The sequence below is a fragment of the Amblyraja radiata genome, chromosome 4, assembly GCF_010909765.2.
Source record: "Amblyraja radiata isolate CabotCenter1 chromosome 4, sAmbRad1.1.pri, whole genome shotgun sequence".
NCBI lineage: Eukaryota > Metazoa > Chordata > Chondrichthyes > Rajiformes > Rajidae > Amblyraja > Amblyraja radiata.
In genome coordinates this window covers 85,039,747-85,183,925 of record NC_045959.1, presented here as the reverse complement: position 1 = coordinate 85,183,925, position 144,179 = coordinate 85,039,747, and the positions used below count along the sequence as shown (strand labels likewise).

Genomic DNA, 144,179 nt, shown 5'->3' with positions numbered 1-144,179 from the left:
CACTAGAAACTTGAGGCTTTGCACTAGGGACTTGGTTTTTGTTCTTTGCACTATATTGCATTGTTGGGTGGGAAGATTGCAACCTTCACGTGGTCCACCCTGTTTTGACGACTGCAATCAACCCAGCGTGCACAATCAAATAAGATCAAATAGAACAAGTTGTCCTACAACTTTAGACTGTCCACGCCATACGCAAGAAGAAGACTGTATTGTTTATTTTGTTTTTATGTATTGAACTACTTTATGTTGTTTATTATGATGTCTACTGAGTAAGCCTAGACAGAGTGAATGTGGAGAGGATGTTTCCAGTAGTGGGAGAGTCTAGGACCAGAGGGCACAGCTTCAGAATAAAAGGACATCTTCAAAATGGAGATGAGGAAGAATTTATTTTGCCAAAGGGTGGTGAATCTGTGGAATTCATTGCCATAGAAGGTGACGGTGGCCAGCCATTGGGTATTTTTAAAGTGGAGAATGCAGGTTCTTGATTAGTAGTGGTGTCAAAGGTTATGGGGAGAAAACCAGAGAATGGGATTGAAAGGGAAAAACGTCAATGATCAAAAGGTGGAGCAGACTTGATGGGCCAAATGGCCTAGTTCTGCTCCTATGCCTTATGGTCTTATGTTTAAATATCTGCTGTGGTGCTGCAAGTAGGAATTACATTGCTCCATTTCTGGACATATGACAATAAACACTCTTGACTTGGTAGCATATATCCCAAGATACTTTATTGAAATGTTAGCAAATAAAATATTCTCTCCAGCCACCAAAGGAGAGCCAGAAGCCCAGAAGCTTGGCAGAGTATTAGGTTTCTTCAATGGAATCAAGATTAATTCAATAGGTACCCAAAGAACAAAAATCTTTTTCCTGCTTCCTCCTCTGTTCTGCCTCAATAAATCATGGTCAGGTCCAAATGGATAAATAGCAAGTTAGAATATTTCTGCTGAAATATACAGCTGGTAATTTTGATAGGAGCAATAATGGGGTCACTTGTTCCTTGGAAGGTAACATTCAAAATTTCTTTAGAACTTTCCCTTGGTGATTCCCTGGCAAAGAAACCTGAAATTCAAAAACAAAAGCAATAAAGGATAATTCTGCTCCAAAAAAATAATTTCTGATTGAGTGAAGTTGTCAAATGCAAAATCATTGAGTTACCTGTGCACGTTCCGTCTACTTGCTTATACAATATTAGTGCTACAAATGCTCATGATGCGCATGTAGCTCTATAAGTAACTGGCTTGGGCTCCCAGTGCAGTGCTTTTCAATCCCATGCTTCTAAGGGTGTTTCATTTTGCAGAGCTCAGTGAATTAGGTTTTCCCACTATTTATGTGGAGTAATTTCTCCGTCAAACAGTACTACATGCTGAAAACATCAGAGATGTTGGGAAGAATAAAAGAGGATATAATGATACTTTATTGACACGTACCTATGGACAGTGAAATGCTTTGTTTTGCATACAACCCAGTAAAATCATATACCGACCTCACCTGGGCAATACACAAGTGTCACCATGCTGACAAAGCTACAAAAGTTCACCAATTTACTACCTGCCACCACATCTGGCAGCATAATGAGATTAAGCTCGACAACATATGTAAACACTCATTAAAATTGTCTTTTGCCCCTCATCTTCTCATTGATTCTATTGCTACTGTGCCATATATTGAAGTGCCATTCTTTGCCAATTTCTAACCACATACTTGACATTAAAATATATTTTGATAGCCACCAGTTTGCAAATTGTCTACAGAAATGCATGAATTTAAGTCATAAAAACAAGTTCATTCAATAACATTCACTATAATAAAGAGAATGATGCAGCTACGCATAACTTTGAATAAAAGATTATTGCGTAATGGCATCATTAAAGCGATAATTGCACTCGTGAAAAATGACCCTCAGCAATCTTAATGGCTGCTGTGAAGACTTATTTAGTAATCAAATTCACCACAATTAAAATAACTTCAGAAAATGCGTTTGATTATGGAGTGAGCATATTATTTGTGATGGATTGTGGAACCATTATAAGTCTACTCCGCCATTCAATCATGGCTGATCTATCTTTGCCTCTTTGCCCCATTCTCCTGCCTTCTCCCCATAATCTTTGACATCCTTACTAATGAAGAACCTGTTAATCTCCATTTTTTAAATACCTAAGGACGGCCTCCACAGCCGTCTGATGATGAATTCCATAGATTCTCCACCCTCTGACTAAAGAAATGCCTCCTCGTCTCCTTTCTAAAGGTACAACCTTTTATTCTGTGGCTGTGACCTCTGGTCCTAGACTTTCGCACTGGTGGAAACATCCTCTCTACACCCACACTATCCAGGCTTTTCACTGTTCTGTAAGTTTCAATGTGATCCCCCTCATCCTTCTAGACTCCAGTGAGTACAGGCTCAGAGCCGTTATCATCCAATGTGCGGAATTAATTTGACAATATGATGATTTCTCAAAAGCAGTATATTCCATACTTATTAGATTAATTTCCCTTTAAGTGATCAACAATATATATAAGCATTTGAAATTTCCGATAATGATAGCATCTCATAGAAACAACAACTTCACATTTCCAACTTTCCCTCTCCAGACAATTTTATAAAAATGCCTTCCAAATGACATTGTTTATTTGAAATCACACAGCCGTCCAGACATTGAGTCTCCAATTCCTTCAAATAAAGTAATTTACTCACCTGTTTCCTGTACAACATTGTTCATGCATCATTAATCATTTGTTCTGCTTATTGTCACTTACGTACTGACTATTTCTTATTCTAAAAAAATAATCAAGTTTGTTTATTCTGTTACCCAAGTTCTTTTATTCATTCTGGTTTCTGATTTGCATGTGCTTCAGTTACAATCTCGGGTGCTATGTGAGAACTCATTTTCAGCCCAAAGCTACTACACCATACACATTCAGCACATAGCTCTGTCCAAAGTTAAGATACCTAAACTGGTTTCGGCTTTGGATCTTGTTAAATTTAAATTAGGCAAATTGCAAGTTGCTGGCCTAGTTTGATACAAATACATCGATAGATGCTCCTGAACACATCATCAGTGATGTAACCTGGGGTCATTGGATGTTTCGGGTCTTTCAACATCAGACACCCGCACCCAGGCGACCCAACCGTGGTTGATCAGACCACGACTTGTGTTCAGGTGGCATTCGCTCCTCCCCATGGACCTCCTCTCCTGATCCAGAGCCATCTCGAGGCCTTCTCCGCTGCCTTTGTGGTGTTCTTGATGGCCCTTCTCCTTGCCACTCCGTTGATGCCCAGTGCACTCAAGGCTTTGTAGAGCGATTGCCCTGCATTTGCCTGGTATTTTGCAGCATCTATCTATATATATACAGTGGCTTGCAAAAGTTTTCATACCCCTTGAACTTTTCCACATTTTGTCACGTTACAACCACAAACGTAAATGTATTTTATCGGGATTTTATGTGATAGACCAACACAAAGTGGCGCATAATTGTGAAGTGGAAGGAAAATGATACATGGTTTACAAATAAAAAACTGAAAAGTGTGGCATGCGTGGTAGTGTGGTATTCAGCCCCCCTGAGTCAATACTTTGTAGAACCACCTTTCGCTGCAATTACAGCTGCAAGTCTTTTGGGGTATGTCTCTACCAGCTTTGCACATCTAGAGACTGAAATGTTTGCCCATTCTTCTTTGCAAAATAGCTCAAGCTCAGTCAGATTGGATGGAGAGCGTCTGTGAACAGCAATTTTCAAGTCTTGCCAGAGATTCTCAATTGGATTTAGGTCTGGACTTTTACTGGGCCATTCTAACACATGAATATGCTTTGATCTAAATCATTCCATTGTAGCTCTGGCTGTATGTTTAGGGTCGCTGTCCTGCTGGAAGGTAAACCTCCATTCCAGTCTAAAGTCTTTTGCAGACTCTAACAGGTTTTCTTCCAAGATTGCCCTGTATTTGGCTCCATCCATCTTCCCATCAACTCTGACCAGCTTCCCTGTCCCTGCTGAAGAAAAGCATCCCCACAGCATGATGCTGCCACCACCATGTTTCACAGTGGGGATGGTGTGTTCAGGGTGATGTGCAGTGTTAGTTTTCCACCACACATAGCGTTTTGCATTTAGGCCAAAAACTTCAATTTTGGTCTCATCTGACCAGAGCACCTCCCTCCACATGTTTGCTGTGTCCCCCACATGGCTTGTGGCAAACTGCAAACGGGACTTCTTATGGCTTTTTTTCAGCAATGGCTTGCTTCTTGCCACTCTTCCATAAAGGCCCGATTTGTGGAGTGCACGACTAATAGTTGTCTTGTGGACAGATTCTCCCACCTGAGCTGTGGATCTCTGCAGCTCCTCCAGATTTACCATAAGCCTCTTGGCTGCTTCTCTGATCAATGCTCTCCTTGCCCGGCCTGTCATTTTAGGTGGACGGCCATGTCTTGGTAGGTTTGCAGTTGTGCCATACTCTTTCCATTTTCGGATGATGGATTGAACAGTGCTCCATGAGATGTTCAAAGCTTGGGATATTTTTTTATAACCTAACCCTGCTTTAAATTTCTCCACAACTTTATCCCTGACCTGTCTGGTGTGTTCCTTGGGCTTCATGATGCTGTTTGGTCACTAATGTTCTCTAACAAACCTCTGAGGCCTTCACAGAACAGCTGTATTTATACTGAGATTAGATTACACACAAGTGGACTCTATTTACTAATTAGGTGACTTCTGAAGGCAATTGGTTGCACTGGACTTTATTTAGGGGTATCAGAGTAAAGTGGGCTGAATACTTTTGCACGCTACACTTTTCAGTTTTTTATTTGTAAAAACATTTGAAAACCATGTATCATTTTCCTTTCACTTCACAATTATGCGCCACTTTGTGTTGGTCTATCACATAAAATCCCAATAAAATACATTTACGTTTGTGGTTGTAACGAGACAAAATGTGGAAAAGTTCAAGGGGTATGAATACGTTTGCAAGCCACTGTATATTATATTACTAAAACTCTCATCTTGTTTGTTTGTTTGTTTGTTTGTATTCCCGAAACTCCGCAAAAACGGTACCCGATAGCGCTACAATTTTAGACCCACCTTACTCACAATTGTCCTGCGGTGTGCATTAGACAAATTTCCTTCAGATTGATGTTATATTTTAGAAGTTATTGATTTTTAAAACTTAAATAATATATCCTGCCAAAGCACTGCTGTAATATCTTCCCTGATAAGCAATGCAACACCTCCACCTCATGCCCCTCCAATTCTATCACACCTGAAGCAACAAAATCCTGGAATATTTAGTTTCCAATCACAGCCCTCCTGCAACCAAGTCTCACTGATCACCACAACATCATACTTCCAGGTGTCAATCCAGGCTCTAAGTTCATCTACCTTTCTTACAATGCTCCTAGCATTAAAATATACACATTTAAGAAACCCACCCTCTCTTATTCTCTGTTTATTGTCTTTTTCTTCTCTCTCCCCTACATTTTGGGTCAGAGTGCTACCATTCTCTGCCTCCTGCCTCACACACTGACTGCTAGCTTTCCCACTTTGGGTCCCTCCCCCCAACCATACTAGTTTAAAGTCTCCCCAGTAGCCTTTGCAAATCTCCCCGCCAGGATATTGGTCCCCCTCGAGTTCAAGTGCAACCTGTCCTTTCTGTACAGGTCGCACCTTCCCCAAAAGAGGTCCCAATGATCCAGAAACTTGAATCTATACCCACTGCACCAGTCCCTCATCCACTCATTTATCCTCCACCTCGCTCCATTCCTACTCTCACTGTCGCGTGGCACAGGCAGTAATCCTGAGATTGTTACCTTTGCAGTCCTTCTCCTTAACTCTCTATCTAACTCCCTAAATTCTTCTTTCAGGACCTCTTCTCTTTTTTTACCTATGTCATTGGTACCTATATGTACCACAACCTCAGGCTCCTCTCCCTCCCATTTCAGGATTTCTTGGACACGTTCACACACATCCCTGACCCTGGCACCAGGGAGGCAAACTACCATCCGGGTCTCCTGTCTGCGTCCACAGAATCGCCTATCCGACCCCCTGACTATAGAGTCCCCTATTACAATTGCCCTCCTCTTCTTTTCCTTAACCTTCTGAGCAACAGGACCGGTCTTTGTGCCAGAGGCACAAAGGCAGTGAAGAAAGCTAATGGCATGTTGGCCTTCATAACAAGAAGAGTTGAGTATAGGAGCAAAGAGGTCCTTCTGCAGTTGCACAGGCCCCTAGTGAGACCACATCTTGAGTATTGTGTGCAGTTTTAGTCTCCAAATTTGAGGAGTACATTCTTGCTATTGTGGGAGTGCAGCGTAGGTTCACAAGGTTAATTCCCGGGATGGCAGGACTGTCATATGTTGAAAGAATGGAGCAACTGGGCTTGTATACACTGGAATTTAGAAGGATGAGAGGAGATCTTATTGAAATATATAAGATTACCGGACTAAATGGGCACCGTTGGGTCCCAGCATCACACGGGAGGGCTGGTCCCCCAACGCAATATTTCACCTCTCCACCAATTCCAATATTGGTGGGGGGAGGGGGGGGGATTTCTCGAGCGCTAGTATGGGTGTTGTGGGCTGAAGGGACTGGTTTCCAGAAGGCTAGTATGGACATTGTGGGCAGAATGGATTCTTGGGCTTGCGGCTCAGTCAGTCAAGCCTGTTGTGCTGGCAGCTCACTCACTCATGGTTGGTGGGCTGGCAGTTGACTCACTGCTCTTCCTTGAAATTCCATTTCAAGCAGGGTGCAAGGCCACCAAATTCAAGTGCAGTTTCATACCATTTCAAGCAGGGTGCAAGGCCAACGAATTCAAGTGCAGTTTCATACCTCTTCAAGCAGGGTGCAAGGCCACCAAATTCGTGCAGTTTCATACCACTTCATGCAGGGTGCAAGTCCACCAAATTCAAGTGCAGTTTCATACCACTTCAAGCAGGGTGCAAGGCCACTAAATACGGCGAGTCGTGAACTCTCCCTCCTCCATCTTGCAGAGACTGAGCCACGTCCACACTTCTGGGTTTTATAGTCCCTCCCCCCGCCCACCAGAAGGGGCGTGGCATTAATGGCATAATTGACAGGAGAGAGAATCTCAACGTTTTTTAAACACTAATAACTCTTTTATTTTTCATCGATGGGAAAAATCCTCGGCACCTGATGAGCAGAGGGGGACTCTAAGTAAGATGGCCAAAAATCATGGTACATGGTAGCGTTTTTTTCTAAAATCAATATAAAGTGCAAACAGGAAGTGGTCAAGATTAGACTTTTAATTATATAGAAGGCAAGGCAACTTTAATTAGGCAAGGCAACTTTAATTAGGCAAGGCGTCTTTAATTGGGCAAGGCAACTCTAATTAGGCAATGCAACTTTAATTAGGCAACACAGCTTTAGCATTTCCAAACCAAAGGCAACACAGCTTTAGCATTTCCAAACCAAAGGCAACACAGCTTTAGCATTTCCAAACTATATTTTCAAACCACATTAAGGGCACTGACAGGTCAGTAAAACCACTCACAGTTTAGTAGACATGTGTTCAGTGTTATTCACAGCTCAGACTGAGAGACGTGACCCTCTCGCTCCCCCCATCTTGCAGAGACTAACTGAGGCACTCAACACTTCTGGGTTTTTTAGTCCATCCGGAAGGGGCGTGGCCTTCAGGAGCGAGAATCTCAACATTTTTTAAACACTAATAACTCTTTTATTTTTAATCAATGGGAAAAATCCACTTGCCCTGTGCAGCGGAGGGGGACTCTGAGTAAGATGGCCAGAAATCACAGCCGTAAGTGGCAGCGTTTCTTTCTAAAATCAATATACAGAACAACAGGAAGTGGTCAAGATCCAACTTTTAGTAATATAGAATAAGGGAGTGGACACGCTAGGGGCAGGAAACATGTTCCCGATGTTGGGGGACTCCAGAACCAGGGGCCACAGTTTAATAAGAAGGGGTTGGCCATTTAGAACTGAGATGGGGAAAAAATGTTTTCACACACAGAATTGTGAATCTGCGTAATTCTCTATCTCAGAAGGCAGTGGAGGCCAATTCTCTGGATGCTTTCAAGAGAGAGTTAGATAGAGCTCAAGGATAGCGGAGTCAAGGGATATGGGGAGAAGGCAGGAACGGGGTACTAATTGTGGATGATCAGCTATGATCACTGTGCATGGCGGTGCTGGCTCGAAGGGCCGAATGGCCTACTCCTGCACCTATTTATTGTCTATTGTCTATTGATAGGTAAAGCTTGCTGGACTCTTCAGCTTCAAAAGGAGATTAAAGCAGATACAAAGTTAGTAAAAAATTTAAATGATAAAGGCGTGATAGTGCAAGAATGTAGCACTGATGTATGAGATTAACCATGATTTTATTCATTGGTAGACCAGATATTTAAGACTGAATGGCTTGCTCTTCCTTCTATTTCTTATGTTCTTATGTTCTGACAAATTATTTCTTCACATTTTGTGTCATCACCCATGACGTGATCACCCAGATGCAGTGACATTGAAAATCCTGGAATCAATTAAGAAGCAGGCAGTGTGTCTGTCTCTCCTACCTCAAGCAATGTCAATGATGCAAGAGTGTCACAGGGCATAACCTCTACTTCCTGAGCTTAGCAACCAGGGAATAATTGCTTCCAGATGTCAATTGCAGGAAATTCAGCCTTTGGCACCCAAGCGGTTTCATCAAGATCATAAGAAGGACTAAGTAAACAAATGGAAGAGCAAATGAAAACCGAGAAGTTATTGGCTCAGAAGAGATGGTGGACACCATCCCCATGTTGGCCCTGGGCCTAAATGTCATGATCTTCAGAGCTGCAGCTTCTGCAGCACATCCCCAGGCAGTTCGGCAGCATTGAGGATTTTAATTTCAGCCCCTTGTGCTGACAGTAGCAACCCTGGATATCAAGCAACCCATTGGAAGAGGGACATCATTAGCAGAGGGACTGAGGGGTTTGAGGTTAGAAGAATGACCGATAGAGAGATCAGTAAAGAAACATATTGTTAATGTCAAGAACTGCACCATTGTACATAATTAGTGTTAAGAAAGGGTTTCCAATTGAATTTTCGAAGGTGACATCATAAATTAACGAAGCAATTAAAACATGCCGAATCCCAGGCTCTATAAATTGACTAAACGTTAACTCATGAACATAGGAGTTTGGGACTAGATAGGTGGGTTAAATATACTAAAAATGATTGTGGACTGGGAAGCTATCACTAACTCACATTTTAGAAACATAGAAACATAGAAAAATTGGTGCAGAAGTAGGCTATTCGGCCCTTCGAGACAGCACTGCCATTCAATATGATCATGGCTGATCATCTAAAATCAGTACATCATTTCTGCTTTTTTCCCTATATCCCTTGATTCCTTTAGCCTTGAGCTAAATCTAACTCGCTCTTGAAAACATCCAGCGAATTCGCTTCCACTGCCTTCTGTGGGAGGGAATTCCACAGATTCACAACTCTATGGATGAAGAATTTTTTCCTCATCTCAGTCCTAAATGGCCTACCCCTTATTCTTAAACTGTGACCCCCTGGTTCTGGACTCCGCAAAAATAGGGACCATTTTTCCTGCATCTTGCTTGTCCAATCCTTTAAGAATTTTATATTTTAACTTAGGCTATGTGTGAGTGACCTTTCCGCAGGAGAGCTGGCCTGCCATTTTAATTTTAACATGCATTTAAAAGTTTAAGCGAGTGTTCCCACACTTTCTATAATTCACCAGTGAAATAGAAGTGCATAGAATTGGAGGGGACTGAAAACAGATACGCAAGACTGTCCATGAATGTTTTTGTGGTAGGTTTTGCTTAATGGATTTGTGGTGAAAGAAAACTTGTAAATATTGGAGCTCAGTTCATAAACTTTGCAGAAGACTAACTAGGTGTGAGTAGAATTTTACAGCTTTCAACATGAACATACGTTTGGGTTCAACTGATGTTGCCTTGGCAACAGGAGCAATATGAACTGTAGGGTGAATAACACTCATTATGCACCTAACTTCTGCTACTTAGTGGAGAAAGGCAGTTCTCAGAAAGTAAGCCCACCACAGATAAGGAGATAAATATTCACAACATGTATGAGCGCTAGTGTCTCTGGAGGATCAAGGGTCCTGTGTCAATAAACATTTGCAGCTTACAGCAAGAAGCCCAGTTGCTATTTGACCCGGCCAGATACAGGCAAGTGAGACTAGTGCAGATGGGGCATCTTGTCGACAGGGGTAAGTTGGGCCGAAGGGCCTGTTACCGTGCTGTGTGAAGGCCCTGTCCCACGATGCGAGTTTACCCGAGAGCTCTCCCAAGTTTAAAAAAAATCAAAACTCGTGGTATTCTACGAACTTCTACGACCTTCAACGATATGTTCACAAACTCCTACAAGCTCCTACGAGTATGTCTACGTATTCTGTTGACTTCTCATTCTGCGGTCTCCAATGTTCCTCTCCCGAGGTACTCTTGAACCAACTACGAGTACCCACAAGTGGAAAATTGATGACATGATTCCCCCTCCACTTTAAGGGGAGCGTTTTGCTCCCCCTATCCTCCATCCCTTTGGCCCCCAAGAGAGACGATCGCAGCGGGGAGAGAGAGAGAGAGAGGGGGAGAGAGAGAGAGGGAGAGTGCCACAGAGAGAGAAGAGAGTGAGAGAGAGAGATATATGACACCTTTCCACACCAGCACCATGTGTGCTTGCTTTAGATTCTGACTGTGACAGGTCAACTTTGCAATGTTGTGATTTACACTGGGAATGTATCTGGAGTGTGAGGAAAAGTACTTTCTGTTTCACAAACTCTCAACGACGGACGGGGCCACCCTTCGTGTCAAGAGGTGGCATGCATCAGATGCCCCGTTTTTTCTTCTTGACAAACAAAGGAGACAGCTCTTGGTAGTGGAATCACCCATTTTTATTGGCTGTTTCCATATCTCCCGTTCCGCCTAGAGCGAAACAAGACTGAGCAAAAGGCCAGAACCCAGGAGCGTTGTACCGCAGGTCACTGCCCTGAGCGCAAAAAATACACCGGGGATGGGGTTTTTCTGAAAACGTTTCAATCTGTGGTCTTTGCTTTTCTTCTCACCTCACGAACCCTTCCACCACAGCTCCAACACCACACCCCTGTCGCATTACTACACACACACATAATACACATATATATATACACACACACATTATACATACACACTCTTACACATACAGACTCATACACAAATTCACATATATACACATACAGTGCATTCAGAAAGTATTCGGACCCCTTCACTTTTTCCACATTTTGTTACGTCACAGCCTTATTCTAAAATGGATTAAATTCATTTTTGTTTATCATCCATGTACACACAATACCCCATAATGAAAAAGCAAAAACAGGTGTTTAGAAATTTTTGTAAAGTAGTTAAAAATAAATAACTGAAATGTTACATTTACATAAGTATTCAGACCTTCACTCAGTACTTTGTTGAGGCACCTTTGACAGCGATTACAGCCTCAAGTCTTCTTGGGTATGACGCTACAAGCTTGGCACACCATTATTTGGGTAATTTCTCCCATTCTTCTCTGCAGATCTTCTCAAGCTCTGTCAGGTTGGATGGGGAGCGTCGATGCACAGCTATTATCAGGTCCCACCAGAGATGTTCTATCGGGTTCAAGTCCGGGCTCTGGCTGGGCCACTGAAGGACATTCACGACTTGTCATGAAGCCTCTCCTGTGTTGTATTGGCTGTGTGCTTAGGGGCATTGTTCTGTTAGAAGGAGAATCTCTGCCCCAGTCTGAGGTCCTGAATGCTCAGGAGCAGGTTTTTATCAAGGATCTCTCTGTACTTTGCTCCGTTCATCTTTCCCTCGATCGTGACTAATCTCCCAGTTCCTGCTGCTGAAAAACATCCCCACAGCATGATGCTGCCACCACCATGCTTCACCGTAGGTACGGTTTTGGCCAGGTGATGAACGGTGCCTGGTTTCCTCCAGACGTGACCCTTGGCATTCAGGCCAACGTGTTCAATCTTGGTTTCATCTGACCAGATAATCTTGCAAACTCCAAGCGATCTGTCATGTGCCTTTTACTGAGGAGTGACTTCCATCTGGCCACTCTACCATAAAGGCCTGATTGGTGGAGTGTTGCAGATATAGTTGTCCTTCTGGAATTTTCTCCCATCTCCACAGAGGAACTCTGGAGCTCTGTCAGAGTGACCATCGGGTTCTTGGTCACCTCCCTGACCACGGCCCTTTTCTCTCGATTGATCAGTTTGGCCGGGTGGCCAGCTCTTAGAAGAGACGTGGTGGTTGCAAAGTTCTTCCATTTAAGAATGACGGAGGCCACTGTGCTCTTCGGGACCTGCAATGCTGCCGAAATTGTTTTATACCCTTCCCCAGATCTGTGTCTCGACACAATCCTGTCTCGGACGTCTCCGGCCAATTCCTTCGTCTTCACCGCTTGGTTTTTGTTCTGACATGCACTGTCAACTGCGGGACCTTATATAGGCAGGTGTGTGCCTTTCCAAATCATGTACAATCAATTTAATTTACCACTTGTGGACTCCAATCCACTTGTAGAAACATCTCAAGGATAAACAATGGAAACAGGATGCACCGAAGCTCAATTCTGAGTGTCACAGCAAAGGGTCTGAATACTTATGTAAATGTGATATTTCAGTTATTTATTTTTAATTACTTTGCAAATATTTCTAAACACCTGTTTTTGCTTTTATATTATGAGGTATTGTGTGTAGATTAATGATAAAACAAATGAATGTAATCCACTTTAGAATAAGGCTGTAACGTAACAAAATGTGGAAAAAGTGAAGGGGTCTGAATACTTTCTGAATGCACTGTATATACAGACACACACTCATAGGCACACACTCATATATATATATATATATATATATATATATATATATACTCACACACTCATATATACACACACACACACTATATATACAAATCATGAATCCCAGGTGACTAGTTTTTATCAGTGCTGACATTAGCTGATTAAAGGCATCTGTTCCGTTGTACTCATGGCAACCGGAGAGAAAACAACCCTTTCTCCTCACTATTGTAGGTCTGAAAGGCAAGTGATTTTTAAATGAGTGAACAGTGCAATTTTTCATCTAATTTTAAAAGCGCATTGGGCGGAATTCTTACGTTTTTTCCCTTCGTTGGTGGTGAATTATCTACGAGTCTACTACGGTCTGCCCACGAAGTAACTAAGAGTAAAAAGTAACAATTTTTTTCATCATTTTTTTCACTCGTGGACATTTTTCACAGTGTTGAAAAAACTTCACAAGTTACCGGGTTTCCCGAGGACCTGCCATTAGCATTAAGAGCCGCTACGAGACATCCACTAACTCCTACGGACCCGCTACGGACATTCTACAAGTTCGAATCAGGGGAAAACTTAGGAGAACTCGTGAATTACCCCATACAGTGGGACAGGGGCTTGACTCTATGATTCTAAAAAATAAACTGTTGGAGGAACTCAGTAGATCAGGCAGCATCTATGGAGGGGGATAGTAGGCCACAAGAACCCAATAAACAATAAATCACCATTACACTGCACCACTGTGCCATCCTCAAATATATGGCTCATATATATAGCTCAGTTTCAGATTCATTCTTGTGCATTGAATCTTATTTCACCAATACCACTACATTATTGTTACGCTCTTTAAGACACGCTGGTATATTGGTTGATTGCAATGAATTATTCCTCAGTGTAGGTAATGGCAAAATAACCAAAATAACCAGTTTAACAATTATTTTCCCTTTCAATCTTAAATGCATATCATTTTGATCACTTACTTGAAGGTCATTGTAATTTCCTCATTAAATATGATTTTCAAATGTCTTCCTCTAATGTTGATTGCAGTGTGGTGCAGCAGTGACAGATTGGTAGAGGACTTGTGTCTTCCAGATATTGAACGCAAATTCATATGCTTCAATAAACAAGTCCACAATGGCTTGGAGCTCAGTCTCCCAGCATGCACAAATGCAAGCATTGTCTGTAAACTGCAGCTCAATAATTGAGGTTGAAGTGACCTTGGTTGTGGAGTGTACTCATGGTACTTATCTATTGGTCCTGAAGATAAGCTCCAATCTAACAGGAAATTGTTAGAGCGAAACTGCAACATAAGAGTGAGGAAGCTTGAGAAAAGTGTTGAAAAGATTATGGGAACTTACACAGTTTTGTTTGACACCAGAGTAGACATAGAAGAATAATGTAAACTGCAGGAGGAACTCAGTGGTTCAAGCAGCAACTGTAGAAGCAAAGGGATGGTTGATGATTCAGGTTGAGTGCGTGCATTAGCATTGGTAGCACGGAGCTCCAATCCAGATGCTGACCCAAAACATTGACACAAAGTACTGGAGTAACTCAGCAGGTCAGGCAGCATCTCTGTAGAAAAAGGACGGGTGATGTTCAAGATCAAGATTCAATTTAATTGTCACGTATACCAGTTAAGGTACAGTGAAATTTGAGTTACCATACAGCCATACCATGTAAAAAGTAGAACTACACACAGCACGTAGAATAAAGTTTAACATAAACATCCACCACAGTGGAATCACCATTCCTCACTGTGATGGAAGGCAATAAAGTTCAGTCATCTTCCTCCTTTGTTCACCTGTGGTCGGGGCCTTTGAACGGGGCCGTTGCCGATGATCTGTTGTTCAAGCCCTCTCGTCGGGATGATCGAAACCCCACCGTCGGAACGGATCGGAACACTCCGCGACATGAAGCTCCCGAGTCGGCCACTTCTTACTGGACAAAGGTTCCCCCCGATCCCCTCCAAAAATATATATTGCTTTATATTCCAGCATCTGGAGTCTCTTGTCACTAGTATAACCTTATGGCATCCTGAAGGATACACAAAAGGGGAAAAGGTATGCCTAGTGCCTTCTCAACTGCTCAGAGAGGTTGAAAGAGGAATCAAAAGCTCAGAGAGGTTGAAAGAGGCCAAGTGCAGTGCTTTGGTGCTGCATTTTTCAATTACTGCGCACTGAATATCACAAATGAATTACTCACAAATCAATTAATATGGACAGCCGCATGAGTTTCTTTTTTAAAGACTGTGGATCATGTTCCTCAAATTCTTTTGACCACTAAAAAGTAATTACCATTTTGTTTTGCTTCATAACATGAATCTGACCACAGAGCCAATCTCAATGAAGACAGATGCCCCAAAAGGATGTCATTGTCCCATCACTTACCTCAATCATTCTCACCACAAATGTTATAATATAAAGTAGACTAAGTGGGACCCGTTGGGTCCCATGTTCACACGAGAGGGCTGGTCCCCCAATGCAATAATCCACCTCTCCACCAATTCCAATATTGGTGGCCAGTGGGGGGTGGGGGGGGGGGGGGGCTTTCTGGAGCGCTAGTATGGGTGCTGTGGGCTGAAGGGACTGGTTTCCAGAGGGCTAGTATGGACATTGTGGGACGAGTGGATTATTGGGCTGCCAGCTAAGTCACTCAGGCCTGGTGAACTGGCAGCTCAGTCACTCAGGCCTGGTAGGCTGGCAACTCAGTCACTCAGGCCTGGTGGGCTGACAGCTCAGTCACTCAGGGCTGGTAGGCTGGCAGCTCAGTCACTCAGGGCTGGTCGACTGGCAGCTCAGTCACTCAGGGCTGGTGGGCTGGCAGCTCAGTCACTCAGGGCTGATGGGCTGGCAGATCAGTCACTCAGGGCTGGTGGGCTGGCAGTTCACTCACGGCTATTCCTTGAAATTCCATTTCAAGCAGAGTGCAGGCCACCAAGTTCAATTTCATAGCATTTCAAGCAGTGCAGGCCACCAAATTCAATTTCATAGCATTTCAAGCAGAGTGCAGGCCACCAAATTCAATGTCATAACATTTCAAGCAGAGTGCAGGCCACCAAATTCAATTTCATAGCATTTCAAGCAAAGTGCAGGCCACCAAATTCATTTTCATAGCATTTCAAGCAGAGTGCAGGCCACCAAATTCAATTTCATAGCACTTCAAGCAGTGCAGGCCACCAAATTCAATTTTATAGCATTCCAAGCAGAGTGCAGGCCACCAAATTCAATTTCATGGCATTTCAAACAGACATATTCAATTTCATAGCATTTCAAGCAGACATATTCAATTTCATAGCATTTCAAGCAGAGTGCAGGCCACCAAATTCAATTTCATAGCACCTCTAGCAGAGTGCATGCCACCAAATTCAATTTCATAGCATTTCAAGCAGAGTGCAAGTCACCAAATTCAATTTCATAGCATTTCTGCTCTTAGGGAGCGGCAGGACAGCTCTTAGGGAGCGGCAGTGAGGGAGCGGCCTTGTGATGGAAGTGCCCTGTGAGAAAAGTGCGAGTCTTTGGCTCAAGAGTCTTCGGCGAGGAGTCTGAGGAGAGGAGGCTTCGCAAAACGCTGGAGAGGGAGAGACGAAAGAAGGAGATGTCAAGCAAGCTGAGTCAGTGTGATGCTTGCAATATGTGGAAGGTCAAGGACACTGCTGGTGCCTCTGGGTACTACAAATGTGAGAAGTGCATCCAGGTACAGCTCCTGAAGGACCGTGTTGGGGATCTGGAGAAGCAAGTCGATGACCTCAGGTTCGTCCGAGAAACTGAATCGTTCCTCGACAAGTCCTACAGTAAGATTGTTACACCCAAGGTACTGGAAGAGAGAAGATGAGTGATGGTGAGAAAGGGAGGGAAACATGGAATGCAAAGGTCCCCAGGTGTTGTACCTCTTGTGAACAGGTTCACCCACTTAGAAGCTGTCGGGACAGAAGACGTTATCACACTGAGCGGCGGCTTGGCTTGCGAAGGGCTGTTGAGCCAAAACAAAAGAGGCCGACGTCATTTTAAAAAATCAAGTCTGCAATTTATCCCATCAGATAAAGCATAAAAAGAAGTTTAATTTGACACCTAATTCACTTTCATATCTTCAGTATTAACAAGGTTATGGCCATTTTCATACTCGGAAATTAGCATCTTGTTCCCTATTGCTTTTCCATTGACTTAACACAAAAGCTGTGATCGAGGACAGTCAAAACCCCATAACTTCCTTAAAAATTAAGAGAACTGAATGAAATTTTCAGTTATTATAGATTGAAGCATTCTGAAACAAATAAAAACATCTTACTTGGATGACCTGAAATTAAAGCATACAATTAGTTAATTACCTAATTGTAGCTAATTACAAAATTGACCGTTGTGACGGAAATAGTAATAAACACCCAGGCTGCTTGAAAATTCAAAAATGTGATATTCTCAAGATCAGAACTTTAATATTATTGTATTATATGCTGTAAGTCCGTAACAGATAGGTAAATAAATTACAATTTCTAGCAATAGACCAGGTCTTTATGGAGAAGATCAGTTGCTAGCTGGTACATTGGCATATCATAATCAGTAGCATCATCATACTCCTCAGATTGTAACCAATAAACAACTCTGTACACCTTGTTTTTCCTCAACTTTTCAATTTTGGCGTTGTAAATTACAAGTTTTCGCTCTTCAAACCACGCATGACATGCCTTTCTGCCCACTACTTTCCCATTAAGAATGTCCTGTAGATTCCATTTCTAAAGAAAAGGATAATTTTTAAAAATAGCCTATATTCAAATAATAAACTAATCCCATTCACACAAGAATATAACATGATTTTCAAATCTCACTGTCATGAATTTATATGCCAGATCAGTGATGGAAATAGGTTTTAGGAACTAGGGGTACTCTAAGGTCTGTGAGGCTGAGGTTGGGAGGGAAGGGGGTGGGGAGGGGGGGGGGGGTAGACGCTATAAGACCCCATGAGGAATTGTATCTAACTCTGAAATTGAAGATAGACAAAAGCTGGAGTAGCTCAGCAGGACAGGCAGCGCAGCCACTCTGGAGAGAAGACCCTTCTTCAGACTGAACTGAACTCTCGTCGGTGAGAGTACTTGTGATTGTCTGAAGAAGGGTCTCGACCAGAAATGCAACCCTCTCCCCAGAGCCCCTACCCGTCCTGCTGAGCCACCACAGACAGGGAGTTGAAGGTAGACACAGGGGGGTCCACCTTCAACTTCAGAGCCAAACAAAAAACACAGAGTGCTGGAGGAACTCAGCGGGGAAGGCAGCACCCGCGGAGGGAACATATCACTTATTTTCGCAAGCATTTCTAAACGTAGTTTCCAGTGACCGTTTGACGAAGTAACTAGCAGTGCCAGTAATACACAACGCACCACGTCTGAGGCAGGGTGTCCAACAGCGGAGGTAATGTTCACCGAAAACATTTATTATAAACGTGGAAACAACATACAAGGAAGGGTCCAAGGGTCACTCGGCCGAATAACGCTAGGCTACAGATAGACACAAAAAGCTGGAGTAACTCAACGGGACAGGCAGCATCCCCGGAGAGATGGAATGGACAACGCTTGGCTATGGCAGCTTTCGGCCTCGTGAGTGTAATTAATATTTACCTCGGTCAAAAAAGCTGAAACAGGGCAGGTGACATATTTTAACTAACTGTAAAATCTCCAGTATTGCACTGCACCACATACGGACATGGTTCTGTTATTCGGTCTTGTGCTAATATTTCTAATAACACAACAAATACAAGAAATGTATGCCAAGGCAAGCCAATTACGGCAGCCCATTGTTCGAACACGTACGGCAGCTGTCAAAAGCACCACTCTCCTTCCACCAGCAACCTGCCTCCACAGTCTGCCTTGGATTTTCCAGTATCTGCAGTTCCTTCTTAAACACTATTTGACTTATCAGGAGCCGCCACGGGCCTGGACTCCCCCCCCCCCCCCAACAGAAAGGAACCGCAGATGCAGCCATCACCGCAAATCGTCGAAGAAGGAACTGCAGATGCTGGAAAATTGAAGGTAGACAAAAATGCTGGAGAAACTCAGCAGGTGAGGCAGCACCTATGGAGCAAAGGAAATAGCCAACGTTTTGGGCCGTGTCTGAAGAAGGGTTTTGACCCGAAAAGTTGCCTATTTCCTTTGCTCCATAGATGCTGCCTCACCCGCTGAGTTTCTCCAGCATTTTTCACTACCGCAAAACATCAATGGTTCCAGGAATGCCAAGGCAACAGGCTGAGAGAGAGGGAGTGAGAGAGCTAGAGAGAGACGAGATGGGGAGCGGGAGAGAGAGAGAGGGAGGGAGAGAGCAAAAGACAGAGAGACACAATGTGGGTCGGTAGGTAAATTGAATGACTAACCTGCACACCAAGAAACTCGCCAAGAAGAAGCCCTCAATCGTGGTGAGCTTTAAGAAATTCTCAATGTGTCATCAATGCATCGATCTACATTCCTCAGTAAATGTAATTGTGTTTTGATCAAGTATTAATGATGCTGCGTGAATTGTATTTAAAGGAATGCAGCGTCATTAATACGTGTTCAATACACAATTACTTTTACTGAGGAATGTGGATCAATGCAGTGATGATACTTTGTATAACTACTTGTTAACTACTGGCTGTTAACAAGTGCTACAGTAGTAGTTAACAAATCGTTTGTGTCCGATGGCCGTGCAGCGGTTGTTATCCATGTTCGTTTTGTAAAAAAATCCGTATGGCGAATGTTTTTTTTTAAATCTTTATTTAACAAATCGAATTTGTGTTTCCATATGAAATACGGCAAATTAACGCGGGGCCCCCCTTGGGCGTGGGGCCCAATTGGGAGAAATCGGTCCAATCGGCTTAAGGCCGGCCCTGACCGCAAGGCTCGGTGCTGGGACAGCAGCTATTTACAATATACATCAATGATTTGGATGAAGGGATTCAAAGTAACATTAGCAAATTTGCAGATGACACAAAGTTGGGTGGCAGTGTGAACTGTGAGGAGGATGCTATGAGAGTGCAGGGTGACTTGAACAGGTTGGGGGAGTGGGCAGATGCATGGCAGATGAAGTTTAATGCGGATAAATGTGAGGTTATCCACTTTGGTAGCAAAAACAAGAAGGCAGATTACTATCTAAATGGCATCAAGTTGGGAAAAGGGGAAGTACAACGGGATCTGGGGGTCCTTGTTCATCAGTCTATGAAAGTAAGCATGCAGGTATAGCAGGCAGTGAAGAAAGCGAATGGCATGTTGGCCTTTATATCAATCAATCAACCTTTATTGTCATCTTGCAAAGCAACAGTTGTACAGTGCAAAATGAGAAGACATTTCCCAGGGAATACCGGAGCATCGCACATGAAACTTAAAACATTTCACACATAATAACAGTAAAAACAATCCAATCCCTGATGAAACAAGAGGAATCGAATATAGGAGAAAAGAGGTCCTTCTGCAGTTGTACAGAGCCCTAGTGAGTCCACACCTGGAGTATTGTGTGAAGTTTTGGTCCCCTATTTTGAGGAAGGGCATTCTTGCTATTGAGGGAGTGCAGCGTAGGTTTACAAGGTTAATTCCCGGGATGGCAGGACTGTCATATGCTGAGAGAATGGAGCAGCTGGGCTTGTACACTCTGGAGTTTAAAAGGATGAGAGGGCATCTCATTGAAACATATAAGATTGTGAAGGGTTTGGTCATGCCAGAGGCAGGAAACATGTTCCCGATGTTGGGGGAGTCCAGAACCAGGGGCCACAGTTTAAGAATAAGGAGTAAGCCATTTAGAACGGAGACGAGGAAACACTTTTTCTCACAGAGAGTGGTGAGTCTGTGGAATTCTCTGCCTCAGATGGTGGTGGAGGCGGGTTGTCTGGATGCTTTCAAGAGAGAGCTAGATAGGGCTCTTAAAAATAGCGGAGTCAGGGGATATTGGGAGAAGTCAGGAACGGGGTACTGATTGGGGATGATCAGCCATGATCACATTGAATGGCGGTGCTGGCTCGAAGGGCCGAATGGCCTACTCATGCACCTATTGTCTATTGTCTATTGTCAATTGTCTATTTTATACTCCAAGGAATTCTGACCCATACTAATAATAATAATAATAAATCTTATCTATGGGCGCCTTTCAAGAGTCTCAAGGACACCTTACAAAAATTTAGCAAGTAGAGGAAAAACATGTAAGGGGAATGAAATAAATAGTAGAGACATGACTAGTACACAAATTAAAGACAGAATTCTATTCAAAACACAATATGAGGCAATTCATGCACAGATGAAAAGGGAGGGGGACGTGGGGCTAAGGATAGGCAGAGGTGAAGAGATGGGTCTTGAGGCGGGACTGGAAGATGGTGAGGGACACGGAATTGCGGATCAGTTGGGGGAGGGAGTTCCAGAGGCTGGGAGCTGCCCTGGAGAAGGCTCTGTCCCCAAAACTGCGGAGGTTGGACTTGTGGATGGAGAGGAGACCGGCTGATGTGGATCTGAGGGACCGTGAGGGTTGGTAGGGGGAGAGGAGGTCAGTGAGATATGGGGGGGGCCAGATGGTGGAGGGCTTTGTAGGTGAGGACCAGGATTTTGTAGGTGATCCGGTGGGAGATGGGAAGCCAGTGAAGTTGTTTGAGGACTGGAGTGATGTGATGCCAGGATTTGGTGTGGGTGATGAGTCGGGCGGCTGCGTTCTGGACCAGTTGGAGTCGGTTGATGTAGGTGGAGCTGATGCCAAGGAGAAGTGAGTTGCAATAGTCCAGTTGGGAGGAGATGAAGGCATGGATGAGTCTTTCAGCAGCGGGAGGTGTGAGAGAGGGTCTGAGTTTGGCGATGTTGCGGAGATGAAAGAAGGAGGTTTTAATGACATGGCAGATGTGAGGCTCAAGGGAGAGGGTGGAATCAAAGATCACGCCAAGGTTGCGGGCCTGGGGAGATGGGGAGACAGTGGTGCCGTCGATGGTGAGAGTGGGGTTATTGATTTTGCTGAGTGTGGATTTGGAGCCTATGAGGAGGAATTCTGTCTTATCGCTGTTGAGTTTGAGGAAGTTATGTTGCATCCAGGTTTTTATAGCTGACAAACAGGAGTTGATATGGGAGAGGGGGGGGGGGGGGTTGTGGGGGGATTTGGTGCCGAGGTAGACACTGTCTGGCCTCTCTTCGTAGAACAAATCTTGCATGCCAGGATTTATGTAGGTGTATCTCCTTTAGATTGTCTTCAATTATATCTTGGTAAGGGGACCAAAATTGTGCACAGTATTCCAGGTGTGGCTTCACCAACAAATAGTCATAGAGTTTTACAGCATGGAAACAGGCCCTTCGGCCCAACTTGCCCACACCGGCCATCATATCCCATCTACACTAGTCTCACCTGCCTGCATTTTCCTACATATACTACTGTAACAAATCCCTCTTCTACTTAAACTCTACTACCTTTGTATTAAATCTAAAAATTCTGCTTGTCTGCTTAACTATTTGGATAACTATAAATACTGAAGCTTGTTCATGGGAAATGGTAATATCAACAGACTCAGACATTTTGTAATTTAAGCATACTGCAGAACATTATTACAGTTTCTCTCCATTTTGATAATAATCTTACCAAAGTGCATAACTTTATACTAACCCCTCATTTGCCAAGTTTCTACTCATTCTATCCTTATTCCGTTGCAGAATCACAATATCCTCATCACAATATGCGCTTCCACCTATTTTCATATCATCGGTAACCTTGGAAACCTTACCATTTTGTTCCTTCCTCCAGGTCTTAAAACATAAATAGCAAAGACTTGGGGCCAAGAACCAAACCCTGGGTTACAGCACTTGTTACTGTAGCCTGAAAAGAGTCAAGAGGGCCAAAATTGATGGGGTACAGCCCGAGTTACTCCGGTCTAAAAAGGACCCACTTATTTCCAACTATTTTGCAGTATGTTGTGAGCAATTATGGGCACCATATCTGAAGAAGCATGTGCAGGCTCTGGAGAGGGTCCAGAGGAGGTTTACAAGAATGATCTCAGGAATTAAAATCTAAAATTGCTGCTTGTCTGCTTAACTATTTGGATAGCTATAAATACTGAAGCTTGTTCATGGGAATTAGTAGGTTAACCTAGGATGAGCATTTGTCAGCACTGGGCCTGTACTCGCTTGAGTTTAGAAGAATAAGGGGGGAACTCATTGAAACATAGAGAATAGTGAAAGCCTTGGATAGTGTGGATGTGGAGAGGATGTTTCCACTCATGGGAGAATCTAGGACTAGAGGTCATGGCCTCAGAATTAAAGGGCATTCTTTTAGGAAGGAGATGAGGAGAAATTTATTTAGTCAGAGGGTGGTGAATCTGTGGAATTCTTTGCCACAGAAGGCTGTGGAGGCCAAGTCAGTGGATATGTTTAAGGCAGAGATAGATAGATTCTTGATTGGTACAAGGGTCAGATGTTATGGGGAGAAAGCAGGAGAATGGGGTTAGGAGGGAGAGATAGATCAGTCATGCTTGAATGGCAGACTAGACTGGTTGGGCCGAATGACCTAATTCTACACCTCTTCCTTCCGACCTTGTTTATTATTGTACTTTATCGTTTTAGTTCTGTGTGAGATTCCATGCTAAACACACTACCTCCAATACCTTGCACTTAATTTATGCACCATACACTCATCTAATCAAATCAGTTAATGGTATACATGCATGCAATCAAGCCAAACACAAGTAAAACTGGTAGAGTTTATTATATTCAGCTTTCCTAAATGATTAGCTGTCTCTTCGTTGATTACTGACTCTAGCATCTAGCCAAAAAGAAATGTTAAACTAACTGCCCTACAACTTTTGAATTAGCAAATCCTATTGGCTTTTTTGCTTTGATGAACGCCTGGAATATAGTAGATTTTGAAAAAAATACAAACTATGGGTACACACTCCCACTGCGGCCACTTCCTTAAGACCCTTGGATACAGGACATCAGGACCTGGCGATATGCCCACCCTTACTCCAGTGAGTTTTATTAATGTTTCATCCCTTTTGATTTTGATTTTTACAAGTTTCTCCATGTTATGTGAAATTAGCCTATCTGTTAGTTTTTTAGTTTAGTTTAGTTCCTTCGGGCCACCGAGTCCGCACCGACCAGTGATCACCGTATATTAACACTATCCTACACACACGAGGGACAATTTTATACTTATACCAAGCCAATTAACCTACAAACCTGGTCGTCTTTGGAGGAACTTTGTTAACTCAGGGATATTTGCAGTATTTAACATCACCACCTGTTGTGTGAATGGGTTAATATTCCGTAAACTGAATGAAATCTTGGGAATTTTAGGTCTAACAGATTTACTTAGATTAACTCAAGGATGCAAATGCATAAGGGACCGTGACTTTACGGAGATCTTAGATGCAATAACTTACAGCATTTCTTGCAGTGGAATACAAGTGATGAATAATCTGGCAAAAATCTTTGAATAGGATTTTGGCAACCATATGTTACATGTACAGCTACATTTCTAGCAAACTAGATAAAATCCAAATATGCTTATTCATGAGCCCTTTATGGTCTTTTATGGTCTTTATGGTCTGCAAATGATTGGTCTCTTCAACAACCACATCCCATCCTGCATCCAAGTCATTAAACAGCTTAGACTTCTACGTCAACCCCGTTTCATCCACAGAGGCTCTCGACGCAAGCTTGTTTACTTCAACCACGGACATTCCATTCCATCCATCTGCTCACTACCACGCTCTACCCCACCTCAACCGCGTCACCCCCCATCCCAGCTGATCACACGCACTGTCAACTGGGACAACCTCAGATCTCTCCAGCCTGCCCCCATCCCTCCACCCTCTCATAATGCCAACTTTGCCCTCCTCAACACCAGGTCGCTCAACAACAAAGCCCTTGCCCTCCATGAACTAATCCTTGACAACACTCTGGACTTCCTTCTGCTCACTGAAACCTGGCAACAACCCAATGTCTTCTTCTCCCTCAATCAAGCATCCCCACTTGGATTTAATTACATCTCCAAACCCCGCCCCTCCCGCCATGGAGGTGGCCTCGCTGTTATTTTCAATCAGAACTTTCGGATCACTGAACTCACCTTCCCCCCAGTAGCATCATTTGAATTCCTCGCCTTCAAAGCCCTTTCCTCCATGACAGTCATCCTCACTTACCGGCCACCTAAACCAAACCCCTCCTTCCTATCTGACTTCACTGAACTCCGCACACTTGCCTCATCCCTCTCCCCACGTCTGCTGCTACTTGGTGACTTAAATATTCATATGGACTCCCCCACCTGCAAGCTCGCATCTGAATTTGCCTTTTTACTTGACAACTTCTCTCTCACTCAGCACGTCACCTTTCCCACCCATGACAAAGGTCACATCCTTGACCTGGTCTGCTCCACAAATCAACCGGCACTCGACCTCCATCCATGCCTCTTCCCCCTCTCTGATCATAAGCTTATACGGTTCACCATCCCTTCTCTGACACCTCGCCCCTGCTTCCTCCGAGAAATCACCTTCCGTAATCTAAAATCCATTGATCCCCTCCATCTCTCTGACCTCCTCTCCACCACTCTCCCCCTGGACTCAACCCATATCTCACCTGATGATCTCACAAACCATCTCAACTCCACCTTGTCTACCTCCCTTAACACTATGGCCCCCCTCAAAACAAGAACCGTAACTTTCAACACATCTTCACCCTGGTACACACCTGCACTTCGTAAGCTGAAACAGACTGGTCGCCGACTTGAACGACTCACAAATAAATCATCTCTCACAGTCCATCATGAAGCTTACAAACTCCACCTCACTGACTACAAAGATGCCCTCATTGCTGCAAAATCTGCCTACCTCTCCTCCATATTCACCGACCCCTGCCCAAACCACAGAACCCTCTTCTCCACAGTCGGCAACCTCCTCAAGCCTCGAGCCAACACTCTCCCTACCTCTACTCCGGTTCTCTGCAACTCATTCCTCCACTTTTTCGCTGATAAAATCAGCACCATCTATCAATCTTTATCCTCTGTACCCGACTCCCCAGCATCTACTCCACCACCTACCAAGGCCCCTCCTTTCAACATCTCCACTGACCTCCTTACCCCTCCTCCACACTGCTTCCTCTCCCAGTTTGACCTGGTCACCCCTCTGAAAACTCCAAACTCATCAGCTCTTCCAAACCCACTACCTGCTCCCTCGACCCTCTCCCCACTCCCCTGCTGAAGTCCTGCCTCCCCGTTCTCTGCCGCTACCTCACTAATCTCTTCAACTCCTCATTGTCCCAAGGAATTGTCCCCTCCGCTTTCAAAACTGCTGCTGTCGCACCAATCTTAAAGAAACCTGGTCTTGATCTCTCCTCTCTCATTAACTACCGCCCAATCTCAAACCTCCCCTTTCTTTCAAAAACCCTGCATCGTATCGTTGCGTCACAACTTCATTCCCATCTCCTTGCGTATAACCTACTTGAACCCCTCCAATCTGGTTTTCGCCCCCTCCATAGCACAGAAACTGCTCTCCTCAAAGTCCTCAACGACCTCCTCACCTCTGCTGACACTGGTTCCCTCAACATCCTCATCCTCCTCGACCTGAGCGCAGCCTTCGATACAGTGAACCATAATATCCTGCTCACCAGACTCAAAGACCTCGGCATTGAAGGTTCTGCACTCAGCTGGCTCCGTTGCTACCTTTCCAACAGATCCCACTTCATCTCTCTCCATAACCACACCTCTGCTGCAGCCACAGTCACTCAAGGCGTTCCCCAAAGCTCCGTACTCGGCCCCCTCCTCTTCATCATCTACATCCTCTCCCTTGGTCAGATACTCCGCCACTTCAACCTGGACTTCCACTGTTACGCCGATGACACCCAAATCTACCTCGGCACCAAATCCCCCCTCTCCCATATCAACTCCTGTTTGTCAGCTATAAAAACCTGGATGCAACATAACTTCTTCAAACTCAACAGCGATAAGACAGAATTCCTCCTCATAGGCTCCAAATCCACACTCAGCAAAATCAATAACCCCACTCTCACCATCGACGGCACCACTGTCTCCCCATCTCCCCAGGCCCGCAACCTTGGCGTGATCTTTGATTCCACCCTCTCCCTTGAGCCTCACATCTGCCATGTCATTAAAACCTCCTTCTTTCATCTCCGCAACATCGCCAAACTCAGACCCTCTCTCACACCTCCCACTCCTGAAAGACTCATCCATGCATTCATCTCCTCCCAACTGGACTACTACAACTCACTTCTCCTTGGCATCAGCTCCACCTACATCAACCGACTCCAACCGGTCCAGAACGCAGCCACCCGACTCATCACCCACACCAAATCCTGGCATCACATCACTCCAGTCCTCAAACAACTTCACTGGCTTCCCATCTCCCACCGGATCACCTACAAAATCCTGGTCCTCACCTACAAAGCCCTCCATCATCTTCCCCCCCCCATATCTTACTGACCTCCTCTCCCCCTACCAACCCTCACGGTCCCTCAGATCCACATCAGCCGGTCTCCTCTCCATCCACAAATCCAACCTCCGCAGTTTTGGGGACAGAGCTTTCTCCAGGTCAGCTCCCGGGCTCTGGAACTCCCTCCCCCAACTGATCCGCAATTCCGTGTCCCTCACCATCTTCCAGTCCCGCCTCAAGACCCATCTCTTCACCTCTGCCTATCCTTAGCCCCACGTCCCCCTCCCTTTTCATCTGTGCTTGAATTGCCTCATATTGTGTTTTGAATTGAATTCTGTCTTTAATTTGTGTACTAGTCATGTCTCTACTATTTATTTCATTCCCCTTACATGTTTTTCCTCTACTTGCTAAATTTTTGTAAGGTGTCATTGAGACTCTTGAAAGGCGCCCATAAATAAAATTTATTATTATTATTATTTAACTCCCTGTAACCTTTCCAGCCCAATTTATGATTTATAATCCTGGGATTTTGGGCAGCCCTGCAGCTTTGCTGTGCCGATAACAGTTGTGCCTTAACCTGCCGTGTGCTCAGGGTCCCTTCCTTACATTTCTCTCCCCACAACCCTGCCTTCTTTTAAAGTTCTGCTTTAAAACAAACTTTCATTTGGTTACCCTTCTGAACACTTTTTTTTCTTGTACCACACTGAAGTGTCGCTGATTGTTATTCTACATCGGAGGCATTACATCAGTGCAAGTTTATGGTTTGGTTAATAAAATATGAGCTAATAAATTCAACAACACAGAACGTTGTCCAACAGAATTAGTGTAGTGGCCCCAATTCTCTGGACCTGGGTTATTTTCTCTTGTCGAGTGTTTTGCCAATTTTAGATACATTCTTTGGCACAGTTAAATTGCTACCATGAACCAAAGGAAGATTTTGCACAATTACCCATCACTGGATCCGCTTGGGGGGCTGAATAACAAATTCTCGCAGTTTTACTGAACTTCACAAGATTGTTGGCAAAGAACTGATGACATTAAAAAAAATTGAAGCACATTGCTGAGAAGGTCAAAAAGACTTTTGTTGAAATGAAATGCATTGTAGATAAACCTTACTTGGCCATAAAGAAAAGATTGTAAAGATATTTGAGATTACTCAGGGCAAAATGTCTACCCTGTTGTCTAGTTACTTTATTTTGCAATCTTTGCTTCCATATAATCTCTCAGTATAGTGAACTGTTATTAAAGCAGCTTAGATTTTAAAGCGCCGGAAAATAACTTTTGGATAATGATCTACATTGGCATTCAACCAGTGTGTGCGGACTCTTCCAAAACGGTCTCTACATTATAGCTCTCCAGTGTCTGATCATTTGTTGTATTCAATTAATATCTTTATCCTCTCTGACTCAACAAGTGACATTGATGGGAAAAGTGGTTCTCAATCTGACATTTCTCAAATGTGATGTCTGTCTTCCTAATTGTATCAGAAGTAAATCTGGCATCTCTGGGTATGCTGGCCTAGCAGTTCATTTTTTCTGGTATGTTGACAAAGACTGTGGGATTAAATAAACCTGGAAAGAAAAACTGCTATTTGTAATGGTGACTAGTACTATTGATTGTTGTAACAACTTGTTTGTTTACTAATGTCCTTCAGGGAAGAAACTCTACCGTGCTTACTAGGTCAGGTCTATGTGTTAATCCCCACTCACCAGTCTGGTTGACTGCAAACCTACTCTCTGAAACAGTCTAGAAAACCATTCAATTAAGAGGGCAAAACATTTTGATGAAATTGGTCTTTGCAAGTAACCAATTGGTTGGTTACTAATGTCACCGTCACTGGGAGAATACATCATTATAATTTAGTTAAGTTTAGAGATAGTTTAGTTTAGAGATACAACACAGAAACAGGCCCTTCGGCCCACCGAGTCTGACCAGCGATCCGTACAGCTGCCAGAGGTTGTGAATAGAAGGCAGGAGAATGGGGTTAGGAGGGAGAGATAGATCAGCCATGATTGAATAATGGACTTGATGGTCTGAATGGCCTAATTCTGCCCCTATCACTTATGATCTTATGATCTTTAATCCCCGTACACTAGCACTATTCTACACACTAAGGATAATTTACAATTTTACCTAAACCAATTAGCCTACAAATCTATACGTCTTTGGAGTATAGGAGGAAACCGGAGAACCCGGAGAAAATCCACGCGGTCGCAGTAAGAACATACAAACTCCGTTCAGACAGCATTGTATTCAGGAACGAACCCAGGTCTCTGGCGCTGTTCTACTATTGCGCTGCCGTAACATACTAACTTTTGTTAGTACTCATATGCTGGCGCGCACTTTACCTATTTGTGTTCAGAAAAACATATAAAATAAAGAAAGTTATAGGCCAATGTAGACACAAGGACCTGCAGTTGCTGGTTTAAAAAAAAATCATGAATTGCTGGAGTAACTCAGAGGATCAGGCAACATCTCTGGGGAATATGGATAGGTGATGTTTTGGGTCAGGTCTGATAAAGTGTGCCGACCTGAAAGATCACTGTGCATCACTTCCAGAGATGCTGGTTGTACCGTTGAGTTAATCCAGCACTATGTAGGTTTTTTTGAAGTAGCAGGCCAAACAACCCCATGTGCATGCTCCTTCATGTTTCATTGTTGGCTTGGTTTGGAGATTCGAGGTTTGTACACTGACAGATTTGTTGAAGCTCAATTGTGGAAGATGTTATGTTGTACGAGTTGGCATTGAAATTCCCAAATGAAGGAAAAAAGCAGCTGTTACAAAAAAGGCTCTGAGAGACTGTTAGAGCAAAGGAGGAAGTGTTGGAGAAAGTCTTACAACACATGAGTCTTCAGCAGCAGAGTTTGCTGTGGTTAAAATGTGAATGACCCTTCATAGACTCCAGCAGAGAGAACACACAATATGCCAGTGTGTGTGATACACCCAAGGCAATTTTCTGAAGTGCCATAAATTAACATTCTCTGTGGTCAAAACAACAAGTGCTGGACGTACTTAACAGGCCAGGCAGCCTCTCTGAAGAACATGGATGGGCTTTGTTCGGGTCGGAACCCTTCTTCAGGCTTTAGTAGGGGGGAGAATCTTTAGGTGGGCAAAACTTGGTTCATGTCCCATCAAGCAATGTTGCAAAATCAACAATTCATCTTTAACTTACGCCAAGGTGTAGCTATTTAAAGCAGTGTGAAGACATTTTTCCAGGACCAAGACCAGACCCACTCAAACAGCCTTGATCTCAATAACTTCGGGGATACAGCACTTCGGGGATACAGGTGGCATATTCTTTCCATTTTAAAACATTTATAAAGACTAGTTGAATTTTTTTTCCATTTTATAGCAGTACTGATGTGCAACAGAATTTGATTCAAGGTTCACTTAGAAAATTGCATTGCCAAAATAAGAAAATGGCGATAGCTGGAGGCCCACAACAGCATGGGGCTCGCCTGGAACGGGCAATGCTCAGAACAACTAGAGTGCGTACTGGGCTTTTGCAATTCCCACATGTGACAATAAAAGCACCATTAAACCACTGAAAATCTTGGCACTTTGAAAATATATATGAGAAGATGGTGTGACTATTTTTTCTTGAGAATTCACATTAAGTTTGTGGAAATGGGCAGTGTGCTAAAGTGCAATATTTACAGCCCATTTATAACTCTGCTTGAGTCGCCATCTTGAACTACTACGGTCCTTCTGGTGAAGGTAGTCGTAAAGTGCTCTTCAGTAGGATGTTTAGGATTTTGACCCAATGACGATGATGGTATAGTTCCAGTATAGTTCCAAATCAGGATGACGTTTGATATGGATGGAAACTAGTGGGTGGTGATATTCCTATATATTTAGTGCCTTGTCCTACACAGGAGCTCACTGGGTTTGGGTGATGCTGGCTGAGTAGCCTAGGTATTTTACACATATTATACACATTGCAGCAACTGTGCACCGGTAGTGGAGGGAATGAAGGTTTAGGGTGGTTCTTGAGGTAGCAATCATACAGGTTGCTTTGTCTTGGGTGGTGTGGAGCTATTTGACAGTTGTTGAAGCAGACAAGTGTGGAGTATTCCACCACACTCCTGACTTGTGCCTTGCAGATGATGGAAAGAGTTTGGATGTCAGGAGGTGAATCATTTACCACAGGAAGCCAGCTGCTGTCCTGTTACTGCAACCACACAATTCATGCTGCTGATCCACTTGAGTGTTTGGTCAATTATGACTCCAGGATGATGATGGTTAGGGATTCAGCAATAGTAATGCCAATTAATAGCACAATGAGGAACTTGGAGTCTTTCTTGTTGCAGATGATTGTTGCCTGACACTTCTGTGGTACGAATGTTGCTTTTCATTTATCAACCTATGCCTGAATGTTGTCTAGGTCATGCTACATACAAATATGAGTTAGCATTGTTAAGGAGTCTGAAGACCCAAAACGTCACCCATTCCTTCTCTCCTGAGATCCTGCCTGTCCTGAGTTACTCCAGCATTTTGTGTCTATCTTTGGTTTAAACCAGTATCTGCAGTTCCTACCTACACACTGTTAAGCAGTCTTTCTTTGGACTAAGTCTGTGATGAAGTCTGGACCCATGTGGTCTTGCCAAAACCCAGCATAGGCATGGGTGAGTAATAGTATGTTCAATGACCTTCCATCACTTGGCTGATGACTGACACTGGACTGATTGAGCAGCAATGTGCCAGATTGGATTTGTTCAGCTTTTTGTGGGCAGGACATACCTGAGCAACTTTCCACATTGTTGAGTGGATGCCAGCATTGTAACTGCACTGGAACAGCTTGGCTAGAGCTACAGCTAGCTCTGCCTTCAATTCGATTGCTGGGATGAGGTCAGGTCCCAAAGCCATGACTGTATCCAGAGTTCGTAGCTGTTTCTTCATATCACAGAAACATTGGAGCAATATTTATTGTTTAATGTAAACCAAACCCAGAAGCAGAAATAAACCAGTTTCTTTCTCATCAAGATCCTCAACACTGTTGGCAATATTCCCTTTTATTGCAAAGTAGTGCAAACTTCATGTTGCAGATAAATGCCTTGGGGTGGCATAATGGCATAACAGTAGAGTTGCTGCCTTACTGTGCCAGAGACCCAGGTTCGATCTTGACGACCAAGGGTGCTGTCTGTACGGAGCTTATACATTCTCCCTGTGACTGCGTGGGTTTTCTCCAGGTGCTCTACTTTCCTCCCACTCTCTAAAGACATACAGGTTTGTAGGTGAATTGGCTTCTGTAAATTGTAAATTGGCCCAAGTGTGTAGGATAGTGCAAGTGTACGAGGTGATCACTAGTTGGCTTAGACTCAGTGGGACGAAGGGCCTGGATCTCTAAACTAAGCTAAACAGGATTCACCCATTGTTGTGTTTGACACTGAATCCATCCCTCCCAAAATTCACAAAGTTGGCCAAAAATAAGTTTGAAGTAGTGTTAGGGTAAACTACACCAAGAAACAAGCATTAAAACGAAACCTTCACCATTTGGCCTGATGTAGGTTCTCTAACTGAAAAGTTGACAAATCCTTTCCCACCACTGATGCTGCTCAATCTGCTGATTTCCTCCAGCAGTTTGTTTTTTCTGCACTAGAGTTCAGCACTTGCAGTCTTTTGAGGCTGCACGATTTGTGACAGGACCTTATTCAATTTTGTGAATTTCCCAACATTTTGCAGCACAACAATCAGAGACTGGAGTCGTCAGCCACGAAAGACACTGTGCCCTTGGCAGCAAGACAACGGCAACAGATCAACTGGCTGTTGGCTTACAGACAGGCCACAGACGAGAAGAAGACAGCTTCTACTGTCGTTCAATAGGATGTGCACGTCCTCGTCCACAAGCTATAGACGGTACAGGGGAGAGACTAGGATACCCGTAAAACACATCAGCCTGTTCTGTGGTGGCCACAAAATGCAATAATGCTGAAAGAAATTTAATGTAAGATATGTTTAAGCGATCTACACATTGCTCTCTATATCTGCAGTATGGAGAAGTTGAAAATGTTTTTATGCAAAGGTCTAAATTTTTTAAACAAGATACCAGTCGTCACTCCAACACACTAGGGGCAATTTACAGAAGCCAATTAACCTACGAACCTGCAGGTATTTGGAATGTGGGAAGAAACCAGAACACTCGGAGAATGTACAAACTCCGCACAGGTCTCTGGCACTGTAAAGCAGCAGCTCTACCGCTGCGCCACTATCCAACCCCAATCAGGTATATAGCAATGCTGAATTCTTGCTGCAGGTTAGAACATACTTCAGTGATGACATTTTTGGAAAACCTGAGCCAGTGAAAGCATTGCTCTTCAAAGAGGTGGACATGGAATGTGATGGCTCTAGCTACTCTGTGGGAATAGATTCTTCAGAATGGTTCCTGATCCGTGTCTTGTCATTGCTACTTAGAGATCGGAATGGGGTATTATAAGCAAAGTCACCACTGAGCCACCCATTGAATGAACATCTACACAACTAACTGCTGGAGAAAACATTCCCTGTTGCATGTAACACTTTCTGTGGACTTTGGAAGGTGTTTGAGCACTGTGCAGTAACTGGTGTGGTCTCCCACTGGGCCAGGTGCAAAGGCATTGTGAGGTCAGCAGCTGGGCAACCTTAATATTTTTTTTAAATGTCAGTTTGGTGATATATTTTAGTAAATATCTCTGGAAATAATCGACCAAATTGATTGAGGATCGGATTTTTGTCCCTAGAAATAGTGAAAAAAAGCATAGTCCCACTGAGATTGTTCCAAAGCAATCACAGTGTGGAGGTTTTAACTCCAATGTCTGAATGTACAGGAAGAATTATGCATTATGAAAATAATAATATTATTTGACATGTGCCTGACGCTGGGAAATAATTAGAGGTATAGATGTGAATAGTACATAGGAGGACCAATCCAATTATCAGGGCAATTCCACCCGCCAGTAATCTCTATCACAATTTACTCTGAATGACATGAAAGGAACATTGGGAGGCACAGCGGCGCAGCAGCAGATTTACTGCCTTATAGCGCCAGAGAATCAGGTTCAATCCTGGCTGCGACTGCTGTCTGTACAGAGTTTGTACGTTCTCCCTGTGACCACGTGGGTTTTCTCCAGTGCTCCAGGTTTTCTCCTCCCACACTCCAAAGTCGTACAGGTTTGTAGGTTAATTGGCTTTGATAAAATTGTTAATTGTCCCTAGTCTGTAGGATAGTGCTAGTGGTTGCTGGTCGACATGCACTCTTTGGGCCGAAAGGCCTGTTTTGCGCCGTATCTTTAAAATCTAAAATCTAAAGAACAGGCACTGTAAATTTTCAGAAATAAGCTAAAGACTCTTCTTGGGCCCACTCATCGAATGAGTAAATAAATAAATATTAAATTAACTGATACCCTGATGATTCTGAACTAAATACAGCCATCAAACCATTAGTAATGTACATTATTGACTGAATCCATTTAGTTAGCCATTTTGCCAAGCAACATAACTTAGCTATAACCAGTGTTTATTGACTGTTTGCCATTTGATCCACAGTGAAGTCCAGTTCTAACGCAACTTGCAAGTCATACTTTCACAGCCGCAGATAATTGTGTCTCTAGCTTAATCTGCCTTCTGGACAATCGATTGTAATCATGTACAGTCTTTCCACTGACTGCTTAGCATGCAACAAAATGCTTTTCACAGTACCTCAGTACACATGAGAATAAACTAAAGTTTAGTTTAATTTAGAGATACAGCGCGGAAACAGGCCTTTCGGCCAATGAGTCTGCGTTGACCAGCGCTCTCCTTACACTAACACTGTCCTACACACTAGGGACAATTTACAATTTTTTACCAAAGTCAATTAACTTACAAACCTGCACGTCTTTGGAGTGTGGGAGGAAACAGGAGCACCAGGAGAAACCCCACGTGGTCACGGGGAGAACATACAGACTCCGCACAGACAGCACCCATAGTCAACATCAAACCCGAGTCTCTGACGCTGTAAGGCAGCAACTCTACCGCTGCAATACAGTGCCGCCTTTTCTAAACTAAACTAAACTAAACTAAACTAATGTTTCCCTGTAAAGCCAAACCTGCTTCCTTTGTTAGCAAAATTCTCTGGCAACCCCAAGACTGCTGAGAACAAGCTGAGTGATTGTGGCCGAGTTCCAGCCATCTGTTTGAAACAGTTAAACAAGAAAAAAACATTGGACTTCTGTGACTGTGAAACTGCTTAACCATAACCTGGGACTGAGCTTGGCTGTTGGGGCAGGGAATCAAAAGTAAATCTGATAAAGTGATGTTTAGATGTGTCCAAAAATGTCCTAAAAGTCAATCTAATGCAACAGCAGGGAACAAAATATTTAATCAATGTAACTATCTTTACATCTATTCTCCTTTCCTATTACTGACACATCCTTTCTTAGTTGCACTGGAAGATAGGTCAATTGAATTCAATCTATCATGAACCTGATAATGAACATAAGAGGTAGTGGCAGAAATAAGCCATTCAGCCTTTTTGTTTCCTCTGTCATTGAATAGGATCATGGCTGATCTTTTACCTCAGTGCAACTTTCCTGCACTAGCCCCATGTGCTCTGATTCCCTTTGTGCCTAAAACAATTTATCGATCTTCGCTTGGATATACACAATGACAGAGCTTCACGAACTCTAGGGTAGAGGATTCCAAAGGTTCTCTTTCCTGGGTAATTTTGGAATCATTGAAGCATGGAGACAGAAATGGGCCTTTCTCACGTTCACACCTACCTTTTTTCCCCTTCTACAGAAATCAATTTGCGTGCATAAGGACCGTATCTTACTATACCTTGCTCGTTTATGAGTCTGGCTAAATGCCTCTTAAATGTAGTAACTGTATCTTGTTCCACCACAGGAGAAAGAAGATACAATAACCTTTGCCCATCGAAGAAACCAGGATTGAGCTTGAGTGCCATAGATAAAAACTTTTGCAGATGTCGCCAGCCACAGGTGAATGATCCTGTGACTTTCTCTTGAGATCTACACCTGCACAGAAGCTAGTCTTCAGCTAATTCACTTCATTCCATCATATCTTATATATCATATCTATCTATCTATCTATCTATAAACTATTAAAACTTTGTGTGTGTCTGTGTGTGTTTATTTGTGGGTGTCACATTTGGCCTTTGATTCCTTGGTCCGCCAAAACCACACGTGAAAACTTCGTGATTTTTTCCATTTCGCTAGCTAATTCACTTTTACATTCACTAATACACTCCTCAAAACATTTGGACATTTTTATGTACACATTTTATGTACACCCTTCCCCCTCCACTCTCCTCCCCCTCTCCACTCTCTCCCCTTCCCCTCCCCACTCTCTCCCCATCTCCCTCTCTCTTCCTCCCCCACCCTCCCCCCCTCACCCACCCGCCCTCTCCTCCTCCCCTCCAACCCCCTCTCCCTCTGTCTCTTGCCCTTCTGTCTCTGCACCTCTCTCTCTGTCTCTCCCCATTCTCTCTCTGCCTTCACTCTCTACCCCCCCCTCTCTAGACACGCTTGCGAGTTGGGGGCTATGCGTTAGTGGATAGGGCAGTTATGGGGTAAAAGGAGCATATTAATAATATTAATATAATATCAAGGGGGGTAGTTAGCGTGTGTGCGGGGTGGTAGTTAGTGTGTGTGACGCCACATGCCACCTCCCCCCCCACCCCCACTCTCCCGCAACTGCACTTGGTCTAGTCTATCTATCTTTAAAACTGTGTGCCTGTCGCCTGCCGTCCGTCCGGCTGCCTGCCTGCCTTTCGATTCGTTCCCATCGTGTGATGTCACAATGCCCAATGCTCGCAGATGTCCAATCGCAATGCCCGATGCTCGCAGATTTCCAATCGGAATGGATCCATTTACATGTACGGCTTCCGGCTGCATTTCTTCCTTTGATTCCCTTCAACTCCGAAACCAGACGCAGAATCGCCGACATCTTTTCCATTTCGGTAGAGATTTCACTTTTCTTTCTAAGTATCCGCACCTCATTACATTTCGTCGTGTTTAAGTACACATTTTTAATCAAATCCTTCCCCCCCCCACCACCCCCCCCAAAATTTCAAAAATAAACTGGCTTCGCACCCACAGAAGCAGCACCAGCCCCAGCCCCTGATGAACGTTCCATCGTGTGATGTCACAATGCCTGATGCTCACATATGTCCAATCGGAATGCATTCATTTACTTATGCCTTTGCAGGAGCCCCAGCCCCTGGTGAACGTTCCATCGTGTGATGTCACAATGCCCAATGCTCAAATACATTGTTGCCATAGAGGGAGTACAGAGAAGGTTCACCAGACAGATTCCTGGAATGTCATGATTTTCATATGAAGAAAGACTGGATAGACTCGCCTTGTACTCGCTAGATTTTAGAAGATTGAGGGGGTATCTTATAGAAACGTATGACATTCTTAAGGGGTTGGACAGGCTAGATGCAGGAAGATTGTTCCGGATGTTGGGGAAGACCAGAACAAGGGGTCACACTTTAAGGATAAGGGGGAAATCCTTTAGGACAGAGATGAGAAAAACATTTTTCACACAGAGAGTGGTGAATCTCTGGAATTCTTTGCCACAGAAGGTAGTTGAGGTCAGTTCATTGGCTATATTTAAGAGGGAGTTAGGTGTGGCCCTTGTGTATGGAGAGAAGGCAGGTACAGGATACTGAGTTGGATGATCAGCCATGATCATATTGAATGGTGGTGCAGGCTAGAAGGGCCGAATGGCCTACTCCTGCACTTAATTTCTATGTTTCCCTCTCCTCAATCCTCTCCCTCTCCCACCCATCACTCTCTCCCCACCCCCCTTCCCTCTCTACCCCACCCCCCTTCCCTCTCTCCCCCTGCCCCATTCCCCTACCCCTCTGTCCCTCTTCCACCAGTCCCTCTACCCCTCCCTCCCCACTCTTCCACTTCTCTCCCCTTACCCCACCCCTCTCCCTCCCTCACCCCTCTCTCTTCCCCTCCCTGTCCCACCCCTTCCCCTACCCCTCTGTCCCTTCTTCCTTTGATTCCCTGCAACTCCGAAACCAGACGCATAATCGCTGACATCTTTTCAATTTCGGTAGAGATTTCACTTTTCTCTCTAAGTATCCGCTCCTCATTACATTTCGTCGTGTTTAAGTACACGTTTTTAATCAAATCCTTCCCCCCCCCAATATTACAAAAATAAACTGGCTTCGCACCCATAGAAGCAGCACCAGCCCCAGCCCCTGGTGAACATTCCATCGTGTGATGTCACAATGCCTGATGATCACAGATGTCCAATTGGAATGGATTCATTTACATATGCCTTTGCAGGAGCCCCAGCCCATGGTAAACGTTCCAACGTGTGATGTCACAATGCCCAATGCTCAAATACATTGTTGCCGTAGAGGGAGTACAGAGAAGGTTCACCAAACTGATTACTGGAATGTCAGGATTTTCATATGAAGAAAAACTGGATAGACTCGTGTTGTACTCGCTAGATTTTAGAAGATTGAGGGGGTATCTTATAGAAACGTATAACATTCTTAAGGGGTTGGACAGGCTAGATGCAGGAAGATTGTTCCGGATGTTGGGGAAGACCAGAACAAGGGGTCACACTTTAAGGATAAGGGGGAAATCCTTTAGGACAGAGATGAGAAAAACATTTTTCACACAGAGAGTGGTGAATCTCTGGAATTCTCTGCCACAGAAGGTAGTTGAGGTCAGTTCATTGGCTATATTTAAGAGGGAGTTAGATGTGGCCCTTGTGTATGGAGAGAAGGCAGGTACAGGATACTGAGTGGATGATCAGCCATGATCATATTGAATGGTGGGGCAGGCTAGAAGGGTCGAATGGCCTACTCCTGCACTTAATTTCTATGTTTCTATGTTTCCCTCTCCTCAACCCTCTCCCTCTCCCACCCATCACTCTCTCCCCCACCCCCCTTCCCTCTCTACCCCACCCCCTTCCCTCTCTCCCCCCGTCCCCTTCCCCTACCCCTCTGTCCCTCTTCCACCAGTCCCTCTACCCCTCCCTCCCCACTCTTCCACTTCTCTCCCCTTACCCCACCCCTCTCCCTCCCTCACCCCTCTCTCTTCCCCTCCCTGTCCCACCCCTTCCCCTACCCCTCTGTCCCTCTTCCACCACTCCCCCGTCCCTCTTCCACCACTCCTGCTACCCCTTCCTTCCTCCCCACTCTACCACTTCTCTCCCCCTTCTCTCCTCCCCCTCTCCCTCTCCTCACCCCTCTTCCATCCCTCTCTCCCCCACCCTTCCCTCTCTACCCACCCCCTTCCCTCTCTCCCCCGCCCCCTTCCCCTCTGTCCCTCTTCCACCACTCCCCCAACCCCTCCCTCTCCCACTTCTCTTCCCTTACCCCACCCCTCTCCCTCCCTCACCCCTCCTCCCTTCCCCTCTCTCCCCCACCCCTTCCCCTACCCCTCTGTCCCTCTTCCACCATTCCCCATGTCCCTCTTCCACCACTCCTGCTACCCCTCTCCCCATCCCTCCCTCCCTCCCCTCTCTTCCACTTCTCTCTCCCCCCACCCCTCTCCCCCTCCAATTCCACTCTCCCCCTCCCTCCACACTCTTCCCCCTCTCCCTCCTCATTCCCTTACCGTGCACAGTCTCTGTCTTTAAGAAGGAACTACAGATGCTGGAAAATCGAAGGTAGACATAGAAAAAGCTGGATAAACTCAGCGGGTGCGGCAGCATCTATGGAGCGAATTGAATGGTCAACGTTTTTGGCCGAAACCCGGAAGAAGGGTTTCGGCCAAAAACGTTGCCCTTTTCCTTCGGTCCATAGATGCTGCTGCACCCGCTGAGTTTATCCAGCTTTTTTGTTGTTGTACCAGCCTCTCTCTCTCTCTCTGCCCTTTTCTCTTCTCTCGACTCATGCACGCCCGCTCCAACCGCTCCCCCCCCCCCTTCACCTCTCTCCCCCATCCTCTTCTCCCCCCCCCCCTCCCCCTCTCCCTCTCCACCCTCCTCCTCCCCTTCCTCACAAAATATATTTTGTGGGGGCGGGTCCTCAGTGTGTGTGACTGTTTGTGGAGGCGGCCACTCGCACTCCATTCAACAAGACGCTCATCTGTTTGTGGAGGCGCGTGCATAGCATGTGACCAAAGATCTAATAGCGGAGAGCTCCGCTATAAGATCTTTGTGTGTGATGACGCACGCTTCCCCCCCTTTGGTGCAGGAGGCGCGCGCAGCATCTGAACGCTCAGCGAATATTCGAATTCTTCACTAACCGTCATTCTGACTTTGCTTGTGAAGAGAAAAGTCCTGAATTGCATTTGTCTGATGCAGGAAGATTGTTCCCGATGTTGGGGAAGTCCAGGACAAGCGGGTCACAGTTTAAGGATAAAGGGGAAATCCTTTAGTACTGAGATGAGGAAAACATTTTTCACACAGAGAGTGGTGAGTCTCTGGAACTCTCTGCCACAGAAGGTAGTTGAGGTCAGTTCATTGGCTATATTTAAGAGGGAGTTAGATGTGGCCCTTGTGGCTAAAGGGATCAGGGGGTATGGAGAGAAGGCAGGTACAGGATACTGAGTTGGATGATCAGCCATGATCATATTGAATGGTGGTGCAGGCTCGAAGGGCCGAATGGCCTACTCCTGCACTTAATTTCCATGCTTCTATGTTTCCCTCTCCTCACCTCTCTCCCTCTGCCACCCATCCCTCTCTCCCCCACCCCCCTTCCCTCTCTATCACCACCCCCTTACCCCTACCCCTCTGTCCCTCTTTCACCACTCCCTCTACCCCTCCCTCCCCACTCTTCCACTTCTATCCCCTTACCCGACGCCTCTCCCTCCCCCACCCTTCTCTCATCTGCTCCCTTCCCCTCTCTCCCCCACCCCTTCCCCTCTGTCCCTCTTCCAACCACTCCCCCGTCCCTCTTCTTCCACTCCTGCTACCCCTCTACCCCTCCCTCCCTCCCTCCCCACTCTTCCACTTCTCTCCCACTCTCTCCTCCCCCTCTCCTCACCCCTCTCCCATCCCTCTCTCCCCCACCCCCCTTCCCTCTCCCCCCACCCCCTTCCCCCTATCCCTCTGTCCCTCTTCCATCACTCCCCCTACCCCTCTCCTCCTCCCTCCCCACTCTGCCACTTCTCTCCCCCTTCCCCTCCACTCTCCCTCCCCACTCTTTCCCCTCTCTCCCCCACCCCTCTCCCCCTCCCTCCCTCCTCCCCATATTCCCCATCCCCCCTCCCCCACATCTCTCTCCCCATCTCTCACCCCCTACCCTGCTCTCCTTTCCCTCCCAAATCTATCCCGTTTCCTCCTCCTCCTCTCCCCTCCCTCCCCTCTTCTCACCCCCTCCCCCCCCCCCGCAAACGCCGTTGGGGAAACAGACCCAACGGGTCTGCACTTGGTCTAGTATCTATTAAAACTGTGTGTGTGTGTGTGTGTGTGTGTGTGTGTGTGTGTGTGTGTGTGTGTGTGTGTGTGTGTGTGTGTGTGTGTGTGTGTGTGTGTGTGTGTGTGTGTGTGTGTGTGTGTGTGTGTGTGTGTGTGTGTGTGTGTGTGTGTGCGCGTGCGTGTGCGTGTGTGTGTGTGTCATTTTGCATGTGAAACGTATCTCCTCGAAAACCAGAGGCAAAAACGCGGAGATTTTTACAATTTTGGTAGGGATTTAACATGAGTTCAGAAATCTACACCTCTCTAGATTTGGTCAATTATTTCCCCAGATTTTGAATAAAATTGTTCACAAAACATCAATACATTTTAAAATCAAACTGCTGCATGAGTCACAGTGCCACCTCACAGATCCAATCACAATGGATCTCATTTACATATATGACATCACAATGGGACAGGGGTGGAAGATTGGTACCTTCACGTGGGAGATTGGAACCTTCACAGGGGGGGACGGGGGGGGGGGGAGATGGGGGGGAATGGGGTGGGGCGGGAGGAGGATGGGGATGGGGGGTAGACGGGGGTGACGGGGGGGGACGCTGGAACGCTTAATTTCCCGTATACTGAACGCGTGACGCATGGTTACATTTCGCTCTCTCTGTCTCTCCCCTCTCTCTCTCTCTCCCCCTCTCCCTCTCTCTCTCCCCCTCCCCCTCTCTCCCCCTCCCCATCCCCCTCTCTCTCCCTCCCCCTCTCTCTCCCCCTCTCCCTCTCCCCCTCCCTCTCTCTCCCCCCCCTATCTCCCCCCCCCCCCCCCCGTCCTCCCCCACCCTCCCTCCCTTAAACCCTCTACCCCTCTTCCCTCCACCCCATCCCCTCCCCACACTCCCTCCCCCACCCCCCTCCCTTCCCCCCCACCCTCTCCTCCTCCCTTCCCCCTCTCCCCATCCCTTCCCCCCTCTCTCCCTCTCTCTCCCCCTCTCTCTCTCCTCCCATCTCTCTCACTCCTCCTCCCCCACCCTTCCCCCCTCGCCCAACCTCCCTCTCCTCCTCCCCTCCACACCCCTCTCCCTCTGTCTCTTGCACTTCTGTCTCTGCCCCTTTCTCTCTGTCTCTCCCCATTCTCCCTCTGCCCTCACTCCCTACCCCCCCCCCCCCTCCCTCTCTAGACGCGCCGGCGAGTTGGGGGCTATGCGTCAGTGGATAAGGTGGTTATGGGGTAAAAGGAGCAAATTAATAATATTAATATATCAAGGGGGGTTAACATGTGTGTGACGCCGCATGCCGCCCCCCATAAATCAGCCCTTATCCAATCTGACTAATTATGACTTCAGTCCAGATAAAAGGACAACCCGAAACGTCTAAAAAAGGGTCTCAACCCAAAAAGTCACCTATTCCTTTTCTCCCGAGATGCTGCCTCAACCGCTGAGTTACACCAGCATTTTGTGTCTTTTATTGGTTCCAAGTACTGACTTTTGTTGTGGTTGTTTTAAAATAGAAATAACATGGTATAATATCCAAGCCTCAGTTGGCCTTTTTACCGTACCACACTAAATACTCACCCACCTCATATTTACCACTTATTATCTCTTGCTGGCCACCTTATCTATTCCAGAGTCTTCCAGTCTGACCGGAGGCCAACTCTGTCAGTCAGACTTGCTTCAGGCAGAGAAACCATTAAGGACAAATATACATGCATCGAAGCTAATGTTTCACAGCAAAAGGTCTGCATTCCCATGCCTAACTAATCTAATTATATTAACATACAGGTCCGAGATTAGCACAGCACAGAAGGGAGCCTTTCAGTCCATTGAGACGTGGCTCAATTTAATGTGTTGCCCTGCTCTTTCTTCAGATCTTCAAGTATTTTTTCAACTGTCATGTGAAGGCAGCATTTGAATGTATCTGCAAGCCTGCCAAGGAGGGCATCCCAGATCCCAAAGGTTCAATGAAAGAAAAAATATCCTCATGTTACCTCTGGTCCGTATGGCAATCCATCTCAATTCCACACGCTCAGGTTATCAGCCTTGTAGTTAATGGAAACATTTTGTTTTTCCTGTCCTTATTTTATTTTCTTAAGAATTCATCCATGCTTGTGCTTATGCTATTTTAAACCTCATAAATGGAAAAAGGGGGAACTGAGTGTTTGAAGAGGATGGTGAAAAGATTTGGTTTCACTGGAAATTTGACACTGCTCTCTGTTCAGGATCATAGAACATTAAACAGTACAGGACAGGAACAGGCCCTTAGGCCCACAGTGACCTAGGCAGAACAGGATGCCAGATTGAACCAATGTGCTCTGCCTGTACGTGATCCATATCCCTCCATTCCCTGCATATCTGTGCGACTTCCTTGTAGTTTCCTTGCATGCCAACAAAATACAGACATTTCTTGCGTACTATTTCTCACCAACAAAATCTACAAAAATTGTTCTGTTTGCAAAGCCACAGTAGCACTCAAGTGAATTGGCCTCTGGATACTTTATAATGGAAAGTTACCAGGAGATAGAATTTTAACGGCTTCCACAAATTCCACCAGATAGCTGAGGTCACCGTGCTTTGGGAACATGCACCCTCTGACAAATTCTATCAGCCCATGTTTAAATGAATAGGAGAAGTGATGCATCTTCAGGCATATTTAAGTTAATTTCCTGTTGGGCACATGATTTGGAAATTTGAGCTACGCATCATCTTCCAAGAAAATCCCAGAAGAGACCGTCTCAGGACTGCCTCGGTTGGCAAAACCTCCATATGAGCAAAATATTGGAAAATTACTAGTTCTTAACTGAGCAAGGCAACTGGTAGGTGGACAGAACCAGTTGCCTTCTTTGTTGCTGTAATTAAAAAACATGATATATGCACAGCCCTTTACTGCTCCCATGGTATGACCCTCAAGTCCATCACACGGACCAGAAGCCAACCGTTGACTACATCTACACTTCACGTTGCCTCGGGAAAGCAGCCAACCTTATCAAAGATCTTTTCCATCCTGGTCGTTCCTTCTTCCCTCCATTCCCATGCAGCGGAAGGTACAGATGCTTGAAAATGCGCATCACCAGACTCAGGAACAGCTTCTTCCCCTCTGGTATCCAGCTTCTGAGCAGTCCTTCTATAAGCTTTAGTGCAGTCCAATTCCCCACTGCCTCATTGCAGACATTTGGATTTTTGTCTCTGGGACTTCTGGGCTATAAAGCTGAGAACTATATTCTACACTCTGTATCTTTTCCTTCGCTTTGCCTATTGAACTTGAATTTGGCTTGATTGTATTTATGTAGTGTATTATCTGATTATATAATCAGTCTGAAGAAGGATCTCGACCCGAAACATCACCCATTCCTTCTCTACAGAGATGCTGCCTGTCCCGCTGAGTTACTCCAGCATTTTGTTTCTACCTTCTACAGCATCTGCAGTTCTTTCCTACACGTATTTTCTGATTTATTGGATAGCATGCAAAACTAAGCTTTACCCTCTACCTTGATACATGTGATGATAGTAAACCCAAACGTATCTAGACCATATGATCAAAAATAAGTGAGAAGGAACTGCAAATGCTGGTTTAAACCGAAGATTTACACAAAAAGGACACAAATCGATTTTTAAAAAAGGACGTTCGCTGATCACACAATATTCAATTTCACTTGAGAAACAGAAAGAACATGCTGCCCAAAAGAATAAAATATTACTTTTACGTGATATTATTTAAGCAAATTACTAATTTGTTAACACGGAACCTACATGAAGAACAGAGTGAATGGAAAATACAACTCACTGTCCCAAAGGTTGGTGGAAGCAGCAACCTATTAGATTAGATTAGATTATTTAGACTATTCACATTCACAAGGTACTTGGATGAGCCTGTGATGCACCAGAGCTCAGCAATGCTTTGCCCTGAGAACTGGGAAATGGGATGGGTCTGAAGGGCTCTTTTTCAGCTAGTATGGAATCAATGGGTCAAATGGCCTCCTTGTATGAATGTCAATGATTATATGGTTCAATGGTCATCAAAGATGAAAAGTAGGAGAGAGAACAAAGCACGTGTTGTAGAAGTAATTATGATTTAATATACCTGTCTAAAAATTGAATGTCAATCTCACACCACCCATGTTCCCCTCCCCCCCCCCCCCCATATATATCAATCTACTTCAACAACTAAAATTATCCCCTTAATATCACGTTTTCAAAGATCACAGAAAAAAATAAAGATTTCGAAGATTTGAAATTAGAAAAATAAACTTGGAGAACAATAGTTCACTGGGTCACTGAAAGTGATTATTTTGAAAACTGACATGGTGATACAGGCATGAATCTATATCAATACAAATTTTAAATTTTCATCCATTTTTAATGGTGGATATTTACTGTTATGGATATATCCTGAGTTCATTTGTTGTTTACTTCTGTAACATACATGAACAAAATCTTTTGCAGACCAGTTTACTAATACAGGTACAAGAACATAAATCTGCAAATGTTCAAAATCTAAAATTCCAAGACTTTTTATAATTTGTGTCCACAGTCATTCAAGTCAGTTTATCCTTGTTTACACATTTAATTAACTTAGTTTTCTTGTAGTTTAAATTTATTTACAATAATCCTGCAGCCGATGAGTTGTAAGCCTTTTACCAAAGCAGTACAGACTTTAAGTGAAAGAAATCTCTGACGTCAACTGCCTCTAAATCATCCCTGAGTTCCTCTAAGCTGGCCAAAGGCAAATCCAAAACGATGCACTGTGTGTCACATCTCTAAAACATCTGAATTACATTGGGAACCAGCTGCTCTCACTGCAGTCGACTACAAGTAAGTTCTCCTAATGTGCACTTTGCAAGAAAAGTTTTTAAAAGAGAGTTTATGAAATGCAACTTTTATTTCAACCTAATGTAAAATTCAAAAGTGATTTTTTTTCTCAATAGGCAGGATCATTATTCCGTAATGAAATGCAACCAGCTTGTTTTTAAAAGTAAACTTAAGTAGTAGTTTTGAGATTCCAATGCTTATTTTTCAAGTGATTACGTTGCAGCACTGGAGTTCCAATGTTAGACATGCCGATTGTGATACATGAGTTACATATGTAATTTTTACTATTAGATTCCAGTTTTACAGTCCACTGCTATAAAACAGGAATCTATCGGTAAAAGTACTATGATAACTAATGTTTCAAATTAACTATATAATGGACATAATTTCCAATTATGTCAGCTTGGTTAAACTTTAAAGCACTGACAATGTAAGAGATCATAAACAGTTTATAATATCATATTTTGTTTGTTATGCCACTTCAAGTTTTTCATTTAAACGTATTATCAGCATGAAATTGATTATAGAGATATAAGAATCTTCTGCGCACTTGGTAATTTTTCCTTTTCCATCAAATGAGCTGTTATCCATTGTGGAATCTTTTGGGTAAATGAGGCATGACATTTGTTATAACCACAATGAGAGGAAGCCAAGGTTAACACAGAAAAATAAAAGAGAAAGTAGATGTAAACTTCAAGGGATCCGTTTTTATTACCTTGTTGTAAAAGCCAAGGGCGAAAGCGTGCAAGTGTATCAGAGAAGACAGTTTTAAACTATCAAGTAAAAGCATTGATGGTTGAGCAGAGGAAGTAGAAAGTAGCAATACAATAATTTGATGGTCAATGATTCAATTCAAAGATACTTTATTGTCACATGCACTGTACCTAGGCACAGTGAAATGCTTTGTTTTGCAGATAACCCCGTAAAATCATATAGCAAACCTCACCTAGGCAGTACACAGGTACAAAAGTAGTTTGGAGATGGAAGATGAAGTGGAATGAAATAAAACTGATGGCTTTGAAATTGGGTGTTGATTGAAGTACGGAATTAACGGTGCTCAGAGAGTCCAAACAAAACCGTAATACTGAAATTCATGTGATGCACTTGAGCGTTGAGTTTGTGCCGCAAATGCGATTAGTCTGGACAGAATTTGGGAAAGTTAATTTGGGGTTGATGATTGCATGAATTTCGATTTTAGTAGTTGATCGAGAGAAACTGCAGTGGAGGCAATGGTTTTTTGAAGGTTGAAGAGTTGAGTTGGCAGATAAAAATAACAAGATTGCAGGCAACTTGGTTCTGTCTGGTGTGTGGTTATGTCATGACGCTGTAGCTGGGAACATTCCGGATTTATAAATATTACCAGGTTTTCTGGAAATTCAGAGCAGCAGTTTCAGAAGAACTTAATATATCATAAACTTCCCCCAAAAATCCTCCTCTCCCACCCCTACCCCACTCCTCCTCCAGATTTGATGAGCTTTCAGCTGGAGCTTCTCCAGGGGTCTCAGGTTCACATGGGCACCAAATGTTCCCAGAATCTATCGTGGAATATTTTGGGTAAAGAGGCAAGACGTTTTTTTTATAATCGCAACGAGAGGTTTGTCGTTGACGTGTGCAGGCTGAAAAATATACCTTCACTTTAGGTGAATATTGTCCTGAAATAAACTTTAGTTGCATCTAACTTAATGATCTGTCTCAATAAACAGAAAGATCTTTGCATTTAAGGACTGGTAATTAAAGAGAGTGAACTGGCTACCTGCGTGAGTAAAAAGCCAATCAGAAATTGATGGAAATAGAGTAGGTTTCATGAAGGGAAGTAAATATGATACAGGGAGTGAAGATCGCGTTTATAATCATGCATGGAGATTAACAGGTATTATGGGTGACGTTTCGGGTCAAGACTCTTCTTCAGACTGTCCCGAGGTATCACCCATCCTTTTTCTCCAGAGACGTTGTCTGACCCGCTGAGTTACTCCAGCACTTTGTGTCTATTTTTAGTATAAACCAGCATTCGCAGTTCTTTGTTTCAGCAGGTATTATTGTTATCACATGTACCGATCTACAGTAAAAACAATTGTTTTGCATGCTATCCAGGAAAATCATCCATACCTGATTACTATCAAACCCCACATAAGTTCAGAAACATGTAGTGCAAAAAGGGAAAAGAACCAGATTGCAGAATATTGTACTGGAGAAAATGTAGAATTTTTTTTTAATGCAAAGGCCACAGAAAGGTAGATGGGGAGAATGGAAATACACTCCATAGTATATGAGCGGACCATTCATGGTCTGAGAACAGCAGGGAAGATGATGTTCCTGAATCTAGTAGCACCTGCATTCAAGCTTTTGTACTGTATCTTCTGCCTGATGGAAGAATGGAGAAGAGGGAATGACCAGGATATGAGTGGTCTTTGATTATGTTGGTTGTTTTCCCGAGGCAGGGTTAAGTGTAGAGTTGATGGTAGGGGGGCTGTGTCTGCAACTCCCTGCGAGTTATTGTGATTTTTGGCAGAGCAGTTGGCAAAGCGAGCCTTAAAGCATCCAAAGATAGATACAAAATACAAAATACTCAGCGGGCAGGGCAGCGTCTCTGGAGAAAATGGATTGGTGACGTTTCGGGTCAGAAACGTTCTTCAGGCCAGATGGGGTGCTTTGTATGGTGCATTTCTATTTTGATAAGACACATTTGAAATGTACTTTCTTAGTCTTCTGTGGAATTGGAGGTTTTGCTGTTCTTTCTGCCCATATTATCAATGTGATAATTGGATTATTGGATAATCATATTATGGACAAATTATAGACAATAGACAATAGGTGCAGGAGTAGGGGCATATGAGTTCCTTAATTTGGTGTCTGATGACAGATGTAAAATAGAAGTTGCAATTGTGGAGAACATAATTGTTGCCAAAGTATTCCCTTTTAGTTGCACATCTCTAGCTAGACCAGGACTGATGACTTAATTAAAATAATTTAAGATAGGTATATGGATGTGAAGGGAATGAAGGATGCACATGTAGATAAGAGATTGTATTGGCATCATGTTGGGCACAGACATTGTGGGCCGAAGGGCCACTTCTTGTGCTGTACCATCCTATGTCCTATGTTCTATGTTCAAAGATGGTGGTGTGCCAGCTCTTGGAATGCTGGAGCCTTTACAGTGAAGCAGGTAATCCCGCAGAAGTAGGAAAATTGTGGATTTTGACCTGGCTGCAATGAAGAAACCACAATATATTTTCAAGACAAGACTGTGCATTATATCAGAATCAGAATCAGAATCAGAATCAGAATCAGAATCAGATTTTATTCGCCAAGTATTTGCAACATACGAGAAATTTCACTAGCCAGGTCAGTCATACAATTAAAAGCAACAGACTCAAAAACACATTTTAACATGAACATCCACCACAGTGACTCCTACACATTCCTCACTGTGATGGAAGGCAAAATAAAGTTCAAGTCCTTCCATTATGTTCTTCCTTGGTCGTGGGCCTCGAGCTCCCGTTAACGGGATGATCTTGACTCCCGTAGCCGGTGGCGTTCGGACCCTCTGCTTCGAGGCGTCCAGCTCCCGCATCGGGGGGTTGTCAGCTCCCCCACGCCAGGCGATCGAACCTCGCGTCGGGGCTGGTCGAACCTTCTGCGGCGTTGGAGCTCCCGACTTGCCTCTCCCGAGACTGCGAGCCCTTGATGGTAAATCCGCAGTCCGCAGTGGGAGTGATCCCAGGCAAGGGATCCACTCCGATGTTAAGTCTGCGCCTCGCGGTGGGGCTCATAACAGTCCAAGGTGGCTTCCAGCTCTATCGATGGTAGGCTGCAGAGCCCGGAGAATGTGATCCGAAAAATGATCACATCTCCGGGAAGGTAAGAATTGAAAAAAAGTTTCCCCCGATCCCCCCCCCCCACCCCCACATAAAACAAAACCGAAGTACATTCAATCAAACTTTTAACAAACACTAAAAATAACAAAAAGATGAAAAAAACTAACAGACTGCCGGCAGGAACTGTAATAAAAAGGTGATTCCAAGCGTCAGATGCCCATTGAAATCCATTCATGTAAATAATCAAGTCTATCTCTCTTTCCTAAACTCTTTTTGTGTTTGCTGCATTTTTACCCCTCTTGTAAATGTAATTTTACACTTATGTACACCACTTAGTGTACAAGTCATGGGTGATCTGAGGTACACTCCTTCTCTGCATTTTTATCCTTAAACAAAATGTATAATCTTTGAAAATACATGTGACTGGTCAGAAAAGATGATAGAATGCGGAAATATTTAGTTCGGACAGCATCTGTGGAGAGAGAAACAGAATTATTTCCATCCTTCATCTTTCATCTGAACTGCTGATGATGCTTGATCTGCCGACTATTTACAGCATGCTCTGATTTTAATTCATCTCTTATAATTATTTTATTATGTATCTATCTGTCTTTCAATCTTTCAAGCTTACATATGTATTGCCGCACGCACGCATATGCACATTTGATTTATTTATTCACTTTTACTATTATTCTCGATGACCACCCTATCTTTCAAATTCAGCTCCTCCCCAGGTTACTGCAGTGTGCCGTTCATGAAGCCCGTTCATGAAACCCGAACAATTAGCGAATCAGAAATGCATCTGCAACCCGAGTTCCCACACTGCATAAGATGTCTGCAGAGGCAGGTTATCCCATAGGAATATAGACACAAAAAGCTGGAGTAACTCAGCGGGACAGGCAGCATCTCTTTTTGCGTCTATCTTGGGTTTAAACCAGCATCTGCCATTCCTTCCTACATATCCCATAGGAATAGATAGGCTGAAGGAGCATTTAAATCTCCTTTTTGCCATTCTTAATAAAAAGCTGATTATTAACTAATTTATCCCTACTCTATCTCTATATTCTTTGAAAATATTTTACTGATTTTAAATCCTATTGACTGTTTTAAAAGAACACTGCTGCTGGCCTGGACGGCACATACCCACATAAGCTTAGCAAAATAGGCATCAACTTGTTATATAGAATATATTTTTCTTGGTTTCGATATGGCCAAGAGAATCAAGAACAGTCACCAGTAGTCTTGCAGCAACCAGCATATCCACCCCGCTGATCTCCCAACTACTTATTTATATGTATGGGCTCAACATAAGTTGGGCATTCAAAAACCGGGGATGACCTGTATAGTCAAAAATTCCTCTTTCTTCCACATACGTTTATGTCCATAAAAGACGTTCCAAGAGACTTTAGAGACTCAGCAATCATTACCATCTACAATAGGAAAGGCGATCAATCTGACTGTGGAAACTATCGTGGAATTTCCCTATTAGCAACAGCAGGCAAAGTCCTCGCCTGCATCATGAACAACCGACTCAAGCCTTTAGCCGAGAAGATCCTTCCAGAGACACAAGCCAATTTTAGACCTTCACGTGGAATAGTCGACATGATCTTCACAATGCGTCAACTACAAGAAAAATGTTGTGAACAACTTCAACCTTTGTACATGGCATTCATTGACCTCACTAAGGCCATCGACTCGGTATCAAGGGAACTGTTATGGGACATCCTATCCACCTTTGGATGTCCTGAAAAGTGCATTCGAGTCCTGAGACTCCTCCACGATAACATGCTTGTCACAGTCATGACAAGCAACAGCAACTGTGAGCCGTTTCAAGAATGGCAAAAACGAGATTTAAATGCTCCTTCAGCCTATCTATTCCTATGGGATATGTAGGAAGGAGTGAAACAGGGATGCGTGATTGCCCCAACACTATTCACCATCTTCATTGCGACAACCATCCACATCATCCAGGCCGACCTACCCCCAGGAATCGAAATCTTCTACAGAACAGATGGCAGACTTTTCAATCTTGCTCGTCTCAAGTCCAAAACTAAGATATCTATGAGCTCCCTCAGCGAGTTCCAATACGCAGACGACAACTGTGTTGCAGCTCTCTCAGAAGATCCTGACTGCCTTCAACAGTGCAGACACGAAACTTGGATTTACCATCAACTCCAAGAAGACTCAGATTATCTACCAATCGTCACCAACTGAGACAAATCGGAAAGAACCGTCAATTCAACTTGGTGAAACAACCCTGGAAAATGTGGATCACTTTCCATATCTTGGAAGTCACCTCTCCTCCAATGTCGACCTTGATGACGAGATCCAACATCGTCTTAAGTGTGCTGGAACAGCTTTTGGACATCTTCTAACGAGAGTCTTTCAAAATCGTGACATCCGAACAGACACCAAAATGTTAGTGTACAAGGCAGTGGTGATTCCAATGCTCCTGTATGCATCAGAGACCTGGGCACTATACCAACGCCATCTGCAAACACATGAAATATTCCATCAACTATGTCTTCGAGGCAGCTTAAATATCAGCTGGGAAGACAGAAGAACAAACAGCAGCGTGCTGAATGAAGCAAAAACATCTAGCATCGAAGCCTTCGTCATCAAGAACCAACTAAGATGGGTCGGTCATGTTGTTCTGATGGAAGACGTGCGTCTACCAAAGCAAACCTTCTACTCCCAGCTTAAAAAAGGCAAACGGAAAAGAGGCGGACAAAAGAAGAGATTCAAAGACGCCTTAAAAGCCAGCATGAAGAAATGTGCAATCGATATTGACAATTGGGAAACCAATGGCAAGGACAGGAAACTCTGGCGAACCATCATCCATGAAGGAACAGCAACCTTTGAAGCCAAGAGATGCGCAGAATTAGTAGAAACGGAAAGAGAGGCAGCAACAACCGAAGCCCAATCTGCCATCTGGAATTACCTGTCCTGAATGTCGAAGAACTTTCAAAGCCAGGATTGGACTCATAAGCCACCTGAGAGTCCATAAACACAACAGAACGCAGACCATCATCCTCGACCTTGAGGGATAGCTACGACGATGTCCATGTATCAACTGTTACTCATTTAGTAGGGCTCTCAGCTCTGAATCACAACACTGTGGGTTCAAGTCACAATCCAGAGACTTGAATTGACCCGAAAACTGCACAAGCCGCTATACTACTGAGGTCGGACGGACCTACTGGAAGTTGAAACAAGGAACTGCAGATGCGGGTTTACACAAAAGCACACAAAGTGCTGGAGTAACTCAGCCGGTCAGATACCATCTCTGGAGAACATGGTGGATGACGTTTCAGGTCAGGACCCTTCTGCAGACTCATCTTTGGATCAGATATTAGTCCAGATATTCCTGAGAAAAGCTGTCATTTCCCCGGGCAAGAAGTTCTAGAACCTACTGAAACTGGAACCCCATTCAATTCAGTGTGTGTCTTGCTCATTTCTTGCACTAACAAGCAAAGCCAACATTTCCACCATTCTGTTTTTCCATCTCTCACCATTGTACTCTTCATCCCTCTAGGTTTTACACATGCACTCAATCCCTCTTCTATTGTCTTGCTTGCTTGGTCTCCGACAGTCCTTTACCATTCCTACATTTTCAACTACTTCCATAGTGTCTGACAACCTGGGGTCCTAACCTTCCAAGGAGGTCCAATAACCATCCGACAAGAAGTAAAACCAGGAAAAGTTAGGGAACATATGGAATTGGAATAAGTTCCACCAGTTGCCTAATGAGGTCATGGCAGGCACTAGTAATAACCTCAGAGAATAACAAGTCCTCAACCATAGGTCACTGCTTCCGTAAACAGATAAGGGTAGCACAAAGAACACATTTGGAATTCTCTGCCACAGAAGGCAGTGGAGGCCAATTCACTGGATGTTTTCATGAGCGAGTTAGATTTAGCTCTTAGGACAAAAGAAATCAAGGGATATTGGGAAAAAGCAGAAACAGAGTACTGATTTTAAATGATCAACCATGATCATATTGAATGGCGGTGCTGGCTCGAAGGGCCGAATGGCCTACTCCTGCACCTATTTATCTATGTTTCTATGTTTTTATGTTTCTATTAGTCATCAACATGGTAGAGGTCCAGAATCCAAAAAAGGACAAGGTGAACCATTATATTTGAAAATTGTTATGTTGGTCCTCATAAAGACGTGTGTGAATGATGAAGTGGTGTGCTAAAGATTGAAGCATTCTTTAATTCTGAACCAGTATGATGATTCAGATAAAGAACAGTGGATCTTATTTCATTACGACATAGTTGGTTGAGTCAAGGCCAAATTCCATCTGGCTTCACCTTTCTGCAACCAACTAAAAAAAATGTGACTATGAAGTCAGACATAAAAAAGATTTTTTAAATTGCTGGGAACATCCTAAAACCTGCATGTGTGAGACTCCATAATTGAATTACTCCCTTTCTCAGCCTGCAAGGCTGTGAGGCATATCAAGGCCATAAATTGCCCTTAACCAGATCTAATGACATGAGTTACCAGCCCCAAATGGCTGTAGTGAGATTAATTCACATTAACATCTTCAATCCAACAATTTCATAACATGATTTATGTCTATGCAGAGGCTTACAATGAGCTTGCAGTTAATTTCGTTTTGGCAAGGCTTGCTGTGGTGGGAACTGCAGCTGGTCGGAGCTTAAGATAATTTTTTGTTTCATCACACAGTGATGGGGTAAATTTTGCAAACTAATTCCACAAGCTCCATGAACTTGCAATTTCTGGACGGAGTTCGTCAAAGGCCTGCGTCCTTGTTGCTTCAAGAAAAAAGGATCCCAAGTCTGTAGCTGAAAATGATTGCGTGCATCAGTCACATGAAAACATCAGTCCCTTTCAAAAAATTTGTATCACTTTGCGTGATTAGTGCAAACATACCGTGCAGCTGTTAGACCACAATCTGCACAGCCAAGCTGAAAAGAGCTGATGTAGTGAGTTGAGAGCATGTTTTCATTTATTTTTAATGTGGTTTTGCAATTAATTTACTGCACGTGAACTCTATTTCCCTTTTCCCCTAATGAGTATCATTTGAGAGATTGCGACCAACTCAGGGCCATAAGCTAGGTTTGAAAGGATCTCAGCATTTTCAAAGGCTGAGAAGATGTGATTATAAGTTGAAGTAAAGCAGAAACATCCAGTGATGACGTGACGGCTGGGTTGAGGAAGAACTGAGTAGGAAACTAACACAGCAACAGCAAATTAAAGTACAAAATAACTTACATGGTAAAACACATTGCTCTTATATTTATAGTAATCTTCATGATATGTTGTGAAAGGGTCCCAAAGGGAACAATCAGATTCTCAGACAACGGAATAACAAACTTCCTGATGTACTCTTCCAGCAAAAGACCAGTGGGACATAAATCCTGTCAACAATTGTCGGGCCAGAGACCTTGCCCAAAATCTTATGTAGGCACAACTATATTAACAGGTCAGTTTTTGCACCAACAGTCAACAGATTGTCATATGGTGGCATAGTAGAGAGGAAAGCATGAAGAAATTAATCTTCTTATGTTGCATTGACCATGGGGGTAGAAAGCCCCTTGGGGCAGCCTATCAATGCCTTCTGGAATTGTTTCCCTTGTTAATATTCCTCCTTCTGACACACAGACAAGTTGGGCTGCACAGCCTGTTTCCGTGTTGTATGATTCTATGACTATGATATGTCATCTAAGGTGAACTTGGTTGAGAAGCTCAGAGACGAGTACTGCCGGCATGGTTCAGTATGGGGCACTGATGTAAGAATGGAGCAGCCCAGTGGTGCAGCGGTACAGTTGCTGCCTTATAGCGCCAGAGACCCAGGTTTGATCCTGACTGTGGGTGCTGTATGTGTGGATTTGTACGTTCTCCCTGTGACTGCAAGAGTTTACATCAAAATTTCCTCATGGTGATATGGACATGGGTGGCACAGTGGCGCAGCGATAGAGTCGCTGCCTTACAGCACCAGAGACCCTGGTTCGATCCTGACTATGGGTACTATCTTTATGGTTTGTACGTTCTCCCTATGACTGCATGGATTTTCTCTAGGTACTCCAGTTTCCTCGGACACTCCAAAGATGTGCAGGTTTGCAGGTTAATTGGCTTTGGTAAAATTGTGTGTATGATAATGTTAAGGGCCTGTCCCACTTCCACGACCTAATTCGCGACCTCTGACGACCTTAAGCGACCTAAAAAAAAACAAGGTCGCGGTAACCTACGACCTTCCACGACTATGTGTACGACCTCCTACGACTACGTTGAAGAACTCCCACGACTATGTTGAAGACCTCCCACTACTATGAAGAAGACCTCCTTTGACCTCCTTCGAATATGTTGAAGACTGGCTTCGACCATATACGTTTTACTGCTGTTTGCAGTAGCCCTTTTGCTTCAGCAGCCTTTTAAGAAAGGCAGGGGAAGAGCAAGGGTGAAGAGGAAGCACAAGAAGAGGTCTCAATGGGTGAATGGAGATGGTGTGATGGACTGTCCCGGTACACCAGATGACTGGAAGAGAGTGGCGCTGGGCTTTGACAAAAGATGGACCCTTAAGCACACATGTGGGGCAGTGGATGGCAAACATGTCATTCTTGTCCCTGTCCCTGTCCCTGTACCCCTCATTTTACTTATCGTACGGGATGGCATTCTGCTGGAACCATTTCTCAAGGTCCCCCTCCTGCTGCCTGGTGAAGGTGTGGGGCATAACCTTCCTCCAGCCCCCTCTCACCACCAATGGGGCATCTGCCTCTGATGCTGTGTCAGACACAGGAGAGAGGGCTGCTTTGCTGCCTTCAATTGAGGCAATGAAGGATGGGGTGGTGGTGGGGACATATACTACCACCCTGGTCTCCTCCTCCAGGGGTCTCTCATGCAGGGCTACCTCCTCCTGCACTATCACCTCCTGTGGCATCACCTCCTGCCATTCCTCCTCTTGGGTGGGCAACACCTGCATGGCCGTTTATTGTGAGGGTTGTACCCTCCCCCTGTGTTGCTGCCTTTTTGGTGCCATCTCTAAAACACAAGTCTCCTCTGCAGAAAATACTCTCCAGCTATGAATGTACATGCCTTGGAGTGACAGAGGTGACGTTCTGCTGATTAAATAACCTTTTTTTTCTACTGACCTTTTTTTCACCCCAGAGCTATCAACTTTGACTGCCTCCGACCACCTACGGCTACCTACGGCTAGCATCATGACCTACTACGACCTACCTATGACCTACCTACGAGTAAAAAGTATTATTTTTTTTCCATGCCGACCATTTTTACTCGTGGACATTTTTTATCAGACTAGAAAAAATGTTGAGACCTACTTGATGCCACGAGTACCTACGACTAGCATCACAACTTACTACGACTGGCATCACAACCTACTATGACCTACCTACAACCTCCTACAACCTCCTACGACCTCGTGGTGACCATGCTGCGAGTATGAGTCAAGGGCAAACTCGGCAGAGGTCGTGAATTAGGTCGTGAAAGTGGGACAGGGGCTTTAGTGTGCGGCTTGCTCACTGGTTGGCATGGACTCCGTGGGCTGAAGGGCCTGATTCCATGCTATATTCTAAACTCTAAAGTTTAAAGACAGAATTCCCAAAACATGACAAAAGCAGAATTAATTTGAGCCTGCAATCAATTTGAGACCATGCATTCAGTTACATGTCATCTTAGGTTTATGTTCCACCTCTATCTTTTACATAGATACATAGACAATAGGTGCAGGAGTAGGCCATTCAGCCCTTTGAGCCAGCACCACCATTCAATGTGATCATGGCTGATCATCCACAATCAGTATCCCGTTCCTGCCTTCTCCCTATACCCCTTGATTCCGCTAGCCCTGAGCTCAATCTAACTCTCTTTTGAATGCATTGTGAATCGGCCTCCACTGCCTTCTGAGGCAGAGATTCCACAAATTCACAATTCTCTGTGTGAATATGTTTTTCCTCATCTCAGTTCTACATGGCCTACCCCTTATTCTTAAACTGTGGCCCCTGGTTCTGGCCTCCCCCAACATCGGGAACATGATTCCTGCATCTAGCGTGTCCAATAGCTTAATAATTTTATATCTATATTACTAAAAGTCTGTTCTTGACCGGTTTTGGCCATCTGTGCTGTGATTTCCGAGAGAACGCCGCCACATACGGCCGTCATTTTTTGGCCACCTTGCTCAGAGCCACCTTCCGCCGCATGTGTGCCGAGGATTTTTCCCGTCGATTAAAAATGACAGAGATATTAATGTTTTTACCCAAAAAAATGTCTATTGGATCGAAAGCTTGCAAAAAAATGTCTATTGGTTCTAAAGCTTGCAAAAAAATGTCTATTGGTTCTAAAGTTTGCAAAAAGTGGCTCTATTGGTTCTAAAGCTTGCAAAAAATGTCTATTGGTTCTAAAGCTTGCAAAAAAATGTCTATTGGTTCTAAAGCTTGCAAAAAAATGTCTATTGGTTCTAAAGCTTGCAAAAAATGTCTATTGGTTCTAAAGATTGCAAAAAAATGTCTATTGGATCTAAAGCTTGCAAAAGATGTCTATTGGTTCTAAAGCTTGCAAAAAATGTCTATTGGTTCTAAAGCTTGCAAAAAGTGTCTCTATTGGTTCTAAAGCTTGCAAAAAATGTCTATTGGTTCTAAAGCTTGCAAAAAAATGTCTATTGGTTCTAAAGCTTGCAAAAAAATGTCTATTGGTTCTAAAGCTTGCAAAAATGTCTATTGGTTCTAAAGCTTGCAAAAAAATGTCTATTGGTTCTAAAGCTTGCAAAAAATGTCTATTGGTTCTAAAGCTTGCAAAAAATGTCTATTGGTTCTAAAGCTTGCAAAACAGTGTCTATTGGTTCTAAAGCTTGCAAAACAATGTATATTGGTTCTAAAGCTTGCAAAAATATGTCTATTGGTTCTAAAGCTGGCAGAAATATGTCTATTGGTTCTAAAGCTGGCAAAAATATGTCTATTGGTTCTAAAGTTTGCAAAAAAATGTCTATTGGTTCTAAAGCTTGCAAAAAAATGTCTATTGGTTCTAAAGCTTGCAAAACATGTCTCTATTGGTTCTAAAGCTTGCAAAAAGTGTCTCTAGATTCTAAAGCTTGCAAAAAAATGTCTATTGGTTCTAAAGCTTGCAAAAAAATGTCTATTGGTTCTAAAGCTTGCAAAAAAATGTCTATTGGTTCTAAAGCTTGCAAACAAATGTCTATTGGTTCTAAAGCTTGCAAAAAAATGTCTATTGGTTCTAAAGCTAGCAAAAAGTGTCTATTGGTTCTAAAGCTTGCAAAAAAATGTCTATTGGTTCTAAAGCTTGCAAAAAATGTCTATTGGTTCTAAAGCTTGCAAAACAGTGTCTATTGGTTCTAAAGCTTGCAAAACAATGTATATTGGTTCTAAAGCTTGCAAAAAATGTCTATTGGTTCTAAAGCTTGCAAAAAATGTCTATTGGTTCTAAAGCTTGCAAAAAAATGTCTATTGGTTCTAAAGCTTGCAAAAAAAATGTCTATTGGTTCTAAAGCTTGCAAAAAAAATATCTCTATTGGTTCTAAAGCTATCAAAAAAATGTCTCTATTGGTTCTAAAACTTGCAAAAATATGTCTCTATTGGTTCTAAAGCTTGCAAAAATATGTCTATTGGTTCTAAAGCTTGCAAAAATATGTCTATTGGTTCTAAAGCTGGCAAAAATATGTCTATTTGTTCTAAAGCTGGCAAAAATATGTCTATTGGTTCTAAAGCTTGCAAAAAAATGTCTATTGGTTCTAAAGCTTGCAAAAAAATGTCTATTGGTTCTAAAGCTTGCAAAAAATGGTGGCTTGGGAGATTTGGCTTGAAGTTGAAAGGCACTATTACTGCAAATGGTGGCTTGGTTGCTTTGGCTTGAAGTTGAAAGAACTACTTACTGCAAATGGTGGCGTGGGTGCTTTGGCTTGAAGTTGAAAGACACCACTTACTGCAAATGGTGGCATGAAGTTGAAAGGCACTACTTACTGCAAATGGTGGATTGGTTGCTTTGGCTTGAAGTTGAAAGGCACTACTTACTGCAAATGGTGGCTTGGGAGCTTTGGCTTGAAGTTGAAAGGCACTATTACTGCAAATGGTGGATTGGTTGCTTTGGCTTGAAGTTGAAATGCACTACTTATTGCAAATGGTGGCTTGGTTGCTTTGGCTTGAAGTTGAAAGGCACTACTTACTGCAAATGGTGGCTTGGGTGTGGCTTGGGTGTGGCTTGATGTTGAAAGGCACCACTTACTGCAAATGGTGGCATGAAGTTGAAAGGCACTACTTACTGCAAATGGTGGATTGGGTGCTTTGGCTTGAAGTTGAAATGCACTATTACTGCAAATGGTGGCTTGGGAGCTTTGACTTGAAGTTGAAAGGCACTTCTTCCTGCAAATGATGGCTTGGGTGTGGCTTGAAGTTGAAAGGCACTACTTACTGCAAATGGGGGGCGTGGGTGCATTGGCTTGAAATTGAAAGGCACTACTTACTGCAAATTGTGGCTTGAAGTTGAAAGGCACTACTTACTACAAATGGTGGCATGAAGTTGAAAGGCACTACTTACTGCAAATGGTGGCTTGGGTGTGGCTTGGGTGTGGCTTGAAGTTGAAAGACCACTTACTGCAAATGGTGGCATGAAGTTGAAAGGCACTACTTACTGCAAGTGGTGGCTTGGGAGCTTTGGTTTGAAGTTGAAAGGCACTACTTACTGCAAATGGTGGCTTGGGAGCATTGGCTTGAAGTTAAAAGGCACTACTTACTGCAAATGGTGGCTTGGTTGCTTTGGGTTGAAGTTGAAAGGCACTACTTACTGCAAATGGTGGCTTGGGAGTTTTGGCTTGAAGTAGAAAAGGCACTACTTCCTGCAAATAGTGGCTTGGGTGCATTGGCTTGAAGTTGAAAGGCACTACTTACTGCAAATGGTGGCATGAGGTTGACAGGCACTACTTACTGCAAATGGTGGCTTGGGTGCATTGGCTTGAAGTTGAAAGGCACTACTTACTGCAAATGGTGGCTTGGGTGCATTGGCTTGAAGTTGAAAGGCACTATTTACTGCTAATGGTGGCTTGGTTGCTTTGACTTGAAGTTGAAAGGCACCTCTTACTGCTAATGGTGGCTTGGGTGTGGCTTGGGTGTGGTTTGAAGTTGAAAGCCACTACTTACTGCAAATGGTGGCGTGGGTGCATTGGCTTGAAGTTGAAAGGTACCACTTACTGCAAATGGTGGCATGAAGTTGAAAGGCACTACTTACTGCAAATGGTGGCTTGGGTGCTTTGGCTTGGTTGAAAGGCACTACTTACTGCAAATGGTGACTTGGGTGCTTTGGCTTAAAGTTAAAAGGCACTACTGTAAATGCACTTACTTCCTGTTTGCACTGTATATTGATTTTAGATAAAATGCTACCACTTACAGCTGTGATTTTTGGCCATCTTACTCAGTCCCCCTCCACTGAGCAGATGCAGAGAATTCTTCCCATCAATGAAAAATAAAAGTGTTATTAGTTTTTTTTTAAATGTTGAGAATCTCTCTCCTGTCAATCACTCCATGAAAGCCACACCTTTTCCGGTGGGGGGGGGGAGGGGTTATAAAACCCGGAAATGTGCGTGTGGCTCAGTCTCTGCAAGATGGAGGAGGGAGATGTCACGACTCGCTGTCTTTAGTGGCTTTGCACCCTACTTCAAATGGTATGAAACTGCACTTGAATCTGGTGGCCTTGCACCCTGCTAGAAGTGGTAAGAAACTGCACTTGAATTTGGTGGCCTTATACCCTGCTTGAAATAGAATTTCAAGGATTAGCCGTGAGTCAACTACCAGCCCACCAGCCGTGAGTGAGTGAGTTGCCAGAACAACAGGCTTGATTGACTGAGACGCCAGCCCAAGAATCCATTTGGCGCACAATTTGCATACTAGCCCTCTGGAAACCAGTCCCTTCAGCCCACAACACCCATACTAGCGCTCCAGAGAGCCCCCCCCCCCCGAACTGGCCACCAATATTAGAATTGGTGGAGAGGTGGAATATTGCGTTGGATGACCAGCCCTCCTGTGTGATGCTGGGACCCATTCCTTCATCATATGACAGTCCTGCCATCCTGGGAATTAACTTGGTGAACCTACGCTGCACTCCCTCAATAACAAGCGTGTCCTTCCTCAAATTAGGAGACCAAAACTGCACACAATACTCCAGGTGTGGTCTCACCAGGGCCCTATACAACTGCAGGAAGACCCCTTTACTTTCTGAACTAGTCCAATGACTTACATAATATGTTTAAGGCACAGAATAAACAAAAGGCAGCAACCGTGGAGGGAAATGGATAGACAACATTTTGGATTGGAATCCTTCACAGTGAAGAAGGGTCACCTCTCCTTCCCTCCACAGATGTTGGCTGTATGTAACAAAAACATTGCTGTTCCTCCAGCAATTTGTTTTATTTCATTAACTCAGTTTATAACTGTTTAGTCATTTCATTGACAACTCTACTTTTCCCATTTACACCTCCCTAAAATCCATCTTTTGTTTATTTGCCTGCGTCTGAAGAAAGGTACCGATCCAAAACATCACCTGTCCATTCCCTCCAGAGATGCTTCCTGACCCACCGAGTCACTCCAGCACTTTGTATTTTATTCAAGATTGCAACATCTGCTGTTCCTTGTGTCAGCATTAACAACCCTATTGCCTTATACATTTTTTGTCATTACCATATAATCTCTCCTGCTTTCCTGTCTATCAAAGTAAAGTGCACAGAGACTGGATGGTTATATTGGACATTTATGGGCCTGTCCCACTTAGGCGACTTTTTAGGTGACTACAGAAGACTATGCGGTTGCCACATGGTCGCCACATGTTAGCGGGTGGTTGCTGGGGAGTCACCTTCATGGTCGTGAGTAGTGCCCTCAGACTCGCAACAAGTTGTAACGACATTCTGGTCGCCACTAATTTTTCAACATGTTGAAAAATTAGTGGCAACCAGAATTTTTACGCCATGGAGATTAACGTGAATTCTCGTGACGTAGGTGTAGTGGTAGTGGGTCGCCAGGAGGACGTAGGTTGTCGTAGGTTGTCGCCGTTGCTGACCGGTGAATTACATTGGCTCATTGGGAAAAGAAACGTAAACAGTAGTTTTCAGAACCAAGGATAACCGACCGATATTGTTAATGTCCGCCGAGCTTCACAGCCGTGTATCTAAGGCTTCTTAAAAGTTGTCTCCACTCCTTCTCCCCACGCCTTCTCCCCAATCTTTTAAAGGACTTAAGTGACCCTTCCCGTACACTGTGCTTTAGCCGAATTAATTACAGCCCCAACCTTCCCGTTCATCGTGGTGTGTGTTTGTATTACATTGGCTTTGCACCGTGTGAATTTCACTCAGACAGCGCTCCCCCCGCTTGCCTTGTCCCCCGCCTGCATAACTGGCTGGTGAAGGAAACGAAGTGTGTATGTGTGTGTGTGCTCCTCTCTGACAGGCGCCATTCCAGACGCCGGTTTTTCAGCGACCTGCTACGACTTAACAGTCTCCGGCAGTTGCCTGAAAAATCGTCCAAGTGAGACAGGCCCATTATATTCTCACTTTTGTGTTTTAATTATTAAAGAAAGGCCGAGACATACATAAGTGTGTAATAAGGAAATGCAGATGCTGGTTTAAACCGAAGATAGACACAAAAAGCTGGAGTTACTCAGAGGGACAGGCAGCATCTCTGGAGCGAAGGAATGGGTGACATTTTGGGTCTGAAGAGGGGTACCATCACCAATTCCTTCTCTCCAGCTTTTTGTGTCTATTTTTGAGACATATATAAGAATGGGCTTGAACCCTTTTAGTACCCATGTGACCAATTGTTCACTGTGTTGTGGCTAGAAATGGTTTGTACATGGTCTGTGTGATAGCAAGTGCACGGTAGAAAGTGCTCAAATTAAGCATTTTGTCCAGTCAAATTACTGAATATATACAATTATCTTGAGTGAACAAGATAAAGATATTGTGACGCTTTATGGAAGGACAATAATATACTTATTAAAACTCTGATCTCGTTAGTGTGTATATGTGTGTGTGTATATGTGGTTGACTTTACATCTTCGCGAAAAAACTACACGGTAACGATTACATTTTTACATATTCCGGTTGACATTTTTCCCGTCGAGGCCGGAATCACCTTATCTGAACATTTCATGTTTTATTTCTCGACTTATTCTCCACACATTACTGATTAAGTCAAAAGACTTTGAAATTACCTTATGATCTTTGACCTTATGATCTTTGGCTGAGATGAGTATCGAGTCACCACTATTTGTTGGGTATCTGATGTCGATTTGGTGGGGACAATGTCATCTTTATTGTCTCTCAACTATCACTGAAGGCTGGTTTTCAGCAACTCTGTTGTAGCATTGTGCCTGCTTTTGGGCTACTTCGAGTTATCCTACTTTTGTTGAGCAGCCTTTCCAATCTTGGGAACAGAGTCCTAGTTGACTACAATTACATCATTCATAGAGTCTAGAGAGCTCTACAGCACGAATATAGACTTTTCATCCTACCTTGTCCATACTGACCCAGTTTAGTTTATTATTGTCACATGTACCGAGGCACAGTGAAAAGTTTTTGTTTCCATGCTATCCAGTCAAAGAAAAAACTAAACATGAATACCATCAAGCTGTCCACAGTGCACAGATAAAATATAAGGAGAAGGGACAAGAGTGCTTAATTGACAGATTTCCAACACCTGTGGGGTTTCCTTTGCATTTTATTAAATAATTGAAAGAATGTTCTGTGGTTAACGTCGACTGGGTAACTTTTTAATACTGCCCCCCTGAACTGGGAATTTAATTCATTACTAGACCAAGTGGGACCCGTTGGGTCCCATCACCTCAACGCGCATCACACACATACTAACCACCCCTCCACACACACACACACATACACACTAACCGCCCCACACAGACACTAACCACCCTCCTTGATATTATATTAATATTATTCATTCGCTCCATTTACCCCATCCACCCGCCCTATCCACTCACACATAGCCCCCAATTCGCAGGCCTGGTTAGAGAGGGAGGGAGAGAGGGCAAGGGCAGAGGGCAGGGTCAAAGGGCAGGGGCAGAGGGGGCAGAGGGGGCCGGGGGGAGGCAGAGAGAGAGCGGGGGGCGGAGCAGGGGGGTCAGTGAGGGAGCGGGAGGGGGGCATAGAGGGAGCACGGGGGGAAGAGAGGGAGCGGGGGTAGAGTTTGAGGGGTGGGGGAGGGACGCGGCATCACAGGGGAGGGCTGGTTCCCGAACGCAAGGCTCCAGGCTCCAGCAACCTCCCCACCATGCGCCATGCGAGTACAGGGCCGGACTTGCTCGTTCTTTCTGCGTCTTTTGAATAACAGGGGGGGGGGGAGTGGTCGGGGGGTGACATCACTCGCAGCACGAAGATGACGGCATGCGACGCAGACCCATTGTGACGTCATCAGCGAAAGCCAGTTGTTTTTAAATTCAGAATTTTGTCAGATTTTTAAACATTTTCAGTAATAACTCGAGAAATAAAGAATGAAACTTTCAGATAAGGCGATTTTGTTCTCCATGGGAAATTTATCTACCGAAATATGTAAATATTTTATCGTTACCACGTTGTTTTTTCGCAAAGATGTGACAACACACAAACAAATAAACACACACACACACACACACACACACACACACACACACACACACACACAATCAGACTTTTAAGTATATAGATACCTCAGTTAGAACATCAGAGAGACCTACTATTTTTCATCTAGCGCCTGAAATCTTTCGTGTCTGCCAATGGTATTCAGTTTTAAATGCTTCACCCTGTTAGTGCCAATTAGATATTGATATGAAATCTGTGATGAACCAAGGAACTCCGGCACAGAGTTGAAAGGTCTATCCAGTGAGAAGTTAAAATATTGGTTTATATTCTGAAGTTTGTAAATTATGTCTATTATGTTTTACATTTATATTAGAGAGTATACTTACTTATTTCTTTCAACTCTGTTACTGAAAATTTTTAAAAGGCCTGCAGATAAAAACAGAAAACACCAGAAGCACTCAACAAGTGAGGCAGCATCTATGATCAGATCTGCCAGATGCCTGCATGTCTTTCCAGCATTTTTTGTTTTTATTTCCTAACTATATTAAATGTCTACTCCCATTAATTTTTGTTTAAATATTTAATCTCATTTTGTGCTCATTCACCTCAGCAATGGTTCACTTCATGGTGTCATAGATACATAGAGCATGGAAACAGGCCCTTCAGCCCAAGCCAACCAAGATGCCCTTTTTAAGCTAGTTCCATTTGCTCGTGTTTGGTCCATATCCCTCCAATCCATGTTTCTATTCAAATGTCTTTGAATTGTTGTTATGGTACTACGTCTGGCAGCTTGTTCCATATATCCATCACCGTTTGTGAGAAAACATTGCCCCTCAGGTTCTTATTAAATTTCTCTCCCCTCACCTTAAATCTATGCCTTCTTGTTCTTCATTCCCTTACCCTGGGAATTCACACTATCTATTCACTTGATGATTTTATACACCTGTACAAGATCACTCCTCAGCCTCCTGTGCTCCAGGGAATAATGTCCTAAAGTCCAACCTCTCCCTGTAGTTCAGGTCCTCGTGTCCTGGCAACATCCTCAAATGGTGTGATAGTCATAGTGCCATACATTGTAGAAACAGGCCCTTCTGCCCAACTTGCCTACACCGATCAATATGTCCTATCTATACTAGTCCCACCTGCCAGCGTTTGGCCCATATACCTCTAAACATGATCTATCCATGTACCTGTCTAAATGTTTCTGAATTAGTGATCTTGTTTCAATCTCCTCCATGCAGAATCATAAGCCTTTTAGGGAGAAGGGTTTTGATTGTGACCATGCAGTATCACATGACTGTTTAGAGACAAATGTAACAGTCCGCCTTTTGCAGAATACAGAAAACTACAAGTATAAATTACAATCATCTGCAATATAGCATTGCAAGGTGGGAGAGAATAAAGGTCTCTACGTGTGTGAGAGAGGAATGCTGTAACAGTCATAATCACTTAATTGATTGTGCAAACACACATCTAATAAGTCATATTTATTTTTATGCCTCTGAGATAGTCAGAGTAAAGAGAATTTTTTATCCATCCAAGCTAAGACATTTTTAGAAATAAAATGTACTTTGTTTGTGATTGTATTTGTAATTGATGACCAATTTAACCTCACAGCTAAGTATCAGAATTTACTCCATAGTAGCACTCTGGCTTATTGGCTCTCCTTCATTTGCCCCAACAACATGAACACAAAACCTAGGCTCGTACATCTGAGAGAGTGCTGCATGTGCTATCGTTCATGTAGAATAATAAAACCAGCTGTGAAGGATAGTATAAATCTTCATTTAAGATCGGTGAAGAACATTCAACACAGATGTGTCAAGGAGAGGTTATCTTTCACGAATCTGATTGAATATTTTGAGGACTTAACAAGGAAGGTGAACAAAGGTTATGCATTTGACAAGGTCAACAAAGGAAAAGGTCGTAAAATCCTAATGAGAATAATAAATTTGATCCAAAACTGACTCAATTGCAGGAAGCAAAGGGTAATACAAGAACCAAGAAGTACACAAAACACAAGAAAATAGGAGCAGGAGTAGGCCACCAGGATCTTCAAGCCTGCCCCGCTATTCAATGTGATCATGGCTGATCCATACTGTCCTCGTCCTCTTCCATGCCATTCACCATAACTCTCATTTCCTCGATCCTTCAAATATTTATTTATCTCTACCTTAAATATGTCTAACGACCTGGCCTCCACCACTCTTTCAGACAGAGAAATGCAAAGGTTTAGGTTTAGATTATTGACATGTGTCCCAAGGTACAGTGAAAAGCTTTGTTTTGCATGCTATCCAGTCAGATCAGAAAATGCCTTGCATCAACACAATCAAGTCCAACACAAGTACAATGGGTAGAGCAAAGGGGAAGATATAGGGTGCAGAATTGAGTTCTCAGCATTGTAGGGCACTGGTTCCATAGACAAAGTCCATTGTCTGCAATAGGGTGCAGGTGAATTGGACAGCACCCTAGCATATGGAGGAACCATTCAGAAACCTAACAACAGAGAAAGAAGTTGTTCCTGCGTCTACTGGTACGCACTTACTGATTTTTGTATCTTCTGTCCAATGGAGGCTGAAGAGGGGATACCAACATACAAAAACATAGAAAATAGGTGCAGGAGTAGGCCATTTGGCCCTTCGAGCCAGCAACGCCATTCAATATGATCATGGCTGATCATCCAACATCAATACCCCGTTCCGGCTTTTTCCCTTAGCCCTGAGAGCTAAATCTAACTCTCTCTTGAAAACATCCAGTGAATTGGCCTCCACTGCCTTCTGTGGCAGGGAATGCCACAGACTCACAACTCTCTGGGTGAAAAGGTTTTTCCTCATCTCAGTCCTAAATGGCCTACCCCTTATTCTTAAACTGTGACCCCTGCTTCTGGACTCCCCCAACAACGGAAACATTTTTCTTCCATCTACCCTTCTTCTTCTTCCGTATGGTGTGCACAGCCTAAAGTTGTAGGTCAACTTGTTCTATTTGATCTTTTGTTTGTGCATGTCGGGTTGATTAAATTAGTAGAAATAGAGTGGACCACGTGAAGGTTGCAATCTCCCACCCCTCCATCTACCCTGTCCAATCCTCTTGGAATTTTATGTGTTTCTATAAGATCCCCTCTCATCCTTCTAAATTCCAGCGAAAACAAGCCCAGTCGTCGCCATCCCGGGAATTAACCTGGTGAACCTACGCTGCACTCCCTCAATAAAGGGGCAAGATGACTAGGATGGCCAAAGTCTTTGATTATGTTGACTGCTATTTACTGCCCTCTAAGAGAAGTGCTTTCTCCACACTTCAGGTTTAAATGGCCAGGCTCTTATGGTCCCCTTGGTCATGACTATCCTTCTGGGGAAAACATGACAACATCTACCCTTATAAATCCCCTTTGGATTTTATATTTTTGAATAAGATCACCCCTCCATCTTTGAGACGTTCTCATGCCTCTCTTAATAGGACAGAAGAGCATCTTAGCCTGTTATAATAGGCAGTGCAGAGAAGAAGGATGAACTTCCCCCTTGCCAGAGTGTCAGAACTGGGGGGCACAGAATTAGAGTCATGAAGTCATACAGCACATGAACAGGCCCTTCAGCCCAACTCAACCATGCTGACCAAGATGCCTGTCGACCCTAGTCCCATTTAACCCGTATCTCTCTAAACCTTTTCTATTCATATCGCTGTCCAAGTGTCTTTTAAAAGTTGTTGTAGCCTCAAACACCATAATCTGCCTCAAACACTTCAATTAATAGCTTTTGAAATAATTGGTGGAAGTTCAGTGGATGGAATCTGCCATCCTCACCTTTCTGAAATACTTGTAACTCTTGACCCACCAATATAGTTGACCTAATTGGTCCAACAAGGGAAATTGTAGATGGAAAAATCTTATTGGCAAATCCTGGATTCCAAATAATAAACAAATAAAATGTTAAACAAGACATAGAATAGTGGTTAGAGTGGATGTGGAGAGGCTAGGACCAGAGGTCATAGCCTTAGAATGAAACGATGTTCCTTTAGGAAGGAGATGAGGAGACATTTCTTTAGTCAGAGGGTGGTGAATCTGAGGAATTCTCTGCCCAGAAGGCTGTAGAGGAGTTAGTGGATATTTTTAAGGCAGAGATAGATAGATTTTTGATTAGTACAGGCGTCAGAGTTTATGGGGCGAAAGCTAGAGAATGGGATTAGGAGGAAGAGATAGATCAGTCATGATTGACCTTGTAACCAAAGTTACTAGCTACACCTCTACAGAGCTAATGATGGCTTAGAGCTATTTTTCAACCATATTGGATGCATCAAACAGAATGTTGAACAGTACAGTTAGGAACAGGACCTTTGGCCCACAATCTGCATGCCAAACATAAGGCCAAGTTAAACCAACCTTGATCCAATTGGCCAAATGGTCTCTATGCCTCAATGTTATATCATCTCTGGATAAAAGGATACCATGGCATTACTTTAAGGAAGAGCATATTTTTTGGCAATGTGGTCAACATTTATCTTTCAACCAACATTACTGACTGCTTTTCTGGCCATTTTAGTACAAAGCTTTGTTGTGTGCAAAATCATAGCCATGTTTGTCCAGAAGACAACAATAACTACACCTCAAAAGTATTTATTTGGCTCTAAAAGGTTTTGGAACGCCTTTATCCATTATAGAGATCTCTTTGAATTTATTTTCTGGACTTAGCAAGAGGCTGGGGGAGGAAATAACTGTGAAGCTGTAGAAAATCCAAAAGTATTTCACCATTCCATAATCAGGCACATATTTAATTTGAACAATGTCTGCTTACAATTTTATGATTTTAGAAGTCATTGCTAAAATATTTATCATATTCTAAAGTTTAAGCTTGCAAAAGTTTGGTAAATGTTCCTAATTCTTGCACTTGGCATAAATTTATCTATGTCTCTTAAAATATTTTAAAGCTTTTTTTTCCAAACTCTTGATAACATTTTATTGAAGATGGCTATTCGATTGCACATATCTGCTCTGCCACTCAGTAAGATCGTGGCTGATCGTTTTTTCTCTTCAATGCTTTTCTGTATTAACTCCAAGACCTTTAAGGACCGCTATGAGGTGGATTGAAAGATCGAGAATTCATTGTTAGCATTTGAGAGGTCCGTTCAAGACTCTGATAACAGTGGGGAAGAAGCCATTCTTGAATCTGGTGGCATATGTTTACAAGCTATTATCTCTTCTACCTAATGGGAAAGGGTAGATGAGAGAACCAATATGGGGTACATGATCGTTGATTATAATGGCTGTTTTCCAGAGCCAACGGTAAACGGAGTCAATGGAGAGCAGCTACCATAATAAGTTGTGATGCATTCGGATAAGATTTTATATTCTTGTGTGATGTGAACAAAAAAACAAATTGAACAGATTATCTTTGAATTTTCAATATATAAAACCGTTCTAATCTTGTCTTGATTAAAAGAAAATCATAAATCTTTATGGCAGTAAACATTTGCGTAACAGCATGCTGGGTAGAATTTCATCTGCGCAATTAAAAATTGTATTGAAAGGGACAAAGTGCTGGAGTAAATCAGCGGGACAGGCAACATCCCTGGAAAATATACGTAGGTGATCAGGGCCTTTCTTCAGACCATCTTGAGTTGAAACATCACCTATCCATGCTGCCTGACCCGCTGATTTACTCGAGCACTTTGTGGGTTTTTTGTAAACCAGCATCTGTGTTAATCCTGGCCAGATTGGAGAGGCTAGGGCTCTAAAATGGGGTAAAAGCTTCAGGGCTGCTGGGAGATTTGGTCAATTTGAAAGTGCTCTCTGTGGAACAGGGACAAGCTGCAGAGTGGTGCCAGTTTGTCTAGATAAGAACATCTGCAGACCCTGTCAATTAGGTGCAAAATGCATAGAATGAATTGAATGACTGCAAACCAGACATACACCTTGTAAATAATTGTAAATAATGTTGCAAAGCTTTATGTTACTGAATGTTGATTGGATGAGGTATTGAGCCTTGTCTGAGTTTCTTGCAGATCAGGGTAAATGTTGCAAGGTTTGCTTCCTTCAAGAAGCCCTGTTTGAATACAATGTATTAGCCTCTGTATTATTGGGTTAGGGAAATGTATGTTATGTATGGGGTTAATCGATAAGAGACCACCCCTATGTGGTTCGGCCCCTCGAGATATGGGGACCTATAAAAGTCAGCTACCATGAGGTCCTGCGTCGATCTTCTGGGAGAACGCTTGGGATTGCGTGACCTTCTGGAGTGTCTCTGCTTGAGCGAGGCCTAGAGGGCTTGATCAGGCAGATATGAGGATCGAACCCGCGGTGGGATAGGTACAGCAGTTGAACTGTAATTGTGTTTTGTTAAAATAAAGATTAGTTGATCAAGTGCTTGATTCAGTGGTTTTTGACTGAAACTAGACTGGGGGGAAGCTTAGAATGAGCAATTTACATTGGGGGCTCATCCGGGATCTCAAAAGACCCCCAAACACAAGTTTGCGATCAAAGGTGTTGAGCTCTTTCGATCACGAGTGCAGAAATTGGGCCCACTGTGAGGTTCCGCATTGAATTTCGGCACTTCGTTAGTCGGAGCGAATCGATCATTCGCGGGCTTGGGAAAGGGTCTAATCAAGATCATTAGAATAGAGTCTAGCAAGCACGGGGGGTGGTTGTTAGCACTCCTTTGGTTTAGAGGCCCATAAAACTGGGTGTGGAGTGCCCCAAAACTTGGTCGTAGTTGGCAGACTGCAGCTGCTTTAACGAGAGCCTGATGCATTTCATTGGGCGAGGGGTAGCCCAAGGATAGATTTGGTATCCAATTGGTGGGGTATTGAAATATAAGTCTGACCTACATAGCAATCAGATCTTTGCTGGGAATTGGAAAGGTGCGCTCTGAAAACCGGCATCGATAACTACCAGAGCGAAGCGACTAGGCGCTCAACCCCCAGTGCCCAGCAGAGAGGAGTGTTTGCGTGAAGGTGTCCGAGTCCCGTGTGACGAACGAGGAATCTCGTAAAGGTACTGGGCTCGGTGATCAGAGTATAGATTGGCCGGAATACTTTAGTCTATTGGAGAACTTAATTGGGCAACTTTAGTTTGATTCGAGTGCCCGCGTATGAGGAGGGTTACGCATTAAAACTAGGAGTTCAAGAACGAGTCTAGATTGGCAGAGTCAAATTTCCAAATACAAAATTTCACATTGAAGTTCTGCCCGTAAAGTGGAATTCGATTTCCTGTATATAGAACTTCAGAGTTGGTGCATGTCCATGATCGATTCCGAATAGCAGCTGATCAACAGTGAATAGTAACCCTCTGATCGATTGGTGATTAGTACCTGATAGCGAAGAGTACCTGAGAAATGTGAACCTGGTTTACTTGGTGAAAAGTAATCCGAATGCGAAGGGTACCCCCAATTCTGTCGAACTTAGAGAGGAGGGATACAGGTCACCCTATAGAAGTCTAGTCTTGGTAGGATAGTAACATTCAGGAGGAAAAGTAGTCATTTAAGGATTAGTACCCCTCAGCAAAGAGTAACCTCGGAAGGGGAAAATCTTCGGTATCAGAGGGAGAGGTTCATTGAGTGCTAACAGCGTGACGCGGCGTCGAGATCGAGTGTTTGTAAACTGTGCACTGGTGCTTTAAATCATTTTGTAAGTTGTAAAAATCTAGCTTTCTGTATTGCTATCGGATCCGAACTGTGTAAATAGTCCGTGTGTGTAAATAAATTTCAAAAGTTAAGATTTAAGATTGTGTTAAGTTCGCGGACGGTTGTTTGTATTGCTGCCAGTGCGCGTGTTTACAGATTTAGATACTTGAAGTAAAAGTGTGTTTGAGTTAGATATTTGTCTTTATTTAGAGTGTAGTATTGTGAGCATCTGAGTCGTGGTTCGATCAGGGACTGTACTCTTTCGATCGCTGTGTTGGGGGAGAAGTCATTCCGCTGACCGATTGTGCCACGAGGAGGATCTCTTAGAGTGTGTGATTTATAATAAACAAATGTTTGTGGTTTATTTAGAAGTGTGGTTGTGCCTGATAGTAATAGGTACCGTGTTATCCTGCTTGTGTACTGTGTACTTGCGTGTCTGAAGATAATTTTCGAGTGTTTCGATTGAGGATTAAATGAGCGCGAGAATGTGTTTGATTGTGCTTGGAGGTGTTTGATTGTTACCTGGAGTACTCTGATCCTTGAATGATTGGGGATTGAGAAAGTTGTAAGGTTGAAAGGGTGTGGACGTGTGGGAGATAGGAGAATAATTTGAATGGGAGAGTAGGATTGGTGGAGCAAAGAAGTAAAAAGTTGCGAGCTGCAAACGCTTTGTCATTAGCCTTCGTTTAGGAGTGAGTTTGATAAGTTTAGGGAAGAAAGGGAAGGATTTAGGAATTCTGTTTCGGGTGATCGGAAGCATGGGGAATAATGTAGATCGAGATGTAACAAAAGAGGAAAAGAGCCCATTGCAACTAATGTGTAATGAGTTTCCTCACAAGGCAGAGAAATTAAGAAATTTATCAGGAGCGTTAAATAAGAAATTAGGAAACAAGCAATGCCGCCAGGGGGCATTAGAATAATAAAAGGGATAAAATACATAGAACGGATCATTTGGCAGCATAGTAATAACGAAAGCGCAAAATAATTAATAGGGTTATGGAGAATATATTTCGAGGAACGAGTTCTGGAAATAAGACCAAAAAAGGGTGAAGGGGCAGACTAATTTCTAGACCACTTTTCAAATTTATATATGGACCAATCAGGTGATTTAGACTATCAGAATGGAGCAAGTTCCCCTCAGTATTGTGCTATCCTATTGAATTGTCTCCCCACTGAAGTAGCGGATTTAATTAAAACTGATAACAGGAACTGGTCTGAGAACTGAGCCAGTCAAATGGCCAGAGCTGTGAGGCACTATTGGAAGGAGTGTAGGAAACAGTAACCAGAAGAGAAAGTGAACGCATATCCAAGAAAGAATTGCCAAAGTCTAACTCTGAACCATGGATTCCCAGAGTACCAACAAATTACGGATTGGGAGAAATTAGGGTTCCAAATTACTCAGATTATTATCACCACTACGCTCCAAATTTAGAACCCAATCCAATGGAACCAAGGGGTAGAATAAGACCAACCATGCTGCCTAATCAATGTTCTACTTGTGGGACATTGGTCGGGCCTGCCCAATAAAAGAGCGAGTGAAAGAGAGGGGTCAAAGAAGGGATTTCCAGAATTACGAAGAAATTAGAGATCCTAGGGAATATAGAAACATCCGAGATTCGAGGAATTATGAGAGGTCCTTTAATTCAAGAGACTACTGAGACCCATGAGACCAGAGAGAGAGATGGCCCGAATGTCAGGAACTAACATTCTCTCAAGCTAACCCATTTTCTTGGTCCTGATTTACCAACCCGCCCTGGAATTGTGGGCGTGGAGACATGACCCCTACTCTAGAACCCCCTCAAGTAATTTACCAGAATTAACGAATTGGATGTACTATTGTAGTAAAAACTGAAAATCACATAGAAGAGAATTGTAAACCATCTTATGACTACCCTAGAAAACCCCTGAGAAGTTTGTAAATCAAGGAGCTCGTTTCAACTGCACCCAATTAGGTCATTGGAGTAAGGAGTGCCCAGTGAGAAGGCAGAACATAGCAGGATGGAAGAAAAAAAACAGGGGGCAATAAAGAAAGTAACAAAAGGAACATCGTAGCTGGCGTGAGAAGGAATAGTAACTAAGAAATGGAAATGGCACTAGGGAGAGAAGAAACAAACTTATTGTGCAGGAGGTATGGGAGTGGGGAAAGAAAATATTATATTAGCGTGTTACTGAGTTTCTGCCTGCAGGACAGTATATCGATGACATACTATCTGGGGAGTGAGGTAAAGACTACACAAACCCCTTGAGAATGTAGCTCCCCAGAAACAGGAATCAGCCAGCAGGAGGAAATGATACGGTCCTGCCCCTTTAAGATCAATTTGGGAAGGCCAACACATGGAGACAGAGCTCCTCAGTATCCCTACTCCCTTGAAATTGAAACTGACACCAGAAAAGAAGAAGTAGAGGACCTACCCTAGTGCCCAACTTTAATATCATCTAGCTTTTGAAGAAAGAAAAGGAAGGAAAGTAAAGAACACTATCTAATCTTTCCTAAAGAAATGACATTGACAACTTGTAACGACTATTGGGACAAGCTCCTTTTAGACGAACTGAATAAAAAATAATAAAAACCTCTGTGGTTCGGGGCAACATACTTACTTTGCGCCAAAATTTAGTTATAAGTAAATTAATTTAAAGAGGGCCCAAGGCTTAAAAATTGTTAGAGAATTAACTGTTAATCTGGCATTCTTCTCTTTTCTCACCCATAGGAGGATAGTCAAAGATGGGACTGGACTATTTAGTTACTATCAAGGAAGGGACAGACCATAGCCGATATTGTGAATTAAGACATACCCTGGAAATGTAAGGTGGTAGTATAAAAAGATGAGGTAGACTGAAAATTTATGAGTTCCCCTCGGAAAGTCAATACTAACACCCATCCAGAAGGGTTACTTAGAGATGAAAAGAACCAGTATAAGCAAGAACCGCTAGACTGAGAATGGAGCCAAAATAGTAAAGAGTCAACATAGTAAGGAGAAGTACGGGAGGAGAGACCTAGTTAATTGAGGGATAAAATTGAATGGGGGTAGGAATAGTAGAGTCGATTCATATTTAACCGATGGATTTAAATTGTTTAACCCTTGATGGTAAAGTGGCTTCTATTATCAAGGTGGAAAGAAATTGTCCCTGGATTGGGCATTCTTAATTGGATATATGTTAACATTGACAGCATATGGAAATTGATTGTTTAAATTTGAACAGCTGGGAATTCCACAGGAATTGGAATGGAATTGAGTTATCGGTCACAATGCTGTGGAATGAGAAAGATGAGATGGACACTAAAATTAAAATAGTAAATTGAAGGCTGAGACTGAATTTGGTTAAATAGATGACACTTTTCATGGTTTGCTTTAAATTAGAGTTACGCCTGTAGGGAAATCTGGACTGTACCCAGCTGAAATTTATATGAGAACACATCATCAGATATACATATTATAACATCATGTGAATATGAAGAGGGTTGATTAGTGTTGATTCTAGGATAGTAAAGAGTATATTAGGGAACAGAATAGGAATAGGGATACAGTGATAGAGATATAATAATTTGAGTGAAATAGAATTATAGTGAATGTATGAGGAAGCATGGGTGCATGATGGTAACTTGCTTTGTTCCAAGTTTTTCAGAAATGTTAGGTTTTAGGTTCAACTATGGAAAGGAATGGAAGAATGGGCAACAACATGGATGGAGGGAATTCGCACCCACGAAAACTCGGGAGGTGAAGACTCATCAGACGGAAATTGTGAAGCTACGCCCACGAAAACTTGGGAAGCTTGATAAGATTCTGGGAAGAAACATCATCTTGTGTTGCTGATAGATGGAAAATGTGATGGACACACTTATGTATATCTGGTTATCTGATTATTGGACTATTTGGTTATAATAAATGATGGGTTATCATATATGATTTTTTAAAAAAGGAAGGAATATTAATCCTGGCCAGATTGGAGAAACTAGGACTCTAAAATGGGGTAAAAGCTTCAGGGCTGCTGGGAGATTTGGTCAATTTGAATGTGCTCTCTGTGGAACGGGGGCAAGCTGCAGAGTGGTGCCAGTTTGTCTAGAGCCTAGATCTAAGCTGCAGGAAAAGAATAAGAACATCTGCAGACCCTGGTGCAAAATGCATAGAATGTATTGGAGGACTGCAAACCAGACATACACCTTGTAAATAATTGTAAATAATGTTGCAAAGCTTTATGTTACTGAATGTTGATTGGATGAGGTATTGAGCCATGTCTGGGTTTCTTGCAGATCAGGGTAAATGTTGCAAGGTTTGCTTCCTTCAAGAAGCCCTGTTTGAATACAATGTATTAGCCTACGTATTATTGGGTTAGGGAAATGTCAGTTATGTGTGAGGTTAATCAATATCTGTAATTGGATTATAAAGAGACCACCCCCATGTGGTCCGGCCCCTCAAGGTCCGCGGACCTATTAAATTCAGCTACCACGAGGTCCTGCATCGATATTCTGGGAGAACGCTTGTGACTGTGACCTTCTGGAGTGTCTCTGCTTGAGCGAGGCCAAGAGAGCTTGATCAGGCAGATACGAGGATCGAACCCGCGGTGGGATAGGTACAGTAGTTGAACTGTAATTGCGCTTTTGTTAAAATAAAGATTAGTTGTTCAGGTGCTTGATTCAGTGTTTTTACTGAAACTAGACTGGGGAGAAGCTTAGAAACAAGCAATTTACATCTGCAGTTCCCTGTTTCTACAATTTAAAAAAATGTAACTTAACTTACTCTTACCTTTCTATTCTTACATTTTATAACCCCACCTAATGAATGAACTGTCAGATTATCTGCCGGATTAGATTAGCAAACAGATTCCTGATTTTTAAAGCAAAGAAACTCCAGTAATTTCCTACTTCAATTAAATGTCGACCCCACATGGAGCACGGCAGCAATAAACATCCAGAAATTCACCAGCAGAGATTGGCCGACAGGTTTGGGACTTGTGTATTTGCACAGAACGTAACTCTTGCATACAGCACAGAACCAGGCCCTGCAGTCCACGCCAACCATCAAGCACTCATTAACCTGTTGGCACTCTCTCTGGGAAATACTAACAGTTCTTTGCAATCCAGGCAAGGACTTTGAGTGGCCTCTAACAGTTTCTACACAATCATGACCTAGAATAATTTATGTTGTTTTATTCCCCTGACATTGATGATCTCTTAAACCACTCAACACTACCTAAGAGCACTTGTTTTGAGAACGCACAGAATGGACAGAAATTAATTGATGATATATTTGATGTAATTGTTTTAAAATGTAATCATGGGATGATCAAATCTAAGTCTGCTTTGACTGGGAATTTTCTTCTCTTTCATTCCAAAGAAGCAAATTGTTTCTAGTTAGAGGGAGGCAGATAAAATAAATAGCCAGTAATAGTTGGTAACTTACTTGTTATTGCTCAGTGAAGCAAAACATGTGTGCCTGAAGAAACTGGAAGAAGCAGTCCCAGCTGTGTAGGGACATTAATAGCGCACAATGTGGGAGATTTAAAAACACCCAAAAATTCATTTTTGTGAGAATCTAGCATTACTAAAACAAATGATTTATGGGGAGGCAAATTATGTAACAGATTGATTGATATACATAGGAATTGTCTTTTAATGGCTCCTAGTTTAGTTTATTTTAGTTTAATTTAGTTTAGTTTAGTTTAGAGCCACAGCGTGGAAACAGGCCTTTCGGCCCACCCAGTCTGCACTGACCAGCGATCCCCACACATTAACACTCTCCTACACAAAATAGGGACAATCTACAATTACAAAGTCAATTAACCCACAAATCTATGTCTTTGGTGTAATGGAGGAAACCGGAGCTCCCAGAGAAATGGGGAGAACATACAACGTCTGTTCAGACAGTACCCATGGTCAGCATTGAACCTGGGTCCCTGGCATGGTAAGGCAGCAATGTGGCCTACGTTTTAACATGCATTTTCTTCCAGAAAAAGAGGGTAAATTCTGTTGGCAAGTTGCTACAGGTAATTCCTGCAGAACCAATTCAAGCACATCGTCATCAGATGCTTGGTAGTTAATCAACAGGGGGTGTTCAGTTGGGAATTGAGCACAAATCAGCCAAAAATCAGGAAAAATATGGAAAATTCTTTTCAGATTAGGCCTTAATCCTCCTGAGAAACTTTAATCTAATTGATTAGAAGGATTAACAAATTCTAAATACTTTAAAAACAACAGTTATTTCCTCTTTTCATTTACTTAACCAGCTTCCTGTCTTGAGTCTATTAATTCACAGGGCAATCTCCCAGTGCATGTAAACACAGACAGATCAGCCCATCCTTCCCAGCTCATCTGGAGCCCCAGTTCCACTACTGGCTGTGCTTATTTTCCCACAATAGCTGTGTCCCATTATAGTGGCGAAAGATAATCTACTGCACTTTACGTGGGAAATGGGTTCAAAACAGACATAACTAAAGTGCCCACATGCTTCAGTTAACATACTGGAGACACTCCAAGCATAACAATTGTACGGTCATTCAACCTGATTATAAAGTGATAGGGTCGAGGTAAACCAAGTGAGAGCTCCTTGTATTCCATAAGGATCTCCAACCATCAGCCATTTGACTCCACTGTTCTCAGACTTTCGAAATCTGCATTATTTTGAATAATGCAATCAGGGCTATTTACTGAAATTTTGAAGCAGTGTACTGTGCATATTCTATCCCCCAGTGCTGGATCATGGTTCAACAGTACCTGCAGAGCTTGGTTTACTTGGGGGGGAGATTTAATAGAAACCTGAGGGGTAACCTTTTTACAGAAAGGGTGGTGGTTGTATGCCGGAAGAGATAGTTCAGGGCAGGTACTATCACAACGTTTTAAGAAACATTTAGATGAATTGAATTGAATTGAATTGAATTGAATTGAATTGAATTGAATTGAATGCCTTTATTGTCGTGCCTGCAGTCATACATACAATCATACAATAATAACAACAATAAACACAAATTAACACCACCACAGTGAGTCCTCCAAGCACCTCCTCACTGTGGTGGAGGCAAAAATCTTAGGGCTGCAGTCTCTTCCCTCCTCTTCTCCCTCTGCGCTGAGGTGATTCCCCACCGGGCGATGGCAGAACAGTCCCGCGGCTCACCGAACCCCGCAAACGGGCCGGCTCAAACACCGTGGCCCGGGGTGGTCGAAGCTGCCGCCCTCCAGTCCAACGGACGCAGCCGCTGGCCCGCGGCTCAACCCCGGACTCAGGTCACCGCCGCCAGAACACCGTCCCAGCCACCGGAGCACCGTTCCAGCCCCGAGCCGGATCACCCTCACATGAGTGCCGTTCCTCCCTCGGGCTGGGCCACTCCGACCGGAGCGCCATTCCACCTCGGGCTGGGCCACTCCGACGGGAGTGCCGTTCCACCCTCGGGCTGGGCCACTCCGACGGGAGCGCCGTTCCTCCCTCGGGCTGGGCCACTCCGACGGGAGTGCCGTTCCACCTCGGGCTGGGCCACTCCGACGGGAGCGCCGTTCCACCTCGGGCTGGGCCACTCCGAAGGGAGTGCCGTTCCACCTCGGGCTGGGCCACTCCGACGGGAGCGCCGTTCCACCCTCGGGCTGGGCCGCTCCGACGGGAGCGAGCCCAGTGCAAGTCCTGACTGGCTCTGCCTCCGGAGTCTCGAGGCCGCCAGCTCCGCCATCAGGCCTCAGCGCAGACGGAGGTAGAGAAGGGGGATACGATAAAAAAAGTCATATTCCCCCGAAGAGAGAGACAGCAAGCCCCATTTCAACCCCCCACCGCCCCCCCCCCCCAACATAAACACAACCTAAAAAACAAACACTAACTAGACAAAACGAAAAAAAACAACATAAAAAAGTTAAAACAAACGGACTGCAGGCAAGCCGCAGCCATTCACCAGCGCCGCCACTTCCGGATAGATAGATAGATACAATGATAGGATAGGTATAGAGTGATATGGGCCAAACACAGGCAGGTGTGACTAGTGTAGATGGGGCATGTTGGGTGGTGTGGGCAAGTTGGGCCAAAGTGCTTGTTTCAATGCTGTATGACTATGAATCTATGATTTAAAATGTTTTTGAAACAGCACCTCCTGCACTTGCACCTTAGGTGAAGAGTGGATGTGGTAATGAGTTTTGAATTATTAAGATACTTGAATAAAGTTAACAAAATATTCTCACCTTAAAAACTTCTCATATTTCCATGTGTGCTAAGCCAAACTTAGAGGTTAAAAATGAGAGGAGGTTAGATGACAACACATTTAACCTACCAATTCACATGCAGCCCTTCAGCTATTTACCAGTGTTGACTGAGGTAATAATCATGGCCCCATTCTGGGCCACAGACCCTGTGGGAAAAGCCAAGTGCAGGTATTTTTAATTAATCTCTTTTGTTATAATTATTTACATTTATTTGAATAGATGCTTGATGCCAACAACAGAGACATTCATAAACTGTTCAAAACCTTTTGATAGTGACAAGTCGAGACCTACTTGCCATTTGCAGCCACAGCCACTTAATGGGATACTCCTCGGATGAAAGAACCTGGTAATTCGGCATTCTACATCCAGGAAAGGTGCGAGGCAGACCACAACTGAGAGTCCGTTCGAGCGAGATCAAACACAGGCAGGCCTTATACATATCGGTTTAAATATATTACCATTTACTGCAACCTCATGCCCTCAATAAACCTAAAGGTAATTCTGGAAAATATGCCCTGGTGAGTTTAAAGGAATTGTTATAATAGGGCCACTGTGAGTTTAAAGGGAAAGGGATATGGGGAACAAGCCAGAATGGGGTACTGATTTTGGATGATTAGCCTTAATCATATTGAATGGCAGTGCTGGCTGAAAGGGCCGAATGGCCTACTCCTGCACCTATTGTCCATTGTATTCAGACCCCTTCACTTTTCCCACATTTTGTTACGATACAGCCTTATTCAAAAATTGATTAAATTCTTTTTTTTATCATCAATTTACAATAAAAAAGTGAAAACAGGTGTTTAGAAATTTTTGCAAAGTAATTAAAAAGAAATAACTGAAAAATCACATTTACATAAGTATTCAGACCCTTTACTAAGTACTTTGTTGAAGCACCTTTGGCAGCGATTACTGCCTCAAGTCTTCTTGGGTTTGACGCTACAAGCTTGGCACACCTGTATGTGGGTAATTTCCCCCATTCTTCTCTGCAGATCCTCTCAAGCTCTATCAGGTTGGATGGGGAGCTTTGATGCACAGCTATATTCAGGTCTCTCCAGAGATGTTCGATCGGGTTCAAGTCCGGGCTCTGGCTGGGCCACTCAAGGACATTCACAGACTTCTCATGGAGCCACTCCTGCGTTGTCTTGGCTGTGTACTTAGGGTCGTTATCCTGTTGGAAGGTGAACCTCTGCCTCAGTCTGAGCTCCAGAACGCTCTGGAGCAGGTTTTCATCAAAATTCTCTCTGTACTTTGCTCCGTTCATCTTTCCCTCGATCCTGACTAGTCTCCCAGTTCCTGCCACTGAAAAACATCCCCACAGCATGATGCTGCCACCACCATGCTTCTCCATAGGTATGGTATTGGCCAGGTGATGAGCGGTGCCTGGCTTCCTAAAGATGTGACATTTGGTATTCAGGCCAAATAGTTCAATCTTGCTTTCATGAGACCAGAGAATCTTGTTTCTCATGCCTTTTGGCAAACTCCAAGCAGGCTGTTGTGTGCCTTTTACTGAGGAGTGGCTTCCTTCTGGCCTCTCTACCATAAAGGCCTGATTGGTGGAGTGCTGCAGATATAGATGTCCTTCTGGAAGTTTCTCCCACCTCCACAGAGGAACTCTGAAGCTCTGTCAGAGTGACCATCGGGTTCTTGGTCACCTCCCTGACCATGGCCCTTCCCCCCCGATTGCTCAGTTTGGCCGGCCGGCCAGCTTTATAAAGAGTCCTCGTGGTTCCAAAGTTCTTCCATTTAAGAATGACGGAGGCCACTGTGCTCTTTGGGACCTGCAATGCTGCAAAAATTGTTTTGTACCCTTCCCCAGATCTGTGTCTCAACACAATCCTGTCTCGGAGATCTACGATTCCTTCATCGTCATGGCTTGATTTTCACTCTGACATGCACCGTCAACTGCGGGACCTTATATAGACAGGTGTGTGCCTTTCCAAATCATGTCTAATCAATTTAATTTGCCACTGGTGGACTCCAATCAAGTTGGAGAAACATCTCAAGGATAATCAATGGAAATAGGATGAGCCTAAGCTCAATTTTGAGTGTCATAGCAAAGGGTCTGAATATTTATAATATTTCAGTTATTTCTTTTTAATTACTTTGCAAATATTTCTAAACACCTGATTTCGCGTCTTCATTCTGGGGTATTGTGTGTAGATTGATGATAAAAAAAAAAATTTAATCCATTTTAAAATAAGGCTGTAACGTAACAAAATGTGCAAAAAGTGAAGGGGTCTGAATACTTTCTGAATGCACAACTCCAACAAGAGTTTTCTGCCCTTGGCTATTTCAAAGTTCTACCCATACCGATTCTACAGCATCCAAGCTAATGACTCTCCTTGCTATTGCATTAATCTCCTCTTTAACCAGCAATGCCACCCCACCTCCTCTTCCTTTCTGTCTATCCTTCCTGAATATCAAATACCCCTGCATGTTTAGCTCCCAGCCATGGTCATCCTGGAGCCATGTCTCCGTGATTCCAACTATATCATATCCCTTAACTACTAACTGCACATTCAATTCATCCACCTTAATTCGAATGCTCCTCGCTTGAAGGCACAAAACTTTCAGGTTAGTTTTTCTTATCTCCCTTCTACCTTTGCTTATGTCCGCCTTTTATGGCCCTCTGTCTCCTTGCATTGGGCCCCATCCCCCTGCCCTGTTCATTTAAACGTGACCTTTCCTACACTCTCTTTCCCGTTAGCTGCACGGATACACTTCCACGTTGTTGACTCCACCCCCCCACTTTTTAATTTAAACCCACCCGTGTATCATGAGCAAACATGCCAGCCAGAATGTCGGTCCCCTTCCAATTAAGGTGCAACCCGTCCCTTTTGTACAGGTGACCCCTGCCCCAAAAGAGATTCCAATTACCTACAAATCTAAATCCCGGCCCCCTGCACCAACTACTCAGCCACACATTCAGATCCCCTATCTCCCTGTTGTGGAAGTGATCTCCACTGCTTCCCCCAATCTCTCCTATCCATTCCTAAGCTTCCCTTCAGGGTTGGTGTCAGAGAGCCAGGTGGTCACAATTCATCCATTAAAATGGATGGGCTCTGCCCAGAACCTTGCCCAAACTGCTTTGTGGAACCATAGATAGACACAAAGTGCTAGAGTAAGTCAATGGGTCAGCAGCATCTCTGGAGAAAAAGGATGGGTAACATTTCTGGTCGGGACCCTTTAAGTGGGAACTGATTTCAGGTCCTATTCCATGAACGTATTGATGTTCAGAAGTAATTTGGCTCCTTATTATTAGAACATAGAACATAGAACAGAAAAATATGTGAAGGTGTAGGCCATTCGGCCCATTGATCCAGCACCAGCATTCAATATAATCATGGCTGATCATGTAAAATCAGTAACCCGTTCCTGCTTTTTCCCCATATCCCTTGATTCCTTTAGACCTAAGACCTAAATCTAACTCCCTCTTGAAAACATCCAGTGAATTGGCCTCCACTGCTTTCTGTGGCAGAGAATTCCACAGATTCACAACTCTCTGCGTGAAAAAGATTTCCCTCATCTCAATCCTAAATGGCCTATCCCTTATTCTTAAACTGTGACCCCTGGTTCTGGACTCCCCCAACATCGGGAACATTTTTCCTGCATCTAGCCTGTCCAATCCTTTAAGAATTTTATATGTTTCTATGAGATCTCTTTTCATCCTTCTAAATTCCAGTGAATAGAAGCCAAGTCAACCCATTCTTTCATAGAAACATAGAAACATAGAAAATAGGTGCAGGAGTAGGCCATTCAGCCCTTCGAGCCTGCACCGCCATTCAATATGATCATGGCTGATCATCCAACTCAGTATCCCGTACCTGCCTTCTCTCCATACCCCCTGATCCCTTTAGCCACAAGGGCCACATCTAACTCCCTCTTAAATATAGCCAACGAACTGGCCTCAACTACCTTCTGCGGCAGAGACTTCCAGAGATTCACCACTCTCTGTGTGAAAAATGTTTTCCTCATCTCGGTCCTAAAAGATTTCCCCCTTATCCTTAAACTGTGACCCCTTGTTCTGGACTTCCCCAACATTGGAAACAATCTTCCTGCATCTAGCCTGTCCAACCCCTTAAGAATTTTGTAAGTTTCTATAAGATCCCCCCTCAATCTTCTAAATTCTAGCGAGTACAAACCGAGTCTATCCAGTCTTTCTTCATATGAAAGTCCTGACATCCCAGGAATCAGTCTGGTGAACCTTCTCTGTACTCCCTCTATGGCAAGAATGTCTTTCTTCAGATTAGGAGAGCAAAACTGTACGCAATACTCCAGGTGTGGTTTCACCAAGACCCTGTACAACTGCAGTAGAACCTCCCTGCTCCTATACTCAAATCCTTTTGCTATGAATGCTAACATACCATTCGCCTTCTTCACTGCCTGCTGCACCTGCATGCCTACTTTTAATGACTGGTGTACCATGACACCCAGGTCTCATTGCATCTCCCCCTTTCCTAATCGGCCACCATTCAGATAATTTCGTCATATGTCAGTCCCGCCATCCCGGGAATTAACCTCGTGAACCTATGCTACACTCCCTCAATAGCCATAATGTCCTTCCTCAAATTAGGAGACCAAAATTGCTCACAATATTCCAAGTGCAGTCTCACCATGGCCCTGTACAACTGCAGTGGACCTCCTTGCTCCTAAACTCAAATCCTCTCGCAATTCCATTAGCTTTTTTCACTGCCTGCTGTACCTGCATGCTTACTTTCAAGTACAAGCACACCCAGGTCTCGTTGCACCTCCCCTTTTCATAATCTGACACCTTTTAGATAATAATCTGCCTTTCTGTTCTTTCGAACAAAGTGGATAACCTCACATTTATCGACAGTATACTGCATCTGCCATGCATCTGCCCACACACCCAACCTATCTAAGTCACCTTGCAGCCTCATAGCATCTTCATTGCAGCTCACACTGCCACCGAGCTTTGTGTCATCCGCAAACTTGGAGATATCCTTGTCTAAATCGTTAATTTCCTCATCTAAATCGTTAATATATATAGTAATTAACTGGGGTCCCAGCACCGAGCCTTGCGGCACCCCACCATTCTGAAAAGGACCTGCTAATTCCTACTCTTTGCTTCTTGTCTGCCAACCAGTTCTCTATCTATGTCAATGCCCTACCCCCAATATCATGTGCTCTAATTTTGCACACTAATCTCTTGTGTGGGACCTTGTCAAAGGCTTTTTGAAAGTCCATATACACCACACCCACTGGCTCTCCCTTATCCATTCTACTTGTTACGTTCTCAAAAAATTCCAGAAGGCTAGTCAAGCGTGATTTCCCCTTCATAAATCCATGCTGACTTTGACCAATCCTGTCACTGCTTTCCAAATGCGCTGCTATAACATCTTTAATAATCGATAATCATCTTTAATATTGCAGGAAAATCCCGAAATACTCCCACGATGAAATAGCCCCAATATCTCTAGGATATCTCTCGGATATGCTGACAATCTGAAGATATTCTGATACAAGGGCCTGAGCTGTAGGGAGAGGTTGGGCAGGCCTCTCTCTACAGCTCTATTTGATTCCTTGAAGCACTTTATTCCTTTATTCCTTGGAGCACAGGAGGCTGAGGAACAATCTAACAAGGGTGTATAAAATTGTGAGGGGAATAGATAGGGTGAATGCATAGACTCTTTTATCCAGTGTAGGGAATCAAGAATCAGAACACGTAGGTTTAAGGTGAGATGCCCAAGATTTCACAGGGATTTGAGGAGCAACATTCCATATGTATATGGGTATATGAGACAGGTATTGTAACAGCATTAAAAAGATAATTGGGTTGGTACATGGATAGGAAAGGTTTAGAAGGATATGGGCCAAAGGTGGACAAATGGGATTAGCTTAGATTGGGCATTTTAGTCGGCATGAACGAGTTGGACCAAAGGGACTGTTTCATGCTCTGTGACTATGACTCTGTAACTAATAATCTCTGGAAACAGTTACAGTTTTGGAATGATTCTGAAACTCAGTACCTCTGGAAATAGCTGACATTCTGGAGTAATTTTGTATCCAATTATCCTTGGAAGTACTGTGACAAATAAAACCTGATTGGCGATGAAAAGCAGCCGGCGGGCGGCACTGACTTTGAACACCACGGAGCCTGGGATCTTTTGCCGAGATGCCAGTGTTGGAGCCGCGGTCTCTGGTAGGAAGTGGCCATTCCAGACACTCCAAGCCGCTGAGAGTGTTCTCCCGATGCCGGAGCTCCATCATCCGGCGAGAGGGCCTGAAACATCGGGCCGCCGTCGCGGCCACTGCGGAGGCCTCAATCGGCCAGGACCATGGGTGAACAAGAGGAAGAGGACTGGACTTTGTTGCCTTCCCTCACAGTGGGGACCATTGTGGGGGGATGTTTTTATGTTTTATGTTAAATTCTTTAATGTTGTGTTTTATTCTTATTGGTGTGTTGCAAATGGCAACTCAAATTTCACTACACTAATTGGTGTACGTGACAATAAATGTCCTTTGTCCTTTGTACCTTTGTCCTAGTTCTGGAGTAATGTGAACACGTACCAATCTCCTCCAGTAAATCATTTGCATTTATTCATCATGAATGAATCTTAGCAGCAAGAACAAATTTTATAGGGTGTTCCTGAGCTTCATTCAAACCCTGTAATTGCTGTATTGGCTGATATTAACAAATTTAGCACAAACATTTATACTTTAGACTTTAGAGATATTGCGTGGAATCGGGCCCTTCGGCTCACCGAGTCCACGCCAACCAACGATTACCCTGTACGCTAGCACTATTCTACACACTAGGGATAATTTCCAATTTTCAGAAGCCAATCAACCTACAAACCTGTATCTCTTTGGAAACCGGAGAATCCGAAGAAAACCCACACAGTCTCAGGACGTATGTACAAATTCCATACAGACAGCACCCATAGTTAGGTCATACCCTGGTCTCTGACTCTGTAAGGCGGCAACTCTAACACTGCGCCCACTGTACTCTGCAAATCTTGGCAGCAAAAAGATAAATATATTCATGATGCATCTCTATCCACTCATGGATTCTTTATTGCAGACACTCTGTAAACAGAAGCAATGGATTCTGACAGACTGCATCATTTAAGTTGCTCTGGTTCTGCAAATTCAATATGGATAATCAAATTTCCTTTTTAGGAAAGTCTGGATTTTGACATATACAAACTTTTCAATCCAAAAAAAACACAAATTAAACTTTGGCCATGACGAATAAAATCAGTATGGCGATGAAAAGCAGCCACACTTCAAAGTGATCCTGAGCATGTTTTAAGTTGATCGCTGCTGGGAAAGTTACTAATGTCGGGGCAGTCTCTTCGCTCTGCAACACATGTTGACTATAGCTGCAAACAGTGTCGCATTCATTGCAAGGCAAGGGCCAATTCTAAAGATCAGTAATCCTGGCCAGAAATCATTGCTACGCCAGTATCGGATGCCCCGTGGTTTAAAGTTCGTGGACAGACATAAGGCCTATGAATTTCCATCCAGCAATCCATGTAGAGAATGTTTGATAACCATCCTCTAATGCATACACATACTCAAGCAATGAGAATACTGTGAACCAAATCTTGCTGGAGCAACATACAGTGGGGCAACACAGTGCCGCAGCTGCTATAACTGCTGCCTCACAACACCAGAGACCCGGGTTCAATCCTGACCTTGGTTGCTGTTCGTGGAGTTTGTACGTTCTCCCTGTGACCGCGTGATTTTCTCCGGGTGCTCCGGTTTCCTATCACATCCCAAGTTGTGTGAATTTGTTGGTTAATTGGTCTCTGTAAATTACCCCTAGTGTGTAGGGAGTAGATGCTACAGTGGGATAACATAGAACTAGTGATCGATAGTCGGCATGGCCTCGGTGGGCCGAAGGGCCTGTTTCCACGCTTTATCTCTCTAAACACATCTCCCAGCTTGCATCATTATAACAAAATGTATAAAGCCAACCTACATTTGATAGTTAAAACTAAGTTATGAACTTGCCAAAGCCACAGTTGAACTGATTGATTTTAATTATAATATTGAACTTCTGTACTCAATGCCTTGACTGATGAAAGCCAGCAAGCCAAATTCCTTTTCTCCAGAGATGCTGCCTGACCCGCTGGGTTATTCCAACTTTTTCTGTCTGCTTTCTTAATTACCCTGTACTAGAAACATAGAAACCTCGTCAAATGTCGTGCTCGAGTCCATATAGACATCTACTGCCCTGTCCCAATCAATCCCCTTGGTTAGCTTTAACAGATTTGTGTGGCTCATTTCCCATGACAAATCTATGCTGAATATTCCTAGTTAGTCCTTGTCTATCCAAATGCTGGTTGATCCCGTCCCTCAGATCCACTGCAGTAACTTACCCACCACTGATTCAGGCTCTTAATAATGGTACAACATTTGCCACCCTACAGTCAATTAAATAATTAAATTATTTATTCACCCTCTTAATTAAATCACTATTCAATTGTCTTTATCCAACAGAATGCAAGACTTGACTATGTAGCCAGTTCTCATATTTTGTCACATTTATCTTGCATGAACTCTAAGATCAAAATAACCTCCCTGAGGCTTAGTGCCCAAAATTGAATTCAAAATTCCAGATGGAGACTCGCTGGATTTTATACAGCAGTAAACAATTTTTTGTCTCACCATAAACCAGCATTCTTAACAATAGCCATTTTTCATTGTCTGTTTGAATTATTTTTGTATCCTTCCATTAACTTTTAGTGATTTTCAGTATTTGTTTCGTTGGGAGACCTCGGGTTTGCTTTGGTCTAAATTCACTTCCAATGTGTTTAACTCCCACTGTGTGCAGGGCCAAGGTCGAAGCTGCGAGTTTGAGGTTGGGATGAGATAGGTGGAGGGCCGCTAAGAACAAAGAGAGACTCAGTGTGGGGGACCGCAGAGAACTAAGAGGGACCCAGCGTGGCGTGGGGAACTGCCGAGGACAAAGGTGGACACGGCGTGGGGTGGAGGGTGGGTGACAAAGTAGGGATGAGCACTTTTTGTAAGTTTACCTGCGCCTTCATGGTGACTCTTTTGTGTACTGTGTATGCAAAAACAAAGAATGTCACTGTACCTAGGTACAAGTGACCACAAAGTATCGTCTGTCCACTCAATCTATTAATGTTGTTGCTGAAATTAAATGACAATAAGAAATAAATTACAGTCAGAACAGATAAAGGTATACCTCAGTTTCCTGCCCGCAGTAAGCTGGAATGCAGATGAAGTGGAATGGGTGTGAGCAGAAAATTGAACAGAAAATGTGTTTAATTTAGTTTAGTTTATTGTGACGTGTACAATGAAAAGCTTCTGTTGCATGTTAACCTGTCAGCAAAAAGACTATACATGATTACAATCAAGTCATATATTTGTACACTGTGGATGGCTGAAATGTAATCATGTGTAGTCTTTCCATTGACTGGTTAGCATGCAACAAAAGCTTTTCACTGTACCTCGGTAAACATTACAATAAACTTAACTAAACAAATATTCTTTGCAATTTTATGCTCTCATCCATTCTAGTTCATCGACATTCCAGCTTAGTGCGGGCAGCAAACTGAGATATACCGTTATCTGTTCCTTAGCATTGAAAAGGAGAACAGTGATCCTGAAACAGAGACCTAGCATATGCAGCAGGCCATACCTACCAAGGAAAACCTACCCTATACCCTAAACTCTGTCCCCCTGTGTTAGAATGGAATGAAGAATGGGCATCGAATTCCACTGGTAGAGGAGTCAGTGGTGGTGTAGGATTAGGTTCTTAAAGAGTTAGTAGAGTGAGGGTAGAAGTCTGAAGAGATGATAAGCTAGCAAATGGTGGATGAGCAGGACTATGAGTAAGTCATATTCATAGAATCATTAAAGAAAAGTTTATTCTGCTTTTCATGAATGTACTGTTGCTGATGTCCTTTAGGCAAGGATATTTGGAATTGTTGCCTGGTCTGGCTTGTTGTGGTTCAAAGAGCCTCTCTGAGTCTTGGCTGTAGATTTAACAGCACAAGCAACTAAGCCAGAGTGACCTGGTGGAAGAACCTCCCTAAACTCTAAATGCATTGGTTTTCTATACCTTTTAGGTACAAAGATAATAACTGACCATTAACAACAAGTTCAATAGTTACAATGCATAACTCCAATGTGACAAATTCTTAAACGCCCTCAGAAATCTTCCAGAAAGCTATTCAGTTCAAATGGAATCAGGAATGGCCACAAAAGCTGAGCTAGGCAGAGATTACCACAAAACAACTAAAAACGTGAAATATGTTAAGAAGCCACTGCCGGTAATTTTGAACTTTGTCCAGTCAGATAAAAAACTATAGAGCTGAGAACGCACTAAATTACTCAATAGAATTAGAATGAAGAAATTGCTAATATGAACAAGCAATCTTAAGAGGTAAGAGTGTTTGATTATCATATGTACCAAAAATGGAACAATTAAATTCTTACTTGCAACAGCATAACAGGTCTGTAAACAGTACTCATATATAACACAATAAACATTTTTTTTTCTTAAAACCCAATATTAGTGCAAAACAAAAGCTCAATGTCCCTAGTGCAACCAAGACAGTTCGTAGTTCGAAATTTGGTTGGTGTTTGTAATGTTCAAGAGCCTGATGAAAGTTGGGAAAAAGTTGTATTTGAACCTGAAGGTTCAAATACAACTTTCAGACTCAGGAGTTTCAGACTCCTACACCTTCCTCCCAATAGCAAGAGTGAAATGAGAGTGTGGCCAGCGTGGTGTGGGCCCTTGATGATGCTGGATCTGTTGTTTATAAAAGTCAAATTACTCCCTTTGATGTAAATTACTTGGTGAACATCAGTTAAATTCACTGAAATGTTTTTTATCCTGTTGCAGGTCAACTATGCCGAGTGTAACAGCTGAAAAAAGTCTTGCTAACATATCCACGAGTATCCATGGGGATGGAAATGACACCCACAAGGAGCAATACCTAAATCAACTAGTGCAGCTCGATGAAGCTCTTTACAAAGATTACTACAGTCTGTGGCTAGCCTTGATGATAATTAATGTCCTCATATTTGTGGTTGGCATTGTCCTCAACAGCGTTGCATTGTATGTTTTCTGCTTTCGCACCAAGACTAAAACCACATCTGTCATCTACACTGTAAACCTGGTAATCACGGATTTGATGGTTGATTTCTCCTTATTGACCAGGATAATACTGTATTGCAGTGGTGGCAAATGCCTGACATGCACATTTGTGCACATATTCAGCTACTTTGTGAACATGTACTGCAGCATTCTGTTCCTGACCTGTATCTGTGTTGACAGATACCTTGCCATCGTTCAGGTTGAAGCATCACGCAAGTGGAGGAACCCCCACTATGCCAAAGGGATTTGTGTCTTTATCTGGCTCTTTGCCATCATTGTCACCTATTCTATACTCAGCACAGCAATCAAGTATGCTGCGTGCTGCCTGTCCAAGTTCTTCGCTCTGACTGTGTTTGAGTACTTTCTGCCTCTGTTGATCATCACGGGCTTCACCATAAGGATCATGTGTGCCCTTGCCAAGTCAAACCTAATGCAGCAGAGCAGAGAAAAGCGCATGAGAGCTGTCCAACTTCTAGTCACAGTCCTGGTTATTTTCATGATCTGTTTCACACCCTTTCATGTCCGGCAGGTTGTGGTCTACATCAAGCCTGATATCCCGCCGCACATCAACCTAATTGTGTACCATGTCACAGTGACCCTGAGTAGCCTCAACAGTTGTCTGGACCCAATTGTCTACTGCTTTGTCACTAACAATTTCCAGTCCACTATGAGGAACATCTTCGTCAAGACTGTGCCTGAACAGGCCAGTGGGGATGTCATCAGCATGCCAAAGAGCTCTAAAGCATCGATGATAAAGTCATCGTGTGAACGCACAATGATGAATGGCCCAGCATTGGACAGCGAACAATGAGCAGAACACAAAACTATGCCGTTCAAATATGAAGATGCAGACTTTAATACGTCGATTTTTCTTACTTTCCCCTTTTGTTTCATTTTGTGCCTTGATGTTCATAATACATCATTTTGTTCGGTTGAGATGAAAGTTACTCAAGGTCTCCTTTACAAGTGAAGAATGGCAGACCTGTTTCTTCAGTTTAGGTTATGTTCCATTAGTTGTAAGACTATATGGTGTTGGCTGACAAAGAAAAGAGAAATAAAAGTCACAATGTTTGCCTCATTGTTTAATAATATGGGACAGATATCCTTGGCCCTCCACCAAATACAATGGAAAACTCTTCATTCTCCTTGTAAAAACATTTTTTTCAAGAGAAATCAGCAGTGTGTATCTACCTGTCTGTTCTAACTTTCCATTATTGCTACTTCACTTAGGGTGATGCCTGAGAAATGTTGAAAATATTTTGTGAAATTCTCTAATTTATTAACCACAAGCATACCAACCATTTTATAACACTGTTTTTTTTTTGTTTTTTGTATTTTTATTAGAAGCAATGTACAGTAGTATAGACCGCGGCATATGACAAAATATATTTAATGTACATCATCTATTTTAAATTTAACAAGAAAGAAGTAGAACTAGAGAGAAAGAGCGAGAAAGAGAGAAAGTGAAAGAAATAGTGATGTGTAAACCCCTAGACTACCAGATAGTGCAGTCCAGGAGTGAACGAGTAAAAGCCTATAGAATAGTAAGAAGACAAAAAACAAAAATAATAAAGAAAAAGAAAAAAGGGACCCTTACGTGTTGATATACCTGCTTCATTTCTCACCACACCCATCACCCTGTTCGTGAATCAGTTTAATTCCAGAGTTGTGTTGCACCATACTATACTTGTAGTGAATCAATGAAAGGAGACCATGTCTTTAAAAATTGCTCTGATTTTCCTGCTAAGACAAGTCTCATATCTCATTTTATAACATTGTGTAGATATAAAATAGCTATTGGCATTGGCATTGGGTAGAAGGGATGAAGATTGATACATTCAGACCTCCATTATCTGGGTATCTCCTTCATCCAGACTAATGTTTTGGATGTGTATAACAATTAAAGGGTTGTAATGCCAAATGGGAAGAAGATGAATTGCATTTACACCACTTGAAAGTAGATGCAGGTCAAATGTAAAGCAGTTCTTCTTCTATTGAATGGTGGGGCCTCAGAATATGTAAGCAGCACCTCCACATTCCTCCAAAGAGAAACGAGAACCAAACTAGGCAAGCAATCATCTCTTAGAAAAGATGAACAGTTGTCATGGTCTCCTGGACTGATTTTGAATGTTCAAGGATGTTTTAGTGGGGTGTGATATGGGGGGATCTCTAAATATTTCCACACAATGTCATAAGCTTGTGCAATATCGTAGTTTCTGTTTGTGACTGCACTGATTCCAGTACCCAAATTCTACCCTGGTATTGCAATAAAACATTTCCTTACCAATCACCTGGGTGGTAAAGGAAGTTTGGCTGAGTTTACAAGACATTAAGAATTCAGAATATGGTTTAGTGAAAAAGCTCTTCTGTAGCTATTGATCTGATTAATCACTCCCTCACCTCCATCCTTGCTGCCCATCTTGCCAAGAAAGCCATTAATCATTCGCATCTTGATTGTACTTTGATCCAGATGCAAGAAGTACAGAACAAGAGATGCACAGATTGTATAGATGTTGATCACTACATGTCGATAGATTACATCAAGCACCTCCCAACCTTCCTCTCCTGTTTCTACTATTTTAAATCCAGTCAAAGTCAGAAAATCTTGTTTACTTCTTTCCACTTCTGCACTATTGCAATAGAGCTCTCAAATCTATGTCCTGTCCCCTATTCCTCATCTACACACTAAGTCTGTGAAAGACTGAATGGGATAAAGTTAAAGAAGAACAGCAGGGCAGGTTGGCACATTAAGTTGCATTGTCAACTTCAAATACCTAGCTCAGCACTATCTCTGTCTCAGCCACTCTACAATATCTGTGTCGATGGCCAGAATATCCTGGATCTTAAATGTGAATAGGCCTGACTTTCTGCAATTAAACCTTCAGAACATTATTTTCTCCTGCTTCCAAACCTTTTATCACTGCCCACAATTCTATCTCTCCTATCTGTTCACTGTCACAGATTGAAGCAGGTATTTGCCTAAGTTAAATTCTGAATATGCTACTAGTTAAGTACTAGTGGTGAAATTTCAGTATTTAGCATTATTTTCCTACAGTCTAAGATCAATAGAAATTCACTTGTGTTGTAATAAAGCTAACTTAACAAAGCAATGGATTAAACGATTGGCAATTCTCACAGATAATCATGACATACTCCACCACTAAGATAGATCATTGCTGATGTCCACCTCAACTCTACTTAGCAGCCTTTCTGAATAATCTTTTATACCCTTACCTAATAAAAATGTATCTCAGTCCTTAAAGCCACAAATATCCTGATATATATATATAGCCTATTTTTAGTTATTTTCAGATTCCTTATGTGCTGTCACATAATGTTTCCCCTTCTGTTCCTAACTCAAAGAGTATTATGTACTTGAGTTGACTATTAGAGGAGATATCAACTGAAACATTCTTTAAACATTTTAAACACCTTGATTAGATCACTCATTAATCTCCTGTATCTAAGAGAATGATACCAAATTCATGTAATTCATTCTCCTGGTTCAAATCTCTGCTCCTTTGTCATTATGGTGTAACTGTTTAGTACTTCTTCCAAGACCAATTAACGTTCAATAACAAAGCTTTGCCAATTTGCAAACAATTAGCATGTTTGGTTTATCATTCAACAAAGACATAACTGAACCAACCACATATAAGGTCTGAAGAAGAGTCCCGACGAAAATTGTTGCCTGTCCATTCCTTCCCCAGATGCTGCCTAGCCCGCTGAGCTCCTCTAGCACTTTGTGTTTTGCTCAGCCACATAAACGTTTAGGCTACAAGAGTGGGTAACAAAGAGAGTACCGGCATGAAATGATTCAATCCTTTGCCTCCTAAAGCCTTTCCATCTTCTTCCACCAACATCTGGGAGAATGATAGAATACACCCTACTTAGGAAGATTGGTACCATCCAGGACAAACCTGTTCACTTATTGGCACCGTGCCACCACCATGAACATTGATGTTCTTCTCCATTAGCATTCTATATTCTACATGATTATAACAAGCTGCAACCACTCATCAAGGCAGCTCCTATATCACCTTCCAAACAAACAAGCTCTAACCATTAAAATATCAAGGGCAGTAGGTACGTAGGGAATGCCACCATCTAAAGGTTCTCTCCAAGGCACACTATGGATCAGTAGTACTTTATTGCCACATACACTTGGATCCAGTGAAATTCTTTATTTTGTATACAATTCAGTAGTAAGTACTAAAATGCAACAATTGTTGTGTAAACACAGTAAACTTCATTGAGGCACTGTGACTTCACTTCACTGAAGACTTCACTTACTGGCTGTGAAACATATTGCTCCTCATGCATTGTCCCTGAGTTTTAATCCTGGGACTCCTTTTCCAGCAGCACACTGGCGATACTCTCACTAGAAGGACTGCAGCAGTTCAAGAAGATGGACTACCACCATATTTCCAAGGGCAATAGGAATGGATAATAAATGTTAACCTTGAGAGCCACATCACAACAATTGTTTTTTTAATGCTGCAGAACTAACCAAGGAGGCATCGCAAACTGAAATATATTTAAGACTCTACTTTGTGCAACTTGTTAAAAGAATGATGGCCAAATGTAGGAACAGTTATTGAGAGACTTGTTAATCAACTTTATGAAAACTGACAAAATAGTAATAAACTTTGCTTTATGTTTATGTATCCAAATGGACAGCTTGTAAATATAATAACATTTCAGGTCGGTTCACTATTGACAATCTGCCACAGCGTGCTACAGGTCAAAGTCCATTTAGAAATCTGTGTAAATCCATCTTGCAATAAAATAACATTAAGCAGAGATGACTTCACAGGCTTTGGTGTTTTTGAGCCTCAAGGTACATTAACCACGCTCACTCATGGCCATTTACAATACAGTCTTCACCATCCTCAGTACGTGGCATTTACATTTGACTGCAAGATAAGAGTTATCTTAAATTTTCAGCTGGCTAAGAATAAATGCACCAACATTGTTACCAGTTTCATTTCTTCAAACCATCAGCTGGACCTCTTGGAATGATAAGAAGGCTTGCAATCGGCAATTTTACAACATGATTAAGTCAGGCTTATATGTGCTAAGAAGCTTGAAGGGTCTGTCCCACTTACGCGACTTTTTCGCCGACTGCTGGCACCCGTCATAGGTCGTTACAGGTCGCCAAAAAGTTTCAACATGTTGAAAATCCAGCGGCGACCAGAACAAGGTACGACTCTTTGGGCGACTACTCACGACCATATAGGCTTCACACAGCGACATGTCACCAGGGTGTCGCCTGTATTGTCGTGAGTAGCCCAAAGAGCCGTAGCGTCTTTCTGGTCGCCGCTGAATTTTCAACATGTTGAAAATCTTCGCTGACCTGCAACAACCTATGACCGAAGCTGGCAGTCGCCGAAAAAGTTGCGTAAGTGGGACAGGCCCTTGAGGCATTTGAAGTTGAGAGAAGTAAATGCCATTCTGCTTTTAGCATCCTGACACTCATCTGTTGTGAATATCACAATTCAAGTACTGCAGTGTAGGTTGCTGGAAAGATGACAAACACAAACTCTGAAACAGCGCACTCTATAAAGTCATATAGCGAAGAAAATGCAAATCAAAGTATCCCATAATTCGGAAAGAGCATGTTGGACATAGTCTACATGGTGAAAAGAATTATTTGTTTAAAAAATATATAATTTGTTTAATAAATCTTAGTTTATAAGAATTGCATTAGTTGACTTTTGTACATTATAAAATATGTGCATGATCATTTAAAATCACAGCAAGCAAATACATGAAGGTAATGACTCATTTTTTAATTTGGCAACAAATGTCTAAACTTTCAAAGAATTGTATTCATTTGTAACATCTAAGTTTGTAATATTTTAAAGATGCTGTTCTAAGTTAGGCTTCAGTGTAAACATTTTAAGCTATCATAGGTGCTCAGCAACATACTTGTGCAACTTTCAGTACACATCAAGGAACATTGCTCCCCCATTGTGCATGTACAGCCATGTGCAATATAAAGGATGTCACTTATACTTATTAAAACCATAAGTGTAAAGCAAAAGCATAAGCTCAAACTTATTACTTACACTTATTAAAAGAAGCATGTTTTCTTAATGTGATGTGCATTCCAGCACAATCTTTCAATGGACACCTCTAAGGCAGATGCACCAAATTTTATTTGGTAAGGGGATTATATAAACATTTTATTTAAGTAGTTGTCTTAATTGCTCATATAATCATTCCGATGTATTATTTGATGGCTGAAGTCCATATATGCTTCACTAGAACTTCAGTGCATACTCCGTAAGGAAACAGCCATTGATGTAAAGTTTGTATATTTTGAGGAGATGCTATGCTATTACAATTGCGATATGTACACATGCTAATTTACAATTGATTTAATAAAGTTATATTTTATATAATGTTATTATTTCTTTCAAGAGTATTAATTTAAATCTGATATGGGTATATGGGAATGTCAGGAGGGAATGCGGTAGCATGTTGGGTGGGAAAAACCGGAACAACATGAGATGGTGAGCGAATGCAGCAGGACAGAGATCACGCATGGCTGCTGAGCCAGTCTGACAGTCAGATAGACTAGATAGTTGCAACTTGCTGGAGTAACAGCGGCTAAGTCAGCATCTCTGGAGAAATGGTGGCGGCACGGTGGTGCAGTGGTAGAATTTAGGACCTGTCCCACTAAGGCGACCTTATTTGCGAGTTTTGGAGACTCTGCGCTCGTCCACAAATTCGCAGCATGGTTGACACATGGTCATAGGTGGTCTCTAGTAAGTCTCCTTCATGGTCGAGAGGAGTTCCCGCATAGCGGCTACTGCTCGCGGCCTCAGTTTGGTTGCGGAAAATGTTTCAACATGTTGAAAAATTTTCTGCGACCAAAAATTGGTCTGCATGGAGAAAATCGTTACTTTTGAACTCGTAGTGCAGTGATAGTGGGGTCGCCATGTCGTTATAGGTAGCCGATGTAGGCGTAGGTAATCTCCTTTGCTGACCAGGTATTTTAATTGGCTCATTGGGGGGAAAAAAATATAAGCACAAGGTTTCAGAACCAAGGAAATCCGACCGGTAATGTTAAATGCCCACCAAATTTCACAGCTGTGTATCTCTGGCTTATTAAAAGTTGTCTGGCTTCTTAAAAGTGTCTCCACTCCTTCGCTCCCCTTCTCTCCCCCTTCCTCCCCCCTTCTCCCCTCCCCCCCCCCCCCCCCCCCCCCCCCCCCACAGTTTGCTGAAAAGTCGCGTAAGTGGGACAGGCCCTTTACTGCCTTACAGCGCCAGAGACCCGGGTTCAATGGATTAAGGCAGAGGTAAATAGATTCTTGATTAATACAGGTATCAGAGGTTATGGGGAGAAGGCAGGAAAATGGGGTTAGGAGGGAGAGATAGATCAGCCATGAATGAATGGCAGGGTAGACTTGATGGGCCAAATGGCCTAATTCTACTCCTATCACTTATGACCACATAGTCCTGACTATGGGTGCTGTCTGTATGGAGTTTGTACATCATCCCGTAAACTGCGTGGGTTTTACCGGGTGCTCCGGTTTACTCCCACACTCCAAAGATGCACAGGTTTGTAGATTAATTGGCTTTGGTAAAAATAGTAAATTGTCCCTAGTGTGGGTAGGATAGTGTTAGTGTGCAGGGATCGCTGGTCAGTGCAGACTCAGTGGGCCGAAGGGCCTGTTTCTGAGGTGTACTTCTAAACTAAAAAAAAACTAAACTAAAAGGAATAGGTGACGTTTCTGGTTGAGACCTTTCTTCAGACTGAGAATCAGGGGAGAAGGAAAGGTTGAGAACAAATCTAGACTAGAGGAAGATAGACTAGAAAGTTTGGCCACCAACCAACAATCTTTGAAAGAGGGAGAGTTTGGACAGGCATCTACTTGAACAGAACTGCACACCATTAATAACCTCCACAGCAAGGAGAATCATTTTCCAATATCAACAAACAGGCCTGCTTTTCTCATTTAAATTTTGCAAGCACTAATTGGGGGATTTTTACTGTCATTCCAAGAGAGAAATATGCCAACAAACAGATGGAGAGGAATAAACGTTTGGAAAATAATGAGATTGCCTCAGATTTCTATCAATTAAATTTCTATAGTCCAGACAAGCTAGGCAGCTGGCTGGTGCAGCATCACAGCTCCAGAGAGCCAGGTTCAATCCTGACCTCTGATGCGTTCTGTATGGAGTTTGTACATTGTATGGAGTTTGTACATTGCCACTGTGCAGTGGGTTTCACCTGGGTGCTCCTGTTTTCCTCCCATCTTCCAAAGATATGCAGGTGTGAAGATTAATTGGCCACTTGAAATTATCCCTAACATTCAGGGTGCCCGATAGAATCTAGGGTGAGTTGTTTGGAATGTGGAAAGGATGAAATGAGATTAATGTAGGACTAATTAATGTTAGCTGGTGCTTGGAGGTTAGCACAGACTGAGTGGGTTGAAAAGCCAGTTTCTGTGTTGTACATCTCTATAAGTCTAATCAATAACTTAGATGTAATTTTTTTCTTACAAGGTATTATATTATTACATTTAATTGGTTCTTTCCTGCCTTAACTTGAAAACCAACACCTTTTACCAGTTCATAGCTCCTTATTAACATACTTGATCTCCAGCAATCAGTCATGATTGATTAAGCACACAACATAAAAGCTGAGCCACTTCATGTGGAAGGTCCAGGAGTTGACTTTCCCAACCTGCGATGCATTCAAAGATCTCAAGTGGTTACAAGAATAACAAGCTTGGAAACTCAAGGTTCAGTATTCACTCCAGCAACTGTAATTCAGGTGGTAATGCTTATATGTGCATTTGAACGTGCACATCAGAGAGATAGACTTTTCTATGTGCCGAGGTGGGGATAGAATTTTAGGACAGGTTTCGGAGGGAAAATCAGGAAAGCATGGGGACATGGACACTGCTGAATGTAATGGCAAACCCTCATTGTCAGATGTCTTCTGCAAGCACCCTAATACACTACAGTCTGTCACAGAGAAGGTTGGTTTAAAACTCACCCTCTGATCTCAATAAATTACATTAAATGATCAAAATCTTCATATATCCCCATCTCCTCTTCTCCAATAACATTGTTCATTCTCTGTAGTTAAAAGCCTGCACTGCCACTTTAAAAGAAAGAGTTAACAAATAGAACATTCTCAGGAAGTGGAAACAAAGCTTTGAATAAAATCATCCGGAGAGGTAATGAAGGAAACATTTGCATTGATATAGCAGTTTGTATGTCCCCAAAATGGTCTTATAAATGGTTTATAGAGATGGCTACAATGTCGGGCATACTTCCTGTGGGAAGCTAAATGTCAATAGTTCCCTTCTGAACCACCAACAGTAAGCACTCTGCTTTTTCTAAATTTCTGCGAAATATATCTGATAATTTACATCGATTGTCAAATCCATATCCATTCACTTAGTCTGTCTATATCCCATAAAAGATCCTGCATCCTTCTTACCTAGCTTGGTAAACTAAATTAAATCATACTTGATTCACTCATCCAAATAATAATATATATTGTGGATAGCTGGAAACCCAGTACCCTGCTAAATACATATTCCCAACCTGAATTTGACCAATTTATTGTTAGTTATACAGTGCATTCAGAAAGTATTCAGACCCCTTCACTTTTTCCACATTTTGTTACGTTGCAGCCTTATTCTAAAATGGATTAAATTCTTTTTTTTAAATCATCAATCTACACACAATATCCCAAAATATAAAAGCAAAAACAGGTGTTTAGACATTTTTGCAAAGTAATTAAAAAGAAATAACTGAAATATCACATTTACATAAGCATTCAGACCCTTTGCTATGACACTCAAAATTGAGCTTAGGTGCATCCTGTTTTCATTGATTATCCTTGAGATGTTTCCACAACTTGATTGGAGTCCACCAGTGGTAAATTAAACTGATTGGACATGATTTGGAAAGGCTATCTGTCTATATAAGGTCCCACATTGTATGGTAGGGTGGCCAGATGGAAGCCACTCCTCAGTAGAAGGCACATGACCGCCCGCTTGGAGTTTACCAAAAGGCATGAGAAACAAGATTCTCTAGTCTGATGAAACCAAGATTGAACTCTTTAGCCTGAATGCCAAATGTCACGTCTGGAGGAAACCAGGCACCGTTCATCACCTGGCCAATACCATACCTACTGTGAAGCATGGTGGTAGCAGCATCATGCTGTGGGGATGTTTTTCAGCGGCAGGAACTGGGAGACTAGTCAGGATCGAGGGAAAGATGAACGGAGCAAAGTACAGAGAGATCCTTGATGAAAACCTGCTCCAGAGCATTCAGGACCTCAGACTGGGGCAGAGGTTCACCTTCCAACAGGAACAAAGCACACAGCCAAGACCACGCAGGAGTGGCTTCATGAGAAGTCTGTGAATGTCCTTGAGTGGCCCAGCCAGAGCCTGGAATTGAACCCGATCGAACATCTCTGGAGGGACCTGAAATAGCTGTGCATTGACATCCCCATCCAACCTGACAGATCTTGAGAGGATCTGCAGAGAAGAATAGGAGGAATTACCCAAATGCAGGTATGCTAAGCTAGTAGCGTCATACCCAAAAAGACTTGAGGCTGCAATCGCTGCCAAAGGTGCCTCAACAAAATACTAAAGGGTCTGAATACTTATGTGAATGTGATATTTCAGTTATTTCTTTTTAATTACTTTGCAAAAATTTCTAAACAACTGTTTTCACTTTTTTATTATAGATTGTAGATTGATGATAAAAGATTAAAAAAAGATTTTAATCCATTTTAAAATAAGGCTGTAACATAACAAAATGTGGAAAAAGTGAAGGGTCTGAATACTTTCTGAATGCACTGTATGAAAAGAGAAAATGTTGGCCACTCAGCTGGCTCACACAGATGTTGACCCAACAAGTCGGGCAGCATTTGTGAAAAAACAGAGTTAAGGGCCTGTCCCACTTATGCAATTTTTTTTGGTGACTGCCAGCACCCGTCATAGTTGCAGCAGGTCACCAGAAAAAGGTATGACTCTTTGGGCGACCACTCATGACCATACAGGCATAAACCGACTGTCGGTGTCCCTGGACAGAGTTGAGGGAGGTATAGGGACTGGCCGATTGTTTTTCTGAACACCTTTGCTCGGTCATCTTGGACCTACCTGATCTTCCGGTTGCGAAACACTTTAATTCCCCTTCCCATTCCCACAATCTGTCCTAGACTTCCTCCAATGTCAGAGTGAGGCTAAATGCAAATTGGAGGAACAGATCTCATATTTTGCTTAGGCAGCTTACAACCCAGTGGAATATATATTGATTTATCTAACTTCAAGTAACCCCTGCATTCCCTCTCTCTCTCCATCATTCCCCCACCCAAGTCGCACCAGCTTCACGTTCTCACCTAGCAAATGGCTAACAATGGCATGGTTTCTTTATCATCATTACATTTTTGCATATCTTTCATTCATTTGTTCTATGTCTTTCCACATCACGGGTCTCGACCTGAAACGTCACCCATTCCTTCTCTCCAGAGAGGCTGTCTGTCCTCCTGAACCTGAGATCACAGTTTTTAGATGGCTACCAGAGTAGATGATGAGAGGATCTTTCCTCACGTTTCCAGAATTAACAGGTATTATTTCAGAATGAAGGGTGGTCCATTTAAATTGGGGTTGGGAAGGAAGAGTTTCACTTAAGAGTCATGTGTCTTTGAAATCCTTTATGAGAAATCTGCAGACACAGAGTCATTGAATGAATCCAAGGCTAAGATTTTTTACTTTTACTGACAAAAGGTTATGGGGAATGGGCGGATAAGTAGAGTTGAGGCTGAGATCAGATCAATCGTTGTTTTATGGAATGGTGGAGCAGGTTTGATGATGCATTTGCCTAATCTACTGTATCTGCTTGTTCTTTTCTTCGTCCATCTCCACCAATGCCCACTCCACTTCCAACAGTATCTTCCCACAGAAACCACAACTCCTTTTAGACAACAACATTCCTACATTCCAAGACTGCAAATACCCATTTCCATGAAACAAGAAATTTATTTGTAGATCTTTTCACATATTAAAGTGCATTTTGCTTATATCCTTGGGCAGTATTTCTAGATAGCTTCCTCCTAGAATCCTGCCAATCTGATTTGGAACTAAGTGCTTCTAAATTTTAACTCCATTTTCTTCCTCAGGGACATTGAGAAAAAACAGTAATCCTGAAATAGGATATTTTCCATTAAAATAATCTGTTTCAGGAAAATTATCCATGCAAATATTTCTCTGTGGTCTGAAACTATCAGCCTATACTGCCATCTGTAAGAGAAAATGTGCATTACAGTACTTAATGAAACCATTTTGTGTAGCAACTCATGAAAGACAGTACAGGAGCAAGAATGCATTTATAAAATTGTTGTGACCCAGGTAGATGCACAGTCTTTTACCCAAACAACATAGGTTTAAGGTGAGACAGGAAAGATTCAATAGGGAATCGAGGGGCAACTTTTTCACACAGAGGGTGGTGGGTTGCCAGAGGAGATAGTTGGGGCAAGTACTAGAACAGTTAAGACATTTTGACAGGTACATAGATAGGAATGGTTCAGAGGAATATGGGTCAAATGCGGGCAGGTGGGACTAGTGTAGATGAGGCATCTTGGTCGGCATGGGCAAGTTGAGGTGAAGATGCTGTTTCCATGCTGTATGACTCTATGAGGTACATTGCCCGAAGATAGTGGTGGAATTCAGAAATAGACAATAGGTGCAGGAGTAGGCCATTTGGCCCTTCGAACCAGCACCACCATTCAATGTGATCATGGCTGATCATCCACAATAGCTTTGAACAGAAAATGTATTTTATATCTGAAGAGGAAATAGAGGGATAATGAGATACTAACCTTCTTCTAGAGACATAACATTGGTGCAATGGGCATATGGTCTCTTTTGGTTCTGTAATTCTATGGAACTAGAAATAAGAAATTAAAAAAACTGAGCCATAGCTATTGCATGTAAGGATGTGCATCATAGATAATAAAGCAACTTGGAAATTTAGATTAGATTAGATTAGATTCAACTTTATTGTCATTGCACAAGTACAAGTACAGGTACAACAAAATGCAGTTTAGCATCTAACCAGAGTGCAAAGTAGTAAAATGCTGATTAAAACAATATATACAAATGAGGATATATTGATCTATGTACATAGGCATATACATAAATACAGATAATTGTTAAGGTGCAAAAGATTGACATGTGCTATATTCTGGTGAATAGAGCTTAACTGTAAATTATATAAACTATAAATAATACTGGTGAGGGGAGGGGGGGGGACGCTTGGACTTCAAATAAATAATCTCATGAGTGTTATCCACCAGTTGACAGTATAATAATATTGCTAATACAATTTGCCCTTAATTCAAACTTGCATGATTCAAATGATTGAAAAATTCCAATTGTCATAATGTGATAAGTCCATATTAAATCCCCACGAGCAGCTGATATAGCGCTACGGACTGAGACTCGATACTTCAAATAGCTAATTAGACATGGAGCAACAACTATAGTTTTACATTCAGGTAATTAAGACAGGTAATTATATCAGAGGTGGCAGGATTATCACTCCTTAGTATTTCTTGATTGAGTATTGAGCCTCATTGTATGATCTACTGTTTATTCTGAGTGAACATGGTCACACACTGGAGAGCTTCTCATCTTCCATCTGTATATTCATTACTTACATCTCTTATAGTTCATGCAGACCAGTTTTAGGGTACCCATTGGGTTTATGGAAGACTGAAGTTGGGATCATCCATGTCAGGCCTTTCACAAAATATTCACTTGTGACTATGAAATTTTATTCCAGCTTTCCTAACTTTATCAAAGTTAAAAGTGCACTGTCGAAAGGTAAGCTTATGAATCCTAAGGGTTTGCCTGACTTTCTGCATTGTTGAGTGGCATTGCTGAGATCCTGCAGGACGGAATGATCTTCACTTCTCTCAGGTTGCTGGGCTTCGGAAAGGGTAACGGCACCACACAAATGGATAGTCTGGAAGCCGCGGTCCTAGTTTGACTAGGACCCCTAAAATTAGAACATTAAAAATATAGAAACATAGAAAATTAGGCACAGAGTAGGCCATTCAGCCCTTCGAGCCAGCACCGCCATTCAATATGATCATGGCTGATCATCTAAAATTAGTACCCCGTTCCTGCTTTTTCCCCATATCCCTTAATTCCTAAGAGCTAAATCTAACTCTCTCTAGAAAACATCCAGTGAATTGGCCTTCCACTGCCTTCTAGGGCAGAGAATTCCACAGATTCACAACTCTCTGGGTGAAAAACTTTTTCCTCATCTCAGTCCTAAATGGCCTACTCCTTATTCTTAAACTGTGACCCATGGTTCCGGACTCCCCCAACAACGGGGAAAAAATTCCAGCATCTACCCTGTTCAATCCTTTAAGAATTTTATATGTTTCTATAAGATCCTCTCTCATCCTTCAAATTTCCAGTGAATACAAGCCCAGTCGACCCATTCTTTCAGTTATGTCAGTTCCGCCATAATGGGAAATGGCAGGACTGTCATATGCTGAGAGAATGGAGCAGCTGGTCTTGTATACTCTGGAGTTTAGAAGGATGAGAGGGTATCTTATTGAAACATAAGATTGTTCAGGATTTGGACACGCTAGAGGCAGGAAACATGTTCCCGATGTTGGGGGAGTCCAGAACCAGGGGCCACCGTTTAAGAATAAGGGGTAAGCCAGTTAGAACGGAGATGAGGAAACAGTTTTTCTCACAGAGTTGTGTGTCTGGAATTCTCTGCCTCTCTTTTGGTTCTGTAATTCTATGGAACTAGAAATAAGAAATTAAAAAACTGAGCCATAGCTATTGCAGGTAAGGATGTGCATCATAGATAATAAAGCAACTTGGAAATTTAGATTAGATTAGATTAGATTCAACTTTATTGTCATTGCACAAGTACAAGTACAGGTACAACAAAATGCAGTTTAGCATCTAACCAGAGTGCAAAGTAGTAAAATAGGTGGATTCCGGTTCTCTGGATACTTTCAAGAGAGAGCTAGATAGGGCTCTTAAAGATAGTGGAGTCAGGGGATATGAGGAGAAGGCAGGAACAGGGTACTGATTGGGGATGATCAGCCATGATCACATTGAATGGCCGTGCTGGCTCGAAGGCCCGAATGGCCTACTCCTGCACCTATTGTCTATTGAATTAACCTGGTGAATCTACGCTGCACTCGCTCAATAGCAATAATGTCCTTTCTCAAATTAGGAGACCAGAATTGCTCACAATACTCCAGGTGCAGTCTCACCAGGGCCCTGTACAACTGCAGTAGGACCTTCTTGCTCCAACTCAAATCCTCTCGCAATGAAGGCCTATATGCCATTAGCTTTCTTCACTGCCTTCTGTACCTGCATGCTTACTTTCAGTGACTGATGTACAAGCACACACAGGTCTCGTTGCACTTCCCCTTTTAGCCTAATCTGACACCATTCAGATAATAATCTGCCTTCCTGTTCTTGCCACCAAAGTGAACAACCTCACATTTATCCACATTATACTGCATCTACCATGCTTCTGCCCACTCACCCAACCTATCCAAGTCACCCTGCAGCCTCATAGCAAACATCCTCATCGCAGCTCTCACTGCCACCCAGCTTTGTGTCATCTGCATATCTGGAGATGTCACATTTAATTCCCTCATCTTAATCGTTAATATATATTGTAAATAACTGGGGTCCCAGCACCGAGCCTTAAGGGATCCCACTAGTCACTGCCTGCCATTCTGAAAAGGACCCATTAATTCCTACTCTTTGCTTCTTGTCTGCTAACCAGTTCTCTATCCATCTCAATACCCTACCCCAAATACCATGTGCTCTAATTTTGCACATTAATCTCTTGTGTGGGAACTTGTCAAAAGCTTTTTGAAAGTCCAGATACATTACATCCACTGGTTCTTCCTTATCCATTCTGCTTGTTACATCCTCAAAAAATCCCAGAAGATTAGTCAAGCATGATTTCCCCTTCATAAATCCATGCTGACTTTGACCGATCCTGTCACTGCTTTCCAAATGCGCTGCGATAACATCTTTAATAATTGACTCGAGTATCTTCCCCACTACTAATGTAAGGCTAACTGGTCTATAATTCCATGTTTTCTATTTCCCTCCATCCTTAAAAAGTTGGGTTGCATTGGCTACTCTCCAGTCCATTGGAACTGATCCAGAGTCGAGAGAACATTGGAAAATGATCACCAATGCATCCACGATTACTAGTGCCACCTCCTTGAGTACTCTGGAATGCAGACCATCAGGCTCTGGGGATCTATCTGCCTTCAGTCCCAACAGTTTACCAAACACCATTTCCTGATTAATGTGGTTTTCCTTCAGTTCCTCCTTCCCACTGGATCCTTGGTCCTCTTGTATTTCTGGAAGATTGTTTGTGTCTTCCTTAGTGAAAATAGAACCAAAGTACTCATTTCCTTGTTTCCCATTATAAATTCATCTGTCTCTGATTGTAAGGGATCTACATTTGTCTTCATGGAGGATAGTGAGATTATTGTGGGGTAGGCTAATATTCTATATCATGTTGAGATTGAGATGAAGGTATTGTTGGGTCTATTGAAGAATATTAATATGGATAAATCCCCAGAGCCTGAAGGTATCCATCCCTGGTTATTGAGAGAGTGAGACAAGAGAGGAGGGGCCCTAAAATAGATCTTTGTATCCTCTCCAACCACACATGAGACCCTAGAGGAATGTAACTGTTCAAAGCTTAGACAGTATAAGCTTTAGGGAGAGTTTGGACAAACTTGGATTGTTTTCTCCGGGGCATCAGAGCCTGAGGTGCGATCTGCTAGAAGTATATTAAAAAATGAGGCATAGGAAGGGTAGCGGGGCAGAGACTTTTTTCCAGTGTAGAACTGTCAAATAATAAAGGCATAGCTTTAAGGTGAGAGGGAGAATGTTTAAAAGAAATGTGCAGAACACATTTTTTACGCAGAGAGTTGTAGGTGCCTGGAATGTGCTGCCTGGGCGGATGACATTTCAGAGGCAGTTAGACAGGTTCGTGAATAGGGATAGAGGGATGTGGATCATGTCTGGGCAGGTAGCTTAATTTGGCATCGTGGTTGGCACATACATCACAGACTTCACAGGAACCTATCTGGGATGCAATTCATTGTCTTCACATCAGGTGGCACTGTCAGCAGAAGTCGACACTTCCTTTCCTTCACCATTTCATTGGTATATGTCCATGCCTTTCCAAATAGGAAAAAAAACACAAAATGCTGGAGTAACTCAGCAGGTCAGACAGTATCTTTGGAGATCATGGATGACATTTTGGGTTGGGATCCTTCAGGCTGAAAAACCGTCTGAAATCGAGGGGTAAATACCATCTAAAATATTAAATGGAGTTTGGATATTTCTCATAATGAATGTTGTGTGGAGCCTGCAATGGGTTGTCAATTCACTCTCCCACAATATAGTCTGTGCTGTGGACATTACTTAACTTCCTTTGTCAGAGTTCAATCTGCAGCCGATACACAATGTTTCTCTGTCCTCTAGCGCCTCAACTATCTTTCCACCTTTTACATGGTCCTTAAAACCTACTCTTTAACCAGCTTCAGACCAATTGTCTCCTTTTGTAACAGTATATCTTGGGACAACTCACAATAATGCATGCAAGGCAGGGAACATTTAGAGACTAGGTCAGCTACTCGGGTTTCTGGAGACACGAGAAACTGCAAATGCTGGAATCAAGCTGCTAGAGGAACTCAGCAGGTTAAGCAGTATCTGGGGATAGACAATGTTTTGAGTCCATACCCTTCTTCAGACCGATACAAGAAACTACAGATGCTGGAATCTGATCGGAAACAAACTGCTGGAAGAACTCAGTGGGTCAAGTAGCATCTGTGGAATGTTTATCTGGCACCATTTTGTCTTATTTTCCACCACTCACCTATGTCACTTACTTTATCCATCGGCAAATCACCCCTATCTCCACCAACTTATAATTGCCAGACTTTGCCCCACCCCTGCCTTTCTTTTCAAGCTCCTCTCCCTCCCCCCTTATCCAACAGAGGAAGGGTCCCAAGCCAAAATGCCAATTGTCCTTTCCCTCCACAGATTCTACCTGATGGCTGAGTTCCACCAGCATTTTGTCTCTTACTCTGGTTTCTGGTGCCGGTTAGTAAGTTCATTTAAATCAACATAATACAAAGGTTAAAATGAGTCAGAATATGTTGGAATTTTGCATTTCAGGTCAGGCAACATATTTTGAAGAGAAGCGAGTGCTAATAACAAGGATTCATTATCATCGCTGTCATGAACATGCCTGCGATAACTACCAACATAGCCTTCAACCAATTTGATTCATTCTATATGATATCAAGAACCACTTGAGGCAATGGATACAGCACAGACTAAAGGACCACACAAAATCCTGGCCTTTAGAAGGAAGGCTTGGGCTTCAGAATTAGCCATACCGCCATCCAAATTATTCTTGCGTAGTTACCATAATGGCATCTTATTGTAAGTGGTAGCTGATGCGAGGATGTTACCTCTGAGGTCGCAATCTCAGGATAAAAGCCTGCTTCAAAAAATCCATCATTGTACCGGTACCAAAAAATGCCTCCCCAGCCTGTCTGAATGACTACCGTCCGGTGGCCCTCACCTCGGTAGTCATGAAATGCTTTGAGAGGCTGGTGAAGAAACACATCTGTGCCTTCCTCCCTCGCAACATGGACCCGTTGCAGTTCGCATACCGTCCGAACAGATCCACGGACGATGCGGTCTCTCAGGTTTTGCACACCGCTCTCTCTCATCTTGACAACCAGAAGGGGGGCTACGTAAGGATGCTGTTCATAGACTTCAGTTCAGCCTTCAACACGATAGTCCCCACCAGACTGGCCGAGAAGCTACTGGAATTAGGGCTCAACACCCCCTTGTGTGCCTGGGCCCTGGACTTTCTCACCGCCAGGCCCCATGTAGTGAAGATGGGAGGGAATACATCAAAGTCCCTCACCCTGAGCACAGGATCGCCCCAGGGTTGCGTCCTCAGCCCCCTATTGTACTCCCTGTACGCACATGACTGTGTGGCTAGGTTCAGCTCCAACTCAATAATTAAGTTTGCGGATGACACTGTGGTGGTGGGCCTGATCTCAGACAACGATGAGAAGGCCTACCGGGAGGAGGTGGCTGATCTAGCACTCTGGTGCCAGGACAACAGCCTCCTCTTGAACATCAAAAAAACTAAGGAGCTGATCGTGGACTTTAGGAGGGCACATCATCTGAGGACGTACACACCATTGAGGATAAATGGGGATACTGTGGATAGGGTGAGCTGTTTTAAATATCTGGGAGTCCACATCTCTGAGGATATGACATGGACATCACACGCCGCAGCACTCGTGAGGAAGGCAAGGCAGCGCCTTTACCACCTCAGGCAATTGAGGAAATTCAGATTGTCTCCGAGGATCCTCCAGTGCTTCTACTCAGCGGCTGTGGAAAGCATCTTGTCCGGAAATATTACCATCTGGTTTGGGAATTGCTCTGCCCAGGACAAGAAGGCTCTGCAGAGAGTAGTGCGTTCGGCCGAACGTACAATGGGAACTTCACTCGCCCCCCTGCAGGAACTATACATCAGGAGGTGCAACTCCAGAGCGAATAAAATCATGGGATATCCCTTCCACCCCTGCAACGGACTGTTCCAGCTGCTACGTTCAGGCAAACGCCTCCGTTGCCATGCTGTGAGAACGGAGAGGTTGAGAAGGAGAAGCGGCCTATCTCACCAGGGACTACTTTACTGAACCTTTTTCCTTCCGCCCACAATATTTAATATGTAAAAGAAGATATGATTCTGTTTGTAGTTTGTTTGGTTGTTTGTTTGTTTGTCTTTTTGCACAAAGTCCGTGAGCATTGCCACTTTTCATTTCACTGCACATCCTGTATGTGTATGTGACGAATAAACTTGACTTGACTTGACTTGACTTGACTTGACTTGACTTGACTTGCCCCTTTAAACCTGCAAAGAGGTGGGATTTCTTGTCGCAAGAAGAATGTGAATCTTTGGAACTCTCTACCCCAATGTAGAGGCCGAATCAAGCATAATTCAAGGTTGGACGGAAAATTGTGGAGTAACTCAGCAGGTTAGGCAGCATCTCTGGACGACATGGATAGCTGACATTTCACGTGGGACCCTTCTTCAGACCAGTGCCGGCCCTGCATGTCCCCGATCCATGTTTTCCAGAGATGCTTTTGTTGTAAACCAGCATCTGCTGTTCCTTGTTTCTACATTCAAGGTTGGAATAGTTGGATTTTTAGATTATCGGGAAATAAATTGAGTGGATGAAGCAAGAAAATAGGTGGTGGCAACAATCAGAACAGAATGATGCTATTGGAAGTCAAAGTTTCTTCTCATAGTTGCCTTGACTCCATATTCCTGCTTAATCCATTTAACGTAATGCCTAGTAATCTTGAATACACTTGAATATACTTGATCCAAGGGAGAGTCACAAGAGATTGCAAATTCCGGAATCTTGAGCGAAAAACAAACGGCTGGAGAAACTCAGTGGGTCAGGCAGCATCTGTGGAGGGAAAATGGACAGACTATATTTTGGGTTAAGACCCTTCCTCAGACTTGATCCAATGTTGGTGTATGTTTTACTTTTTTGTTGACTCTTTTGTTTTTCTCGAGACATAGCCATCTTGCTTTTGAAGTCACACCAAAAGCATCTCAACTACAAACTGCTTATGGACTTGTACTGGAGTATTTGTGTTTCATCTGCATGATAACAATTGAAATGACTCCAAAGATATAAGGGAGTAATATGAGAGAGATGTAACTGCTATTCCAGCTCCTTCTTGTGTTGCCTTTCTCACAATCAATCACAATAATACTTTATTAGCCAAGTATGTTTTGCAACATACGAGGAATTTCATTTGCCAAGTCAGTCGTACAAATAAAAAGCAACGGAATATACAAAATACATTTTAACATAAACATCCACCACAGTGACTCCTCCACATTCCTCACTGTGATGGATGGTGAAAAAAGTTCAAATCTCTTCTCTAAGCTCTCCCACGGTCGGGGGCCTCAAGCCCTCCGTTGACTGGACGATTTTGACTCCCGTAGCCGGCGGTGTTTGGGCCCTCCACATCAGCGCAATCAGATCCTGCATCGGGGGGATGTTAGCTCCCCCGCGCCAGCGATCGGACCCCGGGTCGGGGCTGGTCGAGCCTCTGCGTCATTGGAGCTCCCAACTAGCCTCTCCCGCGACAGCTAGCTCTTAATGGTAACTCCGCAGGCCGCGGTTGGAGCGATCCCAGGCGAGGGATCAACTCCGATGTTCAGTCCATGCCCCGCGGTGGGGCTCAAGTCAGTCCGAGGAAGCCTCTAGCTCCATCGATGGTAGGCCGTAGATCAGCCGGAGATGTGATCTGAAAGAAAATCGCATCTCTGGCAAGGTAAGAAACTGAGAAAAAAGATTCCCCTGAACCCCTCCCCCCACATAAAACAAACAGGAGAACATTTACACAAACTTTTAACACACACTAAAATGTTTTATAAAAGATGTAAGAACAGACGAGGGCTGACAATCTTGTGGCGCTCCTGGTGGTGAGCTTTAGTAATCTACCACTTCCAAAGTTTGAAGATTGTTTTCCAAAGTTCCAAGATTGTTGATAGCTTTCCATCACCTAATCAAAGGACAACTATTTTTATACACTGTCGCTGTATCAGATTCTGAACTGGTCTGCAACTTAGTAAGTAAGTAAGTAAGTACATTTTATTTATATAGCACGTTTAAATCAACTCGCGTTGAAACCAAAGTGCTTTACATAGAAGAAATATTAGGTTTCTGTACATCCATAGAAAAAATTTTTTTTTTTAAATGGCACAACACATTATAGAATTTAACATGAACGTCCCCTCACAGCAGAATCAAAATTTTCCACGGTGGGGAAAGGCACTAGAAAGTTCAGTCCTCTTCCTCTGTGATCACCCGAGGTCGGGGCCTATTTGTGGCCTCCGCAGCCAGTCCGATGTTTTCAGGCCCTCTTGCCGGATGATGGAGCTCCGGCGTCGGGAGAAACACTCCTCAGTGGCTTGGAGTGCCTGGAACAGCCGCTCCCTCCCCGGAGACCGTGGCTCCCGATGTCCACAGGCCACGCTGGTCGGAGCTCCGACTCTGGCGATCTCAGCAAGAGATCCCAGGCTCCACGGTGTTTTAAATCCAGCGCTGCCCGTGGCTGGATGCTCCGCAGACCGCAGCTCCTCGATGTTGGAGTCAGCGGTCACAGCACTCCGGAGCTTGCCGCACGGCGACTCGGTAAGGCATCGCCCGCTCCGTGACGGTGTTTCAGTGCTGCGCCGTCGCCGAAGCTGGGGTTCTGGCTGGTCCCGACAGGAGACACTCTGGAGTTTAGAAGGATGAGAGGGTATCTCATTGAAACATATAAGATTGTTAAGGATTTGGACATGCTAGAGGCAGGAAACATGTTCCCGATGTTGAGGGAGTCCAGAACCAGGGGCCACAGTTTAAGAATAAGGAGTAAGCCATTTAGAACGGAGACAAGGAAACACTTTTTCTCACAGATAGTGGTGAAGCAGGTTCTCTGGATGCTTTCAAGAGTGAGCTAGATAGAGCTCTTAAAAATAGCGGAGTCAGGGGATATGGGGAGAAGGCAGGAGCGGGGTACTGATTGGGGAGGATCAGCCATGATCACATTGAACAGCGGTGCTGGCTCGAAGGGCCGAATGGCCTACTCCTGCACCTATTGTCTATTGTCTATTGAGACACCTCTCCAGTACGGTGGTAGGCCATGAGGAAGGTGCGAAGAAGCAGCTCGGAGGAAAGCCGCCTCTCCGACCAGGTAGGGACTAGGAAATAAAGTTTCCCCCTTCCCCTCCCCCACCCACCGCATAAAAGAAGACCTCCAACTTGTCCTCAATCACAATTCCAGAGATACACTTTCCAATATTTCCAATTTCCCTTCTAGACATAGAAAATGCTTATTCAATATAGCAACTTTATGCTGATATACCGAGCAATCCCATTCTTCCATTAAATTTTTATTGTAACATATTCTCCCCATATTCTCAGCCACAGCCAGAGACAATTTACAATAGCCAATTAACCTATCAACCCACACATCTATGAGATATGGGAAGAAACTCCGGATGATCTGGAAGAAACCTAGGCACTCATAGGGAGAACATGCAAACTCAACACAGAAGTCTAGTTTAGTTTAGTTTATTATTAACACGTGTGCTGAGGTACAGTGAAAATCATTTGTTTGTGTGCGATCCAGTCAAAGAAAGGAGTATACATGATTACAGAGTGCACAGATAAAGGATAAAGAGTATAGTAATTAGTGGAAAGATATAACTATGAAGTCCGATAAATTCCAATTAAAGATAGTTCAAAGGTCTCCAATGGGAGGTCAAGACAGCGCTCGGGTTGATGAGAGGACCGTTCAGTTGCCTGATAACAGCTGGGAAGAAAATGTCCATGAATCTGGTGGTACTCTTTTTTCAAACTTCTGTACCTCCTGCCTGATGGAAGATGGGAGAAGCAGGAGACCAGTGCTTGACCGGGTGGCGTCAGCAATGGCTGCCTCGCCAACAGTCTGTCTGTCCCTTCCTTCTTTGTTGTTTTAATTGGATGCGTTAAATGTATGTTTTAGAGTTCTTTAGCTTGTTTTATGTGGGGTGTGGGGGGAGTGGGGGGCTGGGGGAGTGGGGGGGTGTGGGGGGAGTGGGGGGCTGGGGGAAACTTTTTTAATCTCTTACCTCGACGGAGATGCAAACTTTTTTTCTGTATCATATCTCCGTCCGCAATGCGGCCTAACATCAAGGAGCTGGCGACCTCTTGCTGGAGATCGATTTGGGAGCTCCAACTGGGAGCCTGCGGATGTACCATCATGGAGCTGGCGATCCCTTTGCCAGGGATCAACCTCGGAGCTCCAACCGCGGGAGCCTGCCAACTTTAACATCGTGGATCTGGTTAGAGACCGACTTCGGGGAGCTCCAAGTCACAGGAGCTTCAACCGCCCCTATGCGGGAGCTTCGACCGCCCTGATCGCGGAAGCTTCGTTCGACCCGATGCGGGGCTTCAATCGCCAGCTGCGGGAGCTTTGATCGCCCAGACGGATGGTTCGACTGCCCCGACCGCAGGAGAATAAAGAGGGAAGTAGATTAGAGTTTATTGCCGTACATCACAGTGAGGAATGTGGGGAATCTGCTGTGGTGGTTGTTTATGTTAACTTTTATGCAGTTGTGTGGCTTGTTGCTTTTTTTCATATGGCTGTATGGTAATTCAAATATCACTGTACCTTAATTGTTACACGTGACAATAAAAGACCTCTGAAACCTTTAATAATAATAATAATAATAATAATAATAATAATAATAATAATAATAATAATAATAATAATAATAATAATTGTATTTGTATAGCACATTTAAAAACAACTCACATTGACCAAAGTGCTTCATATTAGTGCAAGTACTAATTTGATACATACAACGGTAGACAGACCTAACAATACATACATAAACTGTTTACAGCGCCGCCTCAGAGGGGCTCAAAAACGCTAGGGAGTAGAAATAGGTTTTGAGTCGTGACTTAAAGGAGTCGATGGTGGAACCTTTGAAACCTTTGATTATGCAAGGGGCCTTGCCAAGGCAGTGTTAAGTGTAAATGGTGTCAAAGGGAGGCTGGTTTATGTTTCGGGTCAAGTCCCTTCTTCTGAAGAAGTCTCAACCTGAAACATCACCCAGTCCTTCTATCCAGATATGCTGCCTGTCCCGCTGAATTACTCCAGCATATTGTGTCTACCTTCAGTGTAAATCAGTTCCTTCCCACACAGGCTGGTTTATGTGATGGTCTGGGCTACGTTCACAAATATCTGCAATTTCTTACAGTCTTGGATAGAGCCGCTCCTAAACCATGCTGTGATGCATCCTGGTAAGATACTTTCTACGGAGCATCTGTAGGAGTCATTGAGGGGTGTTGGGGACATGCCAGAATTCCTAAGCCTTCTAAGGAAGTAGAGACTTTGATGTGCTTTCTTGGCCAGAGCTTTGACGTGGCTGGTAAAGAACAAATTGCTGTTGATATTTATTTTTAGGAACTTGAAGCTTTCACTTATCTCTACTTCGCACCATCAATGTAGACTGGGAGTGTGTACTGCTTCACTTACTGAAGTCAATCACTATCACCTTCATCTTGCTGACATTAAGGAGAGTTTGTTCTTGGCACCAAATTACAAGATTCTCAATCTCCTTTCTGTACACCATCTAATCATTATTTGATATCCAGTCCATTACTGGCCCACCACTGATTTTCCGGCACCCTTGGTTCCAGAGCATTTCTCTATTATCTGCTTTGCCCAACCAAAGGTCATGGCCGTGGAGCGGCCGAGATATTGACCCGCAAAGTTGGCCACGGAAGTCGGCTATGGGAATCATTGTTCAGTTCACCTTATTCCGACCTACAGGCAGAAGCCTGTAAGGACCTGCTAAGCCTGTGGTCAGAACAATGAAAAGGTGGACAAGCGAGGGCATTGAAAACCTACAGTCCTGCTTTGACTGCACTGATTTGAATATGTTCAGGGAAGCAACCACAAGCCTCGATGAGTATACAGACACTGTGAGATCATATGTCAGCTTTTGTGAGGACAGTTGCATTCTCACTAGGATCCGGTTCAACAACGACAAGCCCTGGTTCACAGCAGAACTCAGACAGCTCCGCCAGTCTAAAGATGAGGCCGACAGGAGCGGGGATGCAAACATCTACAGGCAGGCCAAGTACAAGATGAGAAGAGGAATCAGAGCTGCCAAGGAAAGGTACTCTGAGGAGTTGAGGAGCAAGTTCTCAGCTCGTGACTCTTCTTCAGTTTGGAAGGGCTTGCAAGAAATCACCAGTTATGAGAGGAAAAGCCCCCGCTCCTTGGCCAATGACCTGCACAAGTTCTACTGCAGGTTCGATAAACAAAAACTTAACCCTGGTACCCCCTACCCCCCCTCCCCAACCAACTCACACCTACTCACAGCTTGACTCTGTTAATATTGACCAAATTAAAGACACCATAAAATGGAGGATCCCTGCATTTGTCAGAATTACTTAACCTTTGTCAGTGGAAATGTACAGGCTGTGGATGGCACTGACCAGTCTGGGCATCAGATTGATATGTAAGGCTGAAGGATCCAGGTGTTCTCCTCATTTCCCCTCAATTGATAAAATGTATATAATCTCTGCAGACAAACTTAAATGCATAAAATTGATTGGATCTCTGCAAGAACCTTGTATATATTGTAAATAATGTTGCGAAACAGTTACCCAGTTAATTGTTGATTGGTTGAAATGTTAAACCCTGTCTGGTTTGTTTGAATCCCAGGTTAAATGTTGTATTATTCAAGTTCTGTTAGCTTCTTCTGGAAGCCTCTCCTGCAACAATGTAAGGGGAATTCTGTTATTGGTCTGTGTAACTGTAACAATAATGTATTGTTGTAATGTGTTATGGAGGATTGGATTGTAAACAGACCATCCCTCTGTAGTTCGGCCCCTCAAGGTTTGGGGACCTATAGAAGGTAGCCCCCACAAGATCCTTTGTCGATCTTCTGGAAGAGCACTTGGGACTGCGTGATCTTTTGTAGTGTTTCAGCTTGCATGAGGCTAAAGGGCTTGGCCAGGCAGATAAAAGGATCGAACCTGCAGTGGTTTAGGTATCGTATAGGGTAATTTGTTGTGCTATCCAAAAATAAAGATTAGTTGTACCAGTGCTTGAATCAGTGGTTTATTGACTGAACTAAACTGGGAGGAAGCTTAGAAGAGATTATTTACATTGGGGGCTTGTCCGGGATCTCAATGGACCCCCAAACACAAGCTTGCGATTAAGGGTGTTGAGCTGTTCCCGATCGCGAGTGCAGAAATCGGCGCCAAGGTGCGGTTTTCGCATTGATTTTCGTCACTTTGCTAGATGGAGCAGATCGATCATTCGCGGGCTTGGGAAAGGGTCCCAACGAGATCGTAGAACAGAGTCTGGCAAGCACTGTGGGTGTTAGTGCTTTTGAGGTTACAGGCCCTACTAGAACAGGGTTAAAGGCCCGTAACATAGCATCAGGGTTGGGTTAAAGGCCCTCTCCTTCGGGTTAAAGGCCCATAGAACTTGGTCGTAGTTAGTAGCTGCAGCTGCTGGCGAAAATCAAAATAATTGTTCTGTGCAGATAAGCTGGGTTAAAGGCCCTGCCCAGAATTGGTATCTGATTGACGGGATAGTAAAAAACAAAACTGGGTATTACGTGCTAAGCGGTGAAGCATTGCTCGTCCTTGCTGGGGGCGCAGATTGGAAAGGAACGCTCCAAAAATCGGCATCGACTGCCAGTGTGAAGAGACTACGTGCTGACACCCGGTGCCAAGCAGGTGGAAAGGAAGAAGCCTTTTTGACAGGGTGAGCCTATGTTGGTTAAAGTCCACCCACGCCTGATTGAGATATCCGGGTATTTGAAAAGACGGGAAAGGACTCTCGTAAAGGCATCGGGCACTCGGTGGTTAGAGTATAGATTGGTTGAGAATACTCTAATCATTCGAGAAGTCAATCCGAACTAAATTTGAATTTGCATTTGCGTAAGTCGAGTTACGCGCCAAAAAGCTAATTGGTCCGGTCAGAGCAAACTGAAATTTTTCGAATTAAAGAATCGAAATACAGAATCTCATATTCAGGTTCTGGCACGTACTTCAGAATTCTGTGTAAGATATATAACTTCGAAGTTTGTGTAGTGTGTTTGAGATCGATTCCGAATAGCGGCTGATCAACCAGAAGTAGTACCCTTCTGATCGATGTTGATTAGTACCTGATAGTGAAGAGTAACTGAGAGAAGGGAAACTGATTTGTTAATGAAAAGTAACTGGACGGGAAAAAGTACCCTAAGTCTGAGAACTTAGAGTGGAGGGAAGGGTTCCCCAATAGAAGTCTGAGCACTTAGTGAGAGGAAAAGTATCTGAAGAGGAAAAGTAGCTAACTAAGAAGTAGTACCCCTCAGTAAAGAGTACCCTAGGAAGGGGAAAGTCTTCTGTATCCGAGGGAGAGGTTCAATGGTTGATAACAGAACGTCGCAAAATTGGAATCAAGTGTGATTTGTTTTTGAAACTGTATAACAAGGATTACATTTATTGCATTGTGTTTGCCGTGTATTGTCTGATTCAAATTTTGAGTGTTAGATACACTGTTAAATCGGCTGTATAAAATTATAGTTTGATCTAGACTGTTATAGTCGGAGTCCGACTCGTGCTTGTTCGGCCAAGGGTTTGCGTCCTTCCGATCGATTGCTTCGGGGAAGGGATTGTTCCATTGACTGGGCACACCACGAGGAGGGATTAAAATATACTGAATTATTTTCTAAACTGTCGGTTAACGAATGCGATATTAGATGAATGCTTGTGGTTTATACAGGAATATGGTTGGGTATAATAATAATAAGTGGTATCATTTCTTTTCTGGATACATAGAAACATAGAAAATAGGTGCAGGAGGAGGCCATTCGGCCCTTCGAGCCAGCACCACCATTCATTGTGATCATGGCCGATCGTCCCCTATCAATAACCCATGCCTGCCTTCTCCCCATACGATTTTGCTTGCGTGCTTGGAGCTCATTTGCATGTGTTTAGATTAAGGTGGATCTTGGTAAAGGAAACAGGCGTGGTAAAGGAAACGGGAACGTGTTTGATTGTTCCCTGGAGCACCTTAAGTTTTGGATGATTGAGAACTGTTGAAATTGGAGAGTGGGAATTATGTGAATTTGGGAGAGACAAGAAAATAATTTGAATAGTAGATTGGAAGGATTGATTGTGCAACTGTGTGAAAAAGGTGCAAGACTATCACCGCCTCGGAGCCATTGGACATTTATCGGGAACGATCTTGGTAGACTTGGAGATTGAAAGGGAGGAGTGAATTGAATAGAATAGATAAGGAGGTGTGAGTGGCTTAGGAGTTGCTTCCATTGTCCAAAAACATGGGGAATCAAAGGGATAAGGATATGACGGCCGACTCTGAAAGTCCGTCACAAGAAATATGCAGCGAGTTTCCACAAAAAGCTGACCGATTGAGAATTCTTTCTGGGGTACTAAAAAGGGAATTAGGGAGCGAATTCTGGCCCGAAGGTGGCGTTGATACAGTAAAGGGATTGAAGTATATTGAGCAGATTATATGGCAGTGTAGCGATAGTGAAGAGGCAAGAGAATTAATCGGATTGTGGAAAAACTATTATGAGGAACAGAAAGCAAATACTGTAGGGCGGCTGAAAGGATGGCAAGTTGGAAGGAAGCAACTCTGAAGTGGGAGATAGAAATAGATGATACCGAAGCATATGAACCTCCAGGCAGCTTGAGAGAGGAGCCTGAAAGTATTAAAGAAAAGGGGAGAAGAAAATCTTCCACAGGGAAACTGGCATCAATAAGTTTCAAGCGTGAGAATCAGATGGGTGGCGTTAGTTATGATGGGGATGATGGTGATGATTGTAGATTGGTTTATGCATGCAACAAATCATATATAGCTCAGCATTAATTCGCAAGGGGAGTCAAATGTGTATTCACTCCTACATGCACCTGGCCGGCTGCCCGACCCAACTGTTCTGATAACCGTCAACAACATCGACTTTCATGCTAAGCTCGACACCGGGGCAAAGGTCAACGTAATGTCAATAAGCCTCTACAAAAAGATAAGAAATAATGAGCTCCTGATTGCAGACCGCTCCACTTTACATGCTTACGGGGGTGAGGTGCTGGTACCACTGGGAAGAGCTACTTTTAAATGCGTGCTGAGAAAAACCACAAGGGATTTGACCTTCTACGTCTTGAACTCTAACTCTGTGACTCTGTTGGGCAACCAGGCGTGCCAAGATTTAGGACTGATTTCGTTCGACAAAACTGTCCACAAGCTGATGATATCGATGGACCCGGTAAAGGAATACCCCGATCTGTTTGATGACAAACTAGGCAAGCTGCCTGTGACCTACAAGATATCCACCGACCCCAAGGTGGTACCGGTTGTTCGTGCACCACACCGTGTGTCACACGCCATGAAGGACAAAGTTGAGTCCATGTTAAACAATATGGTCTCCATGGGTGTGCTGAAGCAGTCAGTGAGCCCACCGACTGGGTGTCCACCATGGTTGCTACTCTCAAAAAGGATAAGAATGAAATTCGTGTGTGCATCAATCCAAAAGACTTGAACCTTGCCATCAGGCGCCCCCACTATCCCATGAGGACAGTTGAGGATGTTGCGGCACAGATCAGACAGGCCACCGTCTTCTCTGTCCTCGATGCAAAGAGCTCTTTCTGGCAGATACCGCTGGACAAGGAGTCATCAGACCTCACCACGTTTTCTACCCCGTTTGGCAGATTCAAGTTTCTGCGAATGCCATTCGGTATCAACTCTGCCAGTGAAGTTTTCCAGAGGACCATGGAGCAGCTGTTCGCTGGCCTACCGTGCGCTATTATTGTTGATGATATCCTGGTGTATGGCAAAGACGCGACAGAGCACAACCAAAACCTGAGGTGTGTCATGGAACGGGCACGCCAGATCAACCTCAAGCTCAACCCTAACAAGTGCAAGTATTCACTCCCGCCGGCCTCCAGTCCGATCCACAGAAAGCTGCTGCCATCACTGAGATGCTGGCCCCCACCGACGTGCTCGGCCTCCAGCGTTTCCTGGATATGGTGAACTATCTTGGAGAATTCATACCAAACCTCAGCGAATTGAGCTCGCCCCTGCGACAACTGACTAAAAAGGACACTTCCTGGTCCTGGTTCCCGCAACATCAACAAGCATTCGACGCTTTAAAGTCCAAGCTGACCAGTGCTCCGACTGACATTCTTCGATTTGAGACGCCCTGTGACTATCACCTGTGATGCCTCGCGATTCGGGCTCGGTGCAGCCTGCCTACAGCCTTCTGCCGATGGTTCCTTGCTTCCCGTTTCTTATGCCTCCCGTACCATGACCGACACAGAACAACGATACGCACAGATCGAGAAAGAGCTGCTTGCTGTCGTCTTTGCCTGCTCCAAGTTCAAGGACTTTATCTTCGGAAACACTTTCACGGTCGAGGCAGACCACCAGCCACTGGTGACGTTTCTGAACAAACCCATCCATGCTGCACCAGCCCGCCTGCAACGTATGATGATGCAGCTCGAACGTTTCGACTTCACCCTCGTTTATAAAAAGGGTACGGACATGCACGTTGCTGATACTCTCTCTCGTGTACCTCGAGCATCCTGTGAACGCCACCCCTATGAACGGGAAGAGCTTCTGGTTCTCGGCGTTGATTTCATTCCCACAAAACAACTACAGTGCCTAGCCGAACATACTGCCGCCGACCCCACTCTCCAAAGACTCTCATCAGTGAACAAAGGGGGTTGGCCAGACAGGCGCGCTAGCGCACCAGCAGAAACGCAGCCGTTTTTCCTAGTCCGCGACAAACTGGTCATACAGGACGGCGTTATAGTCAAGGGCCACAAAGTCGTGATCCCTTCATCGCTGTACAACAAATACTACAATGAGGCACACAGCGGTCACCCGGGAGTCGACGCTACAGTCGCCCACGCACAGAACCTGTTCTACTGGCCTGGGATGGCCAAATACATATGGGACCATATATCGTCATGCCCCACCTGCAATAGTCTTGCACCTCACCAGCAGAGGCAGCCCCTACTGCAACAACCTGCACCGGTCCTGGCCTGGACTTCGGTCGCGGCAGACATCTTCGAATGGCGCGGTAAGCACTACCTCGTTCTCGCCGACTCGTTTTCAAACTGGTTCAAAGTAGACCTACTGGCCTTCCTCACATCTGAGATGGTCATCCAAAAACTAAGAAAACACTTTTCCACATTCGGCTCACCTGTCCGTCTGCAGACCGACAACGGTAGACAGTTTACCAGTCACGAGTTTAAGCTCTTTGCCAACCGATAGAATTTCCACCACGTCACGAGCAGCCCTGAGTACCCACAGAGTAACGGACTTGCTGAACGGGCTGTCAGGAGCGCTAAACAACTGATGGAGCAGTCGCGCCTGGCAAATTCAGACTTTTACCTTGATCTCCTGAACCTCAGGAACATTACCAGAGACGGGACACTGGGATCACCTGCCCAGCGACTAATGTCCAGAACAACAAGACCTCCGATTCCTATTGCTCAGCAGAAGCTGATACCTCGAGTGCTAGAGCCTGCCTCAATCCAAAAGCGCATTCAGGAGAAACACGATATTCAGAAACGGTCGCACGACAAATCATGCAAACCTCTCCTGCCTCTATTGCCGGGACAGGTTGTTCGTTTACAAACTACCAGTGGACATTCCCGTCTGGCTACTGTTGTCGGCATAGCTGATGCGCCTCGATCTTACCTTGTGGACTATGAGGGGACAGTCTACCGCAGAAGTCGTCAACATCTACTTGCTGTACAGGAACCCTGTCCGCCGCCGGCGGGACCCTATGCTCCCCCGTTTCAGTTCCAGCCGTTTGCTGCAGATCCATCGACCGGTCCCCGCTTGCCCCACACACCTCGCATGTTCCATTCTCCTCTGCGTGACGCGGCTGTGGCTAACCTCCTGCACGCTTCTCCTCTCCGCCACCTCCGGCCTCCGTGGCTTTCTCGCCTCCGGGTCCACCGACTCCCTCTAATCTTTCCGGTGAAGGAGGGGAGGATTTGGTCCGTACGCGTTCGGGCCGCGTCAGTAGACTGCCTATTAGATATGGCGATTTTGTTTTACTTTAATGGCATGGATGCTCACTATACTCACTCTTCAAAGGGGAAGGATGTAGATTGGTTTATGCATGCAACCAATCATATATAGCTCAGCATCACTAACCCCACCTTACTGTATCATTTATACTAACACCCACTTCCTATGCTATGCAGTTCGGTAGCAGACTGGAGTCAGTGACTACCAACATGTTGTCTAGTCTGAATGTACATTAAAGACTATCTTAAAGTTACACGTGTGTAAATGCCTTATTTACAATGATGATGATTATTTAGAAGATTGGGAAAGTGTTAAAATTAAGAATTCACGCCCTCCACCTTATTCATCTTACGATCCCCATGCCTCAGATACGCATTGTGTAGCTTGTGAACGGAATAGACAATCAGATTCTGTAGGACAGGATTCCTTAAACTCAACCACTCCATTAATAGACCGAGTGTTCACGGTACCTGAAGCCAAACTGAAAAGAGAGCTGAGGTAGTTAAGGACAAAGAAGGCAGAGGATGGGTACAAAAACCAGGGTATTCTTGCAAGCTTAAGCCTAGACGAGTTGAACAAGTAGCGAGAGAAGAAAAGGAAACATTTAGGAGGTACGGTGTACCCACTAGTGAAGGGGAGATACATCTGGGGGTGAGACAACAATTGAAGAAACGGAGCTCGATCTTAATATGGCAGAAAGTACAAAAACTAAATAAACAACCCTTAGGCAGTTCCCGGTGAGGGAAATGCCTAATCCTTATTTTGATCCGGCTAATGTAGTGAGTGCAAATAATCCCCGTACAATAAGAGTGTATACCCCATGGAAGCCCAACGAGATGATGGCCATTTTTAGTCAAATACCCGATCGTAGAAAATCACCTGCTTCCTTTGTGGATCACCTAAGAACTTCAAAGCGCGTATATCACGCAAACTCCCGAGGTCTATGGGCAGCAAATAATTACCACAAGTGAACATACCAGGTTCCTAACAAATTTAGGACATCCGTCGCATGAAGCTTTAGCGAATATAATAGCGGACAATAGTGCAAGGGAAGAGGCTGTTTTAACGGCCCTTGCAAACACTCTTCAGAAACCGATTGACTTAGCCAGAATTCTAGATGTAAGACCGAAAATAGGGAGAGGGAGCAGATGAATTTTTAGAGCGATTCCCTGAATTATATTTGGATCAATCGGGTGACTTAAATTAATGAAACTGAGTAAATTCTCCACAATATTGTGCCATCTCATTGAATTGTCTTCCCAATAACGTAGCGGAATCCATTAAAATAATAACATGGACTGGACAGAAAATAGTGCCAGCCAAATGGCTCGGGCAGTAAGATATCACTGGAGGGACATAAGGAAGCAGGAGAGTCCGCCTGCAGTAAAACTAAAGACTGAATATGTAATAAGAAAGGAAATGCCAAAATCTGATCCTGAAACATGGAACCCCAGAGTACCAGCAAATTACGGATTGGGAGAAATTAGAGTCCTGGAATATCTAGACCACTACCACAGATAAATACCTGCCCTGGAGCCAGTCCATCAGAGATTAAATTTAAGAAGATACCGGTCATCAGGAGTGGGCCAGTGTTATACTTGCGGAGGGGTAGGTCACTGGAGTAGGGAGTGCCCAAATAGAGAAAAGAACGAAAGAAGGAGTCACAGAAGAAATTTCCAAGACCAAAGAGAATGGAGAGATCAACGGGATCCTAGGGAGCACAGAAGGAACTGGCAGGAAAACCAAGAAACAAGGGGGCAAATCTCCTTTTCCCAGAATAACCCATTTACATGCCTATGGTCAGCAAACCTAGCAGTGACTGGATGCAAGTCTGACGAAGAACCTATATGGTCTCTGCAAGAAGAAGGTAAAATCTGCACCTTCTTAATAGACACAGGCGCATCCATGTCATCCATTCAATCAATTTATAATCTCCCAGAATCAAACGATGATCAGAACCTGCCCGGGTTTCAAGGACAAGTCTGCCAGTATCCCATCTCTAAGCCAGTTGAAGTAGTATATGGAGGAAAGGCAATCAGCCACAGATTTGTGATAACCACCGGATTAGATTGCAATTTGATGGCTAGAGATTTGCTCTGTGCTTTCCAATTAAAAATAGGATGTGGCGACAGAGGCATAGTAGTGACCCCCTGGGCTCCCTTACAGCAGTGTTACTCCATAGTGACCCCTCAATGGTGGTCCTTAGATCTGGACGAAGAACCCCCACTCCACATTACACTGTTTTACGTTAGGAGTGGGAAGGATAAAGAGCTGGAAGCTTTCTTTAAACCGTATGAAGGATAGGATTGGGAGGTGGAAGTGTTGGCACTAGTTGAGGGAAAAGAAGGAGCTGCTGCATACACCAAAATACCAGCACAATAATGGATAAGAACTGAGGAAGTTGCTCCTTACATCACCTGAAAGGTGAACCACCCGGCGAAAGCTAAAGACCTAGGAACGATGGTAAGAAAGGCAATCACCATGGCAGTCCTGAATAGTTACCAAAAGCAAAATTTGTCTAATCAATACGTTGCTGGAGAAGACTTCCGGTGGCGCCATGGAGCAGTAAGAGGCGCTCCTTTTAGCTCTGCTCTGAAAAATACGTTAAAACGCATTAAAATACCTACACACAAATCATTATTTAGCGCCAATTTTATGCCACTATTAAATAAACTGAATGATATGATTAAATTTTGGAAAACGCTCCCGCTCTCATTGATAGGTGGAATTAACGCTATAAAAATGACTTTCTTATCACAATTAATATATTTGTTTCAAGCGATCCCAATATATATTCCAAAATATTTTTTCAAAATACTAGATTCTAATATCACTAATTTTATATGGGACTAGACTAAGTGGGACCCGTTGGGTCCCAGCATCACACAGGAGGGCTGGTCATCCAATGCAATATTCCACCTCTCCACCAATTCTAATATTGGTGGCCAGTTGGGGGGGGGGGGGGGGGGCGTTCTGGAGCGCTAGTATGGGTGTTGTGGGCTGAACGGACTGGTTTCCAGAGGGCTAGTATGCAAATTGTGCGCCAAATGGATTCTTGGGCTGGCGTCTCAGTCAATCAAGCCTGTTGTGCTGGCAACTCACTCACTCACGGCTGGTGGGCTGGTAGTTGACTCACGGCTAATCCTTGAAATTCTATTTCAAGCAGGGTATAAGGCCACCAAATTCAAGTGCAGTTTCTTACCACTTCTAGCAGGGTGCAAGGCCACCAAATTCAAGTGCAGTTTCATACCATTTGAAGTAGGGTGCAAAGCCACTAAAGACAGCGAGTCGTGACCTCTCCCTCCTCCATCTTGCAGAGACTGAGCCACACCCACATTTCCGGGTTTTATAACCCCTCCCCCCCCACCAGAAAAGGTGTGGCTTTCATGGAGTGATTGACAGGAGAGAGATTCTCAACATTTTTTAAAAAACTAATAACACTTTTATTTTTCATTGATGGGAAGAATTCTCTGCATCTGCTGAGCAGAGGGGGACTGAGTAAGATGGCCAAAAATCACAGCTGTAAGTGGTAGCGTTTTATCTAAAATCAATATACAGTGCAAATAGGAAGTAAGTGCATTTACAGTAGTGCCTTTTAACTTCAAGCCAAAGCACCCAAGCAGCCATTTGCAGTAAGTAGTGCATTTCAACTTCAAACCACACCCAAGCCACACCCAAGCCACCATTAGCAGTAAGAGGTGCCTTTCAACTTCGTCAAAGCTCCCAAGCCACTATTTGCAGTAAGTAGTGCCTTTCAACTTCAAGCCAAAGCAACCAAGCCACCATTTGCAGTAATAGTGCCTTTCCACTTCAAACCAAAGCTACCAAGCCACCATTTGCAGTAAGTAGTGCCTTTCAACTTCATGCCACCATTTGCAGTGCCTTTCAACTTAATGCCAAAGCACCCAAGCTACAATTTGCAGTAAGTAGTGCCTTTCAACTTAAAGCCAAAGCACCCAAGCCACCATTTGCAGTAAGTAGTGCCTTTCAACTTCAAGCCACAATTTGCAGTAAGTAGTGCCTTTCAACTTCAAGCCAATGCACCCACGCCCCCATTTGCAGTAAGTAGTGCATTTTAACTTCAAGCCATTGCACCCAAGCCACCATTTGCAGTAAGTAGTGTCTTTCAACTTCATGCCACCATTTGCAGTAAGTAGTGCCTTTCAACTTCAAGCCACACCCAAGCCACACCCAAGCCACCATTTGCAGTAAGTGGTGCCTTTCAACTTCAAGCCAAAGCAACCAAGCCACCATTTGCAGTAAGTAGTACCTTTCAACTTCAAGCCAATGCTCCCAAGCCACCATTTGCAGTAAGTAGTGCCTTTCAACTTCATGCCATCATTTGCAGTAAGTGGTGTCTTTCAACTTCAAGCCACACCCAAGCCACACCCACGCCATCATTTGCAGTAAGTAGTGCCTTTCAACTTCAAATCTCCCAAGCCACCATTTGCAGTAAGTAGTGCCTTTCAACTTCAAGCCAAAGCAACCAATCCACCATTTGCAGTAAGTAGTGCCTTTCAACTTCAAGCCAATGCACCCACGCCCCCCATTTGCAGTAAGTGGTGTCTTTCAACTTCAAGCCACACCCAAACCACACCCAAGCCACCATTTGCAGTAAGTAGTGCCTTTCAACTTCAAGCCAAAGCTCCCAAGCCACCATTTGCAGTAAGTAGCGCCTTTCAACTTCATGCCACCATTTGCAGTAAGTAGTGCTTTTCAATTTCAAGACACACCCAAGCCAAGAGGGGGGGGGGCGGCTTTCTGGAGCGCTAGTATGAACCATTTTAGAACCAATAGACATTTTTTTGCAAGCTTTAGAACCAATAGACATATTTTTGCAAGCTTAGAACCAATAGACATATTTTTGCAAGCTTTAGAACCAATGGACATATTTTTGCAAGCTTAGAACCAATATAGACATTTTTTTTGCAAGCTTTAGAACCAATAGAGCCACTTTTTGCAAGCTTTAGAACTAATAGAGACACTTTTTGCAAGCTTTAGAACCAATAGAGACACTTTTTGCAAGCTTTTGAACCAATAGACATTTTTTTGCAAGCTTTAGAATCAATAGACATTTTTTGCAAGCGTTAGAACCAATAGAGACATTTTTTTTGCAAGCTTTAGAACCAATAGAGACATTTTTTGCAAGCTTTAGAACCAATAGAGACACTTTTTGCAAGCTTTAGAACCAATAGACATTTTTTGCAAGCTTTAGAACCAATAGACACATTTTGCAAGCTTTAGAACCAATAGACATTTTTTGCAAGCTTTAGAACCAATAGACATTTTTTTGCAAGCTTTAGAACCAATGGACATTTTTTTGCAAGCTTTAGAACCAATAGACATTTTTTGCAAGCTTTAGAACCAATATACATTTTTTTGCAAGCTTTAGAACCAATAAACATTTTTTGCAAGCATTTTAGAACCAATAGACATTTTTTTGCAAGCTTTAGAACCAATAGACATTTTTTGCAAGCTTTAGAACCAATAGAGACATTTTGTTTGCAAGCTTTAGAACCAATAGAGACATTTTTGCAAGCTTTAGAACCAATAGAGACATTTTTTGCAAGCTTTAGAACCAATAGATATTTTTTGCAAGCTTTAGAACCAATAGACATTTTTTTGCAAGCTTTAGAACTAATAGACACATTTTGCAAGCTTTAGAACCAATAGACATTTTTTTGCAAGCTTTAGACCCAATAGACATTTTTTTGCAAGCTTTAGAACCAATAGACATTTTTTTTAACGCTTTAGAACCAATGGACATTTTTTGCAAGCGTTAGAACCAATAGAGACATTTTTTACAAGCTTTAGAACCAATAGAGACACTTTTTGCAAGCTTTAGAACCAATAGACATTTTTTGCAAGCTTTAGAACCAATAGACACATTTTGCAAGCTTTAGAACCAATAGATATTTTTTTGCAAGCTTTAGAACCAATAGACATTTTTTTGCAAGCTTTAGAACCAATAGACATTTTTTTGCAAGCTTTAGAACCAATAGACATTTTTTGCAAGCTTTAGAACCAATAATACATTTTCTGCAAGCTTTAGAACCAATAGACATTTTTTGCAAGCATTTTAAAACCAATAGACATTTTTTTGCAAGCTTTAGAACCAATAGACATTTTTTGCAAGCTTTAGAACCAATAGACATTTTTTGCAAGCTTTAGAACCAATAGACATTTTTTGCAAGCTTTAGAACCAATAGAGACATTTTGTTTGCAAGCTTTAGAACCAATAGAGACATTTTTTGCAAGCTTTAGAACCAATAGAGACATTTTGTTTGCAAGCTTTAGAACCAATAGAGACATTTTTGCAAGCTTTAGAACCAATAGAGAATTTTTTTGCAAGCTTTAGAACCAATAGACATTTTTTGCAAGCTTTAGAACCAATAGACATTTTGTGCATTTTAGAACCAATAGACATTTTTTTTAACGCTTTAGAACCAATTGACATTTTTTGCAAGCGTTAGAACCAATAGAGACATTTTTTGCAAGCTTTAGAACCAATAGAGACACTTTTTGCAAGCTTTAGAACCAATAGACATTTTTTGCAAGCTTTAGAACCAATAGACACATTTTGCAAGCTTTAGAACCAATAGACATTTTTTTTAATGCTTTAGAACCAATGGACATTTTTTGCAAGCGTTAGAACCAATAGAGACATTTTTTACAAGCTTTAGAACCAATAGAGACACTTTTTGCAAGCTTTAGAACCAATAGACATTTTTTGCAAGCTTTAGAACCAATAGACACATTTTGCAAGCTTTAGAACCAATAGATATTTTTTTGCAAGCTTTAGAACCAATAGACATTTTTTTGCAAGCTTTAGAACCAATAGACATTTTTTGCAAGCTTTAGAACCAATAATACATTTTCTGCAAGCTTTAGAACCAATAGACATTTTTTGCAAGCATTTTAAAACCAATAGACATTTTTTTGCAAGCTTTAGAACCAATAGACATTTTTTGCAAGCTTTAGAACCAATAGACATTTTTTGCAAGCTTTAGAACCAATAGACATTTTTTGCAAGCTTTAGAACCAATAGAGACATTTTGTTTGCAAGCTTTAGAACCAATAGAGACATTTTTTGCAAGCTTTAGAACCAATAGAGAATTTTTTTGCAAGCTTTAGAACCAATAGACATTTTTTGCAAGCTTTAGAACCAATAGACATTTTGTGCATTTTAGAACCAGTAGACATTTTTTCAACGCTTTAGAACCAATGGACATTGTTTGCAAGCGTTAGAACCAATAGAGACATTTTTTGCAAGCTTTAGAACCAATAGAGACACTTTTTGCAAGCTTTAGAACCAATAGACATTTTTTGCAAGCTTTAGAACCAATATACATTTTTTGCAAGCTTTAGAACCAATAGACATTTTTTGCAAGCTTTAGAACCAATAGACACATTTTTGCAAGCTTTAGAACCAATAGACATTTTTTTGCAAGCTTTAGAACCAATAGACATTTTTTTGCAAGCTTTAGAACCAATAGACATTTTTTTTGCAAGCTTTAGAACCAATAGACATTTTTTGCAAGCTTTAGAACCAATAGACATTTTTTGCAAGCTTTAGAACCAATAGACATTTTTTTGCAAGCTTTAGAACCAATAGACATTTTTTGCAAGCTTTAGAACCAATAGACATTTTTTTGCAAGCTTTAGAACCAATAGACATTTTTTGCAAGCTTTAGAACCAATAGACATTTTTTGCAAGCTTTAGAACCAATAGACATTTTTTTGCAAGCTTTAGAACCAATAGACATTTTTTTGCAAGCTTTAGAACCAATAGACATTTTTTGCAAGCTTTAGAACCAATAGACATTTTTTTGCAAGCTTTAGAACCAATAGACATTTTTTTGCAAGCTTTAGAACCAATAGACATTTTTTGCAAGCTTTAGAACCAATAGACATTTTTTGCAAGCTTTAGAACCAATATAGACACTTTGTGCAAGCTGTAGAACCAGTAGACATATTTTTGCAAGCTTTAGAAGCAATAGACATTGTTTTGCATGCTTTAGAAGCAATAGACATTTTTTTTGCCAGCTTTAGAACCAATAGACATTTTTTTGCAAGCTTTAGAACCAATAGACATTGTTTTGCAAGCTTTAGAACCAATAGACATTTTTTTGCAAGCTTTAGAACCAATATACATTTTTTGCAAGCTTTAGAACCAATAGACATTGTTTGCAAGCTTTAGAACCAATAGACATTTTTTGCATGCTTTAGAACCAATAGAGACACTTATGGTAAGCTTTAGAACCAATAGACATTTTTTGCAAGCTTTAGAACCAATATACATTTTTTTGCAATCTTTAGAACCAATATACATTTTCTGCAAGCTTTAGAACCAATAGAGAATTTTTTTGCAAGCATTTTAGAACCAATAGACATTTTTTTGCAAGCTTTAGAACCAATAGACATTTTTTGCAAGCTTTAGAACCAATAGACATTTTTTGCAAGCTTTAGAACCAATAGAGACATTTTGTTTGCAAGCTTTAGAACCAATAGAGACATTTTTGCAAGCTTTAGAACCAATAGAGAATTTTTTTGCAAGCTTTAGAACCAATAGACATTTTTTGCAAGCTTTAGAACCAATAGACATTTTGTGCATTTTAGAACCAATAGACATTTTTTTTAACGCTTTAGAACCAATTGACATTTTTTGCAAGCGTTAGAACCAATAGAGACATTTTTTGCAAGCTTTAGAACCAATAGAGACACTTTTTGCAAGCTTTAGAACCAATAGACATTTTTTGCAAGCTTTAGAACCAATATACATTTTTTGCAAGCTTTAGAACCAATAGACATTTTTTGCAAGCTTTAGAACCAATAGACACATTTTGCAAGCTTTAGAACCAATAGACATTTTTTTGCAAGCTTTAGAACCAATAGACATTTTTTTGCAAGCTTTAGAACCAATAGACATTTTTTGCAAGCTTTAGAACCAATAATACATTTTCTGCAAGCTTTAGAACCAATAGACATTTTTTGCAAGCATTTTAAAACCAATAGACATTTTTTTGCAAGCTTTAGAACCAATAGACATTTTTTGCAAGCTTTAGAACCAATAGACATTTTTTGCAAGCTTTAGAACCAATAGACATTTTTTGCAAGCTTTAGAACCAATAGAGACATTTTGTTTGCAAGCTTTAGAACCAATAGAGCCATTTTTTGCAAGCTTTAGAACCAATAGAGAATTTTTTTGCAAGCTTTAGAACCAATAGACATTTTTTGCAAGCTTTAGAACCAATAGACATTTTGTGCATTTTAGAACCAGTAGACATTTTTTTTAACGCTTTAGAACCAATGGACATTGTTTGCAAGCGTTAGAACCAATAGAGACATTTTTTGCAAGCTTTAGAACCAATAGAGACACTTTTTGCAAGTTTTAGAACCAATAGACATTTTTTGCAAGCTTTAGAACCAATAGACACATTTTGCAAGCTTTAGAACCAATAGACATTTTTTTGCAAGCTTTAGAACCAATAGACATTTTTTTGCAAGCTTTAGAACCAATAGACATTGTTTTGCAAGCTTTAGAACCAATAGACATTTTTTTGCAAGCTTTAGAACCAATATACATTTTTTGCAAGCTTTAGAACCAATAGACATTTTTTGCAAGCTTTAGAACCAATAGACATTGTTTGCAAGCTTTAGAACCAATAGCGACACTTTTTGCAAGCTTTAGAACCAATAGACATTTTTTGCAAGCTTTAGAACCAATAGACATGTTTTGCAAGCTTTAGAACCAATATACATTTTCTGCAAGCTTTAGAACCAATAGACATTTTTTGCAAGCATTTTAAAACCAATAGACATTTTTTTGCAAGCTTTAGAACCAATAGACATTTTTTGCAAGCTTTAGAACCAATAGACATTTTTTGCAAGCTTTAGAACCAATAGAGACATTTTGTTTGCAAGCTTTAGAACCAATAGAGACATTTTTGCAAGCTTTAGAACCAATAGAGAATTTTTTTGCAAGCTTTAGAACCAATAGACATTTTTTGCAAGCTTTAGAACCAATAGACATTTTGTGCATTTTAGAACCAATAGACATTTTTTTTAACGCTTTAGAACCAATTGACATTTTTTGCAAGCGTTAGAACCAATAGAGACATTTTTTGCAAGCTTTAGAACCAATAGAGACACTTTTTGCAAGCTTTAGAACCAATAGACATTTTTTGCAAGCTTTAGAACCAATAGACATTGTTTGCAAGCTTTAGAACCAATAGACATGTTTTGCAAGCTTTAGAACCAATATACATTTTCTGCAAGCTTTAGAACCAATAGACATTTTTTGCAAGCATTTTAAAACCAATAGACATTTTTTTGCAAGCTTTAGAACCAATAGACATTTTTTGCAAGCTTTAGAACCAATAGACATTTTTTGCAAGCTTTAGAACCAATAGAGACATTTTGTTTGCAAGCTTTAGAACCAATAGAGACATTTTTGCAAGCTTTAGAACCAATAGAGAATTTTTTTGCAAGCTTTAGAACCAATAGACATTTTTTGCAAGCTTTAGAACCAATAGACATTTTGTGCATTTTAGAACCAATAGACATTTTTTTTTAACGCTTTAGAACCAATTGACATTTTTTGCAAGCGTTAGAACCAATAGAGACATTTTTTGCAAGCTTTAGAACCAATAGAGACACTTTTTGCAAGCTTTAGAACCAATAGACATTTTTTGCAAGCTTTAGAACCAATAGACACATTTTGCAAGCTTTAGAACCAATAGACATTTTTTTGCAAGCTTTAGAACCAATAGACATTTTTTTGCAAGCTTTAGAACCAATAGACATTGTTTTGCAAGCTTTAGAACCAATAGACATTTTTTTGCAAGCTTTAGAACCTATATACATTTTTTGCAAGCTTTAGAACCAATAGATTTTTTTTGGAAGCTTTAGAACCAATAGATATTGTTTGCAAGCTTTAGAACCAATAGAGACACTTTTTGCAAGCTTTAGAACCAATAGATATTTTTTGCAAGCTTTAGAACCAATAGACACATTTTGCAAGCTTTGGAACCAATAGACATTTTTTTGCAAGCTTTAGAACCAATAGACATTTTTTTGCAAGCTTTAGAACAAATAGACATTTTTTTGCAAGCTTTAGAACCAATATACATTTTTTGCAAGCTTTAGAACCAATAGACATTTTTTTGAAAGCTTTAGAACCAATAGACATTGTTTGCAAGCTTTAGAACCAATAGAGACACTTTTTGCAAGCTTTAGAACCAATAGACATTTTTTTGCAAGCTTTAGAACCAATAGACACATTCTGTAAGCATTTTAGAACCACTAAGGGCACTTACATTTGAGTAGACATGTGTTCAGTGTCATTCACAGCTCAGAGAAACGTGACCCTCTGCCTTCCACCAGCTTGCAGACACTGTTTGAAGCACACCACTTCCTGGTTTTATAGTCCCTTCCCCCTGCCGCCAGCGGGGGCAGCCGAGAGAATGGGGAATTTTGTAAAAACATTAATATCTCTGTCATTTTTAATCGACGGGAAAAATCCTCGGCACAAATGCGGCGGAGGGGGGCTCTGAGCAAGGTGGACAAAAATGATGTTCTCTCGGAAATCGCAGCACAGATCGCCAAAAGCGGTCAAGAACAGAGTTTTAGTAATATAGATTATAGAGCACACAGAATTCAACGAAAGCATTTGTGTAAACCTAAAGAAGTTGGAGGTTTATCATTACCTAACTTTACGTATTACTACTGGGCGGTGCATATTAAGAACATAATGTACTGTTTGGATAGTTCCACTCACCAGTCGGAGTGGATAAGAATGGAGAAAGAGGAGTGTTTCCCGTACGATATAGGAACGATCTTGTTCTCACCGATAAAATTGAATAGTATAATATACAAGAAGAACCCAATTATTCACAACACAATAAGAATTTGGAAACAAATAAAATTATCTTTGAAGTTAAATAATCTATCAGTACTAACCCCAATATTGAACAATCCTGCATTCAAACCATCTCTTATCGACAAAACATATAAACAATGGGATAGACTGGGAATTAGGATAGTAGGAGATATATATGAATTGGGCAAATTGTTATCATTTCAACAATTAAAATCAAAATTTAAACTGAATGATAATCAATATTTTAAATATATACGGATATGTGACTTTATGAAGAAATATATACATAGATTTCAAACTATATTTTTAGATCCTTTAGAAGAAGCAATGAATATTAAGGCTGATTCACAAAAACTAATATCATATTTTTATAATAGTACTAGACCAAATGCAGACCCGTTGGGTCTGTTCCCCCAACGTGCGGTTGTGGGGGTGGAGGCGGCATGCAGCGTCACACACACTAACTATCCCCCCCCCCCCACCCCCGCATGCTAAATACCCCCTTGATATTATATTAATATTATTAATTTGCTCATTTTACCCCATAACCACCCAATCTACTGACGCATAGCCCCCAACTTGCAGTCACATCTAGAGGGGGGGGGGTTAGAGAGTGAGGGCAGAGAGAGAAGGGGCAGAGACAGAGAGAGAGACAGAGACACAGTGAGAGGGGCAAGAGGGAGAGGGGGGTGGAGAGGAGGAGAAGAGGGAGGGTGGGTGAGGGGAGAAAGGTGGGGGAGGAGGGGAGGAGAGAGATAGTGAGGGGGAGAGAGAGGAGGTGCTGAGAGGGGGGTGATGGGGGAGAGGTGATTAGCAGGGAGGGGGGCTGGTGGAGGGAAGAGGGTAGGAGGTGTGGAGGGTAGGGGAGCGGAGGGGGGTTAGGGGCTTTAGGGGAGTGAGGGAGGGTGGGGGAGGGGATGGAAGGGAGGAGGGGAGAGAGAGAGGGGGAGTGGGGGAGGAGAGAGGGGGAGGGGGAGGAGAGAGGGGGGGGAGGGGGGAGAGAGGGGGGAGAGAGGGGGGAGAGGGTTGCTGAGAGGGGGGGGAGGTGAGGGGAGGGGGAGAGGTGGGGAGCAGGGAGGGGAGGGAGGGTGGAGGGAAGGGGGAAGGGGTAGGGGTGTGTGGAGGGGAGGGGGTTTAGGGGAGGGGATGGAGGGGAGGAGGGGGAGAAAAAGAGGGGAGAGAGAGAGAGAGGGGGAGAGGAGAGGAGGGGAGAGGAGAGGGGGGGAGAGTAGAGGGGGGAGGAGAGGAGGAGAGGAGAGGTGGGGAGAGGAGAGGGGGGGAGCAGAGGGGGGGAGAGGAGAGGGGGGAGAGGAGAGGGGGGAGAGGAGAGAGGGGGGGATGAAAGAGGGGGGGAGAGGAGAGGGGGAGAGAGGGGAGAGGAGAGGGGGGAGAGGAGAGAGGGGGGGAGAGGAGAGAGGGGGGGAGGAGAGAGGGGGGGAGAAGAGAGAGGGGGATGAGAGGAGGGGGGAGAGAGGAGAGGGGGAGAGAGGAGAGGGGGGAGAGAGGAGAGGGGGGGGAGGAGAGGGGAGGGAAGAGGATGGGGGGAGAGGAGAGGGGGGGTGGGGAGAGAGAGGAGGAGAGAGAGAGAGAAAGGGAGAGAGACAGGGGGGGAGAGAGAGAGAAAGAGAGAGGGATAGGGAGAGAGAGAGAGAGGAGGGGAGAGAGAGAGAGTGCCTTTTTACTTCAACCCAAACAACCATTTGCAGGCAGTGCTTTTTTACTTCAAACTAACCAAATTTTCATTTTTAAACCACATTAAGGGTACTCACAGTTGTGTAGACATTTGTTCAGTGTCATTCAGAGCTCAGAGTGACCTCCATCTGGCAGAGACTGATTGAGGCGCACCACTTCCTGGTTTTATAGTCCCTCCCCCTCCCTCCAGCAGGGGCAGCAGAGAGAATGGTGAATTTTTTTTAAACATTAATTTCTCTCTGATTTTTCATCGATGGGAAAAATACTCTGGTCCAGGAAGGCAGACATGGGCTCTGATCGAGGTGTCCAAAAATGACAGCCGTAGGTGGCGGCGTTCTCTTGGAAATCGCAGCACAGTGGGCCAAAAGCGGTCAAGATCAGACTTTTAGTAATATAGATATTAAATAGAGAATTACCCTCAACAGAGGCACTAAGAGAAGATTGGGAACATGATCTAATGATAAAGATCCCGAAAGATAGATGGGAAAAGTATCTGATGAACACACATAATTGTTCCATTAATGCAAGACATAATTTAATTCAATTTAAATTATTACATAGACTATATTATTCAAAAACGAGGTTGAATAAATTCTACCCAAACGTCTCTCCCAGATGCGATAAATGTTTGTTTCAAAATGCTAATATAACACATTCATTTGTAGGATGTACACAGTTGAATAGATTTTGGAGCGATATATTTGATATATTTACAAAGCTCTTCAAGTCAAGAATAGAACCTAATACGGAATGGATTATATTTGGAATAATAGTAGAAGATATCAATTTAAATTAATTTTTTTTTAATTATGGGTTAATAATTGGAAATAAATTGATACTTAAATTTTGGAAAAATACAGCTATACCAACTGTTAAAATGTGGATTAGGAATATTACGGACATAGCACACCTTGAAGAAATTAGATTCCGACTAATAGATAAATATGACCAATTCTTAAGGAGTTGGTCCCCTTTCATTGACTCTTTGGAATCATGTGATGCAGCAGTACCGTAAAGATTACTGATTTCAGGTCAAGTCGTGGATAGATTTACATCTCTGAACAAAGATTTGAAAATTTCTTTTTTAAGGGTCTTTTTCTCCTATTTCTACTTTCTACTTTTTCTTTTCTTATATACACACTTAACGTTTTTCTATTTTCTACTATCTATTTTCCTCTTTTTCTTCTCTCTATTTTTTTTTTGTTTTTTGTTTTTCTTACTTCCTTTTCAAAAACATAAAACTAGAGGTTGTACATAGAATGTATTACGTTATGACATAGTTGGCACCTAAAATTAGGTACCACTGTATTGTTTTCTACTGTATTAACTTCTAATAAAATAAACAAAAAAACAAAAAAAACAAAAAAACGCATTAAAATACCTGTAAAGAAAAACGGACCGACTGAAAAATACTTACCGGTAGATGCCCGACGTCGCGTAAGTGACGTCATCAGAAATCGACGTATACCGACTGGATACCAGAATTTTTAAATGAGTAAACGGATTCGACCTCAGACTCAGACCCGACTGCAGGTTCTTCAAGAGCAAGAGAAAGTAACTTCTGAAGAATCTGAGGAAGAAGGACATTTCCACCATGGAAGAGAAAATACAAGCACAAGAACAATCTTTAAGATGGGCTATGGCAAAAGACTTTGGAGATATTCTGACTGATAAGCTGGGAAAGCTAGAAACAAGACTGGATGTCGAGAATAAAGAAATTTGTGGAAAAATTTACATTCTACAAGTTCGCATCAAAGAGGTAAACACCGTTTTGAAAGGAGAAATCAAACGGGTTGAAGAAGATCTTAGCAAAAAGTTGGAGCCCATTCTCCTCACTTCAAAAAAACAAAACAACGCTATCAGAGAACTCAAAGCTACTACAACGGAGATCTCTGACACAACGCAAAGACTGAAGGAAGATCTAGACTGTGTTTCTGGGCAACTGGCCAGAATGACCGACAAATGCCTAGGTCTTGAAGCCCGGTCCAGACGCCAAAACTTAAGAATTGTCAAGCAAATCGAGTCCAGAGAGCCCAAGACAAATTATTCTTAAACTACATGACATATCAGTTCTTGAAGATATCATGAAGAAAGTGACAAGCGCAGGAACCCTGATGTTTGAAGGAGAAAATATAAGAATCTTTAGAGACTATCCAGCAGAGGTGGTCAAGAAGCGAGCTCTCTTCACCAAGACACATCTTATTCTCAGAGACATCCCAGGCCTGAGATATGGAATCATGAATGATGCCAAATTAAGGGTCACATACGGAGGATCGGAACGTTTCTTTATCGACCCAGAAGATGCATTTAAATATGCGCAAGAGTTAAAAAAGGATCTAAAGGGATAAGTAGATAAGAAATAATTGACATAGCTCTGTTTGATTAGCAGGGCTATGCCCTACTGAACTTTCACTGAACCTCTGTTAAATCGTGTGTTTAACGTACACCTTTTATATGTATTTATAAGGGGTAGACTGATATAATCTTTCATATACAAATATATATAAAAACCTGCAAATAAGATGGCCGACAGGTTCACAGGCATTTAAGTCTAGACATACTTATCAGAGATAGATTGGAATGTAAGCGGGTAGATTGTTGAAGGTCCTCGTGTTTTTGAGGTGAATGTTCAAGACCTTTGAACTTCTCAGCATTTAAAACAATTTAAACGTATGCTAACGATATAATATTCTAACAAATTATATAACTAAAGCTATTATTATCACATAAATACTAACAAACGTACTAAACCGTTTATTTTAACCTAATACCTAATACTAATCCGTTTATTTTAATCTAATACCTAATATACGAGATTTACGAATTCTAGGCAACGGTCAATGTATTGGTTTATATTTAAAATATGTTTAATATCTATCCAATGGGGGGGTTGGAACTTCCAGCAATTACCAGGTCAGTGCGAGAGGGAATATGTGATGGTGGTTTGAGAGGGGAGGGGAGAGAGAGAGGGAGAGAGAGAGAGAGCTCTCGTTCTGCCGGTGAGACTGCTGGAGATTCCAATTAACCCCTTCAAGCCTGACAGTTTGAATTGAATTGAATTGAATTGAATTGAATTGAATTGAATTGAATTGAATTGAATTGAATTGAATTGAATTGAATTGAATTGAATTGAATTGAATTGAATTGAATGCCTTTATTGTCATTCAGACCTTACGGTCTGAACGAAATTTCGTGTCTGCAGTCATACATACAATCATACAATAATAAACAACACTAAACACAAATTAACATCCACCACAGTGAGTCCTCCAAGCACCTCCTCACTGTGGTGGAGGCAAAAATCTTAGGGCTGCAGTCTCTTCCCTCCTCTTCTCCCTCTGCGCTGAGGCGATTCCCCACCGGGCGATGGCACAACAGTCCCGCGGCTCACCGAACCCCGCAAACGGGCCGGCTCAAACACCGCGGCCCGGGGTGGTCGAAGCTGCCGCCCTCCAGTCCAGCGGACGCAGCCGCTGGCCCGCGGCTGAACCCAGGACTCAGGTCATAGCCGCCAGAATGCCGTCCCAGCCACCGGAGCACCGTTCCAGCCCCGAGCCGGATCGCCCTCACGTGAGTGCCGTTCCTCCCTGAGCTGGGCCGCTCTGACGGGAGTGCCGTTCCTCCCTCGAGCTGGGCCGTTCCGACGGGAGCGCCATTCCACCCTCGAGCTGGGCCGCTCTGACGGGAGCGCCATTCCACCCTCGGGCTGGGCCGCTCCGACGGGAGCGCCATTCCACCCTCGGGCTGGGCCGCTCCGATGGGAGCGCCACAGCCCCTCACGGGAGAGTCTCAGCCCCTCGCCAGGCCGCCCTCACGGGAGCATCACAGCCCCTCACGGGAGCGCCGTTCCAGCACCGAGCTGGGCCGCCCTCACGGGAGCGAGCCCAGGGCGAGTCCTGACAGGCTGCCTCCGGAGTCTCGAGGTCGCCAGCTCCGCCATTGGACCTCAGCGCAGACGGAGGCAGAGAAGGGGGATACGACAAAAAAGTCGCATTCCCCGAAGGGAGAGACAGCAAGCCCCGTTTCAACCCCGCACCCCACATAAACACAACCTAAAAACCAAAAACTTAACTTGACAAAACGAAAAAAAACAACACAAAAAAGTAAAGACAAACGGACTGCAGGCGAGCCGCAGCCGTTCACCAGCGCCGCCACTTCCGGAATGGATTTTTTAACCGGTTATGTATTTAACATATGAATATCAATAAGCAAGATTTTTTCATTTAAATAGATTATTTAAATAGTAAATACCCACTTAGAGGCAAGCTATAAGAAGAAATGTAACCCTCTTAGAGGAAATTATTTACAGTCTTTGTTCTGTTTACATAATATCCTGTTTAGTCCGGTTTCATTTTTTGCAATATTACTTTGTAAGGGGCAGAGCTAATTGCAATTAACATCCACGGAAGCTCACTCGAAATTTCTCACCAAGGGGTGGGCACGTACAGTACGTTTAAATGCAGTTTTGTTGTATTATTTACGTTATTTAGCACTTTTTTCGCTTTTTCTTCATATGGCACTTTTTCTTGTGATATACCAGCAGGGTTTTGAAATTGGGATCACCCACCCAACACCCAGAAGGTTGATTTATTGTGTTGCCCCATCTGAAACAAGGGAATCCATGTAAGCTATAATGCAAGACGACCCTCTGAAGAAAACTGGAGGAATTACTTTTTATAGCTGGAATATTAGGGGCGTTAATGAGCCAATTAAAAGGGGTAAAGTTCTTGCCCAATTAAAATCGACTAATGCTGATATAATATTTTTACAGGAGACGCACCTCAAAGATCGAGCTCATATCAGGGTGAAGGCTAACTGGATTGGTCAAATATATCACTCTCCAAAACCAGAGGTACTGCAATTATAATTCATAAGGATATACCATTTAAACATAAAACCACCATAGCAGATAAAGATGGTAGGTACGTGATAGTATCTGGGGAGATATACTCTACCCCACTTACTATGGTGAACAGTTTGTTCAAGAAGAAACTGCAGATGCTGGAAAATCGAAAGTACACAAAAATGCTGGAGAAACTCAGCGGGTGCAGCAGCATCTATGGAGCGAAGGAAATAGGCAACGTTTCGGGCTAAAACCCTTCTTCAGACTGGGTATCCATAGTCTGAAGACGGGTTTCGGCCCGAAACGTTGCCTATTTCCTTCGCTCCAGATGCTGCTGCACCCCCTGAGTTTCTCCAGCATTTTTGTGTACCTACTATGGTGAACATCTATGCTCCCAACTTTGATAACCCACAATTTTTTAACAAAAGTTTTAATATCATTTCAGATTCCACCCAGCAAAACCTGATAATCGAGAGAGATTTCAACTGTGTTTTGGATCAATACTTGGATAAATCCTCACAAAAGAGATATAATACAAAATCAAAATCCTGCGAACTTCTAAATACGTATATAAAAAATACAAAT

General features: G+C 43.0%; 1 protein-coding gene and 1 long non-coding RNA gene across 2 annotated transcripts; one reads left to right on the top strand and one right to left on the bottom strand.

Annotated features, from left to right (window-relative positions):
- Window positions 1-29,144: 29,144 nt before the first annotated feature.
- LOC116972353 lies at window positions 29,145-52,313 on the bottom strand. The gene is made up of 3 exons (XR_004411782.1): window positions 52,196-52,313; window positions 42,078-42,083; window positions 29,145-29,156 (listed from the first exon to the last, which is right to left on the bottom strand). It is a non-coding gene; the product is annotated as an uncharacterized LOC116972353 (long non-coding RNA).
- gpr20 (G protein-coupled receptor 20) lies at window positions 46,157-93,801 on the top strand. Its single transcript, XM_033019931.1, has 2 exons — window positions 46,157-46,227; window positions 92,213-93,801. Exon 2 carries the CDS (start codon window positions 92,220-92,222, stop codon window positions 93,276-93,278), a length of 1,059 nt encoding a protein of 352 aa, XP_032875822.1. The 5' UTR covers window positions 46,157-46,227; window positions 92,213-92,219; the 3' UTR covers window positions 93,279-93,801.
- Window positions 93,802-144,179: the final 50,378 nt, after the last annotated feature.

Excerpts from the sequence above, each read along its gene's own strand:
- gpr20 (XM_033019931.1), top strand. The coding sequence starts at position 92,220 with ATGCCGAGTGTAACAGCTGAAAAAAGTCTTGCTAACATATCCACGAGT.